This window comes from Ranitomeya imitator, chromosome 2 (assembly GCF_032444005.1).
Source record: "Ranitomeya imitator isolate aRanImi1 chromosome 2, aRanImi1.pri, whole genome shotgun sequence".
Lineage (NCBI taxonomy): Eukaryota > Metazoa > Chordata > Amphibia > Anura > Dendrobatidae > Ranitomeya > Ranitomeya imitator.
The window spans coordinates 105021848-105166026 of NC_091283.1; the positions used below are offsets into that span (position 1 = coordinate 105021848).

A 144179-nucleotide genomic window follows, 5' to 3' on the forward strand; every position below is an offset into this window, starting at 1 on the left:
GCTCCTTAGATCATGTTGACAAAATGCAAGCACTTATTTACAGTTATACAGGCAAATTGGAGATAAAATCACACAGAACCCCCAAAATGGGCCGGACAAAATTGTTGGCACAGTCAGCTTAAAATTTTGTTCCAGGGCCGGCGTCACCACCCGGCGCACTCGGGCAACTGACAGGGCCCGAAGCAAGCAGGATGACCCACTTGCCGTCGGGGACACCGGCATGCTATGGGGCCCATGATTAGCGGAGTCCAATGCCAGCGTGGGCACTGCCACCACCCGACCCCATCGTGCCTTGAACTGTATGAAATACTTACCTCTCCTTGATCCTCTGGATGTCCGCACTGCAGGGATCAGAATATGTGGAAGAGACCAAAGCTACAGACAGCAAGGAACGAGAAGACATTAGTATTTGGTTATTTCATTTTTATGTATGGAGCATTATATGGGGCCCAGTGTACTGTACAGACAGTGTCTGTCTGTCTGTCTGTCCTGGAAATCCCGCGTCTCTGATTGGCACAGCATGGCGACGATGATGTCATAAAGGTTGCCTCGACCAATCAGCGACGGGCACAGTCTGCTGCGAATTCGCCTCGACCAATCAGCGACGGGCACAGTATCGACGTAGATGTCATAATGGTTGCCATGGTGACGATGATGTCATAAAGGTTGCCTCGACCAATCAGCGACGGGCACAGTCTGCCGCGAATTCTGGAATCATCATTGTCCATATACTACGGGGACATGCATATTCTAGAATACCCAATGCGTTAGAATCGGGCCACAATCTAGTCTATATATATAATTGTCTAAGGGTTTTTCCGTCTGTCTGTCTGTCTTTCTGTCTGTCTGTCCTGGAAATCCCGCGTCTCTGATTGGTCGAGGCCGCCAGGCCTAGACCAATCAGCGACGGGCACAGTATTGACGTAGAAATCCCGCGTCTCTGATTGGTCGAGGCCACCAGGCCTCGACCAATCAGCGATGGGCACAGCGACGATGATGTCATAAAGGACGTAGACATACCGCGTCTCTGATTGGTCGAGGCCGCCAGGCCTCGACCAATCAGCAACGGGCACAGTATCGACGTAGATGTCATAATGGTTGCCATGGCGACGATGATGTCATAAAGGTTGCCTCGACCAATCAGCGACGGGCATAGTCTGCCGCGAATTCTGGAATCATCATTGTTCATATACTACGGGGGCATGCATATTCTAGAATACCCGATGCGTTAGAATCGGGCCACAATCTAGTCTATATATATAATTGTCTAAGGGTTTTTCCGTCTGTCTGTCTGTCTGTCTGTCCTGGAAATCCTGCGTCTCTGATTGGTCGAGGCCGCCAGGCACAGCATGGCGACGATGATGTCATAAAGGTTGCCTCGACCAATCAGCGATGGGCACAGTCTGCTGCGAATTCGCCTCGACCAATCAGTGACGGGCACAGTATCGACGTAGATGTCATAATGGTCCAGGCACCCTGTGCCATAGGTAGCAAAACAACACCAAAACATCTTTGAACCTCCACCATATTTGACTGTAGGTATTGTGTTGTGTTATTTTCTTTGTAGACATCATTCCATTTTTTGCAAACAGTAGAATGATATGCTTTAACAAAAAACTTTATCTTAGTTTTATCTGTCTACAAGATGCTTTCTCAAAAGGATTTAGGCTTACTCATGTACATTTTGGCAAACTGCAGTCTAGATTTTTTATATCTGTCTGTCAGCAGTGGGGTCCTCCTCTGGAACCATAAAATGGTTCCAATGGTAACCGAAAGGTAAATAGAGCCTGGAGTGGCATCCTTACATAGTAACATAGTATTTAAGGTTGAAGGAAGACTTTAAGTCCAACTAGTTTAACCCATAGTCTAACATGTTGATTCAGAGGAAGACAAAGAAAACATTTGGCAAACACTAAGCTACACATTGGGGAAAAAATATTCCTTCCTGACTCCACATACGGCAATCAGAATAGTTTCCTGAATTAACGCCCTATCAAGGAATCTAACATATATAACTTGTAACATTATACTTTTCAAGAAAGTCATCCAGTCCCTTCATAAATTTTAGTAGTGAATCACTAATTACATAAGTTCCATAGTCTCACTGCTCTTACAGTAAAGAATATGCGTCTGTGATTTTGATTAAACCTTCTTTCCTCCAGACGTAGAGGATGCCCCCGTCTCAGGACTAATAGTAAAAAGATTGATTATTAGAAAGGTAGTGATGAGCGAATATACTTGATACTCGAGATTTTCCGAGCACACTCGGGTGTCCTCCGAGTATTTTTTAGTGCTCGAAGAGTTAGTTTTCATCGCCTCAGCTGAATGATTGACAGTTATTAGCCAGGCTGAGTACATGTGGGGGTTGCCTGGTCGGTAAGGAATCCCCACATGTAATCAAGCTGGCTAATAGCTGTAAATCATTCAGCTGTGACGAAGAAAACTAAATCTCTGAGCACTAAAAAATACTCGGAGGACACCCGAGTGTGCTCGGAAAATCTCAAGTAACGAGTATATTCGCTCATCACTATAGAAAGGTCTTTGTACTGTCCCATCATGTAGTTGTACAGTAAGATCACCCCTTAGCCTTCGTTTTTCCAAACAAAATAATCCCAAGTGTAATAGCCTGTCTTGGCGATAAAATTTTCAAAAAGGGCAGATTTAAAAATAGATTATGCTGGCATGAATTAATAAATATATGCGATATAGAATTTAAGTCCTCTTTTTCTCTGAAGAGGCAATTTGCATATTATATTTCCAAGAGGAGCATTGCACGGCGAATAAGCCTCCTTACCTTGACAAGCCAGAGCTGGTATGTCACTCTCCATAAGGAGAAACGTTGCCCCTTAGACCCTAAATATGTGTACATTATGATAAGACCAGATTGTGATTTTGGGAATACAGCTACCCCTATACTGCTAGTTGAGGAAGTTTAAAGGTACCGTCACACTGAACGATATCGCTAGCGATCCGTGACGTTGCAGCGTCCTGGATAGCGATATCTTTGAGTTTGATGGGCAGCAGCGATCAGGCCCCTGCTGTGCCATCATTGGTCGGAGCAGAAAGTCCAGAACTTTATTTCGTCGCTGGACTCCCGCAGACATCGCTGAATCGGCGTGTGTGACGCCGATTCAGTGATGTCTTCACTGGTAACCAGGGTAAACATCGGGTTACTAAGCGCAGGGCCACGCTTAGTAACCCAATGTTTACCCTGGTTACCAGCGTAAACGTAAAAAAAAAAAAAACTACATACTTACATTCCGGTGTCTGTCCCCCGGCGCTGTGCTTCTCTGCACTGTGTAATCGTCGGCCGGCCGGAAAGCAGGGCACAGCGGTGATGTCACCGCTGTGCTTTCCAGCTGGCGCTCACAGTCGGTGCAGAGAAGCACAGCGCCGGGGGACAGACACCGGAATGTAAGTATGTAGTGGTTTTTTTTTTACGTTTACGCTGGTAGCCAGGGTAAACATCGGGTTACTAAGCACGGCCCTGGTTTACCCTGGTTACCAGGGGACTTCGCATAGTTGGTCGCTGGAGAGCTGTCTGTGTGACAGCTCTCCAGCGACCGCACAGCGACGCTGCAGCGATCGGGATCGTTGTCTAGATCGCTGCAGCATCGCTAAATGTGACGGTACCTTAACAGGAGTGGAAAGATAAGGACTGGAAGAAGTTGTGTACAGGGATAATCTCCCTCAGCAAACCCCCTCCCTCCTCAATTACACTGTGCTGGGAAGGAATGCTGTATACTCCTGTGCTTTTGTAAAGATCTTAATCTGTGCTGAACTGTGCTATCTAAAGAGACTGTTAGTCAATGTGCCTCTAAGAAGCAGCTGTCCTGTTTATGAAGCCTGTGTTTAAAGGGAACCTGTCACCCCAAAATTCGAGTATGAGCTGCGGCCACCGGCATCAGGGGCTTATCTACAGCATTCTGCAATGCTGTAGATAAGCCCCCGATGTACCCTGAAAGATAAGAAAAACAAGTTAGATTATACTCAACAAGGGGCGGTCCCGGTTCGGGTCCGATGGGTGTCGTGATCCGGGTCCGGCGTCTCCTATCTTCATGCGATGATGTCCTCTCTGACCTTTCCCGGCGCCTGCGCACTGCAGTACTTTGCTCTGCCCTCAACAGGACAAAGTACACCTGCGCAGGAGCTGCAGCAGGAAGAAAAGAAGAGGACGTCATCGCATGAAGATGGGAGGCGCCGAACCGCGACACCCATCGGACCCGAACTGAACCGGGACCGCCCCTGGGTGAGTATAATATAACCTGTTTTTCTTATCTTTCAGGATACATTGGGGGCTTATCTACAGTATGACAGAATGCTGTAGATAAGCCCCTGATGCCGGTGGCCGCAGTTCATACTCAAATTTTGGGGTGACAGGTTCCCTTTAAGAGACTTGAATTGTACTGAATGTGCTGTGACATTAAACTACACTTTTCATCTGTTCATGAGGACTCTATCAATGGTATCTGTGTGAGCAAGTGGATCCATCTTGTGGCTGAGGAAGCTGCAGTACACGGTTGCCCCAAGTAACAGTTCCCCCAGAGTTCCAAAGAATTCATGAGATCTGTCCTGCCCCTATCTGAACCTAGCAGCGTACATGTAACATATATAATAAATAACAACAATAGTATATATATATATATATATATACACATATATATGCTATTGTTGTTATTTTTATACTGAGGACGTCTATGCAGTAAAGAGACTTAATAATGGAAAGCCACTTTAAAGTAAAATCTTTAATCAGAAAATGAGCCATTGTTTAAATCAGGTTTTTATATTAAATGTGTTTTTTTATATTTATTACAATGTTTTTTCCTTGTTAGATATACATGTTGTGTTTATATATTTATTCAGAACTTCTTAGTAGATGCGATACTCCAAGGAAAATGTTATAATTTTTATAGCAAAATATGATTTATTGAATTGTCCTCAAAAAGAATTATTGCAGCAAAATTCTGAATATGTGAAGTAGTTATAAAGTAATAATCAATTTTCTCTGGTCAGCTAATTAGATTAGTTGAGATATATATCACCCTTCTTTTCCAGGATCCTGTGAAGAAGCTTTGAGTCAGATGCTTTATCCATGCATGTTAGGCTATGTGCACACGTCCGGAATTGCCGCGGAATTTTCCGCGGCAATTCCGCAACTGTGACGGGGGTAACACACACGAATTGGCATGCGTTTTCCCACTAAACACTAGCGTTTTACAATGGTAATTAGCTTGCAGAATGATAGCGCTTTCCAAGCGATCTGTAGCATCGCTTGGAAAACTGATTGACAGGTTGGTCACACTTGTCAAGCATAGTGTTTCATAAGTGTGACCAACTTTTTACTATTGATGCTGCCTATGCAGCATCAATAGTAAAAAGATCTAACGTTAAAAATATAAAAAAAATAATAAATCGTGATATTCTCACCTTCTGGCGTCCCCCGCAGCCTTCCCACTCCTCACGATGCTCCCGTTCCCAATAATACCTAGCGGCAATGACCTCAGATGACGTAGCATCTCGCGAGACCGCTACGTCATCACAGGTCATTGCCGCAAAGCATCACTGGGAACAGAAGCATCGCGAGGAGCGGGAAGGCTGCAGGGGACGCCAGAAGGTGAGAATATCACGATTTATTATTTTAATTCTTTTTTTTAACAATTATATGGTTCCCAGGGCCTGGAGGAGAGTCTCCTCTCCTCCACACCCGGGTACCATCCGCACATGATCCGCTTTCTTCCCGCATGGTGGGCATAGCTACATGCAGAAAGTAAGTGGATCAATGCATTCCTATGTGTGCGGAATCCCCGCGATTCTGCACAAGGAATGAACATGCTGCGTTTTTTTCCGGAATGCGATTCTGCCACGGAAAAAAATGCAACATGTGCACAAAAATTGCGGATTGCATCATAATAATAGGATGCTTAATGTATGTGGTTTTATTGCGTTTTTATAGCGAAAAAACGCGAAAAAAACCACAAAAAATCCTGAACGTGTGCACATAGCGTTAGTGTCTGAACTCCGGATCCAGCTGCAGCCGAAGCACATGTCAGCCTCTGTGTATAGACCCCGTAAGTGAAGAGATCACCCTCTATACGTTATGTGGTGATATAAATATGTTCTGGTCTCATCACCCGTACCTATGTTACCATGCATGCCCTGAGCTAAGTGCACTGAAATATCTTGTGCAAATGTCAGCAAAACCTTCCATTAGGGTAACGCAATGTACTCAGTATAGAGTTGAGAGTAAATTGAATTTGATTTGACTTCATTAACATTTAACATTCATATCACAATCTGTAATAAAAATCAAATATAGACATCTTGCAATTTTCACACTCACTACTAGGGCTTATTTACACTCATACTTCCAATAATTTCAAGATATCCAGATATACATTATCCACAAAGATAACACAACAGTAAGTGATGCCACAGTTGACCCTGCTCCCCCTACCTTCTAATTGACCTTTGCACACATTCATTAGACAACGGAAAATAAGAGATAGGGTCTGGAATCTGTTATTGTAGCTATGCACATTTGTTGTTTCCTGAAACTAACAGGAAGTAAGAGTCCAAAAAGCCCTAGTGGCCAATGTGAAAATTGCAAGATTTCATTTTTTTTATTCTGGTGATATGTAAAAAAAAATTAAATATTTAAAAAATACATTTAACACAAAAACCTGATTTAAACAAAATGTCTTTCTCATGATACAGTAGCTTTCCCTTAAATGCCTTGATGATGAGTTGGTGTCTTATTATTTACCTGATAGTACAAGTAGTGGGAATCACAGTGAGGGTTCTAGCAATGGATACTTTTTGCTTATGCTAATAGGTGTTAAATTTTGAATGAGGGAACACTCATTTACACTTGTAAAACACATCAGGAGATAATATCCTTTTTAGCCTATTTAGTCCTACTATGTGACTGCAGACTTGTGAATCCTCACGTCCTGCGTATTACTCACTGTGTGGTTGTTTGTCTGATGCCGGCAGTGGGAGTGGGCAGTCATGTGAACACAAGAATGCAATATGAATATTCTCGGCCACATTCTGACTAGACGTGCATGGTCTCAAGCGATGGGAACAGTCTAGTCGGGATGTGACCAGGAGCATTCTACAGGCACCGGAGAATCCTCACAGCGCACAGGGTGCACAATGTGAGGATTCAGAAGTACGTAGAGTGAATGCAGACGTGTAGCTTAAAACCAGACAACCTCTTTTAAAGGTTATCCATTTTGGTAATCATACAATAATGGATTCAATATAACCTGCTGCGTTTTCATTATGGGGGCTTTTTCCCCTATAGGGCTGTAGCATACAATATATTGGGACTATGTGTGCATGGTCGGTAAATGCAGATTTGGAGGCAAAGTATGCACGGAAGGTGCAGGACTTATTGGCTAAGCTTTATTACAAGATTCTGATTACAGAATCACTCCTTAATGTTTATTACCTGCAATAAGGAAGGCCGATTCCTTGGGGCGAATATTCATTACTGTCTGAAATTATATTTGTAGCTTACTGGATTCTGTGATAATAAACTCCACCTCTCGGTGTAAAGTGAATTGACTGCTTCAGGAAAACTCACCAGAAGATCCTGAAGTGCACAGGAAGCCACAGTCCTTCTCTCTGTGCGGTAAGAACATTCCTTCACCTTCATTAATTCTTCTAGACTTTATTCTGCATGCTTATTGCAATGATATAAAACCAACTCATTCCTGTGGGCACGAATAACCTGGAAGACCCTACATTGAAAAAAACACTCCGATATATCATTTACATAAATGGTGCAAAATGTAATTTTGACGTCTAAAATCTACGTATTCCTTTGCATAAAAAGGTTTCTTATTATCGAGGTCAATGTAAATGCAATTACCATTATGGTCTATACTACATTAATGTGTGATGTCCTTAGACAGGAAACCCAGGGGGAGCGTTGGGTTAAAATAGAAATGAACTAATGGTTTCGGATGAATTTTTTACAAGTAGCTTAAATCCTTCTTTAATGTTTGCTCAATGAACTAAATCTTATTTTAATAGTGTAAAATCATTAGAATTCTCAGTCGAGCCCTCCGGTGTGATAATTGTTATTTTATTAGCTTCTCGTCATATAAAAATGTGAGTGTGGAGTTGGAGTCACTTGGGTTCTGCGTTTTAAGGATACATGCATTACTAAGAGATCATTCCGGGTTTACGTTTATTATTTTATATTTTAAATATATTTATACACTTAAATAATATTTACATTTTATGTAAAACAAATTAAGGTACTTTTTAGGCATCTTTGGGGTGAGTGTACGCAGAGGATTTAAGCGATGCTCCGTATTGGAGACACTTCACCAATAGTAAGGAATTGTATAACTACAGCAGCAATCCCCTATTAAAATGAATTTATCGCAACGGCTTCATTTACAAGTGGGTGCAGCCTCGTAATAATCCTGCAGTGCTGGAATGGAGAGATGTTACATAATTCTCTGATTCTGTGCCCCCAAAGCAAGCATTTATTTATATATGCGGACGTTAGTCTTATTACCAGGAGTTTCTACATTGGTAATGAGGGTTCTGGCTGAGTCAACCTTTGACGCACAAAGAGCATCGCAGCAAAAAAAAACCCTAAAACTAAAATCGCGCATTCCATTCGCTTTTGGTGTAATTTAAAGGGATATTTTATGGAGGAAACAATTCTTGCAAACATTAATAAATGTATTTTGAAACTATTTTGCTTTATTTTCATTTAGTAGTTTGGATCATGTTTCATCTTGCCAAAGTATTTGATACTTTCTTAGTAGTCAGTTGTGAGTACAGTAAAGTCATACAGACTAGAAAGATTGCCCAATAAAGTATTTTTATACAGAGTAAGTTCCTTTAGAGGGAATATATCAGCAAGTTTTCTATGTAATCCGACAGCAGCATGATGTGGGAACAGAGACCCTGATTCCAGTGATGTATCACTTTGTTTACTGGGTGCAGCAGTTGTGATAAAGTCACAGTTTTCTCTGCTGCAGATGTCGGTTGTTCAGCTGTGTATAACCCTGACACGCCACAGCTCTCTGTGTACATTGTATAGTGACACAGAGCTGCTAATCAGTGCTGGGGGCAGGGCCGGACTGGCCATCGGGCAGTTAGGCAAATGCCAGAAGGGCCGATGGCAGTAGTGGGCCGCTCGAGTGTGCCGCTGTCGGCACACTCCCCCCGCTGTCGGCACACTCCCGGGCTGGCCCCGCATTCAACTGTACCGGCGTCATAGACGCCGGTACAGTTGAATGCAATGATGGGGAGTGAGCGTCTGCTGTCGCTCCCTCTCCCATCATTCCCCGCTCTGTCTGCCGCTAACACTGCGGGTGCGCGATGACATCATATCATCGCGCACCTGCTGTGTGAGCGGGCGGGCAGAATTCAGCTGCTGAGACCGGAGGCTGCAGCAGCTCGGGGCAAGAGGAAAGGTGAGTAGAGTCAGTGTTTTTTTTTTATTATTACATGGCATGGCTGCATTACATTCTATGGGGACTGGCTACATTACATTCTATGGGGCTGTGCTGCATTACATTCTATGGGGGCTGTGCTGCATTACATTCTATGGGGGCTGGCTGCATTACATTCTATAGGGCTGGGCAGCGCTGCATTATATTGTATGGTGGCTGTGCTGCATTACATTCTATGGGGGCTGGCTGCATTACATTCTATGGGGCTGTGCTGCATTACATTCTATGGGGGCTGGCTGCATTACATTCTATGGGGGCTGGCTACATTACATTCTATGGGGCTGTGCTGCATTACATTCTATGGGGGCTGTGCTGCATTAAATTCTATGGGGCTGGCTGCATTACATTCTATGGGGCTGTGATGCATTACATTTTATGGTGGCTGGCTGCATTACATTCTATGGGAGCTGTGATGCATTACATTCTATGGGGGCTGTGCTGCATTACATTCTATGGGAGCTGTGCTTTATTACATTCTATGGGGGCTGTGCTGTATTACATTCTATGGGGGCTGGCTGCATTACATTCTCTGGGAGCTGTGCTGTATTACATTCTCTGGGGGCTGTGCTGTATTACATTCTATGGGGGCTGGCTGTATTACATTCTATGGGGGCTATGCTGCATTACATTCTATGGGGCTGTGCTGCATTACATTCTATGGGAGCTGTGCTGTATTACATTCTATGGTGGCTGTGCTTTATTACATTCTATGGGAGCTGTGCTTTATTACATTCTATGGGAGCTGTGCTGTATTACATTCTATGGGGGCTGGCTGCATTACATTCTCTGGGAGCTGTGCTGTATTACATTCTCTGGGGGCTGGCTGCATTACATTCTCTGGGAGCTGTGCTGTATTACATTTAATGGGGGCTGGCTACATTACATTCTATGGGGCTGTGCTGCATTACATTCTATGGGAGCTGTGCTGCATTACATTCTATAGGGGCTGTGCTGTATTACATTCTATGGGTAAGTGCTGTATTACATTCTATGGGAGCTGTGCTGTATTACATTCTATGGGGAAGTGCTGTATTACATTCTATGGGGCTGTGCTGCATTACATTCTATGGGGCTGTGCTGTATTACGTTCTATGGGGGCTGTGCTGTATTACATTCTATGGGGGCTGGCTGTATTACATTCTATGGGGGCTATGCTGCATTACATTCTATGGGGCTGTGCTGCATTACATTCTATGGGAGCTGTGCTGTATTACATTCTATGGGGGCTGTGCTGCATTACATTCTATAGGGGCTGTGCTGTATTACATTCTATGGGAGCTGTGCTGTATTACATTCTATGGGAGCTGTGCTGTATTACATTCTATGGGGCTGTGCTGTATTACATTCTATGGGGAAGTGCAGTATTACATTCTATGGGGGCTGTGCTGCATTACATTCTATGGGGCCTGTGCTGTATTATATTCTATAGGGGCTGTGCTGTATTACATTATATGGGGGCTGTGCTGCATTACATTCTATGGGGCCTGTGCTGTATTATATTCTATGGGGGCTGGCTGCATTACATTCTATGGGGGCTGTGCTGTATTACATTCTATGGGGCTGTGCTGCATTACATTCTATGGGAGCTGTGCTGTATTACATTCTATGGGGCTGTGCTGTATTACATTCTATGGGTAAGTGCTGTATTACATTCTATGGGGCTGTGCTGTATTACATTCTATGGGGAAGTGCTGTATTACATTCTATGGGGGCTGTGCTGCATTACATTCTATGGGGCTGTGCTGTATTACATTCTATGGGGCTGTGATGTATTACATTCTATGGGAGCTGTGCTGTATTACATTCTATGGGGCTGTGCTGTATTACATTCTATGGGGCTGTGCTGCATTACATTCTATGGGGCTGTGCTGTATTACATTCTACAGGGGCTGTGCTGTATTACATTCTATGGGTAAGTGCTGTATTACATTCTATGGGGCTGTGCTGTATTACATTCTATAGGGGCTGTGCTGTATTACATTCTATGGGTAAGTGCTGTATTACATTCTATGGGAGCTGTGCTGCATTACATTCTATGGGGCTGTGCTGTATTACATTCTATGGGGCTGTGCTGTATTACATTCTATAGGGGCTGTGCTGTATTACATTCTATGGGTAAGTGCTGTATTACATTCTATGGGGCTGTGCTGTATTACATTCTATGAGGGCTGTGCTGTATTACATTCTATGGGAGCTGTGCTGTATTACATTCTATGGGGGCTGTGCTGTATTACATTCTATGGGGCTGTGCTGTATTACATTCTATGGGAGCTGTGTTGTATTACATTCTATGGGAGCTGTGCTGTATTACATTCTATAGGGGCTGTGCTGTATTACATTCTATGGGGCTGTGCTGCATTACATTCTCTGGGGCTGTGCTGTATTACATTCTATGGGAGCTGTGCTGCATTACATTCTATGGGAGCTGTGCTGTATTACATTCTATAGGGGCTGTGCTGTATTACATTCTATGGGGCTGTGCTGTATTACATTCTATTGGGGCTGGCTGCATTACATTCTATGGGGGCTGTGCTGCATTACATCCTATGGGAGCTGTGCTTTATTACATTCTATGGGGGCTGTGCTGTATTACATTCTATGGGGGCTGGCTGCATTACATTCTCTGGGAGCTGTGCTGTATTACATTCTCTGGGGGCTGTGCTGTATTACATTCTATGGGGGCTGGCTGTATTACATTCTATGGGGGCTATGCTGCATTACATTCTATGGGGCTGTGCTGCATTACATTCTATGGGAGCTGTGCTGTATTACATTCTATGGGGGCTGTGCTGCATTACATTCTATGGGGCTGTGATGCATTACATTCTATGGTGGCTGTGCTTTATTACATTCTATGGGAGCTGTGCTTTATTACATTCTATGGGAGCTGTGCTGTATTACATTCTATGGGGGCTGGCTGCATTACATTCTCTGGGAGCTGTGCTGTATTACATTCTCTGGGGGCTGGCTGCATTACATTCTCTGGGAGCTGTGCTGTATTACATTTAATGGGGGCTGGCTACATTACATTCTATGGGGCTGTGCTGCATTACATTCTATGGGAGCTGTGCTGTATTACATTCTATAGGGGCTGTGCTGTATTACATTCTATGGGTAAGTGCTGTATTACATTCTATGGGAGCTGTGCTGTATTACATTCTATGGGGAAGTGCTGTATTACATTCTATGGGGCTGTGCTGCATTACATTCTATGGGGCTGTGCTGTATTACGTTCTATGGGGGCTGTGCTGTATTACATTCTATGGGGGCTGGCTGTATTACATTCTATGGGGGCTATGCTGCATTACATTCTATGGGGCTGTGCTGCATTACATTCTATGGGAGCTGTGCTGTATTACATTCTATGGGGGCTGTGCTGCATTACATTCTATAGGGGCTGTGCTGTATTACATTCTATGGGAGCTGTGCTGTATTACATTCTATGGGAGCTGTGCTGTATTACATTCTATGGGGCTGTGCTGTATTACATTCTATGGGGAAGTGCAGTATTACATTCTATGGGGGCTGTGCTGCATTACATTCTATGGGGCCTGTGCTGTATTATATTCTATAGGGGCTGTGCTGTATTACATTATATGGGGGCTGTGCTGCATTACATTCTATGGGGCCTGTGCTGTATTATATTCTATGGGGGCTGGCTGCATTACATTCTATGGGGGCTGTGCTGTATTACATTCTATGGGGCTGTGCTGCATTACATTCTATGGGAGCTGTGCTGTATTACATTCTATGGGGCTGTGCTGTATTACATTCTATGGGTAAGTGCTGTATTACATTCTATGGGGCTGTGCTGTATTACATTCTATGGGGAAGTGCTGTATTACATTCTATGGGGGCTGTGCTGCATTACATTCTATGGGGCTGTGCTGTATTACATTCTATGGGGCTGTGATGTATTACATTCTATGGGAGCTGTGCTGTATTACATTCTATGGGGCTGTGCTGTATTACATTCTATGGGGCTGTGCTGCATTACATTCTATGGGGCTGTGCTGTATTACATTCTACAGGGGCTGTGCTGTATTACATTCTATGGGTAAGTGCTGTATTACATTCTATGGGGCTGTGCTGTATTACATTCTATAGGGGCTGTGCTGTATTACATTCTATGGGTAAGTGCTGTATTACATTCTATGGGAGCTGTGCTGCATTACATTCTATGGGGCTGTGCTGTATTACATTCTATGGGGCTGTGCTGTATTACATTCTATAGGGGCTGTGCTGTATTACATTCTATGGGTAAGTGCTGTATTACATTCTATGGGGCTGTGCTGTATTACATTCTATGAGGGCTGTGCTGTATTACATTCTATGGGAGCTGTGCTGTATTACATTCTATGGGGGCTGTGCTGTATTACATTCTATGGGTAAGTGCTGTATTACATTCTATGGGAGCTGTGTTGTATTACATTCTATGGGAGCTGTGCTGTATTACATTCTATAGGGGCTGTGCTGTATTACATTCTATGGGGCTGTGCTGCATTACATTCTCTGGGGCTGTGCTGTATTACATTCTATGGGAGCTGTGCTGTATTACATTCTATAGGGGCTGTGCTGTATTACATTCTATGGGGCTGTGCTGTATTACATTCTATTGGGGCTGTGCTGTATTACATTCTATGGGTAAGTGCTGTATTACATTCTATGGGAGCTGTGCTGTATTACATTCTATGGGGAAGTGCTGTATTACATTCTATGGGGGCTGTGCTGCATTACATTCTATAGGGGCTGTGCTGTATTACATTCTATGGGTAAGTGCTGTATTACATTCTATGGGGCTGTGCTGTATTACATTCTATAGGGGCTGTGCTGTATTACATTCTATGGGGGCTGTGCTGCATTACATTCTATAGGGGCTGTGCTGTATTACATTCTATGGGTAAATGCTGTATTACATTCTATGGGGCTGTGCTGCATTACATTCTATAGGGGCTGTGCTGTATTACATTCTATGGGTAAGTGCTGTATTACATTCTATGGGAGCTGTGCTGCATTACATTCTATGGGAGCTGTGCTGCATTACACTCTATGGGGCTGTGCTGTATTACATTCTATGTGGCTGTGCTGTATTACATTCTATAGGGGCTGTGCTGTATTACATTCTATGGGTAAGTGCTGTATTACATTCTATGGGAGCTGTGCTGCATTACATTCTATGGGAGCTGTGCTGTATTACATTCCATTGGGCTGTGCTGTATTACATTCTATGGGGCTGTGCTGTATTACATTCTATGGGAGCTGTGCTGTATTACATTCTATGAGGGCTGTGCTGTATTACATTCTATGGGAGCTGTGCTGTATTACATTCTATGGGGGCTGTGCTGTATTACATTCTATGGGTAAGTGCTGTATTACATTCTATGGGAGCTGTGTTGTATTACATTCTATGGGAGCTGTGCTGTATTACATTCTATAGGGGCTGTGCTGTATTACATTCTATGGGGCTGTGCTGCATTACATTCTCTGGGGCTGTGCTGTATTACATTCTATGGGAGCTGTGCTGCATTACATTCTATGGGAGCTGTGCTGTATTACATTCTATAGGGGCTGTGCTGTATTACATTCTATGGGGCTGTGCTGTATTACATTCTATTGGGGCTGGCTGCATTACATTCTATGGGGGCTGTGCTGCATTACATCCTATGGGAGCTGTGCTTTATTACATTCTATGGGGGCTGTGCTGTATTACATTCTATGGGGGCTGGCTGCATTACATTCTCTGGGAGCTGTGCTGTATTACATTCTCTGGGGGCTGTGCTGTATTACATTCTATGGGGGCTGGCTGTATTACATTCTATGGGGGCTATGCTGCATTACATTCTATGGGGCTGTGCTGCATTACATTCTATGGGAGCTGTGCTGTATTACATTCTATGGGGGCTGTGCTGCATTACATTCTATGGGGCTGTGATGCATTACATTCTATGGTGGCTGTGCTTTATTACATTCTATGGGAGCTGTGCTTTATTACATTCTATGGGAGCTGTGCTGTATTACATTCTATGGGGGCTGGCTGCATTACATTCTCTGGGAGCTGTGCTGTATTACATTCTCTGGGGGCTGGCTGCATTACATTCTCTGGGAGCTGTGCTGTATTACATTTAATGGGGGCTGGCTACATTACATTCTATGGGGCTGTGCTGCATTACATTCTATGGGAGCTGTGCTGTATTACATTCTATAGGGGCTGTGCTGTATTACATTCTATGGGTAAGTGCTGTATTACATTCTATGGGAGCTGTGCTGTATTACATTCTATGGGGAAGTGCTGTATTACATTCTATGGGGCTGTGCTGCATTACATTCTATGGGGCTGTGCTGTATTACGTTCTATGGGGGCTGTGCTGTATTACATTCTATGGGGGCTGGCTGTATTACATTCTATGGGGGCTATGCTGCATTACATTCTATGGGGCTGTGCTGCATTACATTCTATGGGAGCTGTGCTGTATTACATTCTATGGGGGCTGTGCTGCATTACATTCTATAGGGGCTGTGCTGTATTACATTCTATGGGAGCTGTGCTGTATTACATTCTATGGGAGCTGTGCTGTATTACATTCTATGGGGCTGTGCTGTATTACATTCTATGGGGAAGTGCAGTATTACATTCTATGGGGGCTGTGCTGCATTACATTCTATGGGGCCTGTGCTGTATTATATTCTATAGGGGCTGTGCTGTATTACATTATATGGGGGCTGTGCTGCATTACATTCTATGGGGCCTGTGCTGTATTATATTCTATGGGGGCTGGCTGCATTACATTCTATGGGGGCTGTGCTGTATTACATTCTATGGGGCTGTGCTGCATTACATTCTATGGGAGCTGTGCTGTATTACATTCTATGGGGCTGTGCTGTATTACATTCTATGGGTAAGTGCTGTATTACATTCTATGGGGCTGTGCTGTATTACATTCTATGGGGAAGTGCTGTATTACATTCTATGGGGGCTGTGCTGCATTACATTCTATGGGGCTGTGCTGTATTACATTCTATGGGGCTGTGATGTATTACATTCTATGGGAGCTGTGCTGTATTACATTCTATGGGGCTGTGCTGTATTACATTCTATGGGGCTGTGCTGCATTACATTCTATGGGGCTGTGCTGTATTACATTCTACAGGGGCTGTGCTGTATTACATTCTATGGGTAAGTGCTGTATTACATTCTATGGGGCTGTGCTGTATTACATTCTATAGGGGCTGTGCTGTATTACATTCTATGGGTAAGTGCTGTATTACATTCTATGGGAGCTGTGCTGCATTACATTCTATGGGGCTGTGCTGTATTACATTCTATGGGGCTGTGCTGTATTACATTCTATAGGGGCTGTGCTGTATTACATTCTATGGGTAAGTGCTGTATTACATTCTATGGGGCTGTGCTGTATTACATTCTATGAGGGCTGTGCTGTATTACATTCTATGGGAGCTGTGCTGTATTACATTCTATGGGGGCTGTGCTGTATTACATTCTATGGGTAAGTGCTGTATTACATTCTATGGGAGCTGTGTTGTATTACATTCTATGGGAGCTGTGCTGTATTACATTCTATAGGGGCTGTGCTGTATTACATTCTATGGGGCTGTGCTGCATTACATTCTCTGGGGCTGTGCTGTATTACATTCTATGGGAGCTGTGCTGTATTACATTCTATAGGGGCTGTGCTGTATTACATTCTATGGGGCTGTGCTGTATTACATTCTATTGGGGCTGTGCTGTATTACATTCTATGGGTAAGTGCTGTATTACATTCTATGGGAGCTGTGCTGTATTACATTCTATGGGGAAGTGCTGTATTACATTCTATGGGGGCTGTGCTGCATTACATTCTATAGGGGCTGTGCTGTATTACATTCTATGGGTAAGTGCTGTATTACATTCTATGGGGCTGTGCTGTATTACATTCTATAGGGGCTGTGCTGTATTACATTCTATGGGGGCTGTGCTGCATTACATTCTATAGGGGCTGTGCTGTATTACATTCTATGGGTAAATGCTGTATTACATTCTATGGGGCTGTGCTGCATTACATTCTATAGGGGCTGTGCTGTATTACATTCTATGGGTAAGTGCTGTATTACATTCTATGGGAGCTGTGCTGCATTACATTCTATGGGAGCTGTGCTGCATTACACTCTATGGGGCTGTGCTGTATTACATTCTATGTGGCTGTGCTGTATTACATTCTATAGGGGCTGTGCTGTATTACATTCTATGGGTAAGTGCTGTATTACATTCTATGGGAGCTGTGCTGCATTACATTCTATGGGAGCTGTGCTGTATTACATTCCATTGGGCTGTGCTGTATTACATTCTATGGGGCTGTGCTGTATTACATTCTATGGGAGCTGTGCTGCATTACATTCTATGGGAGCTGTGCTGCATTACATTCTATGGGGCTGTGCTGCATTACATTCTATGGGGCTGTGCTGTATTACATTCTATGGGGGCTGGCTGCATTACATTATATGGGGGCTGTGCTGTATTACATTCTATAGGGGCTGTGCTGTATTACATTCTATGGGGCTGTGCTGTATTACATTCTATAGGTAAGTGCTGTATTACATTCTATGGGGGCTGTGCTGTATTACATTCTATGGGGAAGTGCTGTATTACATTCTATGGGGGCTGTGCTGTATTACATTCTATGGGGAAGTGCTGTATTACATTCTATGGGGGCTGTGCTGCATTACATTCTATGGGGCTGTGCTGTATTACATTCTATGGGGAAGTGCTGTATTGTATTACATTCTATGGGACTGTGCTGTATTGCATTCTATGGGGCTGTGCTGTATTACATTCTATGGGGCTGTGCTGTATTACATTCTATGGGGCTGTGCTGTATTACATTCTATAGGGGCTGTGCTGTATTAAATTCTATGGGTAAGTGCTTTATTACATTCTATGGGTAAGTGCTGTATTACATTCTATGGGAGCTGTGCTGCATTACATTCTATGGGAGCTGTGCTGTATTACATTCTATGGGGCTGTGCTGTATTAAATTCTATGGGTAAGTGCTGTATTACATTCTATGGGAGCTGTGCTGCATTACATTCTATGGGGCTGTGCTGTATTACATTCTATGGGAGCTGTGCTGCATTACATTCTATGGGAGCTGTGCTGTATTACATTCTCTGGGGCTGTGCTGTATTACATTCTATGGGGCTGTGCTGTATTACATTCTATAGGGGCTGTGCTGTATTAAATTCTATGGGTAAGTGCTGTATTACATTCTATGGGAGCTGTGCTGCATTACATTCTATGGGGCTGTGCTGTATTACATTCTATGGGAGCTGTGCTGCATTACATTCTATGGGAGCTGTGCTGTATTACATTCTCTGGGGCTGTGCTGTATTACATTCTATGGGGCTGTGCTGTATTACATTCTATAGGGGCTGTGCTGTATTAAATTATATGGGTAAGTGCTGTATTACATTCTATGGGAGCTGTGCTGCATTACATTCTATGGGGCTGTGCTGTATTACATTCTCTGGGGGCTGTGCTGCATTACATTCTATGGGGCTGTGCTGTATTACATTCTATGGGGCTGTGCTGTATTACATTCTATGGGGGCTGTGCTGCATTACATTCTATGGGGCTGTGCTGTATTACATTCTATGGGGCTGTGCTGTATTACATTCTATTGGGGCTGTGCTGTATTACATTCTATAGGTAAGTGCTGTATTACATTCTATGGGGAAGTGCTGTATTACATTCTATGGGGGCTGTGCTGCATTACATTTTATGGGGAAGTGCTGTATTACATTCTATGGGGGATGTGCTGTATTACATTCTATGGGGCTGTGCTGTATTACATTCTATGGGGAAGTGCTGTATTGTATTACATTCTATGGGGAAGTGCTGTATTACATTCTATGGGGGCTGGCTGCATTACATTATATGGGGGCTGTGCTGTATTACATTCTATGGGGCTGTGCTGTATTACATTCTATGGGGCTGTGCTGTATTACATTCTATAGGGGCTGTGCTGTATTACATTCTATGGGTAAGTGCTGTATTACATTCTATGGGAGCTGTGCTGTATTACATTCTATGGGGCTGTGCTGTATTACATTCTATGGGGCTGTGCTGTATTACATTCTATGGGGCTGTGCTGTATTACATTCCATAGGGGCTGTGCTGTATTAAATTCTATGGGTAAGTGCTGTATTGCATTCTATGGGAGCTGTGCTGCATTACATTCTATGGGGCTGTGCTGTATTACATTCTATGGGGCTGTGCTGTATTACATTCTATGGGGCTGTGCTGTATTACATTCTATGGGGCTGTGCTGTATTACATTCTATGGGGCTGTGCTGTATTACATTCTATGGGGCTGTGCTGTATTACATTCTATGGGGCTGTGCTGTATTTCATTCTATGGAGGCTGTGCTGTATTACATTCTATGGGGCTGTGCTGTATTACATTCTATGGGGCTGTGCTGTATTACATTCTATGGGGCTGTGCTGTATTACATTCTATGGGGCTGTGCTGTATTACATTCTATGGGGCTGTGCTGTATTACATTCTATGGGGCTGTGCTGTATTACATTCTATGGAGGCTGTGCTGTATTACATTCTATGGGGCTGTGCTGTATTACATTCTATGGGGCTGTGCTGTATTACATTCTATGGGGCTGTGCTGTATTACATTCTATGGGGCTGTGCTGTATTACATTCTATGGGTAAGTGCTGTATTACATTCTATGGGGTCTGTGCTGTATTACATTCTATAGGGGCTGTGCTGTATTACATTCTATGGGAGCTGTGCTGTATTACATTCTATGGGGCTGTGCTGTATTACATTCTATGGGGGCTGTGCTGTATTACATTCTATGGGGGCTGGCTGCATTACATTCTATGGGTAAGTGCTGTATTACATTCTATGGGGCTGTGCTGTATTATATTCTATGGGGGCTGTGCTGCATTACATTCTATGGGGCTGTGCTGTATTACATTCTATGGGGCTGTGCTGCATTACATTCTATGGGGCTGTGCTGTATTACATTCTATGGGGCTGTGCTGTATTACATTCTATTGGGGCTGTGCTGTATTACATTCTATAGGTAAGTGCTGTATTACATTCTATGGGGAAGTGCTGTATTACATTCTATGGGGGCTGTGCTGCATTACATTTTATGGGGAAGTGCTGTATTACATTCTATGGGGGATGTGCTGTATTACATTCTATGGGGCTGTGCTGTATTACATTCTATGGGGAAGTGCTGTATTGTATTACATTCTATGGGGAAGTGCTGTATTACATTCTATGGGGGCTGTGCTGTATTACATTCTATGGGGCTGTGCTGTATTACATTCTATGGGGCTGTGCTGTATTACATTCTATGGGGCTGTGCTGTATTACATTCTATGGGGAAGTGCTGTATTGTATTACATTCTATGGGGAAGTGCTGCATTACATTATATGGGGGCTGTGCTGTATTACATTCTATGGGGCTGTGCTGTATTACATTCTATGGGGCTGTGCTGTATTACATTCTATAGGGGCTGTGCTGTATTACATTCTATGGGTAAGTGCTGTATTACATTCTATGGGAGCTGTGCTGTATTACATTCTATGGGGCTGTGCTGTATTACATTCTATGGGGCTGTGCTGTATTACATTCTATGGGGCTGTGCTGTATTACATTCCATAGGGGCTGTGCTGTATTAAATTCTATGGGGCTGTGCTGTATTACATTCTATGGGGCTGTGCTGTATTACATTCTATGGGGCTGTGCTGTATTACATTCTATGGGGCTGTGCTGTATTACATTCTATGGGGCTGTGCTGTATTACATTCTATGGGGCTGTGCTGTATTTCATTCTATGGAGGCTGTGCTGTATTACATTCTATGGAGGCTGTGCTGTATTACATTCTATGGGGCTGTGCTGTATTACATTCTATGGGGCTGTGCTGTATTACATTCTATGGGGCTGTGCTGTATTACATTCTATGGGGCTGTGCTGTATTACATTCTATGGGGCTGTGCTGTATTACATTCTATGGGGCTGTGCTGTATTACATTCTATGGAGGCTGTGCTGTATTACATTCTATGGGGCTGTGCTGTATTACATTCTATGGGGCTGTGCTGTATTACATTCTATGGGGCTGTGCTGTATTACATTCTATGGGGCTGTGCTGTATTACATTCTATGGGTAAGTGCTGTATTACATTCTATGGGGTCTGTGCTGTTTTACATTCTATAGGGGCTGTGCTGTATTACATTCTATGGGAGCTGTGCTGTATTACATTCTATGGGGCTGTGCTGTATTACATTCTATGGGGGCTGTGCTGTATTACATTCTATGGGGCTGTGCTGTATTACATTCTATGGGGCTGTGCTGTATTACATTCTATAGGGGCTGTGCTGTATTACATTCTATGGGGAAGTGCTGTATTACATTCTATGGGGGCTGTGCTGCATTACATTCTATGGGGCTGTGCTGTATTACATTCTATGGGGAAGTGCTGTATTGTATTACATTCTATGGGACTGTGCTGTATTGCATTCTATGGGGCTGTGCTGTATTACATTCTATGGGGCTGTGCTGTATTACATTCTATGGGGCTGTGCTGTATTACATTCTATAGGGGCTGTGCTTTATTACATTCTATGGGTAAGTGCTGTATTACATTCTATGGGAGCTGTGCTGCATTACATTCTATGGGAGCTGTGCTGTATTACATTCTATGGGGCTGTGCTGTATTAAATTCTATGGGTAAGTGCTGTATTACATTCTATGGGAGCTGTGCTGCATTACATTCTATGGGGCTGTGCTGTATTACATTCTATGGGAGCTGTGCTGCATTACATTCTATGGGAGCTGTGCTGTATTACATTCTCTGGGGCTGTGCTGTATTACATTCTATGGGGCTGTGCTGTATTACATTCTATAGGGGCTGTGCTGTATTAAATTCTATGGGTAAGTGCTGTATTACATTCTATGGGAGCTGTGCTGCATTACATTCTATGGGGCTGTGCTGTATTACATTCTATGGGAGCTGTGCTGCATTACATTCTATGGGAGCTGTGCTGTATTACATTCTCTGGGGCTGTGCTGTATTACATTCTATGGGGCTGTGCTGTATTACATTCTATAGGGGCTGTGCTGTATTAAATTATATGGGTAAGTGCTGTATTACATTCTATGGGAGCTGTGCTGCATTACATTCTATGGGGCTGTGCTGTATTACATTCTCTGGGGGCTGTGCTGCATTACATTCTATGGGGCTGTGCTGTATTACATTCTATGGGGCTGTGCTGTATTACATTCTATGGGGGCTGTGCTGCATTACATTCTATGGGGCTGTGCTCTATTACATTCTATGGGGCTGTGCTGTATTACATTCTATAGGTAAGTGCTGTATTACATTCTATGGGGAAGTGCTGTATTACATTCTATGGGGGCTGTGCTGCATTACATTTTATGGGGAAGTGCTGTATTACATTCTATGGGGGATGTGCTGTATTACATTCTATGGGGCTGTGCTGTATTACATTCTATGGGGAAGTGCTGTATTGTATTACATTCTATGGGGAAGTGCTGTATTACATTCTATGGGGGCTGGCTGCATTACATTATATGGGGGCTGTGCTGTATTACATTCTATGGGGCTGTGCTGTATTACATTCTATGGGGCTGTGCTGTATTACATTCTATGGGGCTGTGCTGTATTACATTCTATGGGGCTGTGCTGTATTACATTCTATGGGGCTGTGCTGTATTACATTCTATGGGGCTGTGCTGTATTACATTCTATGGGGCTGTGCTGTATTTCATTCTATGGAGGCTGTGCTGTATTACATTCTATGGAGGCTGTGCTGTATTACATTCTATGGGGCTGTGCTGTATTACATTCTATGGGGCTGTGCTGTATTACATTCTATGGGGCTGTGCTGTATTACATTCTATGGGGCTGTGCTGTATTACATTCTATGGGGCTGTGCTGTATTACATTCTATGGGGAAGTGCTGTATTGTATTACATTCTATGGGGAAGTGCTGTATTACATTCTATGGGGGCTGTGCTGTATTACATTCTATGGGGCTGTGCTGTATTACATTCTATGGGGCTGTGCTGTATTACATTCTATGGGGCTGTGCTGTATTACATTCTATGGGGAAGTGCTGTATTGTATTACATTCTATGGGGAAGTGCTGCATTACATTATATGGGGGCTGTGCTGTATTACATTCTATGGGGCTGTGCTGTATTACATTCTATGGGGCTGTGCTGTATTACATTCTATAGGGGCTGTGCTGTATTACATTCTATGGGTAAGTGCTGTATTACATTCTATGGGAGCTGTGCTGTATTACATTCTATGGGGCTGTGCTGTATTACATTCTATGGGGCTGTGCTGTATTACATTCTATGGGGCTGTGCTGTATTACATTCCATAGGGGCTGTGCTGTATTAAATTCTATGGGGCTGTGCTGTATTACATTCTATGGGGCTGTGCTGTATTACATTCTATGGGGCTGTGCTGTATTACATTCTATGGGGCTGTGCTGTATTACATTCTATGGGGCTGTGCTGTATTACATTCTATGGGGCTGTGCTGTATTTCATTCTATGGAGGCTGTGCTGTATTACATTCTATGGAGGCTGTGCTGTATTACATTCTATGGGGCTGTGCTGTATTACATTCTATGGGGCTGTGCTGTATTACATTCTATGGGGCTGTGCTGTATTACATTCTATGGGGCTGTGCTGTATTACATTCTATGGGGCTGTGCTGTATTACATTCTATGGGGCTGTGCTGTATTACATTCTATGGAGGCTGTGCTGTATTACATTCTATGGGGCTGTGCTGTATTACATTCTATGGGGCTGTGCTGTATTACATTCTATGGGGCTGTGCTGTATTACATTCTATGGGGCTGTGCTGTATTACATTCTATGGGTAAGTGCTGTATTACATTCTATGGGGTCTGTGCTGTTTTACATTCTATAGGGGCTGTGCTGTATTACATTCTATGGGAGCTGTGCTGTATTACATTCTATGGGGCTGTGCTGTATTACATTCTATGGGGGCTGTGCTGTATTACATTCTATGGGGGCTGGCTGCATTACATTCTATGGGTAAGTGCTGTATTACATTCTATGGGGCTGTGCTGTATTATATTCTATGGGGGCTGTGCTGCATTACATTCTATGGGAGCTGTGCTGTATTACATTCTATGGGGCTGTGCTGTATTACATTCTATGGGGCTGTGCTGTATTACATTCTATGGGGCTGTGCTGTATTACATTCTATAGGGGCTGTGCTGTATTACAATCTATGGGGGCTGTGCTGTATTACATTCTATGGGGCTGTGCTGTATTACATTCTATGGAGGCTGTGCTGTATTACATTCTATGGGGCTGTGCTGTATTACATTCTATAGGGGCTGTGCTGCATTACATTCTATGGGAGCTGTGCTGTATTACATTCTATGGGGCTGTGCTGTATTACATTCTATAGGGGCTGTGCTGTATTACATTCTATGGGGCTGTGCTGTATTACATTCTATAGGGGCTGTGCTGTATTACATTCTATGGGAGCTCTGCTGTATTACATTCTATGGGGCTGTGCTGTATTACATTCTATGGGGGCTGTGCTGTATTACATTCTATGGGGGCTGGCTGCATTACATTCTATGGGTAAGTGCTGTATTACATTCTATGGGGGCTGTGCTGCATTACATTCTATGGGAGCTGTGCTGTATTACATTCTATGGGGCTGTGCTGTATTACATTCTATAGGGGCTGTGCTGTATTACATTCTATGGGGCTGTGCTGTATTACATTCTATAGGGGCTGTGCTGTATTACATTCTATGGGGGCTGGCTGCATTACATTCTATGGGTAAGTGCTGTATTACATTCTATGGGGGCTGTGCTGCATTACATTCTATGGGGGCTGGCTGCATTACATTCTATGGGTAAGTGCTGTATTACATTCTATGGGGGCTGTGCTGCATTACATTCTATGGGAGCTGTGCTGTATTACATTCTATGGGGCTGTGCTGTATTACATTCTATAGGGGCTGTGCTGTATTACATTCTATGGGGGCTGTGCTGTATTACATTCTATGGGGAAGTGCTGTATTACATTCTATGGGGGCTGTGCTGTATTACATTCTATGGGGCTGTGCTGTATTACATTCTATGGGGCTGTGCTGTATTACATTCTATAGGGGCTGTACTGTATTACATTCTATGGGGGCTGTGCTGTATTACATTCTATGGGGGCTGGCTGCATTACATTCTATGGGTAAGTGCTGTATTACATTCTATGGGGGCTGTGCTGCATTACATTCTATGGGAGCTGTGCTGTATTACATTCTATGGGGCTGTGCTGTATTACATTCTATAGGGGCTGTGCTGTATTACATTCTATGGGGCTGTGCTGTATTACATTCTATAGGGGCTGTGCTGTATTACATTCTATGGGGGCTGGCTGCATTACATTCTATGGGTAAGTGCTGTATTACATTCTATGGGGGCTGTGCTGCATTACATTCTATGGGGGCTGGCTGCATTACATTCTATGGGTAAGTGCTGTATTACATTCTATGGGGGCTGTGCTGCATTACATTCTATGGGAGCTGTGCTGTATTACATTCTATGGGGCTGTGCTGTATTACATTCTATAGGGGCTGTGCTGTATTACATTCTATGGGGGCTGTGCTGTATTACATTCTATGGGGAAGTGCTGTATTACATTCTATGGGGGCTGTGCTGTATTACATTCTATGGGGCTGTGCTGTATTACATTCTATGGGGCTGTGCTGTATTACATTCTATAGGGGCTGTACTGTATTACATTCTATGGGGGCTGTGCTGTATTACATTCTATAGTGGCTGTGCTGTATTACATTCTATAGGGGCTGTGCTGTATTACATTCTATGGGGAAGTGCTGTATTACATTCTATGGGGGCTGTGCTGTATTACATTCTATAGGGGCTGTGCTGTATTACATTCTTAGGTGCTGTGCTGTATTACATTCTATGGGGAAGTGCTGTATTACATTCTATGGGGGCTGTGCTGTATTACATTCTATGGGGGCTGTGCTGTATTACATTCTATGGGGGCTGTGCTGTATTACATTCTATGGGGGCTGTGCTGTATTACATTCTATGGGTAAGTGCTGTATTACATTCTATGGGGGCTGTGCTGTATTACATTCTATGGGGAAGTGCTGTATTACATTCTATGGGGGCTGTGCTGTATTACATTCTATGGGGCTGTGCTGTATTACATTCTATGGGGGCTGTGCTGTATTACATTCTATGGGGGCTGTGCTGCATTACATTCTATGGGGGCTGTGCTGTATTACATTCTATGGGTAAGTGCTGTATTACATTCTATGGGGGCTGTGCTGCATTACATTCTATGGGAGCTGTGCTGCATTACATTCTATGGGTAAGTGCTGTATTACATTCTATGGGGGCTGTGCTGCATTACATTCTATGGGAGCTGTGCTGTTTTACATTCTATGGGGCTGTGCTGTATTATATTCTATAGGGGCTGTGCTGTATTACATTCTATGGGGGCTGTGCTGTATTACATTCTATGGGGGCTGTGCTGCATTACACTCTATGGGGCTGTGCTGTATTACATTCTATGGGGGCTGTGCTGCATTACATTCTATGGGGTCTGTGGTGCATTACATTCTATGGGGAAGTGCTGTATTACATTCTATGGGGAAGTGCTGTATTACATTCTATGGGAGCTGTGCTGCATTACATTCTATGGGGCTGTGCTGTATTACATTCTATGGGGGCTGTGCTGCATTACACTCTATGGGGCTGTGCTGTATTACATTCTATGGGGCTGTGCTGTATTACATTCTATGGGGACTGTGCTGCATTACATTCTATGGGGTCTGTGGTGCATTACATTCTATGGGGAAGTGCTGTATTACATTCTATGGGGCTGTGCTGTATTACATTCTATGGGGGCTGTGCTGCATTACACTCTATGGGGCTGTGCTGTATTACATTCTATGGGGCTGTGCTGTATTACATTCTATGGGGTCTGTGCTGCATTACATTCTACGGGGACTGAGCTGTAATGCTGGATACAGCTGTAATTATGTTATATAGTCGTGTTACACTCCCCTCACTTCTTGTAACCTACAAGTGTACAAAAATATTATACAGTCACGATGCGACAAGTGGGCCTGTGTAACTTCAAATGCCAGGGCTGAATTTTAGTCCCAGTCCGGCCCTGGCTGGGGGTGTGGCTGGACTAGGAGGCAGGAGGTCAGTTGTCCTGCAGTGATAATCTCCTGCTGATAAAATACTGATTGTATTGAAACAACTAAACACAGCCCAGTGAGTGACACATCCCTGTAATTGGGCCTCTGCTCTTACATTATGGAACTCTTAAATTATATAGCAAAAACCTGCTGACAGATTCCCTTTAATAACACATCTAATAATACAGAAATTCTGATAATCTGTCAACCATTTTCAGCATGAATTTGACTTACATTGCAGCACAAAGGGGTGTAATGCAGCAATTGGTTTCATGTGAATCCGCATTTGTGACCATGAACTGTCAACTTGCAACCCTGGTGACAGCCATTAGGGTATATACAAAAGAGAAAGTCTTATAGAATGTCTTGTGTTATAGAAATAGAAGGAAAATCTCTTCTGTTTGTGCCAATAAACCCATCATTCAGTGATTGGGTTATGCCATGCCTTGCGGAAGAGAACAGTGCCATGGCGCTCTAGTCATGCATGCCCACTTAGCCAATTTATTGTATTGGCGCTCTCTGTGCAGACTGCAGACCCTTAGACTATACATCATCTGCCTTCATTCCTTTTATCACATGGGAGCCAGGGTCTAACAGTTAGATAAAACTATTTTCTCTTATTTTTGACACATAGATAAATGACTTTCAGATAAATCCGGTGCCATTTAAAGGGAACCTGTCACCTGAATTTGGCGGGACAGGTTTGCGGTCATATGGGCGGGGTTTTCGGGTGTTTGATTCACCCTTTCCTTACCCGCCGGCTGCATGCTGGCCGCAATATTGGATTGAAGTTTATTCTCTGTCCTCCATAGTACACGCCTGTGCAAGGCAAGATTGCACCTTGTGCAGGCGTGTACTACGGAGGACACAGCATGAACTTCAATCCAATATTGCAGCCAGCATGCAGCCAGCGGGTAAGGAAAGGGTGAATCAAACACCCGAAAACCCCGCCCATATGACCGCAAACCTGTCCCGCCAAATTCAGGTGACAGGCTCCCTTTAACTTAGTAAAATCTAACTTGTCAGATATTTGTTTCTGATGGTAAATTATCAATGCAAGGCATCCAAAGAAAATGTACCTAAAGGAAGTGAAGATCAGAATTGCCCCGAGCACATTGTAGTGTTACTGAGCCATTGGTAGGAAACATAAAAATAGTGATGACTATTACACATGAAGGTGAACAGATGACAAGAAATTGTTATTAAATGGCCATCAAGCTCTGAATATGTCTCTCTTTGTAACCTGGCAGACTTCTCCACTTCTGAATGTTACAGAGGATAAAGACAATTGTAGGTAAGGGACGTGCTAATATTCAGTGCTATTACCACACCTAAGATGATGAGGACAACAAAAGCCGACCCGGGTGTGGTAATACCTGGTTTCCTTCCAGTTCCCATACCTCCTTTGTTGATGAAGTAACTTGAAACAGAATTAATGACTCTGTGTCTGATTTGCTTTGTAGTAGACATAACTTTGTAGGGCTTAGTTGCCATGTTTCAGTTTTCTGCTCCATCACGGAAAAAGAAAACTGAAATTGAAATACAACATAATGGACACTGACCCACAATAGGGTCTGTTGGGTTCCTCCGGCGCAAATGTGAATTCAGCCTCATTCTTGTAAAAATGAACACAAGAATACCAAAATGTCAGGTAAGTAGGCATCACATTCTGTGCTGAATGTGTCTTCTATACCCTTCCCGTGGTAGTAGTGGTAGGCCGGCCTCACACTCAGCGTATAAAAATACGGTCTGTTATTTACGGCCGTAATACGCAGAAAAGTCCCCAGAATAGTGATCCGTACGTCATCCGTAGGCAGGGTGTGTCAGCGTATTTTGCGCATGGCATCCTCTGTATGTAATCCGTATGGCATCCGTACTGCGAGATTTTCTCGCAGGCTTGCAAAACCGACATACAGACATACAATAAATCCATGGGCTCAAATAATCGTAAAAACATATATACTGTCAAAATATATCAGTGAGACACATATATAAATATATATTAATATATCCATTATTAATCCATATCAAAAATAGTCCCGAAGTCATATTAAACTAGTAGTGTTACCATGCATATAGTAGCATGTATATGCTAAGTAGCATATTGATAACAGGCAAAAAACGACTCAAAACATATGTGGTATAACAGGAGAACAATGAGTCAGAGAGTATGCCAATATTATACAAACGTGAAAAAACTTTATTAAATGTGAGGTAAAATAAGAACAGAACTGTTAGGTTACATACCTACAGTTCAAATGAGCAATCACTACAAGACATAACGACATTATTAATCCAATAGTATGAAATGGTTAATAAAACACACACACATTATTACAAAGTATTTTAATGAAATAAATACACAGGTTGTTGTAATATTTTATTATACTGGTAATCCACCTGAAGACCCTCGTTCTGTAAAAAAGGAAAAATAAAAAATCAACAATATCTCATACCTTCCGTCGTTCTGTCACCACTGTCTGGAAAGCATCACCATCATTGCTGCAACAACACCCCCCAGAGGACCCCTTTAACCCCTTTACCCCCAAGGGTGGTTTGCACGTTAATGACCGGGCCAATTTTTACAATTCTGACCACTGTCCCTTTATGAGGTTATAACTCTGGAACGCTTCAATGGATCCTGGTGATTCTGACATTGTTTTCTCATGACATATTGTACTTCATGACAATGGTAAAAATTCTTTGATAGTACCTGCGTTTATTTGTGAAAAAAACGGAAATTTGGCGAAAATTATGAAAATGTCGCAATTTTCCAACTTTGAATTTTTATGCAATTAAATCACAGAGATATGTCACACAAAATACTTAATAAGTAACATTTCCCACATGTCTACTTTACATCAGCACAATTTTGGAACCAAAATTTTTTTTTGTTAGGGAGTTATAAGGGTTAAAAGTTGACCAGCAATTTCTCATTTCTACAACACCATTTTATTTTAGGGACCACATCTCATTTGAAGTCATTTTGAGGGGTCTATATGATAGAAAATACCCAAGTGTGACACCATTCTAAAAACTACACCCCTCAAGGTGCTCAAACCCATATTCAAGAAGTTTATTAACCCTTCTGGTGCTTCACAGGAATTTTTTGAATGTTTAAATAAAAATGAACATTTAACTTTTTTTCACAAAAAATTTAATTCAGCTCCAATTTGTTTTATTTTACCAAGGGTAACAGGAGAAAATAGACCCCAAACATTGTTGTACAATTTGTCCTGAGTATGCCAATACCCCACATGTGGGGGTAAACCACTGTTTGGGCGCATGGCAGAGCTCGGAAGCGAAGGAGTGCCATTTGACTTTTCAATGCAAAATTGACTGGAATTGAGATGGGCCGCCATGTTTCGTTTGGAGAGCCCCTGATGTGGCTAAACATTGAAACCCCCCACAGGTGACACCATTTTGGAAAGTAGACCCCCTAAGGAACTTATCTAGAGGTGTGGTGAGCACTTTGACCCACCAAGTGCTTCACAGAAGTTTATAATGTAGAACCGTAAAAATAAAAAATCATATTTTTTCACAAAAATTATCTTTTCGCCCCCAATTTTTTATTTTGCCAAGGGTAAGAGAAGAAATTGGACCCCAAAAGTTGTTGTACAATTTGTCCTGAGTACGCTGATACCCCATATGTGGGGGTAAACCACTGTTTGGGCGGATGGGAGAGCTCGGAAGGGAAGGAGCGCCGTTTGACTTTTCAAAGCAAAATTGACAGGAATTGAGATAGAACGCCATGTTGCGTTTGAAGAGCCACTGATGTGCCTAAACATTGAAACCCCCCACAAGTGACACCATTTTGGAAAGTAGACCCCCTTAGGAACTTATCTAGATGTGTGCTGAGCGCTTTGACCCACCAAGGGCTTCACAGAAGTTTATAATGGAGAGCCGTAAAAATAAAACAAAAATTTTTTCCCACAAAAATTATTTTTTAGCCCCCAGTTTTGTATTTTCCCGAGGGTAACAGGAGAAATTCGACCCCACAATTTGTTGTCCAATTTGTCCTGAGTGCGCTGATACCCCATATGTGGTGGGGAACCACTGTTTGGGCACATGGGAGGGCTCGGAAGGGAAGGAGCTCCATTTGGAATGAGGACTTAGATGGAATGGTCTGCAGGTGTCACATTGCATTTGCAGAGCCCCTAATGTACCTAAACAGTAGAAACCTCCCACAAGTGACACCATTTTGGAAACTAGACCCCCTAAGGAACTCATTTAGATGTGTTGTGATAGCTTTGAACCCCCAAGTGTTTCACTACAGTTTATAACGCAGAGCCATGAAAATAAAAAATCTTTTTTTTTCCCACAAAAAATATGTTTTAGCCCCGAGTTTTGTATTTTCCCAAGGGTAACAGGAGAAATTGGACCCCAAAAGTTGTTGTCCTATTTGTCCTGAGTACGCTGATACCCCATATGTTGGGGTAAACCCCTGTTTGGGCACACGGGAGAGCTCGGAAGGGAAGAAGCACGGTTTTACTTTTTCAACGCAGAATTGGCTGGAATTGAGATCGGACGCCATGTCGCGTTTGGAGAGCCCCTGATGTGCCTAAACAGTGGAAACCCCCCAATTATAACTGAAACCCTAATCCAAACACATCCCTAACCCTAATCCCAACAGTAACCCTAACCACACCTCTAACCCAGACACACCCCTAACCCTAATCCCAACCCTATTCCCAACCGTAAATGTAATCTAAACCCTAACTGTAACTTTAGCCCCAACCCAAACTGTAGCCCTAGCCCTAACCCTAGCCCTAACCCTAGCCCTAACCCTAGCCCTAACCCTAGCCCTAACCCTAGCCCTAACCCTAACCCTAGCCCTAATGGGAAAATGGAAATACATTTTTTTAATTTTTCCCTAACTAAGGGGGTGATGAAGGGGGGTTTGATTTACTTTTATAGCGGGTTTTTTAGCGGATTTTTATGATTGGCAGCCGTCACACACTGAAAGACGCTTTTTATTGCAAAAAATATTTTTTGCGTTACCACATTTTGAGAGCTATAATTTTTCTATATTTTGGTCCACAGAGTCATGTGAGGTCTTGTTTTTTGCGGGACGAGTTGACGTTTTTATTGGTAACATTTTCGGGCACGTAACATTTTTTGATCGCTTTTTATTCCGATTTTTGTGAGGCAGAATGACCAAAAACCAGCTATTCATGAATTTCTTTTGGGGGAGGCATTTATACCGTTCCGCGTTTGGTAAAATTGATAAAGCAGTTTTATTCTTCGCGTCAGTACGATTACAGCGACACCTCATTTATATCATTTTTTTATGTTTTGGCGCTTTTATACGATAAAAACTATTTTATAGAAAAAATAATTATTTTGGCATCGCTTTATTCTCAGGACTATAACTTTTTTATTTTTTTGCTGATGATGCTTTATGGCAGCTCGTTTTTTGCGGGACAAGATGACGTTTTCAGCGGTACCATGGTTATTTATGTCTGTCTTTTTGATCGCGTGTTATTCCACTTTTTGTTCGGCGGTATGATAATAAAGCGTTGTTTTTTGCCTCGTTTTTTTTTTTTCTTACGGTGTTTACTGAAGGGGTTAACTAGTGGGCCAGTTTTATAGGTCGGGCCGTTACGGACGCGGCGATACTAAATATGTGTACTTTTATTGTTTTTTTTTTTTTTATTTAGATAAAGAAATGTATTTATGGGAATAATATATATATTTTTTTTCATTATTTTGGAATATTTTTTTTTATTTTTTTTTTTACTTTTTTACTTTGTCCCAGGGGGGGACAATCACAGATCAGTGATCTGACAGTTTGCACAGCACTCTGTCAGATCACTGATCTGACATGCAGCGCTGGAGCCTTCACAGTGCCTGCTCTGAGCAGGCTCTGTGAAGCCACCTCCCTCCCTGCAGGACCCGGATCCGCGGCCATCTTGGATCCGGGGCTCGAGCAGGGAGGGAGGGAGGTAAGACCCTCGCAGCAACGCGATCACATCGCGTTGCTGCGGGGGGCTCAGGGAAGCCCGCAGGGAGCCCCCTCCCTGCGCGGTGCTTCCCTGCACCGCCGGCACATCGCGATCATCTTTGATCGCGGTGTGCCAGGGGTTAATGTGCCGGGGGCGGTCCGTGACCGCTCCTGGCACATAGTGCCGGATGTTAGCTGACACCCGGCCGCGATCGGCGGCGCTCCCCCTGTGAGCGCCGCCGATCGCGCTGGACATACTATCCTGTCCATGGTCATAGGGGCCCACCCCACATGGACGGGATAGTACGTCCGATGTCAGAAAGGGGTTAAAGCAGCATCGGTCCCCCTATTGACCGAACTCCACAGGTGGCATCATGACAGACTTTATCACAATTCCCTTTAAAGACCATTTCCTTTTAATTGAGTCCCAGGGCCTCGGACCGGGTCGCAGCCACCGTGACATCCTCTTTAACAACGATCGGACCCGGTGCCGAGTGCCCCACTGCCCTGGTGTCACATAGAATGTCTGCCTACTTCTGTCCCGAGCTGATACAACCTCTTCAACTCAGAAATAAGATAGTATTCAGTAAACTCCCAAGCATAGGAGTGTCCACATGCCACTACGCTTTTTGATTTTAATGTTATCTCTATGCAGTGGAAGATTAAATTATAAAAAAAAATGGCCCCTATTGCAAATGAGATGGAAAAGCGTCATCGTCTTAAAAAATTGGAGATTTGCTTTAAGCTAGCCAAGTGAATTACATTACTGCTGGACACAAGGTTCAAAGAGCATTGAGAATTTTTATATTTCACTGGAGGTATGCTTTTTTATTATTTCAGATCTTTAAACAAAGTATAATATATGGCAAAGATAACCTGCAGTAAAATTGAATAAAAAAATAACCAAAACTGTAATTACTTGTGAAAACTCAAGAGAAGAATGTAAGAAATCTGGGCTATAAAGTGAGGGATGCTTAAGTTTACTCTAGAAGAGCTGGCCTTTGGGTAATAAGGGATATGGGCTGTTGACTTGCTAAGAACAGCATTTTTGGGACCTCTGCATTAGATCATAGCATTGCTAACCATTTCTAGCTCTTGGAATTATAAAAGGACTTTTAATGACATTTTGATCCAACGTAATCATTGCAAGAGGAAGTAAGACATTTCCCTGCGGTAACGCCAAACAACACATGGTGACTCCCCTCGGAGTATAATAAAGAGTATACAGTATATTAGTCTGACTGCTCCTATAAAGGCTGCACCTGCGACTAATGCTCCTCTGTGTGACTAAGCAGTAATTTAACCCATGGTCCTTATATTTCCCCTCAACAGGAAGAGTCTGTTCGTGATTACAATAAAACAGTTCATAGTAGAGTGCTGGGGAGAAGATCCACCACCAAAGTCTCCAAGATTGCGATGAAGTGGCAACAATCAGGTGGTGAAGATATCACAAGTTCTTTACAACTTGCAAATTCTTCAAGAACCGACATTCAGATGAAGAAGCAAAAAAGTGGACGAGAAGATTGTTGTGTAACACTAAGAACAAGCAAAGACAAATGATTGCAGATCAAGTTCTCTAACAATGCCAACTCTTGTTCTAAGCATCTGAAATTCTGTGAATGATGGCAAGCAGTCTGACACTACTTGGTGCCCTCTGGGCGCTTCTGTCTTTTCTATCGGCTGCTGCCAGCTGCACCAGTTTCTTCATGCCTTATTGGCTGTATGGCTTCCAAATGGGAAAACCAGTTTCATTCAGCACTTTCCGCCGCTGTACTTACCCTGCTCAAGCTGATGAGAAGAGCTTGGTGATGGTGGAAGAATGTGGAAGATATGCCAGCTTTAGCGCCATTCCAAGTCTGTCATGGCAGATCTGCACCCTTGTGACGGGCATTGGTTGCGCCTTACTCCTTTTAGTGTCTTTAGCTGCCGTCCTTGGCTGTTGTATCGGGGATCTCATTTCCAGAATGACTGGTAGAGTCCAAGGAGCTATACAGTTTATTGGAGGTAAGTAAACTGCCTACTGTATATACATGGGGCAATTCTCTCTATTGATTTAATAAATGCCAAGACTAACATTTATGCAGCATAAACTTAATATTTATGTATTGTAGATGTAGGGCTGAGTATAGGCATAATAATATGAGGGGGTGCAAAACATGCAGGTTCAACAATTACAAAAATGGTTAAGAACACACAGTTAGAAAAAGACCTAAACCAAATACTAACTGAAAAAAATGATGGAAACTTACATTAGGACTACGTTCACATGCAGCATTTCTGTCAGATTTCAGAAATCTCATGTACAGGCTTCTTTTTTTTCAGATTCAATTTGAGAGCTGCAGCATTTTTTAGCTATGCAGTATGTCGATTTTTTTCAGCGTTTTTGCAGCATTTTTTCACCATAGAAAGCAATGAGAAAGTGTAAAAAAAATATTTTGCACAAAAATGCGACAATCAGGTTTTGCTCCACTTTTTGATGCATTTTTGGTGAATAAAACTACATCTATTAACCCCTTAGCAACCGCCGATATGCCTTTTAACGGCGGCCGCTAAGGGTACTTAAACCACAGCGCCGTTAATTAACGGCGCTGTGGAAAAAGTGAATAGCGCCCCCCAGAGTCGGATTTTCTCCAGGGTCTCGGCTGCCGGGGGTAGCCGAGACCCCAGAAAACATGATTCGGGGGGTTCGCTTTTGCGATCGCCGGTAATTAACCGTTTACTGGCGATCGCAAAAAAAACGAAACGCGATCTCTTTTTAATTTCTCTGTCCTCCGATGTGATCGCACATCAGAGGACAGAGAAAAGGGGTCCCAGATAGCCCCCCGATACTCACCTATCTCCCCCGGTGCTCCTCGTGGCTCCCGGTGGGCGCCGCCATCTTCAAAATGGCGGGCGCATGCGCAGTGCGCCTGCCGGCCGGCACCGGGATAATCTTTGGGGTCTTGGCTGCCGGGGGTAGCCGAGACCCCAAAGAACATGATCGGGGTCGGTTTTACTGACCCCTGTTTTGCAATCGCTGGTAATTAACTGTTTACCAGCGACCGCAAAAAAAACAAAAAAAATCAAAGTGTAATTCTCTGTCCTCTGATGTGATCGCACATCAGAGGACAGAGAAATAGGGGGATTCGGGGACCCTATCATACTCACCGGTGTCCCTGGGTCCTCCTGCTGCTCCTCCTGGCTGCCGAGGAAAAGAAAATGGCGGGCGCATGCTCAGTGCGCCCGCCATCTATCGCCATCTGCCGGCCGACAGGAGAAGAGCAGTTGGGGCTAAAATTAGGGTTAGGGTTAGGGCTAGGATTAGGGTTAGAGCTAGGGTTAGGCTAGGGTTAGGGCTAGGGCTAGGGTTAGGGTTAGGGCTAGGGTTAGGGTTAGGGTTAGGGCTAGGGTTAGGGTTAGGGGCTAAAGTTAGGGTTGGGGCTAAATTCAGGGTTAGGGTTCTTTCACACTTACGTCGGTACGGGGCCGTCGCAATGCGTCGGCCCGACATACCGACGCACGTTGTGAAAATTGTGCACAACGTGGGCAGCAGATGTAGTTTTTCAACGCATCCGCTGCCCAATCTATGTCCTGGGGAGGAGGGGGCGGAGTTAGGGCCACGCATGCGCGGTCAGAAATGGCGGACGCGACGTACAAAAAAATGTTACATTGAACGTTTTTTGTGCTGACGGTCTGCCAAAACACAACTGATCCAGTGCACGACGGACGCGACGTATGGCCATCCGTCACGATCCGTCAGCAATACAAGTCTATGGGCAAAAAAACGCATCCTGCGGGCACATTTGGAGGATCCGTTTTTTGTCCAAAACGACGGATTGCGACGGATGCCAAACGACGCAAGTGTGAAAGTAGCCTTAGGGCTAGGGTTAGGGTTGGGGCTAAAGTTAGGGCTAGAGTTGGGATTAGGGTTAGGGTTTGGATTAGGGTTGGTATTAGGGTTAGGGTTGGCATTAGGGTTACGCTTGGGATTAGGGTTAGGTTTGGGATTAGGGTTAAGGTTAGGGTTGTGATTAGGGGTGTATTGGGATTAGGGTTAGGTTTGAGGTTAGGGTTGAGATTAGGATTAGGGGTGTGTTGGATTTAGGGTTTTGATTAGGATTATGGTTAGGGTTGACATTAGGGTTGTTTTGGGGTAAGGGTTGTGATTATCGTTAGGGTTAGTGATTAGGATTATGGATCGGGTTGGGATTAGGGTTAGGGGTGTGTTGGGGTTAGGGTTGCAGCTAGAATTAGGGGGTTTCCACTGTTTAGTTACATCAGGGGGTCTCCAAACACGACAGCCAATTTTGGGCTCAAAAAGTCAAATGGTGCTCCCTCCCTTCTGAGCTCTGCCGTGCGCCCAAACAGTGGGTTACCCCCACATATGGGGCATCAGCGTACTCGGGATAAATTGGACAACAACTTTTGGGGTCCAATTTCTCCTGTTACCCTTGTGAAAATAAAAACTTGGGGGCTACAATATCTTTTTTGTGGAAAAAAAAATATTTTTTATTTTCACGACTCTGCATTCTAAACTTCTGTGAAGCACTTGGGCATTCAAAGTTCTCACCACACATCTAGATAAGTTCCTTGGGGGGGTCTAGTTTCCAAAATGGGGTCACTTGTGGGGGGTTACTACTGTTTACGTACATCAGGGGCTCTGCAATCGCAACATAACGCCCACAGACCATTCTATCAAAGTTCCTTAAGGGGTCTAGTTTCCAAAATGGGGTCACTTGTGGGGGGTTTCCACTGTTTAGGCACATCAGGGGCTCTCCAAACGCGACATGGTGTCCAATCTCAATTCCAGACAATTCTACATTGAAAAAGTAAAACGGCGCTCCTTCACTTCCAAGCTCTGCGGTGCGCCCAAACAGTGGTTTACCCCCACATATTGGGTATCAACGTACTCAGGAGAAATTGCACTACAACTTTTGTGGTCTAGTTTCTCCTGTTACCCTTGTGAAAATAAAAATTTGGGGGCAAAAAGATCATTTTTGTAGAAAAAATGCGATTTTTTATTTTCACGGCTCAACGTTATAAACTTCTGTGAAGCACATGGGGGTTCAAAGTGCTCACCACACATCTAGATAAGTTCCTTAAGGGGTCTAGTTTCCAAAATGGTGTCACTTATGGGGGGTTTCCACTGTTTAGGTACATCAGGGGCTCTGCAAATGCGACATGGCGTCCAATCTCAATTGCTGCCAATTCTACATTGAAAAAGTAAAACGGCGCTCCTTCACTTCCAAGCTCTGCGGTGCGCCCAAACATTGGTTTACCCCCACATATGGGGCATTGGCGTATTCAGGAGAAATTGCATAACAAAATTTATGGTTACATTTCTGTTTTTACACTTGTGAAAATAAAAAAAATGGTTCTGAATTAAAATGTTTGCAAAAAAAAGTTAAATGTTCATTTTTTCCTTCCACATCGTTTCAGTTCCTGTGAAGCACGTAAAGGGTTAATAAACTTCTTGAATGTGGTTATGAGAACCTTGAGGGGTGTAGTTTTTAGAATGGTGTCACACTTCGTTATTTTCTATCATATAGACCCCTCAAAATGACTTCAAATGTGATGTGGTCCCTAAAAAAAAAAAAGGTGTTGTAAAAATGAGAAATTGCTGATCAACTTTTAACCCCTATAACTCCCTAACAAAAAAAAATCCAAAATTGTGCTGATGTAAAGTAGACATGTGGGAAATGCTATTTATTAACTATTTTTTTGTGACATATCTCTCTGATTTAAGGGCATAAAAATACAAAGTTTGAAAATTGCAACATTTTTAAAATTTTCGCCATATTTCCGTTTTTTTCATAAATAATCACAAGTAATATCGAAGAAATGTTACCACTAACATGAAGTACAATATGTCACGAAAAAACAATCTCAGAATCAGCGGGATCCGTTGAAGCGTTCCAGAGTTATAACCTCATAAAGTGACAGTGGTCAGAATTGCAAAAATTGGCTCGGTCATTAAGTACCAAATTGGCTCTGTCACTAAGGGGTTAAACATGTGCTGTAAATAAATCACACATATAGTTCACACCCAAAAAGATCAGCTAAAAAAACAGCTCAAAACCACAGCAAAACCTGCATTTTGAACACAGCATTTTTCCTGCCAAAACAGCAGGTTTCAGCTGCAGAAAAAAGAACTGCAAAAACGCTGAGTTAGGCCGGCGTCACCCTAGGCGTAAGTACATACGGTCTGTTTTTTACGGCCGTAATACGCAGTAATTGTCCCAAAACACTGTTCCGTATTCAATGTGAGGATGCGATTTTTACGCACAAATTTATCCATGTGTCTTCCGTATGACATCCGTATGGCTTCAGTACGGCAATTTTTTTCTCGCAGGCTTGCAAAATGAACACATCATGGATCCATCGGCTCAAATATTCTTAAACATGTATACGGTCTATATATATATATATATATATATATATATATATATATATATATATATATATATATATATATATATATCAGTGAGACACACATATATATATATATATTTATATTTAATTCAGCGGTAGATGGCAGAAAAGACGATAATTCAATTGCCGGCTTTTCCTATCTCCTTCACAAACCCGACAGGATATGAGACATGGTTTACATACAGTAAACCATCTCATATCTCTTCTTTTATTACATATTCCTCCTTAGTAATGTAAGAAGTGTCTTTGTTTCAAATTTGGTGTCTCTAGCTATTAAATTAAAGGGTTAAATCCCGGAAAAAATTGGCGTGGGCTCCCGCGCAATTTTCTCCACCAGAGTGAGAAAGCCAGTGACTGGGGGCAGATATTAATAGCCTGGAGAGGGTCCATGGTTATTGGCCCCCCCCTGGCTAAAAACATCTGCCCCCAGCCACCCCAGAAAAGGCACATCTGGAAGATGCGCCTATTCTGGCACTTGGCCACTCTCTTCCCATTCCCGTGTAGCGGTGGGATATGAGGTAATGAAGGGTTAATGTCACCTTGCTATTGTAAGGTGACATTAAGCCAGATTAATAATGGAGAGGCGTCAATTATTACACCTGTCCATTATTAATCAAATAGTACGAAATGGATAATAAAATACACACATTATTAAAATGTATTTTAATGAAATAAAGACACAGGGTGTTTTAATATTTTATTATACTCTTAATCCACCTGAAGACCCTTGTCAAAGAGGAATATGTAATAAAAGAAGGGATATGAGATGGTTTACTGTATGTAACCATGTCTCATGTCAGTGTGATTTTACTGTACACTGCACTGAATTGCCGGCTTTTCTCTAGAACACCGCTGCGTATTTCTCGCAAGTCACACTGTTGGTCCGTGTGTAATCCGTAATTTTCTCGCCCCCATAGACTTTCATTGGTGTTTTTTTTGTGCAATACGCTGACAAACTCAGCATGCTGCGATTTTCTTCGCCCGTAACATACCGTATATTACGGATGCGTAATATACGGCAGATAGGAGCTTCCCCATAGAGAATCATTGGGCCGTGTGAAATGCGTATTTTCTGGCCTTACAAGTTTCATTCATTTGGTAAATTTTCCCATGGAACAAATCCAGCGTGTATTCGTGGTGGACTCGATATCAGATGTCCAAGGCTGATCTTTAGATTTCTGCTGCAGATTTGAATGAGGCAAATTCTACTTCTTCCATAAAGGACCAGGTCACTTTTCGAAGCGCCTTTTCCCGTCCTGCTGCATATAAATTGGCGGCACTGCAGATTTTACATTGAAAACAATCAGAGATGGTTTGGGGCACTTTGGATGCAGATTTAAAATTTCAAGTACCAAAAAACACTGTGTGAGTATACCATTATTTTATGCATAATTGGGCCCATCAATATAGTTCAGTTGTGCAGAAAATTAGAGAGGATGCATCCGAAGAAAAAAAAAAAAAAAAAAAAAAAATCACATTTTACATAAGGTTTTTCTCCTATTTAATAGGCGGAATGTGACAGGATGCTCGATGTGCTACAAAAGCATTCCCTGAATAGTAATAATATTTAAGCATAAAATTCTGACAGCAGCCATTAGACAAAATTATACAGCTCCCACTGAACTTATAAAAAATCTGTCTTCCATAAGCGGTAAAGTTGCAGTTATTTTTTTTAGGGCTATGTCCTCTGCAAGGCGCTGTGCTTGGTTTCTATAGTCATTTTATGATGATAGACTATTTAAAGGGAACCTATGAGGTTGGAAATACAATCTGATCTGCCAGGATCATGGTTTAGGGAAAGAAAAGCTGTGTAAATTAATGTAACTTGTAACTTTTAGATTGTGGACCAAGCAGGCAACCCCCTAATCAGTGACTGACATTCTTCCCTGAATTATCATTCATAGAGAGATGGCTGTCATTCACTGATTAGGACCACCCAGTAGACCCCTAAATGTAACATCCATGTCAGTACTTTTCTTCTCTGTTTCTTCTCCAGTTACAGGGCAGTCCTACTGGTTTTACCTTACAAGCACTGACCAAATACTGAATGTGTGAATGTGGCCTTAATCTCGTCCATACAGTGGCATGTAAAAGTCTGAGCACCCGTTGTCTTGTTAAAATGACTTATTGTGAATAGTTAATCAAGTTGAAGATGAAATTATCTAAAAAACTTCTAATGATAATGATATACCGTATATACTCGAGTATAAGCCGACCCGAGTATAAGCCGACCCCCCTAATTTTGCCACAAAAAACTGGGAAAACTTATTGACTCGAGTATAAGCCTAGGGTGGAAATGCAGCATTTACCGGTGAATTTCAAAAATAAAAATAGATCATTATTTCCCCATAGCTGTGCCATATAGTGCTCTGCACTGTTCATATTTCCCCATAGGTGTGAACCATATAGTGCTCTGCACCGTTCATTGTGCCCCCTAGCTGTGCCATATACGGTGCTCTGCACCGTTCATTGTGCCCCATAGATGTGCCATATACGGTGCTCTGCACCGTTCACTGTGCCCCATAGCTGTGCCATATACGGTGCTCTGCACCGTTCACTGTGCCCCATAGCTGTGCTGTGCCATATACGGTGCTCTGCACCGTTCACTGTGCCCCATAGCTGTGCCATATACGGTGCTCTGCACCGTTCACTGTGCCCCATAGCTGTGCTGTGCCATATACGGTGCTCTGCACCGTTCACTGTGCCCCATACATAGCTGTGCTGTGCCATATACGGTGCTCTGCACCGTTCACTGTGCCCCATAGCTGTGCTGTGCCATATACGGTGCTCTGCACCGTTCACTGTGCCCCATAGCTGTGCTGTGCCATATACGGTGCTCTGCACCGTTCACTGTGCCCCATAGCTGTGCTGTGCCATATACGGTGCTCTGCACCGTTCACTGTGCCCCATAGCTGTGCTGTGCCATATACGGTGCTCTGCACCGTTCACTGTGCCCCATAGCTGTGCTGTGCCATATACGGTGCTCTGCACCGTTCACTGTGCCCCATAGCTGTGCTGTGCCATATACGGTGCTCTGCACCGTTCACTGTACCCCATAGCTGTGCTGTGCCATATACGGTGCTCTGCACCGTTCACTGTGCCCCATACATAGCTGTGCTGTGCCATATACGGTGCTCTGCACCGTTCACTGTGCCCCATAGCTGTGCTGTGCCATATACGGTGCTCTGCACCGTTCACTGTGCCCCATAGCTGTGCTGTGCCATATACGGTGCTCTGCACCGTTCACTGTGCCCCATAGCTGTGCTGTGCCATATACGGTGCTCTGCACCGTTCACTGTGCCCCATAGCTGTGCTGTGCCATATACGGTGCTCTGCACCGTTCACTGTGCCCCATAGCTGTGCTGTGCCATATACGGTGCTCTGCACCGTTCACTGTACCCCATAGCTGTGCTGTGCCATATACGGTGCTCTGCACCGTTCACTGTACCCCATAGCTGTGCTGTGCCATATACGGTGCTCTGCACCGTTCACTGTGCCCCATAGATGTTCCACATAAATTTGTGCCGCCGCTGCCGCAATAAAGAAAAAAAAACACATACTCACCTCCCTTGATTGCAGCTCCCGGCGTCTCGTTCCGGCGCCTCCATCTTCCCGGCGTCTCTGCTCTGACTGATCAGGCAGAGGACGCCGCGCACACTGTATGCGTCATCGCGCCCTCTGCCTGAACAGTCAGAGAGCAGAGACGCCGGGAAGATGGAGGCGCCGGCCGGGAAGATGGATCGGCGCCCGGCGGCTGGAACGAGGACAGGTGAATATGCTATACTCACCTAGTCCTGGCGATCCTCGCGCTGTCCCCTCCTGTCTTCGGTGCCGCAGCTTCTTTCTCTATCAGCGGTCACCGGCACCGCTGATTAGAGAAATGAATAAGCGGCTCCGCCCCTATGGGAGGTGGAGCCGCTTATTCATTTCTGTAATGAGCGGTCCCACGTGACCGCTGAAGAGAGGAAGAAACTGCAGCGCCGAAGCCCGTGGGACGGCAGGGACAGCGCGAGGATCGCTGGGACTAGGTAAGTATACCTCAGCGCCGTCTCCCCCTCACCCGCCGACCCCACCGCTACCGTGACTCGAGTATAAGCCGAGGGGGGCACTTTCAGCCCAAAAATTTGGGCTGAAAATCTCGGCTTATACTCGAGTATATACGGTATGTCCTTTGTATTTTAGGCAAAAATAATAAATAAAAATATTTTCATCTCTTACATTTTAAAAAATTACAGAAAGGAAAATGGGCCAATGCAAAAGTTTGGGCACCCTGAATGGTTAGTACCTAGTAGCACCCTGTTTTGCAAGTATCACAGCTTGTAACTGCTTTTTGCAGCCAGTCAAGAGTCTTTCAATTCTTGTTTGAGGGATTTTCATCCATTCTTCCTTTCAAAATCCTTCCAGTTCTGTGAGATTCCTGGGACATCTTGCATGCACTGCTATTTTAAGGTCTAGCCACAGATTTTCAATGATGTTCAGAACAGGGCACTGTGAGGGCCATTGTAAAACATTCAACGTGTGCCTTTTGAGGTAGCCTATTGTGGATTTTGATGTGTGTTTAGGATCATTATCCATTTGTAGAAGCCATATTCTTTTCAACTTCAGTTTTTTTACAGATGGTATTATGTTTGTCGAAATTTCTTTGAATCCATTCCTCCCTCTACAAGTGAAATGTTCCACGTGCCATTGGCTGCTACACAACCCCAAAGCATGATTGATCTACCCCCATTCTTAATGGTTGGTGAGATGTTCTTTTCCTGAAATTCTGTGATCTTTTTCTCAACACACATAGCTTTGATCATTGGGGCCAAAGAGTTCTATTTTAACCTCATGGGTCCACAGGACTTGTTTCCAAAATGCATGAGGCTTGTTTACATGTTCTTTTGCATATTTATGACTCTAAATTTTATGGTGAGGACACAGGAGAGGTTTCCTTCTGATGACTCTTTCATGAAGACTATATTTGTTCTGGTGTCTCTGAACAGTAGAGCAATGTACCACAACATCAGAGTCTGATTTGAGTCTCTAGCAATACTACAAGCAATTCTCGTTGAAATTTAGCTTGGTCTTCTGGATCGCCCCGACAGGGCAGCGGGGTACTTGGTACCGGGTCCCGCGATTCACAGGGGGGATTTCATGGTGGCTGCGACCTGGTCCGTGGCCCTGGGCGCCCATGTAAAAGGGAAAGGTCTTTAAAGGGAAATAAAGTTTATGTTCGTGACTCCACCTGTGGTATTCGGTCAGTGGGGACCGACGCTGCTTTAAGGGGTCCTCTGGGGTGAGGTTATGGCAGCTAGATGGTATACCTTCCCACAAGTGAAGTGTATCCCCAGGGCTCCCGTGGTTTAGATGGAAGATGGTGACGAGTGCAGTAAAGAATGAGGACACAAGTTTGCAGTCTCTTTACCTTGGTTTACTGAAGGCTTCAGCATCCACAGTCCAGAGCACCAGATCACAGGGCAGGCAGAGTCCGGACGGCTTGAAGGCAAGTTAGGAGTCCCCTTATCCAGGTAGAAATCAAAAGCCTTCCTCTAGCGCCGTGATGGTGTAGTCCCTTACTGCTTAAAGCTACACATAAGGTCCCCACAGATGTTATCTTTCTCTCCCCCGGGTAGGGTAGGATAGGACATAACCCGTATGACTGGTGGCTTGAGGCTGTTTATAGGGACTCTAGCATGCCCCAGCCTCTGAGTGGGCCACCGTGCCTCAGGGTGTTAGGTTGGAAAGGTAACGTAGAGTTCAGCTGTCCTGCTGGTCTCTGATGTAAGTCATAGAGAGTTCTAAGGTCCTCAGTGTTCCGGCTACCGGTTTTTGCACCTCAGAAGGAGGCAGCCTGCTCGGGGCTGGTCTCCCGCTGATATCCTCTCCTGTGCTTTGCTCTCCTGCATGCTTTCTGCAATCAATTCGGCTTTCTCAATGTCTCTTTCCAGGAACTGCTGCCTGGGGCTGCGCAGCTCCTTAAAACCTTCTGCTTTGCCTCAGACTGATCCAGTCTGTTCCGTGGTAAGTACTGACTGACCTCACCCTACTGACTACCAGTTATACAGTACCAGTGGCGGATTATAATGAGGTCAATCTGGGCAGTAGCCCAGGGCCCAGTGGTGTGGGGGGCCCCTGGGCAACTGCTCAGATTGAACGCCGCCATCAGGGCATTACTGCCCTGACTGGCATATGGGCCCGGTGGGCAGAGGGGGCCTGCATCGGGCTCCGTCTCTGCTCACTGGGCCCCTACCGGCGCTGCGGCAGTTTAACGCTAACGCCCGCACGTTAATAGTTAACAGCCGCCAGCCAATTGGAGGCTGGCAGCTGACGTCAGCCACAGCGCGCACGTCACCGGCATCTGATGTCATTGTCAGTCGCCAGCGAGTGCGCGCTGCTGGAGGAAGCTTCGCCGAAGGAGTGCAGACAGGTGAGGAGAACTCTTTTTTTTTTTTTATTGTGAATGGCAATCTGGGTAGCTCGGGCCAGAATGCTAGACACTGGGGGTAGAGATGCTGGACACACTGGGGGCAATATGTTGGACACACTGGGAGCAATATGCTGGACACACTGGGGGCAATATGCTGGAGACACTGGGGGCAATATGCTGGACACACTGGGGGCAATATGCTGGACACACTGGGGGCAGAATAACGGACACACTGGGGGCTGGATGCTGGACACACTGGGGGCAGGGTGCTGGACACACTGGGGGCAGGATGCTGGACACACTGGGGGCAGGATGCTGGACACACTGGGGGCAGGATGCTGGACACACTGGGGGCAGGATGCTGGACACACTGGGGGCAGGATGCTGGACACACTGGGGGCAGGATGCTGGACACACTGGGGGCAGGATGCTGGACACACTGGGGGCAGGATGCTGGACACACTGGGGGCAGGATGCTGGACACACTGGGGGCAGGATGCTGGACACACTGGGGGCAATATGCTGGACACACTGGGGGCAATATGCTGGACACACTGGGGGCAATATGCTGGACACACTGGGGGCAATATGCTGGACACACTGGGGGAAATATGCTGGACACACTGGGGGAAATATGCTGGACACACTGGGGGAAATATGCTGGACACACTGGGGGCAATATGCTGGACACACTGGAGGCAATATGCTGGACACACTGGGCGCAGGCTGCTGGACACACTGGGGGCAATATGCTGGACACACTGGGGCAGAATGCTGAACACACTGGGGCACTATGCTGGACACACTGGGGGCAATATGCTGGACACACTGGGGGCAGGATGCTGGACTCACTAGGAGCAGGATGTTGGACACACTGGGGGAAATATGCTGGACACATTGGGGCAATATGCTGGACACACTGGGGCAGAATGCTGGACACACTGGGAGCAATATGCTGGACACACTGGGGGCAATATGCTGGAGACACTGGGGGCAATATGCTGGACACACTGGGGGCAATATGCTGGACACACTGGGGGCAATATGCTGGAGACACTGGGGGCAATATGCTGGAGACACTGGGGGCAATATGCTGGACACACTGGGGGCAATATGCTGGAGACACTGGGGGCTGGATGCTGGACACACTGGGGGCAGGATGCTGGACATACTGGGGCAGAATGCTGGACACACTGGGGCAGAATGCTGGACAAACTGGGGGCAATATGCTGGAGACACTGGGGCAGATTGCTGGACACACTGGGGCAATATGCTGGAGATACTGGGGCAGATTGCTGGACACTGGGGCAATATGCTGGAGACACTGGGGCAGATTGCTGGACACACTGGGGCAATATGCTGGAGATACTGGGGCAGATTGCTGGACACACTGGGGGCAATATGCTGGAGACACTGGGGCAGATTGCTGGACACTGGGGCAATATGCTGGAGACACTGGGGCAGATTGCTGGACACACTGGGGCAATATGCTGGAGATACTGGGGCAGATTGCTGGACACACTGGGGGCAATATGCTGGAGACACTGGGGCAGATTGCAAAAGGTGGCTACTTTGAAGAACCTAGAATATAAGACATATTTTCAGTTGTTTCACACTTTTTTTTGTTAAGCATATAATTCCACATGTGTTAATTCATAGTTCGGATGCCTAAGGTGTGAATTTACAATTTTCATAGTCATGAAAATACAGAAAAATCTTTAAATGGGAAGGTGTGTCCAAACTTTTGGTCTGTACTGTATATATATGGGGAGACACCTAGCAAGTAGGATCAAAAGCTCCCCCTGGTGGCCTGGAGTGTGAATGTGTTGCATGTTTGTTGTACCTGGTTGCAGTTATCCCTTCTTGCCTTCAAGCGTAACATCACTCTCCCCCGGAAGAAAAGCAATGCTACTGTGATGACCAGGACCCTGGGGCGTCACACTTCCAGACCTTATATTGACCTCCACTGTTACTGTTAACTGCCATTTCTTAATTGCATTTCAAACGGAGTAAAGGGCAACTTGAAAATGCTTTGCTATTGTGAAGAGCAGAACAAAAATGATTACCTCACTTTGTGATAAATATTGACCTGTCCATTCAAGGACATTTTAGCTATAGTATGAAATCCTGTTTTTCTTGTCTGTGGAATTGCCTTTGTACTGTTTGTTGTGAAACTGCCGCCCACGAAACTGTTTTCTTTTCTTTTCTTTCTTTCCTGTTTTGTCTCTTTGTTTAAACATGCAAAACTTGTATAACCACTAAACCTACTGAAACAGCTATATAAAGAAGGGATAGCACTCTGAAGGCAGGCGTGCATCAGAGACTTCCCAGTGATACACTATACAAGACGTGTCTTGTGTATTATTTCTGGTGATTCCACACTTCCAAAGGCTGCTCCGACTGAGTGTGATCCCGACATTTCCTGGCGCCTGAACAGGGACCCGAGGTCTGTGTATCCCTTCAAGAACACCGGCAGAATACGAACGAAAAGAGAATCTGGGATAATGGACGGCAGATGAACAAAAACCTGGCCAGGTAAGAGACACTGTTAGATCTCTTATATCTGCCCTGCATTGTCCTTAAGATTTTCTGTGTCGTGTTCTTTAGCGGGTAGTTCTAGTAGAGGAGGATACTTATAGCTCGGGTTCTTGAACTATTTAGGAATTGATCACCTCACGGAGTACGGCATTGAATGAGAGTGAATGTGAATAGAAGGTGTGTGGAAGTTGGGAATAGCCCTATAAGCCGCCCAGGGGGTTGAAACAGAAGAAGTGACTGTCCCACTGGGCAACGTGGTTGCGTCCTTTCGTGGAGACCTCCGCGCCTATGTTCAATCTCTGATCCTGTCTTTGACAAAAACCTGGTGACGGATAAGTGTATGATAGTATGAGCCCAGGACAGATAAATTAGCCTGGGACAAGAATACGTTGTATGTGATAGTATGAGCCCAGGACAGATAAATTAGCCTGGGACAAGATACGTTGTATGTTCTTTTTCTGTCTGGTTGCATTTGTGTTGTTTGCTATAGGTGTAGGAATCAGGATTTTCTTACATCAACACAGTTTAAACATCCTAGCTCCTTAGGAAGAAGGTAACGAGGTATTCTCATACCCAAACGCCACCTAGGGCAAGAAAAAGACATCCTAGCTCCTTAGGAAGAAGGTAACGAGGTATTCTCATACCCAAACGCCACCTAGGGCAAGAAAAAGACATCCTAGCTCCTTAGGAAGAAGGTAACGAGGTATTCTCATACCCAAACGCCACCTAGGGCAAGAAAGCTCAGGATAAGAAAATGGGGAATAAGCAAACAAAGTCGGAACCAGAAGAATTAGATATCTATACTATCATAAAGGAGAGAAGTGGTGAAGATGCCACTAAGGGGCTGAAAAAGATTTTTAGTAAGTTTGGAGTTACTAGGGCAGAAGCTTTTAGTAGAAAACTATGGGAAGGAATTCAGGAAAGGAAAAAAGGCATAATCAGAGACAAGAAATGGATAGATCAGATCCAAGCATTGATTGATGTCTCTAGGGTAGCAGAAAATGAGGGATGGACATATAATCAACAGAGTAAAAAGTGGTGTATTAGACCCACAGGCTGTGGAGAAAAACAAAATGTGGAATCTAAAAATACCCCACCCCCATACCTTAACCCACATGCCCCATCTTTTCTCCAAACACCACCTCAAAGTTTAGCCGGACCAGGAGGATGGGTATGTCCGCACTGTGGACAACAAAATCCAGACTGGAGAAATGATTGCCTAGCCTGTGGTACACCTAGACATGGCGCTGTACTTGCCCCTGTTAGGGTAGTACCAAGACCCTTTAGGGAACCTGGTGCTGACGAAGTAATGGGAACTAGATATCACCAAACTCGACAATATTTCCCTTGGTCCCCCGCTGAAGGCATGTCTCTCTTGCATAACGCACCAGATCCCACCCAGTGTCCAGTTAGATTTGCACAATATATACAGCAAATTATGCAGACTCACGCTGGAGTTTGGGCAGATGGAGAAGAATTATGTAGAATGAAAATGACTCCTGGACTCTTCCAGGAGCTATTAGCAAATCTACAGGTACATAGGCCCCAAGCAGGAGATGGTGCCTTACAAACGATAGAATCAGGTACACAATTTGTAGATCACTTAATGGTTTTCATGAGGGAGAGACAGAGGCAGAGAGGAACAACGGGAGTGGTGGCTCAGAAATCTGGACAATCAGTAGACGAATATTATCTAAGTGTAGAAAATAATTTCAGAGATGAAGGCATGGATCTAACCGCTCCAGGAATGATGAGGTTAGTTACAAAAACCTTTATAGATGGATTGTCTCCAAAAGTGAAGGAAAAGCTTAAGGCCGCAACCCCTGATTGGAGAACCTTGGAAGACCCACACCTGGCTAGACAGAAAGCTGTAGGGATAGAAATGGACTTAAGAGAAAATTCTAAGCCAGTAAGAATTGCACAGGCTAATACTGGCTCTGCTAATCAAAAGTTTACTTGTCATTACTGTAAGAAGCCAGGACATTTCCAAAGGGAATGTAGGAAGAGAAAAGCAGATATAGATTCAGGAACCTTTGTACCCAAAAATAGGATAAATAACCCAGTGCCTGATCAAACAGACAGCTCAGAATGACTGAAAGTTATGCAGGTCTCTCTTCCTTCTAGAAGACCAATAATACAAGTTGAAGTTGAGGGTAAAAATGTACCTTTTCTGATAGATACGGGAGCAACATCCTCCATTTTAAATCAGGACTTTTTACCATATCCTGACAATATATCCTCAAAGGTTACATATGCAGAAGGGTATGATGGTAAAATTCAGGCGTTGCCCTTTACAAAACCTTTAAATGTGAGCTTTGGCCCTAAAACTTTTGTATCCAAATTTTTATTTGCTAAAGGTGCACCTACCTGCTTGTTGGGTACTGATGTCTTAAGTAAAATGCATGCAAACATCCATTTTAGAGAAGATGGCACAGTTATGCTGACCATCCCTGAAGATGCAGAAACTCTGGAACCATATGTTAGAATACAGGCAATGGAGGATTTTCCCGAAATTTACACTCAACAAGCAAAAATTGACTTGTCTCGGGTTCCTGTCAGCCTATGGGCAAAAGGAGACACTGATGTAGGATTTTTATCAGTAGCTCCTATACTGTTAGAAACTGCCCCGGGAACCATATTACCTCAGCTTAGGCAATACCCCATCAGCGCCCAGCAAGAACAGGCGATTTCTCAACAAATTCAGGATTATGTGTTACAAGGTGTTTTGGTAGAAATCAGGTCACCCGCCAATACACCCTTATATCCTGTTAAAAAGAAAGTGTCCTCCAAAGAAACTATGGTGAAATATCGCATGGTGCACGACTTACGGGAAATCAATAAGGTTTTGGCACCGGTCACCCCTGTGGTACCGAATCCTCATACCTTACTGTCTCAAATTCCCAGCACTGCTGCATATTTTACGGTAATTGACTTATCAAACGCATTTTTTTCTGTGCCACTACATAAGAACTGTTGGCATTTGTTTGCCTTTACATTCAAGGGTAAACAATTAGCATGGACAAGATTGCCACAAGGTATGGTACACTCACCAACTTTGTACTCTGAAGCAATGCAGACCGTGCTAAAAAATTTCATCCCAGAACCAGGAGTAGTCATTCTACAGTATGTAGATGACTTACTTATTTGTTGCCCTGATGAGCAGACGGCAGTTACCTCAACTGTTAATTTCTTAATTTTCCTAGCGCAAGAAGGCTGTAAAGTAAATAGACAGAAACTCCAGGCTTGTCAACAAACAGTCGTGTTTTTAGGTCACTTCATATCACAGGGCATCAGACACCTCACACCTCAACGTACGGAAGCCATACGTAACATGCTTGAACCCAGGAATCACAAACAGCTGTGTGCTTTCCTAGGTATTGTTTCACACTGTAGACAGTGGATCATACATGCAAGTCAACTCATGCAGCCTTTATATGACTGTATTGCCAACACACCATATTCACTCAGTGAAGAGGCTAAACAGTCATTTTCCTCTTTGAAAACAGCACTGGTATCAGCTCCGGCTTTGGGACTCCCAGACTACACTAAACCTTTTCAATTGATGGCAGCTGAGTTATCCTCACATGCTACAGGGGTGCTCACACAAAAACATGGAAACAAACAGAGACCTGTGGCATACATATCAGCTCATCTGGACCCTGTAGCTAGAGCCGCACCTTCTTGTGTAAGAGTAGTAGCCGCAATTTCACTGTTATTAGATAAAGCTTCTGAGATTGTTCTTGATCACCCACTTCTAGTTCAGACCACTCATGATGTACATGGCATTCTTAACCAGGTCCAACCTAAACATATTTCAATGGCCAGACACCTCCGTCTCCAATGTTCCCTACTACTGCCGCCCAATATTTCCTTTGCCAGGATTCAGACTCTTTATCTCGCGTCTTTGCTCCCTTTAGAGTCTGAGGGGGGTACCATACCTGAGGAAACTGCACTCTCCAACTCCTTTGAAACTGCACTCTCCAACTCCTTTGACCCATCAAAGTCAATGCATGATTGTGTACAATTAATGGAACAAGAGACTCAGGGCTTATGTAATGTACGTGACAAGCCACTCTGTTATGCTACATTTGAACTTTTCATAGATGGCAGTAGATATGCAGATATGAATGAACAATTTCATACAGGTTATGCGGTAGTAACTCAGCATGAAGTGCTGAAAGCAGAACCTCTCCCTGCTAATCAGTCTGCACAAGAAGCAGAACTTACGGCATTAGTTGAAGCTCTAAAAATAGCCAAAGATCAGACAGCAAACATATACACTGATTCTAGATATGCACATGGCATTATTTTCGATTTTGGCGTAATATGGAGAGCCAGAGGTTATATGACTGCTTCAGGCCAACCTGTTAAACATGCCTCCCTCATTAGACAGATTCTGGAGGCAGCACAAGAAACTAAAGAAATAGCGGTGATAAAGGTAGCTGCACATGTGAGACTCGACACCGAGGAAGCCAGGGGTAACGATAAAGCCGATAAGGCAGCAAAACAGGCAGCTCGTAAACCCTTACATCATGCCCACACACTAGATAGCTCTGAAGATGATGAGGAAAGATTGAAGGAAGCTCAGAAACAGGTAGACGACGAAGAACGAGGGCAGTGGCAGAAAAAAGGGGCAGAAGATCAGCAAGGATTATGGAAAAAAGGAACTTTGTTGTGTTTACCCAGAGCCTGGTACCCCGCAGTGGCAAGTGACCTCCACCTACCCACGCATGTGTTGGCAAATGGTATGACGCTCAAGGTAAAAGAAAGGTGGTTGGCTCCAGGCTTTGGTAATTTTGCTCGGAACATGTGTGCTGCATGCGCTATATGCCTGGCACACAATCCAGGTCAGGCCATTAAAACCCCAACCAAGCATCATGTAAGACCACTGTATCCCTTTCAAAGACTCCAGATCGACTACATCCAACTTCCTAGGTACAATGGATACGAATATGTGCTTGTGTGTGTGGACATGTTCTCAGGGTGGCCAGAGGCTTATCCAGTTCGTAAAGCCTCAGCAAAAACTACTGCCATTAAAATAGCACATGAACTGATACCCCGTTATGGCATGCCTGAGGTGATCGAGTCAGATAGGGGTACCCATTTTACTGGGGAAATATTCCAGAATGTTATGAAAATGTTGGGAGTAGAAAACCAGTTTCACACTCCATATCATCCACAGAGTTCAGGTAAAGTGGAAAGATTAAATGGGACAATAAAATTAAAAATCCAGAAGGCCATGGCAGAAACAGGAAAGCCTTGGACCGAGTGTCTACCACTTGCCCTGTATTCCATCCGAAACACCCCAAGGGGGAAGGCTAAGCTGTCACCACATGAGATTCTTTTTGGTAGAGCAGCAAATTTGGGTTGTTATTTTCCACAACAACTGATGTTGAATACTGAGACTTTAACTGCTTATGTACAAGAATTACAAAAACGTTTAACTAAAGTGCATTCGCAAGTTTTTGCTTCCCTTCCAGATCCAGAAAATCTCGAAGGAGGCCACAAGTTGGAACCTGGTGATCAAGTCTACGTGAAAAGACACACCAGAAAGACTCTGGAACCGAGATTTGACGGACCTTTCCAAGTCCTGTTAACAACTCCAACAGCAGTCAAGCTTGAAGGAAAGGCATCATGGATACATGCAAGCCATTGCAAAAAAGCAGTATAAGACTCATGATATTGATGTTAATAATGTTAACCTCAACGGAGGCATGGGAAAGACTGAATTCTCTAGCCCCTTTGAACAATAGATTCGTACAACATCATAGAAAATTAGTGCATGACTTGTTAAATAATACGCAACCCCTGGCAGATTGTTGGATCTGTACCCATTCACCAGTATCAGCCACAAGTATACCTTTTCTAGCAGTTCCCGTGTCAGCTGAAGAAATATTCGCTTGGCCTAATTGTTCAGACAACCTGGCCAACAACCAACCTGGCAATACTAGACTATGGAATACTACAATCGCCATACCAATTGTGGGATGGGTAGAAATTCCTTGGTGGCAGGGCAATCGTACAGGAAAAATAGACAACTTACAATATTTAGCATTCAAGGGAGGAAAATGGGTACCTAGGAATAAGACTGGATTAACTGATTTAGGACAGGTCCCCACTGAAAATCTACAGCTCAGTTTCAGTACAACCACCCCTTCCTCTGATGCTTTCAAACCTACAGTATTGGAAAGATACATACATAATAGAAAATGGGAACATTCTGAGTTGTTCCCCCAAGGTGATGCAGACAGTTGTACAAGTAAGCCGGGGAACCTGGTTTGTAATGAATCCAATGAGTATGTCAACGGAATGCATGTATGTGGGAATCCCGCAGCCGGGTACTGTAGCCCCTTGGGACAAAAACCCTCTTGGTGTATGCTTCAGAATGTATCTAGTTTTGTGGATTTGGCTCACAGATTGGTATTGCAGCACTCAGCTTTGTGGGATCTGCCTGAGGGTACATTTTGGATATGCGGAGAAGGAGCATATAAATGGCTTCCCGTAGGTATAAAGGGTACTTGTACATTAGGACGCCTAACCCCGGCTACTTTCATAATTTCAAATAAACAAGTGAATATGCAAGCCGTGCCCAAGCACACACTGTATAAAAGAGCTGCAGATAACTCACCACGTCCCTCGGGGAGGCCGCATATAGTACAAATGGGAATTCCCAACAAAATTGCTAGTACCATTTTTATTTATCCTATGTTAACACAAATGTGGGATAAATTAGTTAGAGCCACGGATTATCTAGAAGATCAGATTTGGGATATATTGGACATATTAAATACTAGTATAGCTCTGTACAGAATCAGCTTATAATAGTCACTAACCAACATACCCTGGTATTGGATTACCTAACTGCCTCACAAGGGGGTATGTGTCAAATCATCGGACCCACCTGCTGTCATTATATAGACCCGAATAGTACTATGAGTATGAGATTTAAATTAAAAGACGTAGAACGACTCAGGGATCAGTATGACAAAGACAATGACCAAAATAAGGATAGCTGGTGGTCAGATACCTTTTCTTTTCTTAACCCGGCCAATTGGTTTAGAGGGATCGGTGGGTGGGTTACCGGGATTATGCAAAGCCTAATACATACAGTTATGGTTATTGTAATTATATATGTATTATTCAAGGTTGTACTCAAGGGTATCTCGGTATGCACAAATAACTTTTGTGTAATGGATGCGAGAATATAAAGTTTTTTTTGTAATATCACAAAAAGAATGACTAAAATGATCGACAAGGTTTTGAATGGAATATGTCAAAGGGGGGATTGTGAAGAGCAGAACAAAAATGATTACCTCAATGAACAAAAATAAAAAAAAGAATTTGTGATAAATATTGACCTGTCCATTCAAGGACATTTTAGCTATAGTATGAAATCCTGTTTTTCTTGTCTGTGGAATTGCCTTTGTACTGTTTGTTGTGAAACTGCCGCCCACGAAACTGTTTTCTTTTCTTTTCTTTCTTTCCTGTTTTGTCTCTTTGTTTAAACATGCAAAACTTGTATAACCACTAAACCTACTGAAACAGCTATATAAAGAAGGGATCGCACTCTGAAGGCAGGCGTGCATCAGAGACTTCCCAGTGATACACTATACAAGACGTGTCTTGTGTATTATTTCTGGTGATTCCACACTTCCAAAGGCTGCTCCGACTGAGTGTGATCCCGACATTATCTTCTTATAGCCTTCTCTTGCTTTATGATCCTCCACCATTTTCATTTTCAGAGTGCTAGGCAGCTGCTTAGAAAAACCTAAGACTGCTGTTTTTGGTACAAGGTTAGAGGAGGTTGGGTTTTTATGCAGCTCAGAACTTTGCATCACCTGGCCTTTCCTAACAATGATAGGGACCAAGCCATAACCCGAACAGGCTAACTAAGGTCTGAAACCTTGATCAAAGTTATCTGAACATACAAATCTGCAAGGGTGTCCAAACTTTTGCATCAGCTCATTTTCTTTTTTGTAATTTTTTAAATGTAAAAGATGTAGTTAGACCGCACATGGAGTACTGTGTCCAGTTTTGGGCACCGGTGCTCAGGAAGGATATAATGAAACTAGAGAGAGTACAAAGGAGGGCAACAAAATTAATAAAGGGGATGGGAGAACTACAATACCCAGATAGATTAGCGAAATTAGGATTATTTAGTCTAGAAAAAAGACGACTGAGGGGCGATCTAATAACCATGTATAAGTATATAAGGGGACAATACAAATATCTCGCTGAGGATCTGTTTATACCAAGGAAGGTGACGGGCACAAGGGGGCATTCTTTGCGTCTGGAGGAGAGAAGGTTTTTCCACCAACATAGAAGAGGATTCTTTACTGTTAGGGCAGTGAGAATCTGGAATTGCTTGCCTGAGGAGGTGGTGATGGCGAACTCAGTCGAGGGGTTCAAGAGAGGCCTGGATGTCTTCCTGGAGCAGAACAATATTGTATCATACAATTATTAGGTTCTGTAGAAGGACGTAGATCTGGGGATTTATTATGATGGAATATAGGCTGAACTGGATGGACAAATGTCTTTTTTCGGCCTTACTAACTATGTTACTATGTTACTAGATGTTTTTGCCTAAAAAATGAAGGAAACTTGTTATTAACTTTAGGCCTTTTAGAGATCATTTCATCTTCAACTTGCCTGTCTGTTCACAATAACGGTAATTTTGACCACAGGTCCCCAAATGTTTATATGCCACTATAAGTGTGCTCAGCTCTGGTAGTCCTAGTCTTTTGTCCTGTTTAACATCTCAGCCCTTTTACTGATCATTCTTCTGACTTAAGATTTTGTTCCTAGTCTGTAACTCTTGATTCTGACTCAGCAATCTGACCATTCCTGCCAACACCCTCCACCGACCAGCAACTACTACAAGGACCACCAGGGTCCCTGTATAAGTTTATATCCTTGCTCAGGGGTTAAAGGATGAAGGCCATGGCTCTCCAGGGTTCTGATAGATAGAATAGCTAGGGCAAAGCCTGTCTATAGATGTCCTATTTAGAACTGCCACGTGAACACAGTAGAGCCACTTTACCCTAAGCATAGAAATGTACAAGTTATACTATATATAAGAGTGCTATATAATGCTATATGTGTAACACAGGAGATTAGATAGTGTTGTCATGGTGATAGGATTTCTTTCATTTTATATCTTTGAGAAGGGTGGGGAGTTGAAGTTTTGGATTTGGAAAAAAATGGGATCATGGGGTAAAGGTTCTTCTTGTGGAGAGTGACAAGCCATGCCTAGCATGTCAGAGTGAGGAGACTTACAGTGGGGAAAACAAGTATTTGATCCCTTGCTGAGTTTGCCCACTGACTAAGACATGAACAGTCTATAATTTTAAGGGTAGGTTAATTTTAACATTGAGAGATAGAATATCAAAAAGAAAATCAAGAAAATCACATTGTGTAAATTGTAAAAATGTATTTGCATTTTGCAGTGAGAAATAAGTGTTTGTTCCCTCTGGCAAACAAGACTTAATACTTGGTGGCAAAACCCTTATTGGCAAGCACAGCAGTCATACATTTTTTGTAGTTAATGATGTTGTTTGTGCACATGTCAGGAGGCATTTTGGTCCACTCCTCTTTACAGATCATCTCTAAATCATTAAGATTTTGAGGCTGTCACTTGGCAACTCAGAGGTTTAACTCCCTCCATAAGTTTTATATGGGATTAAGGTCTGGAGACTGGCTAGGCCACTCCATGACCTTAATGTGCTTCTTCTCGGGTCATTCCTTTGTTGCCTTGGCTGTATGTTTTGGGTCATTGTCTTGCTTGAAGACCCAGCCATGACCCATTTTCAATGTCCTGGTGGAGGGAAGGAGGTTGTCACTCAGGATTTTACAGGACATGGCTTCATACATTCTCCCATTGATGCAGTGAAGTAGTCCTGTGCCCTTAGCAGAAAAACACCCCAACACATAATGTTTCCACCTCCATGCTTGACAGTGGGGAATGTGTTCTTTGGGTCATAGGTAGCATTTCTCTTCCGCCAAACACGGCGAGTTGAATTAATGCCAAATACCTCAATTTTTGTCTCATTTCATCTCAGCACCTTCTCCCAATCACTCAGAGTCATCCAGGTGTTCATTGGCAAACTTCACATGGGCCAGCACATGTGCCTTCTTGAGCAGGGAGACCTTGTGGGCACTGCAGGATTTTAAACCTTTATGGCATAATGTGTTACCTATGACTTTCTTGGTGACTGTGGTCTCAGCTGCCTTGAGATCATTAACAAGTTCCCCCACATGTAGTTTTAGGCTGATATCTCACCTTCCTCATGATCAAGGATACCCCACGAGGTGATATTTTGCATGGTTCCCCAGATCAATGTCGATTGACAGTCATTTTGTATTTCTTCCATTTTTTTTGCTATTGCACCAACAGTTATCTCCTTCTCACCCAGCATCATACTTATGGTTTTGTAGCCCATTCCAGCTTTGTGCAGGTCTATGATCTTGTCCCTGACATCCTTAGAAAGCTCTTTGGTCTTGCCCTTGTTGTAGAGGTTAGACTCTGACTGATTAATTGAGTCTGCGGACAGGAGTCTTCTATAAAGGTGACTAAGTAAGGTAGCTGTCTTTAATGCAGGTAACAAGTTGATTAGGAGCGTGTAACTGGTCTTTAGGAGCCAGAACTCTTAATGGTTGGTAGGGGATCAAATACTTATTTCTCACTGCAAAATGCAAATAAATTTATATAATTTATACAATGTGATTTTCTGGATTTTATTTTTGATATTCTATCTCTCAATGTTAAAATTAACCTACCCTTAAAATTATAGACTATTCATGTCTTTGTCAGTGGGCAAACTTACAAAATCAGCAAGGGATCAAATACTTATTTCCCCCACTGTATATGCCATACATGCTCCTCTGGGAAATTAAATAAGCAAATTGCCTCTTCAGAGAGGAAGATGACTAGAACTCTAGTGCCACCTATTGGAAGTAGTATTCCTAAAAGTCAATATGGACTCTTTAACGAGCCTTGCCGAATGACTTAAAGGGACACTGTCACCTGAATTTGGAGGGAACAATCTTCAGCCAGGGAGGCGGGGTTTTGGGGTTTTTGATTCACCCTTTCCTTACCCGCTGGCTTCATGCTGGCTGCAATATTGGATTGAAGTTCATTCTCTGTCCTCTGTAGTACATGCCTGCACAAGGCAATCTTGCCTTGCGCAGGCGTGTACTATAGAGGACAGATAATAAACTTCAATCCAATATTGCAGCCAGCATGCAGCCAGCGGGTAAGGAAAGGGTGAATCAAAAACCCCAAAACCCCGCCTCCCTGGCTGAAGATTGTTCCCTCCAAATTCAGGTGACAGTGTCCCTTTAAGGTACCGTCACACTGAACGATATCGCTAGCAATCCGTGACGTTGCAGCGTCCTGGCTAGCGATATCGTTGAGTTTGACATGCAGCAGCGATCTGGATCCTGCTGTGACATCGTTGGTCGGAGCAGAAAGTCCAGAACTTTATTTTGTCGCTGGATCTCCCGCAGACATCGCTGAATCGGCGTGTGTGACGCCGATTCAGTGATGTCTTCACTGGTAACCAGGGTAAACATCGGGTTACTACGCGCAGGGCCGCTCTTAGTAACCCGATGTTTACCCTGGTTACCAGCGTAAACGTAAAAAAAAAAAACACTACATACTTACATTCCGGTGTCTGTCCTCCGGCGCTGTGCTTCTCTGCACTGTGAGCGCCGGCCAGCCGGAAAGCAGAGCATAGAGGTGATGTCACCGCTGTGCTTTCCGTCTGGCACTCACAGTCAGTGCAGAGAAGCACAGCGCCAGGGGACATACAGCGGAATGTAAGTATGTAGTGTTTTTTTTTTACATTTACGCTGGTAACCAGGGTAAACATCGGGTTACTAAGCGCGGCCCTGCACTTAGTAACCCGATGTTTACCCTGGTTACCAGGGGACCGGCATCGTTGGTCGCTGGAGAGCTGTCTGTGTGGCAGCTCTCCAGCGACCACACAGCGACGCTGCATCGATCGGGATCGTTGTCTAGATCGCTGCAGCGTCGCTTAATGTGATGGTACCTTTAGTATAAAAGCCAATCCAGAATCGAAAAAAAGTGTTAAAAAAAATGATAAAAGAAGAAAAAGAAAAAAAGTAATGATCACAGCAACAGAAACAGCTTTCTTTCATTTTTCAATTTAAAAAAATGCACATAACATGTTACAGCAAAACAAGGCAGAGCTTCTTACCTGCCTAAGCCTCTAAACAAATGCACTATCAGGATGCAGTGGACCCATGTGGTTAAGATGGAGACAACACAGGTGCAGCATAACCGATGAGGCAACCACTCTCAACCTACCAAACTAATGGAGGGGGTGGCTGCTTGGCACAATGCTGCACATAAAAGACTTGTATGTCGCACTGTTCACACAATGGAGATGCACAGCATCCAGGCAAGCCTAGTAGTGACACCCTTCTATTAGATCAGGCGGGCCTGCCCAGCGCTATCCAAATGCACCCCATGTGAACAGACACCACAGTTTACAAGACAAAAATGGGCCCAACTGCACCCCGAAAAATAGTGCAAAAAACACAAAAAAACATAAAAAAATTTTGTGAGGTATTAGTTTATACTTTGGCCAAAATACGCAAGCTCGTAACCCGCGTCAAGGGTCCCCACGCTTACGAGTCCTAATTCTAAACAGCAAGAGCACAAGAAGAGGATTCAGAGACCCTCCAAAAAAATAGAAAAAAACAGCAAAACAAGGCAGAGCTTCTTACCTGCCTAGGCCTCTAAACAAATGCACTATCAGAATGCAGTGGACCCATGTGGTTAAGATGGAGACAACACAGGTGCAGCATAACCGATGAGGCAGCCACTCTCAACCTACCAAACTAATGGAGGGGGTGGCTGCTTGCCACATGGGTCCACTGCATCCTGATAGTGCATTTGTTTAGAGGCCTAGGCAGGTAAGAAGCTCTGCCTTGTTTTGCTGTTTTTTTCTATTTTTCTAGAGGATCTCTGAATCCTCTTCTTGTGCTCTTGCTGTTTAGACATAACATGTTACAAATTTTGCATCCAAAAGGCCTAATTTATGCTTATGATAATTTGACTGAATGTGTGGCAGTTTAAAGTAAGTTATAGCGTAACGAGCAAAACTAGGTCACTTAGAAAACAGGTCTGGGAGCAATACTATCTCTCCAACATCTTGGCATGAGCTTAGCCTCTCTGTGCTTGGATTATCCTTTGTCATTGTGTAGGTGTACTGTAGAATTTCAAAAGAGGAGAGAGAAAATAATGGTGCATTGAAAAGCTTGTTCTGGTGCTAAAAAGAACATTTCCATGTAACCGTACCTTCACAGTGATTTAATCCGTCCCTACGGACACTGTTCTGTCTGCATTTTTAGGTTTGCTTCATTGCTTATCAAAACCAAAAAGAAAGGAAACCACTGTTTTTGAAGTCTATGAAATTTTCCATTGCTTGTCACTATTAGGCTATGGTCACACCTTGCATTTTTGCTAAAGTTTTTTTTAATGTAAAGTTTAAGCTGCTTACATAAAGCCGGTTTTGCTTAGTTTTTGCTGCTTAGTTTTTGTCAGGGTGCATTTGTCTCTTGTGCATGCTGATAAAGTTTGGTACATAAAAAAATAATGTGATTCAATTTCATCATGCTTTTTTGCACCACCAATTGCTTTCAATGGGTGAAAGATGCTGCAAAAACACTGGAAGAAGTGACACGCTGCGTTTTGCAAAACCGCAGCTTTTTGACAAAACAGTCAGGAAAAAAAAAACCAAGGTGAGATTTCTGAAATCTCATAGACTTTGCTGGTACTGTGAAACGCAGCTGCAAATTTGCATTAAAAAAAGCAGCAAAAAACGCTACGTGTGAACATAGCCTTAAAGTCCTATAGCAGGGGTGGGGAACCTTTTTTGCCAAGGGCCAAGTGGATATTTATAGCATCATTTGCGTGCTATCTAAAATCATCAACTTAAGGACTCGCTCACACTTATGTACAGCATCATGAGAGAGAATCGGATGCTATATGCAAATGTCAGTGTACTATGATCCGAGACTCTCGCATGCGAGAATTGGAACACAGGTTAGAAGAAGATGGAAAACTTAATAGTTCCATCTTCTCCATTCTGCAAGTTGGGGTATATCGGACTGCACTCGTATGACATGTGAGTTCAGTCTGATATTTTGCACACATCCATAGACTTGTATGTGTGTGCGCTGTCTGATATACGCTGCCAATTGCAGCATGCCATGACTTTTTTTCTTATGCCAACTCGGCATGAGAAAAAAATGCTAGTCGGCACTGCTTCATACTATAACATTGGAGCGAGTGCTATTCAATGAAACATCAGATAGCACTCGTCCGAATTATACGTTGGCTTCTTGCCAGTGTGAGCAAACCCTAAAAATTACCCTTGCTACATATATTTAGTCAAACATTTAACTAACTCACCCCTAATATGATGGCCGGAACGGTTTCTCTTTGGTAAGGCTGTGATGTTCGGTGGTATTGATACTACTAGAAACTGCTTTTCCAGGTTTATGTTGGTCAGTCTGGAGCACAGTTGACTATTGACGATAGTATGTTTCAAAAACAACTCTCTTAATTCAATAAATTAAGTTTATTAATAAATAAATACAGGTGAATACAAAGTGGTAGGGAGAGGTCAGAGTAAAAGACACAAAACAGGAAAAGATTATGGAAAACGATCCATAATAAGGACCCAAAATCGCTGGTGTGAGAGGCAACCCCCGCATACCTTTGATCTTTTGTGATAGTAACATACATATGAATCACTTAAAAAAAACATACAAATAGACATGATGCAAAACACTGGCAAAAAAGTAGATGTAAAAAATTAAAGGTTGTTAATATTATACTCAATGGATATATATGACAGGTTTATATGCAAACAAATCCCATAACTATGTAAGTTTGAATAATAGTAGCACACAAATGTCAAGATTGCATTAAAGCCCAAAACATAGACATCACATAGGATACACTGAGACGACTGTATATACATCACGTAGGAGACACCGAGACTGCTATATACATCACATAGCAGACACTATGACTGCTGTATATATATATATCACATAGGATACACTGAGAAATTGATATGAACATCATATAGAATACACTGAGACTGCTGCATGCATCATTTAGGAGATATTGTGACTGCTGTATATACATAACGTAGGAGATTTGAGACACTGCTGTATATACCACATAGGATACACTGAGACTGCTGCATAGATAACTTAGGAGACATTGTAACTGCTGGATGGCAGGGCTGCCATCAGGGCATTACTACCCTTACTAGGGACCGGTGAGCAGAAGCAAAGAAAGGATACAGCGTGTCTGATTTAGTTTGAACCCCACCTTTTTTGCTTCTGCTCGTTGGGCCACAGGGGCAGGTTGGGACCGTTCAGTATTTAAGTTGAGTTGAAATATATTGTGGTGCAGAAAGCCACCGGATTCATGCGTTCCAGTACATCGTTCACTCCAGTATGTGTCCATGGCACTGCGTGACAACGTTACTTCCTGCTTATATGCTTCACCATGTGTGTCACTCGCACTACGGCTGCCGGAAGTGTCGCTTTGCTCTGCAGTACCCGTCCCATGGTCATCATTGCCTAATAATGATGTTTCCTCTTTGGTATGCGTTCCACCATGGGTTTCATCCACATGGTGGTGCCCTCTGTTGACGACATACACTTCTTTTGGCATTCGGAAATGACTGTATTCAATGCCATATGCAGTACTTGGTATGTACTTGGGGTTATACTATTGAAGGGGGGATAGCTGGGAGGCTCACTTATGGAGAAGTTACTTTGGCAGAATTGCTTAGGACCAGGCAGGTCTTCTGTAGACTCCCTTGATGAATATATGAATGAAGAAATGCATGGTGAGAAGAGATGAGCGAATATTTTAATATTTGGTTTGGCTCACGATCGCTGAATTTGCAATATTAGCCGATTTAATTGCCGAATATAGCTGAACATACACACAACAAAAGCCAGTGTTCCCACAATGTGTGCCAGAGTGGGAAACACCGGCGTAGCGCTTCTGATCGGTGGTGAAATCATCCCCACTGGTCAGAGAGCCACGATTCCCACGCTGTCACAAGACAGCGTGAGCACTCAACTGTGACCAGAGGTATAAAGCTTACCTCCAGTCCCTGTTGTCAGCTGATGAGACTACAGCTCCCTTCAGCTGACACCTGCTGCCGCTAGTAACAGTGAGAACAGGAGCGGCGGATGGGAGTATTCACCAGCCGCTCCTGCACTGTAAAATAATTTTAGAAAAACCTGCGTGGGTTCCCCTGTATTTTTGATAACTAGCCATGTATGTAAACACAGACACCGAGAAAAAAATCCTTTAATTAAAAGAAAGACACAGACTCCTTTAATTATCTTTATTAAACCATATTTAAGACCTCACCCATTCCCCCAATGCCCTCGTCATCAGCAAAAGAGGTAAAAAAAAGCAAACAACAATATTCCTCACCTTTCCGCAAAGATGCTTTTAATCCATTTGTCCCATGATGGGTCTAGCTCTGCTACATCTAGATGGCAGGCTGCATGATGCGACCATGCAGCCTGTCATCCAGTAGACACTGAGCACCGTGTGCTCAGTGTCTCCCTGTGAACTCCTATTCCCTGTCTGAGGGCATCGCTAGTGTGAGAAAGTTCTCCTGCTCGCGGTGTTGTATGACAGGTCCTGCAAGTTCATGGCCAATGAACTCACCTCACCTATGTGACGTTGGCGCAATCCCACGCTGTTTTTAATTATTTATTTACAGCACATGAGCGGCTGATAAATGCCACCATCCGCCACTCCTGCTCTCACTGTTATTAGCGGCAGCAGGTGTCAGATGATGGAAGCTGTAGTCTCATCAGCTGACACCAGTGACCGAAGGTAAACTTTATACCTCTGGTCACAGCTGGGCTGTGAACCGTTGCTCTCTGACCGGCGGGGATGATTTCACCGCCGATCAGAAGCGCTATACCAGTGTTTCCCACGCTGTCACACAGTGTGGAAAGCACCGACTTTTGTGCTGTGTATGTTCGGCTATATTCGGCGATTAAATAGATGATTAAATCATCGAATATTGAAAATTCGGTGATTGTGAGCTGAACCAAAAATTGAAATATTCTAACCACACGACTCTTTAATGGGTGGTCACTAGCCACATGGTGCAGTTGAGGGGCATGACCTTGATGTAGTGACATGAGATTGGAACGCCCGCCAGGGCCGTGGGGAACTCTGCACCGGGTCTGGTCTTAAAGGGGATGTCATAGTGGCTGCAACCCCGTCCGTGACCCTGGGCACCCAATTAAAGGGGAAAGGTCTTTTAAAGGGTATTATGGGTAAAGTTTATTGTTTGTGACACCACCTGTGGTGTTCGGTCAGTTGGGACCGACGCCGCTTAAAGGGGTCCTCTGGGGAGATGGTATGGCGGCTAGATGGTGACGCTTCCCATAGGTGAAGCGGGTTCTCCAGGGCTTCCCAGTCATAGATGGTGTGGTGGATGGTATAGTAAAGAACGAGGACATAGGTTTGCAGTCTTTACCTGGTTTACTGATGATAGTAGTCCTTAGTCCAGGGTACCAAGTGCAGGGTAGCTGTGGTCCAGCAGGCTTGGAGGTAATAGGAGATCCCTATCCCAGGTGAGGTTTATAAGCCTTTCCTACTTGCACTACTTTAGTTGGCGAGGTCCCTGCCACTTCAAGCTTGGTTGCAAAGTCACCTCTCTCCTGTCCTAAGACAGATTTCTGTGTGATAGGCAGCGCAAGCCTGTTTATAGGGTCTCTATCATGACCCGGGCTCTCAGGTTACTGCTTCACCTCAGACTTGATGCGGGCAATTGACATACAGTCCTATGCCCTCTGGTTCTGTCGCGCGTCCTGGAGAACAACAAGACCTCGGGCTCCCAGTACCTGGTTTCTGCGCTCTGGCTCCTAGGGTGTCCTTCCGCTGTTCTCCTCCTGAGCCTCTTCCTCCTCTGTGCTTCTTCCCTCTAAGGTCCTTCACTATTCAACTACTTTAAGGTATCGCTCTTTCCAGGGGTTGCAGCTCCCTCATGGCTGCTCGGCCCCTCTGTCTGTTCCAGACATCCTTCTTATCTCCTCACTCCTCTGCTACTCTCCACAACTGGCTGACTCCTCCTCCAGACAAGGATACATAAAGTCTAAGGAAACTCCCCTGAATTCGGGTCCTGAGCTCCCCCTCGTGGCTTAGATTCAGAAGTGTTGAATGTGAGTGCCTTACCTGATAGAATCTCCCTTGCCTCCAAGCGTGACATCACCCCCCCCCCCCAAAAGGAAACATCACTGTAACAACCGGTTACTTGGGTTGTTACATGATCACATGATATCTGCATCAGAGCACCATGCATGCATACAGCTGGTGTGGGAGGAGCTATCAACCCCAAATTGGATGCAACAATGCGTGATGCATTTACATGGCAGTTAATTCTAAGTCCAAGAGATATTCACTGATTGGTGTTTCCATAATAGGGATGTTCTCCCTTCCTTTTTTGAATTATGGGACCAATATACTACAACAGGATCATGAATATAGTATCCAGATGACAAGGCGCTCTGCATCACTAATGCCTTTCTTACTTCACTATGTGATTTTATGTAAGTGTTGCTTTTAAATTGTATTATGTTTTTAACTCTAGGTCTTTCAATTGAATACAGTCTCTATAGTAACATAGGAAGAACCTGCGGGAGGAGTCGGAAGGAGTGGCCCAATGGTTCCCCGATATAAAATGGCTCTGTGTACTGCATGTACGTTAGTTTCATCTGCCATTTTGTTTATGCTTGAAAAAGGCTGGTTGTTGGCTGAAACGTTGCTTTTATCATGCATTTTGATTGAATAAAGGAATAGAACCATCTCTCCGGTGCCTTGGAAACGATCTGTCTTTGAACTTACTGGTAAATTGGTGGAAAGTTGTCCCAAGAAAGCACAGAGCTTGTGGAGGGGTGCAAATGGAACTACCATTACAGACACTGTAAGGGGTGGCGCAACATCATCTGTGTGACATAACACACAGATTTTGTTGCCCCAGGTACTAAAAAGTCGCTATGATGAATGCATCAATTAAAGTGTCATTTATGTGATATATAAAACAATCAAAGTGTTTCCTATGTGATGTAAATGCAGCAACCTCTGTTTCCTATGTCATATATACAGCAGTCTCAGTGTCTCCTATATGATGTATACAGCAGGCTCAGTGTCTCCTATGTGATGTATACAGCAGTCTCAGTGTCTCCTCTTTCTCTGCGCTAACCCTTACAAATCAAATGCTGTGCTGGGGATGGCGGTAAAACAGATATGCGGGCCTCCCATTTATCCACCAGGTACTGCTGACCTAGATGCTGGACCTATTTGTAAAGTGCATGCATTTACATCCTCTAAGGTAGAAGATGTTTGTCCTATAGACTTTTTCAAATTTGTCTTATTATTTAACAGGAAGTTTTGATCATTGTTTGCCATGTCACAGATACTGTGCAGCTGCCGCCCAGTCACCTGTCACTGTCAGATTGCCTGCATTGATCAATGCCAGTGCTGCTGTGATCACAGAACTTAGTTATCAAAAGACTTTGGCTCTACAGACTACAAATATCTTGTAATTCCCTATTCCTTCCCCTACCCGCCTACAAGTTTGGCAATGGAGTGTGCAAGCTAAATGCGACTAAAGAGTTAAAACAGCAGAGAGCACTTAATTTTAACTGTACATTAAAAAAACAGTCATTTACGCACTAAGATAAATCTCATTCGTGGGACTCTAAGTTTTGTTCGCTGGAGTTATCGTACCTATAGTCTCTACAAGGAGGTTTGTTTACTGGTGAAGACGCATTATTTTGCTATTAACTGAGTGTTAAATAACCAGCTCTTAAATGTCCCAGGCGGCATCCGCTACAGCGAAATTCACAGCGATGATCGTTTTTCTGTTTTTTTCAGATGTTGCAGGTGCAGTTGATAATAACACAACATTACAGGCTAATAACCTTGCACTTTAGGATTAACACTTTTAATCTGTCTGAATGCCACTCATTAAAATAAAACATTCATACAGAACCAGCTAAGGCATCATTATATCAGCTTTGATGCCTTTAAGTGCATGTAGTTCTAAAGAAGAATATATTTCAACATAATTTTACCCTAGTGACTTACAGGAAATTTATAAAAAGAATTTGTAAATCAAACTGGCTGAGATCAGATGTTCAAAACATTCAGAATTCTGCTGGCTTCAGAGCAAAGATCTCAGCATTGTTTAGAAATGCATTCAGCTGCTTATTTTGTACAGATTCTAATTTACAGTCCTTATTATAGCTCAAAGCAGCATTAACTATTTTTCAAAGTTCGGAGCTGAAATCTTCCTGGAACTGAAAATAAAAAACGAGTTGTCCCATCGCATCAGAATTGAGCTTTGAATTGAGAATTGAATCTCTGCTCTGGCTGTGAGCACAGCGGCCGGAAAGCAGAGCGGTGACATCACCGCTCTGCTTTCCGGCTGCCCGGCGCTCACAGCCAGAGCAGAGAAGCAGAGTGCCGGGGACAGACAGCAGAAGGTAAGTATGTAGCGTTTGTTTTTTTTACTTTTAGGATGGTAACCAGGGTAAACATCGGATTACTAAGCGCGGCCCTGCGCTTAGTAACCCGATGTTTACCCTGGTTACCAGTGAAGACATCGCTGAATCGGTGTCACACACGCCGATTCAGCGATGTCAGCGGGAGATCCAGCGACGAAATAAAGTTCTGGCCTTCTAGCCCCGACCAGCGACATCACAGCAGGATCCTGATCGCTGCTGCGTGTCACACTGAACGATATCGCTAGCCAGGACGCTGCAACGTCACGGATCGCTAGCGATATCGTTTAGTGTGAAGGTACCTTTGCCGGATTCACACGTGACTTTTGCAGTCTTAAAACTCCCGCTGCTGCAGATCCATAGGTCATCCGACCAATACAATGGATTTGAGAGAGGAAACATGGATATTCCTGAACTGCTGGTGAGTAGACCGAAAATCCAAAGCCAGGAATTTGTATAATTGCATTTTTTAATCTACGCGTTTCGAAGTACACACATTTCTTCTTCAGGATATAACCACATTGTGTTGTGTACTTCGAAATGCGTAGATTAAAAACAACAAATTATACTGTTTCTTGGCTTTGGATATTCAATGTATGCATCAGCAGAGCAGAAATATCCACATTTCCTCTCCCAAATCCAGTGGACCAATCTGCACATTGTGGTTCATTCTTGCGCTATGAAAGTTGAATATGTGAAACCACCCCAATTGTTGATGACTGCTTCCAATACCTTCCAGCGAAATTGTTAATACACTTTTTGAACAGTAATAAAGGCTGCAAATTAAGATCAGTACAAGATGGTCTCTCGCCCTCACTGATCGCCTCTACATACTGAGCATTTACGTTGCATAGTATCTCTGCCCGATGCTCTTGGGAAAGGTGTTTCAAAACTGCTGCAAGGAAAAAACGGAGTAAAATAGTTGCCAATAGTGATCAATCAGATTTCATCTCATTTTTCATTGGGTGTTTGGAAAATGAGAGCAGGGACCTGATTGGTTACCAGTTTCACACAATGTAATGTGGTTTTAACCCCCCCCATACACTCTGGATAGCTGACAGCCGAACAATGATAGGGGGGACCATTCGGCCAGTAGCCACCTCTGCTGGCTCTTCCGTAGACAGGAACACTCGCTCTGCCAAGATCTCCTGTGTTCTTTATGAGAAAGCTGCTCACAAACATATCTGGCGATAGCTTATCTCTTAGAGAACAAAAGGATTGTCAGCCTGAATTCCAAAAACCTGGATTCTTCTGTTACGTGATATCATCTGCCCAGAACCGCCCATACACATTAGGCTGTCAGCTGAACTCACCAATATCAGCAGGTTCAGAGAACACTAGTCTAAAGTGTGTGGGGGGCTTTAATTTTTGTTTTCGATTTATAGGTTATAATTGCAGATCGATATGAATCTGGATCGACCTAAGAACGGTCCGCGAGCAGGCTCCATATCTCTGACTCACCTTTTATGGCTCTATTTCTATTGTAGTCAAAGCATCTGTGAACTTCTAGAGCAGCTGGACTACCTAACAGATTTATTATTGATGTTCACTGTCACAGAAGCATCCAAATACTGCAGTCCCATTTGAATACCCAATACTTGCTTTGAGTATTCATTTGTAGAGATGAGCGAATATGTTTGGGTTCCCTCTTATTTGGCAAGCGCTTGCCGAATAAGCTGCAGTGGAAACCCACTTCCTGGATCGCGCCGGCCGATCAGCTGATTGGCATCACAGCTGCATGTGTTGTGGCTGGGTCACAATCATGATACATGCATGGAGAGCCTGTTTGTTGGGTCTCCAAGCATGTGTTGTGACTGTGACAAAAGACGTGACACATGCAGGTACGGCACCGATCAGCCGGCACGATCCAGGAAACCTGGTTCCCTCTGCAACTTATTTGGCAAGTGCTATAGCGGAATATAACATAGCATCTTTTCTATTTCGCCTCTCAGTTCTGGAGGTATTAGTAATCAGACTATTTGGCACCTGTCGGGATCACACTCAGTCGGAGCAGCCTTTGGAAGTGGGGAATCACCAGAAATAATACACAAGACACGTCTTGTATAGTGTATCACTGGGAAGTCTCTGAAGCACGCCTGCCTTCAAAGTGCTATCCCTTCTTTATATAGTTGTTTCAGTAGGTTTAGTGGTTGTACAAGTTTTGCATGTTTAAACAAAGAGACAAAACAGGAAAGAAAGAAAAGAAAAGAAAACCGTTTCGTGGGCGGCAGTTTCACAACAAACAGTACAAAGACAATTCCACAGACAAGAAAAACAGGATTTCATACTATAGCTAAAATGTCCTTGAATGGACAGGTCAATATTTATCACAAATTCTTTTTTTTATTTTTGTTCATTGAGGTAATCATTTTTGTTCTGCTCTTCACAATCCCCCCTTTGACATATTCCATTCAAAACCTTGTCGATCATTTTAGTCATTCTTTTTGTGATATTACAAAAAAAAAAACTTTATATTCTCGCATCCATTACACAAAATTTATTTGTGCATACCGAGATACCCTTGAGTACAACCTTGAACAATACATATATAATTACAATAACCATAACTGTATGTATTAGGCTTTGCATAATCCCGGTAACCCACCCACCGATCCCTCTGAACCAATTGGCCGGGTTAAGAAAAGAAAAGGTATCTGACCACCAGCTATCCTTATTTTGGTCATTGTCTTTGTCATACTGATCCCTGAGTCGTTGTACGTCTTTTAATTTAAATCTCATACTCATAGTACTATTCGGGTCTATATAATGACAGCAGGTGGGTCCGATGATTTGACACATACCCCCTTGTGAGGCAGTTAGGTAATCCAATACCAGGGTATGTTGGTTAGTGACTATTATAAGCTGATTCTGTACAGCTATACTAGTATTTAATATGTCCAATATATCCCAAATCTGATCATCTAGATAATCCGTGGCTCTAACTAATTTATCCCACATTTGTGTTAACATAGGATAAATAAAAATGGTACTAGCAATTTTGTTGGGAATTCCCATTTGTACTATATGCGGCCTCCCCCGAGGGACGTGGTGAGTTATCTGCAGCTCTTTTATACAGTGTGTGCTTGGGCACGGCTTGCATATTCACTTGTTTATTTGAAATTATGAAAGTAGCCGGGGGTCCTAATGTACAAGTACCCTTTATACCTACGGGAAGCCATTTATATGCTCCTTCTCCGCATATCCAAAATGTACCCTCAGGCAGATCCCACAAAGCTGAGTGCTGCAATACCAATCTGTGAGCCAAATCCACAAAACTAGATACATTCTGAAGCATACACCAAGAGGGTTTTTGTCCCAAGGGGCTACAGTACCCGGCTGCGGGATTCCCACATACATGCATTCCGTTGACATACTCATTGGATTCATTACAAACCAGGTTCCCCGGCTTACTTGTACAACTGTTTGCATCACCTTGGGGGAACAACTCAGAATGTTCCCATTTTCTATTATGTATGTATCTTTCCAATACTGTAGGTTTGAAAGCATCAGAGGAAGGGGTGGTTGTACTGAAACTGAGCTGTAGATTTTCAGTGGGGACTTGTCCTAAATCAGTTAATCCAGTCTTATTCCTAGGTACCCATTTTCCTCCCTTGAATGCTAAATATTGTAAGTTGTCTATTTTTCCTGTAAGATTGCCCTGCCACCAAGGAAATTCTACCCATCCCACAATTGGTATGGCGATTGTAGTATTCCATAGTCTAGTATTGCCAGGTTGGTTGTTGGCCAGGTTGTCTGAACAATTAGGCCAAGCGAATATTTCTTCAGCTGACACGGGAACTGCTAGAAAAGGTATACTTGTGGCTGATACTGGTGAATGGGTACAGATCCAACAATCTGCCAGGGGTTGCGTATTATTTAACAAGTCATGCACTAATTTTCTATGATGTTGTACGAATCTATTGTTCAAAGGGGCTAGAGAATTCAGTCTTTCCCATGCCTCCGTTGAGGTTAACATTATTAACATCAATATCATGAGTCTTATACTGCTTTTTTGCAATGGCTTGCATGTATCCATGATGCCTTTCCTTCAAGCTTGACTGCTGTTGGAGTTGTTAACAGGACTTGGAAAGGTCCGTCAAATCTCGGTTCCAGAGTCTTTCTGGTGTGTCTTTTCACGTAGACTTGATCACCAGGTTCCAACTTGTGGCCTCCTTCGAGATTTTCTGGATCTGGAAGGGAAGCAAAAACTTGCGACTGCACTTTAGTTAAACGTTTTTGTAATTCTTGTACATAAGCAGTTAAAGTCTCAGTATTCAACATCAGTTGTTGTGGAAAATAACAACCCAAATTTGCTGCTCTACCAAAAAGAATCTCATGTGGTGACAGCTTAGCCTTCCCCCTTGGGGTGTTTCGGATGGAATACAGGGCAAGTGGTAGACACTCGGTCCAAGGCTTTCCTGTTTCTGCCATGGCCTTCTGGATTTTTAATTTTATTGTCCCATTTAATCTTTCCACTTTACCTGAACTCTGTGGATGATATGGAGTGTGAAACTGGTTTTCTACTCCCAACATTTTCATAACATTCTGGAATATTTCCCCAGTAAAATGGGTACCCCTATCTGACTCGATCACCTCAGGCATGCCGTAACGGGGTATCAGTTCATGTGCTATTTTAATGGCAGTAGTTTTTGCTGAGGCTTTACGAACTGGATAAGCCTCTGGCCACCCTGAGAACATGTCCACACACAAGCACATATTCGTATCCATTGTACCTAGGAAGTTGGATGTAGTCGATCTGGAGTCTTTGAAAGGGATACAGTGGTCTTACATGATGCTTGGTTGGGGTTTTAATGGCCTGACCTGGATTGTGTGCCAGGCATATAGCGCATGCAGCACACATGTTCCGAGCAAAATTACCAAAGCCTGGAGCCAACCACCTTTCTTTTACCTTGAGCGTCATACCATTTGCCGACACATGCGTGGGTAGGTGGAGGTCACTTGCCACTGCGGGGTACCAGGCTCTGGGTAAACACAACAAAGTTCCTTTTTTCCATAATCCTTGCTGATCTTCTGCTCCTTTTTTCTGCCACTGCCCTCGTTCTTCGTCGTCTACCTGTTTCTGAGCTTCCTTCAATCTTTCCTCATCATCTTCAGAGCTATCTAGTGTGTGGGCATGATGTAAGGGTTTACGTGCTGCCTGTTTTGCTGCCTTATCGGCTTTATCGTTACCCCTGGCTTCCTCGGTGTCGAGTCTCACATGTGGCTAATTTGCATATTCCAGGTGCCTTCTGGGAGAAGCGAAGTCTCCCTAAGCTAGAAGATCGTTGGGTACAGCCGGGACCAGCTGCTTCGAAAGCATCACCAAACCAGGGATTCAAGCTTCAGGAGGCTAATTTGCATATTCCAGGTGCCTTCTGGGAGAAGCGAAGTCTCCCTAAGCTAGAAGATCGTTGGGTACAGCCGGGACCAGCTGCTTCGAAAGCATCACCAAACCAGGGATTCAAGCTTCAGGAGGCTAATTTGCATATTCCAGGTGCCTTCTGGGAGAAGCGAAGTCTCCCTAAGCTAGAAGATCGTTGGGTACAGCCGGGACCAGCTGCTTCGAAAGCATCACCAAACCAGGGATTCAAGCTTCAGGAGGCTAATTTGCATATTCCAGGTGCCTTCTGGGAGAAGCGAAGTCTCCCTAAGCTAGAAGATCGTTGGGTACAGCCGGGACCAGCTGCTTCGAAAGCATCACCAAACCAGGGATTCAAGCTTCAGGAGGCTAATTTGCATATTCCAGGTGCCTTCTGGGAGAAGCGAAGTCTCCCTAAGCTAGAAGATCGTTGGGTACAGCCGGGACCAGGTGCTTCGAAAGCATCACCAAACCAGGGATTCAAGCTTCAGGAGGCTAATTTGCCTATAGGACATTATTGCAAGAGAGCTTGGCTGAGTAGATTACACAAGAAGGAAAACACACAGCAAGTCAGCAGGATCTAGGAGCAACATGGCAGATGTGACAACCTACATGGTGAGCTGCAGCATGTGCTACATGTTCACAGATCGACCAGAAGAAGAATCCAATTTCACCTGTCAGAAGTGTAGACTAGTGGCCCTTTTAGAAGAAAAGGTGCGGGGTCTGGAAGAAAGAATAGCAACTTTGAAACTCATCAAAGAGAATGAAGACTTTCTAGACAGAACAGAAGCATCTCTACTGGTCACAGAAGGTGCAAAAAGTGTCAGAGAACCTCCAAAAGCAGATGAGTGGAAGCATGTGACCAAAAGAAGCAAGAAGACCATGGAGAAATCACCAACCACACAACTGAAGAACCGATATCAAATCTTTGTAGAGGATGAAGATGGCACACCTAAGAATGAAGCAATACCAGCAAGCAAAAAAGAAAAGGGCACACAGCAACAAGTGACAGCAAAAAGTACAGCCAAGAAGCAACGAAGAGTGGTGGTGGTGGGAGACTCACTACTGAGAGGCACCGAAGCAGCCATCTGCAGACCGGACATAACTGCAAGAGAAGTATGCTGCCTTCCAGGTGCGATGATCAAGGATGTGACCGATAGGATACCAAAGCTCTTCAGCTCCAAGGACGTCCACCCATTTCTTCTGATACATGTTGGCACCAATGACACGGCAAGGAAGGACCTACCGACAATTTGCAAGGACTTTGAAGAGTTGGGGAAGAAAGTAAAGGAACTGGATGCACAGGTAGTTTTTTCTTCTATCCTTCCAGTAGACGGGCATGGCACCAGGAGATGGAACAGGATCCTTGATGCAAACAACTGGCTAAGACGATGGTGCAGACAACAAGGATTTGGATTCCTGGACCACGGTGTGAATTACTGGTATGATGGACTCCTCGCCAGAGACGGACTACACCTCAACAAACCTGGGAAACACACATTCGCCAGAAGACTCGCTACACTCATCAGGAGGGCGTTAAACTAGAAGAAGAGGGGACGCGAAGAAAAACATTAGACTCGTACAAAGACGACCCAGGAAAACATACTCAGAAGGGAGGTAAGAACATTTCTAAAACAATCCACAGTGAGGAGATTGGAACAAAACAAAATCCTCTAAACTGCATGCTCGCAAACGCCAGAAGCCTGACAAACAAGATGGAAGAACTAGAAGCAGAAATATCTACAGGTAACTTTGACATAGTGGGAATAACCGAGACATGGTTAGATGAAAGCTATGACTGGGCAGTTAACTTACAGGGTTACAGTCTGTTTAGAAAGGATCGTAAAAATCGGAGAGGAGGAGGGGTTTGTCTCTATGTAAAGTCTTGTCTAAAGTCCACTTTAAGGGAGGATATTAGCGAAGGGAATGAGGATGTCGAGTCCATATGGGTTGAAATTCATGGAGGGAAAAATGGTAACAAAATTCTCATTGGGGTCTGTTACAAACCCCCAAATATAACAGAAAGCATGGAAAGTCTACTTCTAAAGCAGATAGATGAAGCTGCAACCCATAATGAGGTCCTGGTTATGGGGGACTTTAACTACCCGGATATTAACTGGGAAACAGAAACCTGTGAAACCCATAAAGGCAACAGGTTTCTGCTAATAACCAAGAAAAATTATCTTTCACAATTGGTGCAGAATCCAACCAGAGGAGCAGCACTTTTAGACTTAATACTATCTAATAGACCTGACAGAATAACAAATCTGCAGGTGGTTGGGCATTTAGGAAATAGCGACCACAATATTGTGCAGTTTCACCTGTCTTTCACTAGGGGGACTTGTCAGGGAGTCACAAAAACATTGAACTTTAGGAAGGCAAAGTTTGACCAGCTTAGAGATGCCCTTAATCTGGTAGACTGGGACAATATCCTCAGAAATGAGAATACAGATAATAAATGGGAAATGTTTAAGAACATCCTAAATAGGCAGTGTAAGCGGTTTATACCTTGTGGGAATAAAAGGACTAGAAATAGGAAAAACCCAATGTGGCTAAACAAAGAAGTAAGACAGGCAATTAACAGTAAAAAGAAAGCATTTGCACTACTAAAGCAGGATGGCACCATTGAAGCTCTAAAAAACTATAGGGAGAAAAATACTTTATCTAAAAAACTAATTAAAGCTGCCAAAAAGGAAACAGAGAAGCACATTGCTAAGGAGAGTAAAACTAATCCCAAACTGTTCTTCAACTATATCAATAGTAAAAGAATAAAAACTGAAAATGTAGGCCCCTTAAAAAATAGTGAGGAAAGAATGGTTGTAGATGACGAGGAAAAAGCTAACATATTAAACACCTTCTTCTCCACGGTATTCACGGTGGAAAATGAAATGCTAGGTGAAATCCCAAGAAACAATGAAAACCCTATATTAAGGGTCACCAATCTAACCCAAGAAGAGGTGCGAAACCGGCTAAATAAGATTAAAATAGATAAATCTCCGGGTCCGGATGGCATACACCCACGAGTACTAAGAGAACTAAGTAATGTAATAGATAAACCATTATTTCTTATTTTTAGTGACTCTATAGCGACAGGGTCTGTTCCGCAGGACTGGCGCATAGCAAATGTGGTGCCAATATTCAAAAAGGGCTCTAAAAGTGAACCTGGAAATTATAGGCCAGTAAGTCTAACCTCTATTGTTGGTAAAATATTTGAAGGGTTTCTGAGGGATGTTATTCTGGATTATCTCAATGAAAATAACTGTTTAACTCCATATCAGCATGGGTTTATGAGAAATCGCTCCTGTCAAACCAATCTAATCAGTTTTTATGAAGAGGTAAGCTATAGACTGGACCACGGTGAGTCATTGGACGTGGTATATCTCGATTTTTCCAAAGCGTTTGATACCGTGCCGCACAAGAGGTTGGTACACAAAATGAGAATGCTTGGTCTGGGGGAAAATGTGTGTAAATGGGTTAGTAACTGGCTTAGTGATAGAAAGCAGAGGGTGGTTATAAATGGTATAGTCTCTAACTGGGTCGCTGTGACCAGTGGGGTACCGCAGGGGTCAGTATTGGGACCTGTTCTCTTCAACATATTCATTAATGATCTGGTAGAAGGTTTACACAGTAAAATATCGATATTTGCAGATGATACAAAACTATGTAAAGCAGTTAATACAAGAGAAGATAGTATTCTGCTACAGATGGATCTGGATAAGTTGGAAACTTGGGCTGAAAGGTGGCAGATGAGGTTTAACAATGATAAATGTAAGGTTATACACATGGGAAGAGGGAATCAATATCACCATTACACACTGAACGGGAAACCACTGGGTAAATCTGACAGGGAGAAGGACTTGGGGATCCTAGTTAATGATAAACTTACCTGGAGCAGCCAGTGCCAGGCAGCAGCTGCCAAGGCAAACAGGATCATGGGGTGCATTAAAAGAGGTCTAGATACACATGATGAGAGCATTATACTGCCTCTGTACAAATCCCTAGTTAGACCGCACATGGAGTACTGTGTCCAGTTTTGGGCACCGGTGCTCAGGAAGGATATAATGGAACTAGAGAGAGTACAAAGGAGGGCAACAAAATTAATAAAGGGGATGGGAGAACTACAATACCCAGATAGATTAGCGAAATTAGGATTATTTAGTCTAGAAAAAAGACGACTGAGGGGCGATCTAATAACCATGTATAAGTATATAAGGGGACAATACAAATATCTCGCTGAGGATCTGTTTATACCAAGGAAGGTGACGGGCACAAGGGGGCATTCTTTGCGTCTGGAGGAGAGAAGGTTTTTCCACCAACATAGAAGAGGATTCTTTACTGTTAGGGCAGTGAGAATCTGGAATTGCTTGCCTGAGGAGGTGGTGATGGCGAACTCAGTCGAGGGGTTCAAGAGAGGCCTGGATGTCTTCCTGGAGCAGAACAATATTGTATCATACAATTATTAGGTTCTGTAGAAGGACGTAGATCTGGGTATTTATTATGATGGAATATAGGCTGAACTGGATGGACAAATGTCTTTTTTCGGCCTTACTAACTATGTTACTATGTTACTATGTGCAGCTACCTTTATCACCGCTATTTCTTTAGTTTCTTGTGCTGCCTCCAGAATCTGTCTAATGAGGGAGGCATGTTTAACAGGTTGGCCTGAAGCAGTCATATAACCTCTGGCTCTCCATATTACGCCAAAATCGAAAATAATGCCATGTGCATATCTAGAATCAGTGTATATGTTTGCTGTCTGATCTTTGGCTATTTTTAGAGCTTCAACTAATGCCGTAAGTTCTGCTTCTTGTGCAGACTGATTAGCAGGGAGAGGTTCTGCTTTCAGCACTTCATGCTGAGTTACTACCGCATAACCTGTATGAAATTGTCCATTCATATCTGCATATCTACTGCCATCTATGAAAAGTTCAAATGTAGCATTACAGAGTGGCTTGTCACGTACATTACATAAGCCCTGAGTCTCTTGTTCCATTAATTGTACACAATCATGCATTGACTTTGATGGGTCAAAGGAGTTGGAGAGTGCAGTTTCAAAGGAGTTGGAGAGTGCAGTTTCCTCAGGTATGGTACCCCCCTCAGACTCTAAAGGGAGCAAAGACGCGAGATTTAGAGTCTGAATCCTGGCAAAGGAAATGTTGGGCGGCAGTAGTAGGGAACATTGGAGACGGAGGTGTCTGGCCATTGAAATATGTTTAGGTTGGACCTGGTTAAGAATGCCATGTACATCATGAGTGGTCTGAACTAGAAGTGGGTGATCAAGAACAATCTCAGAAGCTTTATCTAATAACAGTGAAATTGCGGCTACTACTCTTACACAAGAAGGTGCGGCTCTAGCTACAGGGTCCAGATGAGCTGATATGTATGCCACAGGTCTCTGTTTGTTTCCATGTTTTTGTGTGAGCACCCCTGTAGCATGTGAGGATATCTCAGCTGCCATCAATTGAAAAGGTTTAGTGTAGTCTGGGAGTCCCAAAGCCGGAGCTGATACCAGTGCTGTTTTCAAAGAGGAAAATGACTGTTTAGCCTCTTCACTGAGTGAATATGGTGTGTTGGCAATACAGTCATATAAAGGCTGCATGAGTTGACTTGCATGTATGATCCACTGTCTACAGTGTGAAACAATACCTAGGAAAGCACGCAGCTGTTTGTGATTCCTGGGTTCAAGCATGTTACGTATGGCTTCCGTACGTTGAGGTGTGAGGTGTCTGATGCCCTGTGATATGCAGTGACCTAAAAACACGACTGTTTGTTGACAAGCCTGGAGTTTCTGTCTATTTACTTTACAGCCTTCTTGCGCTAGGAAAATTAAGAAATTAACAGTTGAGGTAACTGCCGTCTGCTCATCAGGGCAACAAATAAGTAAGTCATCTACATACTGTAGAATGACTACTCCTGGTTCTGGGATGAAATTTTTTAGCACGGTCTGCATTGCTTCAGAGTACAAAGTTGGTGAGTGTACCATACCTTGTGGCAATCTTGTCCATGCTAATTGTTTACCCTTGAATGTAAAGGCAAACAAATGCCAACAGTTCTTATGTAATGGCACAGAAAAAAATGCGTTTGATAAGTCAATTACCGTAAAATATGCAGCAGTGCTGGGAATTTGAGTCCTGAATTTTACCATCATACCCTTCTGCATATGTAACCTTTGGGGATATATTGTCAGGATATGGTAAAAAGTCCTGATTTAAAATGGAGGATGTTGCTCCCGTATCTATCAGAAAAGGTACATTTTTACCCTCAACTTCAACTTGTATTATTGGTCTTCTAGAAGGAAGAGAGACCTGCATAACTTTCAGTCATTCTGAGCTGTCTGTTTGATCAGGCACTGGGTTATTTATCCTATTTTTGGGTACAAAGGTTCCTGAATCTATATCTGCTTTTCTCTTCCTACATTCCCTTTGGAAATGTCCTGGCTTCTTACAGTAATGACAAGTAAACTTTTGATTAGCAGAGCCAGTATTAGCCTGTGCAATTCTTACTGGCTTAGAATTTTCTCTTAAGTCCATTTCTATCCCTACAGCTTTCTGTCTAGCCAGGTGTGGGTCTTCCAAGGTTCTCCAATCAGGGGTTGCGGCCTTAAGCTTTTCCTTCACTTTTGGAGACAATCCATCTATAAAGGTTTTTGTAACTAACCTCATCATTCCTGGAGCGGTTAGATCCATGCCTTCATCTCTGAAATTATTTTCTACACTTAGATAATATTCGTCTACTGATTGTCCAGATTTCTGAGCCACCACTCCCGTTGTTCCTCTCTGCCTCTGTCTCTCCCTCATGAAAACCATTAAGTGATCTACAAATTGTGTACCTGATTCTATCGTTTGTAGGGCACCATCTCCTGCTTGGGGCCTATGTACCTGTAGATTTGCTAATAGCTCCTGGAAGAGTCCAGGAGTCATTTTCATTCTACATAATTCTTCTCCATCTGCCCAAACTCCAGCGTGAGTCTGCATAATTTGCTGTATATATTGTGCAAATCTAACTGGACACTGGGTGGGATCTGGTGCGTTATGCAAGAGAGACATGCCTTCAGCGGGGGACCAAGGGAAATATTGTCGAGTTTGGTGATATCTAGTTCCCATTACTCCGTCAGCACCAGGTTCCCTAAAGGGTCTTGGTACTACGCTAACAGGGGCAAGTACAGCGCCATGTCTAGGTGTACCACAGGCTAGGCAATCATTTCTCCAGTCTGGATTTTGTTGTCCACAGTGCGGACATACCCATCCTCCTGGTCCGGCTAAACTTTGAGGTGGTGTTTGGAGAAAAGATGGGGCATGTGGGTTAAGGTATGGGGGTGGGGTATTTTTAGATTCCACATTTTGTTTTTCTCCACAGCCTGTGGGTCTAATACACCACTTTTTACTCTGTTGATTATATGTCCATCCCTCATTTTCTGCTACCCTAGAGACATCAATCAATGCTTGGATCTGATCTATCCATTTCTTGTCTCTGATTATGCCTTTTTTCCTTTCCTGAATTCCTTCCCATAGTTTTCTACTAAAAGCTTCTGCCCTAGTAACTCCAAACTTACTAAAAATCTTTTTCAGCCCCTTAGTGGCATCTTCACCACTTCTCTCCTTTATGATAGTATAGATATCTAATTCTTCTGGTTCCGACTTTGTTTGCTTATTCCCCATTTTCTTATCCTGAGCTTTCTTGCCCTAGGTGGCGTTTGGGTATGAGAATACCTCGTTACCTTCTTCCTAAGGAGCTAGGATGTCTTTTTTCTTGCCCTAGGTGGCGTTTGGGTATGAGAATACCTCGTTACCTTCTTCCTAAGGAGCTAGGATGTTTAAACTGTGTTGATGTAAGAAAATCCTGATTCCTACACCTATAGCAAACAACACAAATGCAACCAGACAGAAAAAGAAAAAGAACATACAACGTATCTTGTCCCAGGCTAATTTATCTGTCCTGGGCTTATACTATCACATACAACGTATTCTTGTCCCAGGCTAATTTATCTGTCCTGGGCTCATACTATCATACACTTATCCGTCACCAGGTTTTTGTCAAAGACAGGATCAGAGATTGAACATAGGCGCGGAGGTCTCCCCGAAAGGACGCAACCACGTTGCCCAGTGGGACAGTCACTTCTTCTGTTTCAACCCCCTGGGCGGCTTATAGGGCTATTCCCAACTTCCACACACCTTCTATTCACATTCACTCTCATTCAATGCCGTACTCCGTGAGGTGATCAATTCCTAAATAGTTCAAGAACCCGAGCTATAGGTATCCTCCTCTACTAGAACTACCCGCTAAAGAACACGACACAGATAATCTTACGGACAGTGCAGGGCAGATATAAGAGATCTAACAGTGTCTCTTACCTGGCCAGGTTTTTGTTCATCTGCCGTCCATTATCCCAGATTCTCTTTTCGTTCGTATTCTGCCGGTGTTCTTGAAGGAATACACAGACCTCGGGTCCCTGTTCAGGCGCCAGGAAATGTCGGGATCACACTCAGTCGGAGCAGCCTTTGGAAGTGGGGAATCACCAGAAATAATACACAAGACACGTCTTGTATAGTGTATCACTGGGAAGTCTCTGAAGCACGCCTGCCTTCAAAGTGCTATCCCTTCTTTATATAGTTGTTTCAGTAGGTTTAGTGGTTATACAAGTTTTGCATGTTTAAACAAAGAGACAAAACAGGAAAGAAAGAAAAGAAAAGAAAACAGTTTCGTGGGCGGCAGTTTCACAACAAACAGTACAAAGGCAATTCCACAGACAAGAAAAACAGGATTTCATACTATAGCTAAAATGTCCTTGAATGGACAGGTCAATATTTATCACAAATTCTTTTTTTTATTTTTGTTCATTGAGGTAATCATTTTTGTTCTGCTCTTCACACACCTATTGAGTTAACTTTTGTTAAGCTCAAGGGGGTTTAATCAGACAGTTTTCACTGGAGGTGTGTGCTTCTTCTCCCTGTATGACGCTTGCCAATCATAAGCAGGCAGAAGCAGGCAGCAACACTCAAAGAAGAGAACTATACCCCTCCACAGCATAGAGCAGGATCCTCAGTATGTGAGATGTAATTATACTTCTATCTGCTGTGATAAAACAACTAGTACTCGCTCTACAGTGAGATCAGAGCTGTCATTATGTCTCGCACAGGAGTAGTCTGTTCTGGTCTATTTCTCTGTGACATATAACGAGACCCTGATCTGACTTCACTGTGAATACATGTTGCCTGGAGCACAACAGATATAAGTGAGATTACTGACACATCTTTGTACTGGCAGTGTAGGGGAAGGGGCAGTACAGCAGGGGTGACAATGCTATGAGAGGAGGAGAGCTGATAGAAGTGTTTGTAATGTGACACAGCTAATCTCAGTTGCCCCCACCAAGTACATTTTCTAAGAGGTGTTGGTCATCTGTGTTCTACTCCCAGAACTTTCTAATCATGCAGGAAGTTATACCCAGGAGATAAGAGCTATATCATTACATCTCAAACACTGAGAAACCCGCTTTAAGCTACATCGGCTGTGTTTCTGCCAGCTTATAATTGGTCTATTTATTCAGAAAGAAGTACCTACCCCCTACCCTGTGAAAACTATCTGATAAAATCCACTTGGACTTAAAAGTTAACTCATTAGGTACCATATACTTTGATTGCTAATATCGCTGCAAACATTTTATTCTGTTCTGCAGCCAATATTTCAGCTCTCCAGCCTGCTCTCCTGCTTTGTCTGTCTATGAAGTGCACATAGTACATCACCCAACTTTCCACACAGACTTTCCTCTGCTTCTAGCATTCTCATGGTATGCTTTTCAGCTAACCCCAGCTCTACCCTAGTGTTATTTATGACATTGTTTACTCAGGCCTGATTGTATGCATCTGGTCCACTCTTAATTCTCTGACCAAGATGAGCAGAGACCACTCCTCTCTGCTTCCCACCTGAACGCACTTAGTTTACCATATATTGCATAGCAAAAGTCTGCAATGACTTCAGTCTGCAGTGTGATCCCTTAGAAGTGTGTCCTTAAAAGTGTGGATTACAGTAGAATTAAAACCTGAATTGAACCTGAAGGGAACTGAAGGTAACTGGCCACAGTCATTGTAAACAATGTTTCTGTTTGTTTTCACTTTCACCCCTATAATCCTTCACTTTCTGCTACCTCCCCCAATCCCCACACCAAGTAAGGAACTATTCATCTCCTCTTCATTCCTCCCCATCCACCTCACCTCCTCCTCAGAACGGATCCTTAACATACAATCTTCTGTCTCCAAGCACAGACAGCCCCCTCATGTCCTCTCCTGCTCCCACCTGCTAACACTTTCTCTGCTCCTTCTCACTGCTGGTGATATCTCTCCAAATCCTGGTCCTCCTCACCATATTCCCACAATCATTTCTACCTCCCATCCACGCTCTATCACAAACTTCCGTAACCTCTCTAACCTTATACCCATTTGCCCAGCCCCCGCCTCCCCAGTCCCACTAACAGGAGCTCTGTGGAATGCTCGCTCTGTCTGCAACAAGCTTTCCTACATCCACGATCTTTTTGTTACAACCAAACTTTCCTTCCTCGCCATCACCGAAACCTGGCTCACCCCTTCTGACACAGTTTCCCCTGCTGCACTCTCTTACGGTGGCTTCCACCTTTCCCACACACCCCGCTCCAGCAGCAAACATGGCGGAGGAGTTGGTTTTCTCCTGTCAGATAACTGCTCCTTCACCCCAATCCCACTGCCACCCTCTGTTACCCTCCCTTCCTTTGAGGTGCACTCTGTGCGCATCTACTCCCCCACCAACCTCCAACTGGCTGTCATTTACCGCCCCCCAGGGCCAACCACCACCTTCTTTGACCACTTCACCACCTGGCTACTTCATTTCCTTTCTGCGGACATCCCCACTATCATCATGGGCGACTTCAATATACCCATTGACACTTCCCTCTCAGCTGCCACTAAACTTCTAACTCTCACTTCCTCCTTCGGCCTCACTCAATGGTCTTCTGCAGCCACTCACAAAGACAGTCACACACTGGACCTCATCTTCACCCGCCTCTGCTCTCTATCTAACCTCCTAACTCACCTCTTCCACTCTCTGCCACAACTTTCTCACACTCTCATCTCTCTCCACTCCATGTCTACAATCCTCACCCCACAAACTTTCACACCCTCGCAGAAATCTTAAACATCTTGACCTACATTCATTCTCTGAATCCCTCCTCCCCCTCACAGGCATAAGTTCCATACACAATACGGATGACGCTGCCGCTCTATATAACACCACAATAGCTGTAGCTTTGGAATCTGCTGCCCCACTTACACATACCAAAGCTAGCAAAATCAACAGACAGCCCTGGCACACCAGCCTGACCAAAGAGCTGAGGCGAGCTTCCAGGGCTGCTGAGCGCAGATGGAAAAGATCCCACTCTAACGAGCACTTCATCGCATTCAAACAGTCCCTCACTACTTTCAAGACCACACTCACCACAGCTAAACAAACCTACTTCTCATCTCTCATATCCTCTCTCTCTCACAACCCTAAACAGTTATTCAACACTTTCAATTCTCTGGCTTTCAGTATCACCTCTATGCTGACGACACACAGATCTACATCTCTGGACCAGATATCACCTCCCTTCTAACCACAATCCCTCAATGTCTGTCCACTATTTCATCCTTCTCCGCTAGATTTCTGAAACTTAACATGGACAAAACAGAATTCATCATCTTTCCCCCATCTCACGCGACCCCCCCCAACGAACCTATCCATTACAGTAAATGGCTGCCCACTCTCCCCAGTCCCACAAGCTCGCTACCTCGGGGTAATCCTTGACGCTGATATCTCCTTCAAACCACATATCCAAGCCCTTTCCACTTCCTGCCGACTTCAACTCAAAAATATTTCATGAATCCGTTCATTCCTCAACCATGAATCTGCAAAAACCCTATTCCATGCCCTCATCATCTCTCGCCTTGACTACTCCAACCTCCTGCTCTGTGGCCTCCCCTCTAACACACTTGCACCCCTCCAATCTATTCTAAACTCTGCTGCCCGACTAATCCACCTGTCCCCCCGCTATTCCCCGGCCTCTTCCCTCTGTCAATCCCTTCACTGGCTTCCCATTGCCCAGAGACTCCACTACAAAACCCTAACCATGACGTACAAAGCCATCCACAACCTGTCTCCTCCATACATCTGTGACCTCGTCTCCCGGTACTTACCTACACGCAACCTCCGATCCTCACAAGATCTCCTTCTCTACTCCCCTCTTATCTCCTCTTCCCACAATCGTTTACAAGATTTCTCTCGCGTATCACCCCTACTCTGGAACCCTCTACCACAACACATCAGACTCTCGCCTACCATCGAAACCTTCAAAAAGAACCTGAAGACCTACCTCTTCAGACAAGCCTACAACCTGCAGTAACCACCGATCGACCAAACCGCTGCATGACCAGCTCTACCCTCACCTACTGTATTCTCACCCATCCCTTGTAGATTGTGAGCCTTCGCGGGCAGGGTCCTCATTCCTCCTGTACCAGTTATGACTTGTATTGTTTAAGATTATTGTACTTGTTTTTATTATGTATACCCCTCCTCACTTGTAAAGCGCCACGGAATAAATGGCGCTATAACAATAAATAATAATAATATTTCATAGTGTGTCCAATTCAACATGAACAACGTGGTCCTTTTTAATCACAACTAGTGTTGAGCGATACCTTCCGATATCGGAAAGTATCGGTATCGGTTGGGATCGGCCGATATTCAAAAAATATCGGATATCGCCGATACCGATACCCGATCCCAATGCAAGTCAATGGGACCAAAATATCGGAATTAAAATAAACCCTTTCTTTCCTTGTAGGTTCATTCTACATCAAGGAAAACAACTAAGAATAATGTAGGATGTATTGTGGGAGGTGGCGGAGACATTAAAGGCAATGAGGTTTAGCCCAATCAAATAGAATAGCATGTTTTTTTTTTTTTTAAAGACGTTCGGAGTGAAAAAGATATTGAGTATGTAAATTTTTTTTTATTTTGTCAGATATTGATGTTTCACTATTCCACGCCCTTCCCCTTCTTTTTTTTCTTTTTTTTTTTTTACTTTTCCCACACTTTCATCTTCATCATCATCAGCATCTTTGACATCAACTTCTTCTTCACCTTATTCATCTTCTTCTTCATCTTCTACCTATTTTTTTTTTTTATTACATTCTTCATATTCATTTTATTCAACTATTATTATTCTTCCTATTCTACATATTCTTTTTATTCCACTGTTATTATTCTTCCTATTCTACTTCTTCATCATATTCTCATTTGTGACAGGCATTCCCGCAGTTGTTATCTATAAAAGTTGGAAGATTACACCTTCCGTTCTGCCAGTCACAAAAGTTACATTTGTCCGCGTTCAGTTTGGCCTGCAGCATCAGGCTTTATCCAGGGGCACCACGAGGAGGAACGGACTCACCCCCATACACTGCTTAGTCTTCTTCTGCATATAATTTAGATAATATCTTTTGCTCTGATATTAAGTCTTATGCTTAATGTTCTTCTGCTCTTTGTTCTGCAGCCTCTTGTTCTTCTGCTTCTCGGTCTTCCATGTCGTCGTCTCCAGGGTCGTCGTCTCCAGTGTCGTCATCTCCGCCGTCGTCGTCTCAGCCGTCGTCGTCTCCGCCGTCGTCGTCTCCGCCGTCGTCATCGGGGTGGTCTTCCGGGTCGTCGTCGTCGTCATCGGGGTGGTCTTCCGGGTCGTCGACTTTAGGGTCTTCAACTTGGAAATGTAGCAGAAGGTACAAGAAGGCTGAGAAAATGCCAAGAACCAGCTGATGGAACTGGAACTCGGATGGCTACCCGAAGGTTCAAGAGCCTATGGAACTACCGAGGACCAGCTGATGTTACTGGAACCCGGTTACTAAGCAGGAGGTACCCGTGTTAAAAAGCACTACCAAGGACCGCCTGGCGTTGGCGGAACTCGGATACCCAGAAGGAGGCACCTAAGCCAAAGGCTCTGCCCGGAACCAGCTGACGGTACTGGAACCAGGATGGGGAGCAGAAGGTACAAGAGCAAAAGACACTGCCGAGAACCAGCTGACGGTGCTGGAACCAGGTGGTGGACCCCAAGGCCCACAGGAGAGGAGAGAACAGCTAGGCCGCGAGGCAGCCGCAGTTACCGAACCCCAACAGTCCTACAGGGGGAGCTGGGCCTACTGGCACTACAGAACCAGCCTTGACTACCAGTTCACGCAGCCCACATAGGAAGCTCCTAAACTGGAGGCACCCTGGAGTTGGCTAACCCGACTGCAACACGACGGGGCAAACATAGGCGTCTCAGCGAGTTTGACACACCCCGGAAACAGCTGACGGTGCTGAAACCAGGTTTGGCACGAGGGAGTACCTGTGACAAAAACACTGCCGAGAACCAGCTGGCGGTGCTGGAACCCAGATGCGTTGCCCCAGTGTGCAAGAGCCAATGGCACGACCGAGGACCAGCTGACGGTGCTGGAACACGGTTACTAAGCTGTAGGTGCCCGCGCTTAAAAGCACTACCAAGGACCGCCTGACGTTGGCGGAACTCGGATACCCAGGAGGAGGCACCTAAGCCAAAGGCTCGGCCCGGAACCAGCTGACGGTGCTGGAACCAGGTGGTGGACCCCAAGGCCCACAGGAGAGGAGAAAACAGCTAGGCAGCGAGGCAGCCGCAGTTACCGAACCCCAACAGTCCTACAGGGGGAGCTGGGCCTACTGGCACTACAGAACCAGCCTTGACTACCAGTTCACGCAGCCCACATAGGAAGCTCCTAAACTGGAGGCACCCTGGAGTTGGCTAACCCGACCGCACCACGACGGGGCAAGCATAGGCGTCTCAGCGAGCTTGACACAACCCGGAAACAGCTGACGGTGCTGAAACCAGGCTTGGCACGAGGGAGTACCTGTGACAAGAACACTGCCGAGAACCAGCTGGCGGTGCTGGAACCCAGATGCGTTGCCCCAGTGTGCAAGAGCCAATGGCACGACCGAGGACCAGCTGGCGGTGCTGGAACCCGGTTACTAAGCTGTAGGTGCCCGCGCTTAAAAGCACTACCAAGGACCGCCTGATGTTGGCGGAACTCGGATACCCAGGAGGAGGCACCTAAGCCAAAGGCTCGGCCTGGAACCAGCTGACGGTGCTGGAACCAGGTGGTGGACCCCAAGGCCCACAGGAGAGGAGAGAACAGCTAGGCCGCGAGGCAGCCGCAGTTACCGAACCCCAACAGTCCTACAGGGGGAGCTGGGCCTACTGGCACTACAGAACCAGCCTTGACTACCAGTTCACGCAGCCCACATAGGAAGCTCCTAAACTGGAGGCACCCTGGAGTTGGCTAACCCGACCGCACCACGACGGGGCAAGCATAGGCGTCTCAGTGAGCTTGACACAACCCGGAAACAGCTGACGGTGCTGAAACCAGGCTTGGCACGAGGGAGTACCTGTGACAAGAACACTGCCGAGAACCAGCTGGCGGTGCTGGAACCCAGATGCGTTGCCCCAGTGTGCAAGAGCCAATGGCACGACCGAGGACCAGCTGACGGTGCTGGAACCCGGTTACTAAGCTGTAGGTGCCCGCGCTTAAAAGCACTACCAAGGACCGCCTGATGTTGGCGGAACTCGGATACCCAGGAGGAGGCACCTAAGCCAAAGGCTCGGCCTGGAACCAGCTGACGGTGCTGGAACCAGGTGGTGGACCCCAAGGCCCACAGGAGAGGAGAGAACAGCTAGGCCGCGAGGCAGCCGCAGTTACCGAACCCCAACAGTCCTACAGGGGGAGCTGGGCCTACTGGCACTACAGAACCAGCCTTGACTACCAGTTCACGCAGCCCACATAGGAAGCTCCTAAACTGGAGGCACCCTGGAGTTGGCTAACCCGACCGCACCACGACGGGGCAAGCATAGGCGTCTCAGTGAGCTTGACACAACCCGGAAACAGCTGACGGTGCTGAAACCAGGCTTGGCACGAGGGAGTACCTGTGACAAGAACACTGCCGAGAACCAGCTGGCGGTGCTGGAACCCAGATGCGTTGCCCCAGTGTGCAAGAGCCAATGGCACGACCGAGGACCAGCTGACGGTGCTGGAACCCGGTTACTAAGCTGTAGGTGCCCGCGCTTAAAAGCACTACCAAGGACCGCCTGACGTTGGCGGAACTCGGATACCCAGGAGGAGGCACCTAAGCCAAAGGCTCGGCCCGGAACCAGCTGACGGTGCTGGAACCAGGTGGTGGACCCCAAGGCCCACAGGAGAGGAGAGAACAGCTAGGCCGCGAGGCAGCCGCAGTTACCGAACCCCAACAGTCCTACAGGGGGAGCTGGGCCTACTGGCACTACAGAACCAGCCTTGACTACCAGTTCACGCAGCCCACATAGGAAGCTCCTAAACTGGAGGCACCCTGGAGTTGGCTAACCCGACCGCACCACGACGGGGCAAGCATAGGCGTCTCAGTGAGCTTGACACAACCCGGAAACAGCTGACGGTGCTGAAACCAGGCTTGGCACGAGGGAGTACCTGTGACAAGAACACTGCCGAGAACCAGCTGGCGGTGCTGGAACCCAGATGCGTTGCCTATTAAAGATTGTCTTCCTAGAGCCCCAACTAGAAGACACAAAAGAGAATAGTAAAACCAAAAACACTCAGTTTGAAAAAATGTTGCAGTAATCCGCAAGTGCTAGTAAAAGATGTAAAAAACAGGGTATTTGGTTGATACGTTTTTTGCAAAAAATGTATACTAAGCTGCTCTACCAATCTTCACGGTATACCCTTATCAGAGCAGTCCTAACTAATGTATGCAATCCCTATCTGATGTATTTAAAAACCTGATCATCTGTATATAACCTGTGTGAACAGGGTTCAGAGAGGAAAAATCCATGTGTGCATACAGGGTAGAACAGCTTTTGTGCAGATAGCCCAAGAGGAGTGGTGGAACTCCCCAGTCTTGTAGACACAAGAGAACAATTATGGAAACAGGAACACATGGGCTACTTGCACAGTGAACAAGTCTGTATGATCATGTTCACACACCACCAAGAAACCTGAAGACACAAAAGAGAATAGTAAAACCAAAAACACTCAGTTTGAAAAAATGTTGCAGTAATCCGCAAGTGCTAGTAAAAGATGTAAAAAACAGGGTATTTGGTTGATACGTTTTTTGCAAAAAATGTATACTAAGCTGCTCTACCAATCTTCACGGTATACCCTTATCAGAGCAGTCCTAACTAATGTATGCAATCCCTATCTGATGTATTTAAAAACCTGATCATCTGTATATAACCTGTGTGAACAGGGTTCAGAGAGGAAAAATCCATGTGTGCATACAGGGTAGAACAGCTTTTGTGCAGATAGCCCAAGAGGAGTGGTGGAACTCCCCAGTCTTGTAGACACAAGAGAACAATTATGGAAACAGGAACACATGGGCTACTTGCACAGTGAACAAGTCTGTATGATCATGTTCACACACCACCAAGAAACCTGAAGACACAAAAGAGAATAGTAAAACCAAAAACACTCAGTTTGAAAAAATGTGTGAGTGTTTTTGGTTTTACTATTCTCTTTTGTGTCTTCAGGTTTCTTGGTGGTGTGTGAACATGATCATACAGACTTGTTCACTGTGCAAGTAGCCCATGTGTTCCTGTTTCCATAATTGTTCTCTTGTGTCTACAAGACTGGGGAGTTCCACCACTCCTCTTGGGCTATCTGCACAAAAGCTGTTCTACCCTGTATGCACACATGGATTTTTCCTCTCTGAACCCTGTTCACACAGGTTATATACAGATGATCAGGTTTTTAAATACATCAGATAGGGATTGCATACATTAGTTAGGACTGCTCTGATAAGGGTATACCGTGAAGATTGGTAGAGCAGCTTAGTATACATTTTTTGCAAAAAACGTATCAACCAAATACCCTGTTTTTTACATCTTTTACTAGCACTTGCGGATTACTGCAACATTTTTTCAAACTGAGTGTTTTTGGTTTTACTATTCTCTTTTGTGTCTTCAGGTTTCTTGGTGGTGTGTGAACATGATCATACAGACTTGTTCACTGTGCAAGTAGCCCATGTGTTCCTGTTTCCATAATTGTTCTCTTGTGTCTACAAGACTGGGGAGTTCCACCACTCCTCTTGGGCTATCTGCACAAAAGCTGTTCTACCCTGTATGCACACATGGATTTTTCCTCTCTGAACCCTGTTCACACAGGTTATATACAGATGATCAGGTTTTTAAATACATCAGATAGGGATTGCATACATTAGTTAGGACTGCTCTGATAAGGGTATACCGTGAAGATTGGTAGAGCAGCTTAGTATACATTTTTTGCAAAAAACGTATCAACCAAATACCCTGTTTTTTACATCTTTTACTAGCACTTGCGGATTACTGCAACATTTTTTCAAACTGAGTGTTTTTGGTTTTACTATTCTCTTTTGTGTCTTCAGGTTTCTTGGTGGTGTGTGAACATGATCATACAGACTTGTTCACTGTGCAAGTAGCCCATGTGTTCCTGTTTCCTAGAGCCCCAACTAGCGGTGTTGGAGCTAAGGGTAAGCAGGGGGAGCAGAGTGTAGGCCGAAGCCTGCACTGGAGGCAGCTTTGTGTCTGCGTTGCGTTTGCAGGACACTTTGCCGGCTACACAGTGGGGGAACAGCTGGCGTTGCTGAACCCCACTAACACAATGGCGTGTGTTTTTCTCTGTGCAGCTAGCACTTGCGGTCAAAAACTAGCGATGTTAGAGCCCGTGTTGAAGCAGGAGGAGGAGGAGAGGAGCAGAGTGTAGGCCGAAGCCTATTTGAACCAATTTCAAAGGAAACCTTTAACCCCCCTCAGGTGTTACAAAGTACAAGAGACACACCTTGTGCAGTATTAATGCTGCACAAGTGAAAGGTTGCTCTATTAATTTGTCTACTTGCACACGCTGAATGAAAGACGTACACAATTTAGCCCATTCTACAGTCAAACTGTAGTTGATGCGTGACTTGGCTTTTTAAGGAGACGCAGCACAGGTGTCCCAAATAACGCCTTGGTGCTTGGCGCAGCTTCCTGAGCGTTGTTATTTGCTGTACAGGAGTCTGCACTCTTGTGTTATCCCTTGGCAATGCCCTGTTAGAGCTGCCCGTCTTATGACCTCATTTCATGTTGGCCGGTGCGGTTAACGATGGCCATAAATCCCAGACCCACAGTGCCTTTTCATAAAGTCACACTGCGGTGCTGTGATTCGTGGCCTTGAGCAGTAAATATTTTGGCCGCTCACACACATCCTTACACCTGCTTCAGACTGGGCGGCCTCTGCTGATCCCTTCTCGCATGCCGCGGCCATGAGGCTGCACAGTCTGAAGAAGGCGGAAGGAGATGAGTTAAGACAGGTGAAGATATGCACTGCTCGTGCCCATCAATCACACCCTCGCAGTCAAAATAAGACAACGAGGAGCATTGTTTCAGGCAGGGCGGACGCACAGGCGCAACAAGCCAACCAATGATGTCAGAAGACGGGAAGCGCTACCAAGGGGGGTGCTGCGTATCATTAGAAAGGAAAGTCACACCTCAGGGACAGTGGAATGGTCTCAATGAGACACATTTTGTACGTTTTGAGTTCCACGTGGGCAAGGACAAAAAGTCAGCCACCTTGTACAAATGCAGCAGTACTGCTGTACAAGGTGGCTGTTATACATAGAAACACCTGGGGGTGGGGGGCAGGCTCCCTTCAATTTCAGTTCATGTGCCTGCGTGGCGTTTGCAGGACACGTTGCCAGCTACACAGCAGGGGAACAGCTGGCGGTGCTGAACCCCACTAACACATTGGCTGGTGTTTTTCTCTGTGCAGCTAGCATGTCCGGGCAGAAACTGGCGTTGTTTGAGCCCAGGGTCAGCAGGAGGAGGAGAGGAGCAAAGTGTAGGCCGAAGCCTGCACTGGTGGCAGCTTTTGTTCTGTTGTGCCAGCGTGGCTTGTGCTGGACACGTTGCCGACTACACAGCAGGGGAACAGCTGGCGTTGCTGAACCCCACTAACACATTGACTGGTGTTTTTCTCTGTGCAGGTAGCAGTTCCGGGCAAAAACTAGCGGTGTTTGAGCCCAGGGTCAGCAGGAGGAGGAGAGGAGCAGAGTGTAGGCCGAAGCCTAGTTGAACCAATTTCAAAGGTTACCTTTAACCCCTCCTCAGGTGTTGCAAGGTACAAGAGCCACACCTTGTACAGCATTAATGATGCACAAGTCAAAGGTTGCTCTATTTAATTTTGCTCCTTGCACACGCTGAATAAAACACGTACACTATTTAGCCCATTATACTGTCAAACAGTAGTGGAGGCGTGACTACTAGTCTTTTTAAGGAGATGCAGCACAGGTGTCAAAATTTACACCTAGCTGCTGTGCGCAGATTCCTGAGCGTTGTTATTTGCTGTACAGGAGTCTGCGCTATTGTGATCCCTTGGCCATGCGCTGTGAGCGCTTCCTGTCTTCTGACCTCATTTAATGTCGGCCGTTACGGTTAGCGATGGACATGAATCCCAGACCCACAGTGTGTTTTCAAAAAATCACACTGCGTGGCTGGGATTCGTGGCCTTGTTCAGTAAATATGTTTGACGCTCACACATGTCCTTACACCTGCTTCAGACTGGGCGGCCTCATCTGATCCTTTATCGCCTGCCGCGGCCATGAGGACACCCAGTCTGAAGAAGGCGGAAGGAGATGAGTGAACACAGGCAAACATATGCACTGCACATGCCCATCAATCACACCCTTGCTGTTCAAAAAAATAAGACACTGAGGGGCGTTGTTTCGAGCAGGGCAGACGCACAGGCGCAGCCAGCTACCAATGATGTCAAAAGACGGGCAGCGCTAACAAGGGTGGTGCTGCGTATCATTAGAAAGGAAAGTCACACCTCAGGGACAGTGGAATGGTCTCAATGAGACACATTTTGTATGTGTTGAGTTCCACGTGGGCAAGGAGAAAAAGTCAGCCACCTTGTACAAATGCAGCAGTACTGCTGTACAAGGTGGCTGTTTTACATAGAAACACCTGGGGGTGGGGGGCAGGCTCACTTCAATTTCAGTTCATGTGCCTGCGTGGCGTTTGCAGGTCACGTTGCAAGCTACACAGCAGGGGAACAACTGGCGTTGCTGAACCCCACTGACACATTGACTGGTGTTTTTCTCTGTGCAGCTCGCATGTCCGGGCAAAAACTGGCAGTGTTAGAGCCCAGGGTCAGCAGGAGGAGGAGAGGAGCAATGTGTAGGCTGAAGCCTGCACTGGTGGCAGCTTTTGGTCAGTTGTGCCAGCGTGGCTTGTGCTGGACACGATGCCGGCTACACAGCGGGGGAACAGCTGGCGGTGCTGAACCCCACTAACACATTGGCTGGTGTTTTTCTCTGTGCAGCTAGCACTTCCGGGCAGAAACTGGCGGTGTTTGAGCCCAGGGTCAGCAGGAGGAGGAGAGGAGCAGAGTGTAGGCCGAAGCCTGCACTGGTGGCAGCTTTTGGTCAGTTGTGCCAGCGTGGCTTGTGCTGGACACGATGCCGACTACACAGCAGGGGAACAGCTGGCGGTGCTGAACCCCACTAACACATTGGCTGGTGTTTTTCTCTGTGCAGCTAGCAGTTCCGGGCAAAAACTAGCGGTGTTTGAGCCCAGGGTCAGCAGGAGAGGAGCAGAGTGTTGGCCGAAGCCTAGTTGAACCAATTTCAAAGGTTACCTTTAACCCCCCTCATGTGTTGCAAGGTACAAGAGCCACACCTTGTGCAGCATTAATGCTGCACAAGTAAAAGGTTGCTCTATTTGTTTTGCTCCTTGCACACGCTGAATAAAACACGTACACTATTTAGCCCATTATACTGTCAAACAGTTGTGGAGGCGTGACTTGTCTTTTTAAGGAGACGCAGCACAGGTGTCAAAATTTGCACCTAGGTACTGGGCGCAGATTCCTGAGCGTTGTTATTTGCTGTACAGGAGTCTGCGCTATTGTGATCCCTTGGCCATGCGCTGTGAGCGCTTCCTGTCTTCTAACCTCATTTCATGTCGGCCGTTGCGGTTAGCGATGGACATGAATCCCAGACCCACAGTGTGTTTTCAAAAAATCACACTGCGTGGCTGGGATTCGTGGCCTTGTGCAGTAAATAGGTTTGCCGCTTACACATGTCCTTACACCTGCTCCAGACTGGGCGGCCTCAGCTGATCCCTTATCGCCTACCACGGCCAGGAGGCCGCACAGTCTGAAGAAGGCGGAAGGAGATGAGTTAAGACAGGCGAACATATGCACTGCTCGTGCCCATAAACCACACCCTCGCTGACAAAATAAATATGACAACGAGGGGCGTTGTTTCTAGCAGGGCGGATGCACAGGCGCAGCCAGCTAACCATGATGACAAAAGACGGGAAACGCTACCAAGGGGGGTGCTGCGTATCATTAGAAAGGAAAGTCACACCTCAGGGACAGTGGAATGGTCTCAATGAGACACATTTTGTACATGTTGAGTTCCATGTGGGCAAGGAGAAAAAGTCAGCCACCTTGTACAAATGCAGCAGTACTGCTGTACTAGGTGGCTGTTATACATAGAAACACCTGGGGGGGTGGGGCCAGGTTCCCTTTAATTTCAGTTCATGTGCCTGCGTGGCGTTTGCAGGTCACGTTGCCGGCTACACAGCAGGGGAACAGCTGGCGTTGCTGAACCCCACTAATACATTGGCTGGTGTTTTTCTCTGTGCAGCTAGCACTTCCGGGCAAAAACTAGCGGTGTTTGAGCCCAGGGTCAGCAGGAGGAGGAGAGGATCAGAGTGTAGGCCGAAGCCTGCACTGGTGGCAGCTTTTGTTCTGTTGTGCCAGCGTGGCTTGTGCTGGACACGTTGCCGACTACACAGCAGGGGAACAGCTGGCGGTGCTGAACCCCACTGACACATCACCTAGTGTTTTTTCTGTGTAGACAACACTTCCAGGTGGCAACTGACAGTGTTGAAACCCAGGGAATCAAAGAGGAGCAGAGTGTAGGCCGAAGCCTGCAGTGGAGCAAGTTGAAAGGGAACCTTTAACCCCCCCCCCCAGGCATTTGTTGCTGAAAGAGCCATCTTGTACAGCAGTAATACTGCTCATGGAAAATGGTGGCTCCGAAAATTATGCTCCTTGCAAACGCTGAAGTACACACTCATATAATGTGTCCCCTCACACCGTCAAACCATCCCGGAAGTGGGACTTTCCTTTGTAATGTGACACAGCACAGCCGTCATTCCAACCCCCTTGGTGCCGGGCGCCACCTCCTCAACGTTGTTTGGTTCTGTCACGGAGCCCGCGCTGTAATGTTATCCCTTGGCCATGCACAGTTAGCGGTGCCCGTCTTCTGACATCATGTAGGTGTCAGGCTGGCAGTGCCTGTGCGTCCAAGCTGCCCGAGATCCAACCTTGCAGTGTCATCTAATGTAGTCCCACTGCGGGCCAGGGATCCATGGGCATGCGCAGTGCATATCATCGCCTCTCACTCACCTCCTTCCTGCTTCTTCAGACTGTGCGGCGTCACGGCCGTGGCATGCTATTAGGGATCAGCTGACGCCGCCTAGTCTGAAGAAGCGTGAAGAAGGGGAGTGAGAGGCTAGTATATGTACTGCGCATGGCCATGGATACCAGGCCCACTGTGGGATCACATTAGACGACACTGCGAGGTGTGATTTCGGGCAGTGTGGACGCACAGGCGCAGCCAGGACGACAACAAATGATGTCAGAGGACGGGCAGCGCAAACTGTGCATGGCCAAGGGATAACATAACAGCGCAGGGTCCATGACGGAATCAAACAACGCTAAGGAGGCAGCGCACGGTGCCAAGGGGGTAGCAATGACGGCTGTGCTGCGTCACATTACAAAGGAAAGTCCCACCTCCAGGACGGTTGGACGGTGTGAGGGGACACATTACATGAGTGTGTAGTTCAGCGTTTGCAAGGAGCATAATTTCAAGAGCGACCTTTCCCTTGTGCAGTATTAGTGCTGCACATGGTGGCTCTTTCAGTAACAAACGCCTAGGGGGGGGGGGACAGGTCCCCTTACATTTTAGTTGTGCCAGCGTGGCGGTCGCATGACACGTTGCCGGATACACAGCTGGGGATCAGCTGACGTTACTGAACCCCAATAACAGAGGAGCGACTGTTGACTGTGCACACAGCACTTCCAGGCACCAACTGGCGGTGTTAGAGCCCAGGGACAGCAGGAGGACCAGATTGGAGGTATTGCCGCACACACAGCTGGGGATCAGCTGACGTTACTGAACCCCAATAACAGAGGAGCGACTGTTGACTGTGCACACAGCACTTCCAGGCACCAACTGGCGGTGTTAGAGCCCAGGGACAGCAGGAGGACCAGATTGGAGGTATTGCCGCACACACAGCTGGGGATCAGCTGACGTTACTGAACCCCAATAACAGAGGAGCGACTGTTGACTGTGCACACAGCACTTCCAGGCACCAACTGGCGGTGTTAGAGCCCAGGGACAGCAGGAGGAGCAGATTGGAGGTATTGCCGCACACACAGCTGGGGATCAGCTGACGTTACTGAACCCCAATAACAGAGGAGCGACTGTTGACTGTGCACACAGCACTTCCAGGCACCAACTGGCGGTGTTAGAGCCCAGGGACAGCAGGAGGACCAGATTGGAGGTATTGCCGCACACACAGCTGGGGATCAGCTGACGTTACTGAACCCCAATAACAGAGGAGCGACTGTTGACTGTGCACACAGCACTTCCAGGCACCAACTGGCGGTGTTAGAGCCCAGGGACAGCAGGAGGAGCAGAGGAACAGAGTGTAGGCCGAAGCCTGATTGGAGCAAGTTGAAAGGGAACCTTTAACCCCCCCCCCCAAGACGTTTGTAGCTGAAAGAGCCATCTTGTGCAGCACTAACGATGCAAAAGGAAAAGGTGGTTCTTTTAATTATGCTCCTTGCAAACACCGAAGTAAACACTAAAAATGTGTCCCCTTATACCGTTAAACCGTCACGGAGGTGCGAATTTCCTTCGTAATGGGACACAGCACAGCTGACATTCCTATCCCCTTGGTGCCGTGCGCTGCCTCCTCAGCGTTGTTTTAAGCTGTCACAGAGCCTGCGCTGTTCTGTTAGCCCTTGGCCATGCCCAATTAGCGCTGCCTGTCTTCTGACATAATTTGGTGTCAGGCTGTTACTGCCTGTGCGTCCACGCTGCTCCAGATCCCACCTCGCAGTCTCGTCCAACGTAATCCCACTGCGGGCCTTGGAACCATGGACATGCACAGTGCATATCCTCGACTCTCACTCCCCTCCTTCCCTCTTCTTCAGACTGTGCGGTGTCACGGCCGTGGCATGCTATTAGGGATCAGCTGACGGCGCACAGTCTAAAGAAGGCGGAGGGAAATGAGCGAGAGCCCGAGGGGAAGATATGCACTGCGCATGGCCATGGATCCCAGGCCCGCAGTGTGACTCAATCAGAAGACACAGCGAGGCGGGATCTCGGGCAGCGCGGCCGCACAGGCGCAGCCAGCCTGACACCAAATTATGTCAGAAGACAGGCAGCGCAAATAGGGCATGCCCAAGGGATAACAGAACAGCGCAGGCTCCGTGACAGCTTAAAACAACGCTGAGGAGGCAGCGCATGGCACCAAGGGGGTAGGAATGACGGCTGTGCTGCGTCACATTGCGAAGGAAAGTCCCAGCTCCGGGACAGTATAACGGTATCAGTGAACACATTTTATAAGTGTTAAGTTCTGCGTGTGCAAGGAGCTAAAAAAAAGAGCTACCTTTTCCTTGTGCAGCATTACTGCTGCACAAGATGGCTCTTTCAGTAACAAACGACGGGGGGGGGGGTTCAGGTTCCCTTACATTTAGGTTGTTGTGCCAGCGTGGCGGTCGCAGGACACATTGCCGGCTACACAGCTGGGGATCAGCTGACGTTACTTAAACCCAATAACACTGGGTCGTATGTTTTTACTGTGCAGCCTGCACTTCTGAGCCGCAACTGGCGGTGTTGGAGCCCAGGAATAGCAGTTCAGGTGGTAGAAAGATGAACACAGCAGGAGACCTGGATGACACCCAATTACTTAATCAGGCAGAGGAGTGGCAAATTCCTGCGAGATCCAGGCCTGGTTCATTTTCAGGAAAGTAAGCAGGTCAACGTTATCGGAGGATAGTCGCATGCGACGGTCTGTTAGTACACCACCTGCGGCACTAAAGACACGTTCCGATAAGACACTAGCCGCAGGGCAAGCCAGCACCTCCAATGCATACTGGCTTAGCTCTGGCCATGTATCCAGCTTAGAGACCCAAAACTTGAACGGGGAAGAGCCGTCTGGGAGTACAGTAAGAGGGCAAGCCATGTAGTCTGTCACCATCTGACGGAACCGTTGCCTCCTGCTGACTGGAGCCGCCGGTGATGGTGTAGACATTTGGGGCGGGCACACAAAAGTGTGCCAGAGTTGTGCCATACTGGGCTTGCCTTGGGCAGAGGCACTGCTTCTGCTCCCTCTTTGGGCAGAGCCTCCCCCACTGCCTCGACGCACTGAGCTGCTTTGTAAAGCACTAGCAGCACTCCTCTCAGTTGGACAGGAGAAGATGATGGAATTCACCAGTGTGTCGTGGTACTCCCGCAATTTACGCTCCCGGGTCAACGCAGGGATGAGGTTTTGGACGTTGTCCCAGTAGCGAGGATCGAGGAGGGTGAACACCCAATAATCAGGCATGTTGAGAATGTGGTCGATGCGGCGGTCGTTTCTCAGGCACTGCAGCATGAAATCCACCATGTGCTGCAGAGTGCCAACTGGCCCAGAAATGCTGTCCCCTGCTTGAGACATGATCTCTGCCTGCTCGTCATCACCCCACCCTCGCTGTACACACTGACCACTGGACAATTGTGTCGCTCCCTCCTCTGGACGGAGCTCTTCCTCCTCCATTGACTCCTCCTCATCCTCCTCACAAATTGGCCCCTGCGTACCCCTTTGTGAGGAACCACGTGGCGCTGACTCTCCAGAAGCTGATGGAAAAGGTGACTCCTCATCCTCCACCTCTTCCACAACATCATCCCTTAACCCTTGCAAAGTTTGCTGAAGCAGGCAGATAAGGGGGACAGTCATGCTGACTAGTGCATCATCTGCACTTGCCATCCGCGTGGAATAATCAAAAGGACGCAAAACCTGGCAGACGTCCTTCATAGTGGCCCACTCTGTGGTTGTGAAGTCTGATCGGCGCTGACTGCGACTTCTTTGCGCCTGATGCAGCTGGTACTCCATAACTGCTTGCTGCTGCTCACACAACCGCTCCAACATATGTAACGTGGAATTCCACCGGGTAGGTAGGTCACATATGATACGGTGTTCCGGAAGGCGGAATCGGCGCTGCAGAGCAGCAATGCGGGATCTGGCCAAGCTGGAACGCCGCAAGTGAGCACACTCTAGGCGGACCTTGTGCAGCAGGGCATCAAGATCCGGATAGTCCCTCAGAAAACTCTGCACAACCAAATTGAGCACATGTGCCAGACATGGGATGTGAGTGAGGTTGCCAAGGGCCAAAGCTGCCACCAGATTTCGGCCATTGTCACACACTACCATGCCTGGCTGGAGATTCGCTGGCAGTAACCACACATTGCTCTCCTGCTTGATGGCATTCCAGAGCTCCTGCGCTGTGTGGCTTCGATGCCCCAATGAAACTAGTTTCAAGACGGCCTGCTGACGTTTGGCCACGGCTGTGCTCATGTCGGTCATAGGTAAACGTTCACGGGTCCATGTGGAGGTGGACTGTGACGGATCCTGCAGAGAGGAATCTGAGGAACTGGTGTAAGAGGAGGAGTCGATGCGTACAGACTGGATTCCTGCAATCCTTGGAGTGGGCAGGACACGTCCTGCGCCACTCGCACGATCTGTACCTGGCTCAACAACATTAACCCAATGGGCAGTGAGGGAAACATATCGCCCCTGTCCATGCTGACTGGTCCACGCATCGGTGGTGAGGTGGACCTTGCTACTGACGGCGTTCAGTAGCGCATGTTTTATGTTTGCCTCAACATGCCTGTGCAGGGCAGGGACAGCCTGCCTGCTGAAGTAAAAGCGGCTGGGCACCTTGTACTGTGGGACTGCCAATGCCATCAAGTCACGGAAGCTGTCAGTCTCCACCAGCCTGAACGAGAGCATTTCCAGGGACAACAGTTTGGCAATGCCTGCATTCAGAGCCTGTGCTCGGGGGTGGTTGGCCGAGAATGCCCGCCTTTTCTCCCATGCCTGGACTACCGATGGCTGTAGAGTAGACTGGGAGTGTGAGGATGACTGGGAAGGTGGTGCTGTGGGTGGAATTACACTAGGTCTCTGGACAACAGTGGAGGAAGAGGCAACACGAGATGAAGAGGTGGTAGCTGCCGCTGTTGGTTGGCCTACGTCTTCACTGTGTTTCTGTAACTCCACCGCGTGCCTGTTCCGCACATGTTTCCACATATTTGTGGTATTGAGGTTGCTGACACTTTTACCTCTTTTTACTTTCTGATGACACAGCTTGCATTTGACAAAACAAATGTCATCTGCAACAGTGTCAAAAAAGGACCAGGCACTGCAAGTCTTGGGAGCGCCCTTTTTGGCTTTGGAAAGAGACAGGCTCCTAACGGGTGCCAAAGTGGAGGCTACAGGCTCCGCAGTCTTCCCCCTCCCTCTCCCTCTTTGGCCCGTAAGGGGAAGCTCTTCCTCAGAGCTGCTCCCACCACCTTCCTGTTCCTCACGCCACGATGGGTCAAGGACCTCATCATCTCCACTACCCTCTGCCACCAACTGCTCCTCCTGGGTAGTCTCGGCAGCACAGTACGCATCAGAAAGCGGCACCTGAGTTTCATCATCAGATGGGTACTGCGCTGTGGTCACCGGAGGCACTGGCCCACCTGCCTCTTCAGAGTCAGAGAGATAAAGCTTTTGGGCATCACTGCACACTGCCTCTTATTCCATTTCTCCAATGCTGCTTGGCTGGCCCCCTGTTTCCAAGCCAAGAGATTCAGAGAACAGAAGTAGAGACGGCTCCTGTCCTGGGCTCTCTGACTGCCTGGCCAATTTGGCAGGTGGTGAAGAGACAGATGGCTGCTCTCCAGTGCTCTGTGCCTGAGAGGATGTGGCACTAACTGAAGTCGATGCCGAGGCGTTAGCTGCCATCCACCCGACAACGGCTTCAATTTGGTCTTCACGTAGCAGCGGTGCACGGCGCTCTCCGACAAAGCTGCGCATGAAGGACTGTTCCCTGCTGAAACTGAGTGACGACGAGTCACCGGCGCCCGCAGCAGGCACAGAATCACCACGTCCTCTCCCTGCTCCTCTCCCTGCTCCGCGCCCACGCCCACGTGCCTTACTCCCTGCCCTCTTCATCTTGGTTGACAGATAAAGATAAGCAGAAAAGTACTAAGGCCTTAGTGTGCTTATTCCTGAAATGCTCCTCCTAACAGGTGTAAGAAACACTAATGTTGTAAATTGTGGACTAAACTTTATTATTTTTCAAATGTGGCCTACACAAGTGTTAAGTTGTGTTTGGTGAACTTAACTTTTTTTTGGTGCAGATCGGGCTACAGAGCTAGTTTAAATCACACGGAGACCGTGCAGACAGCCGTAAACGGCGCTGCAAGGCCAAAAAACCCTCCTCTCGGTTATCCTATATAGTGTTTTTCCACTATTTAGCTGGATACGAGTGGAAAGACACTAATAGGAATTTTTTTTTTTTAAATTTTAAACTGGCTGCACTATTTGAAAAAAAGGAAATTGTTTTTCAAGGTATGAGGCAGTAACGCACCCTGAGCTGAATCCAACCGGCTATGGCTGCACACAGACTACAGGGCGAGCTGCGCTCACACAAAGACCGTGCAGACAGCCGTAAACGGCGCTGCAAGGCCAAAAAACCCTCCTCTAAGTTATCCTATATAGTGTTTTTCCACTATTTAGCTGGATACGAGTGGAAAGACACTAATAGGAATTTTTTTTTTCAAATTTTAAACAGGCTGCACTATTTGAAAAAAAGTAAAATTTTTCTCAAGGTATGAGCCAGTAACGAACCCTGAGCTGAATCCAACCGGCTATGGCTGCACACAGACTACAGGGCGAGCTGGTCTCACACGGAGACCGTGCAGACAGCCGTAAACGGCGCTGCAAGGCCAAAAAACCCTCCTCTAGGTTATCCTATATAGTGTTTTTCCACTATTTAGCTGGATACGAGTGGAAAGACACTAATAGGAATTTTTTTTTTCAAATTTTAAACTGGCTGCACTATTTGAAAAAAAGGAAATTGTTTTTCAAGGTATGAGGCAGTAACGCACCCTGAGCTGAATCCAACCGGCTATGGCTGCACACAGACTACAGGGCGAGCTGCGCTCACACAGAGACCGTGCAGACAGCCGTAAACGGCGCTGCAAGGCCAAAAAACCCTCCTCTAGGTTATCCTATATAGTGTTTTTCCACTATTTAGCTGGATACGAGTGGAAAGACACTAATAGGAATTTTTGTTTTTTAAATTTTAAACAGGCTGCACTATTTGAAAAAAAGTAAAATTTTTCTCTAGGTATGAGCCAGTAACGAACCCTGAGCTGAATCCAACCGGCTATGGCTGCACACAGACTACAGGGCGAGCTGGGCTCACACGGAGACCGTGCAGACAGCCGTAAACGGCGCTGCAAGGCCAAAAAACCCTCCTCTAGGTTATCCTATATAGTGTTTTTCCACTATTTAGCTGGATACGAGTGGAAAGACACTAATAGGAATTTTTTTTTTCAAATTTTAAACAGGCTGCACTATTTGAAAAAAAGTAAAATTTTTCTCAAGGTATGAGCCAGTAACGAACCCTGAGCTGAATCCAACCGGCTATGGCTGCACACAGACTACAGGGCGAGCTGGGCTCACACGGAGACCGTGCAGACAGCCGTAAACGGCGCTGCAAGGCCCAAAAACCCCCCTCTAGGTTATCCTATGTAGTGTTTTTCCACAATAGAGCTGGAGACTGGTGGAAAAACACTAATAGGAAATTTGAGAAAAAATGTGCAGCAGGCTGCACTAAGAGCAAAAAAGGACAACTGTGTGAGGCAGTTTGAACCCCCCCTGAGCTGAATACAACCGGGTATATGGCTGCACACAGACTACAGAGTGAGCTGCACACACACACACACACACACACACACACACACACACACACACACACACACACAGAGACCTTGCAGAACGCTGTTAAAACAGCGCTGCAAGGCAAGAGCAAGGTGAACAGTGAAGAACACACAGCGTTTTGCTAAATTAGCCTTTGGAAAGGAAAATAAAGCAATTAGCTAGCTCGACTGGCCCTCAGTTAGAACACAGCGTCCTGTCCCTAACTGAAATCACAGCAGAGTGAGCGCAAAATGGCAGCAGCGTTTTTTATAGTGCAGAGTGACATCATTTCAGCAGCCAATCCAAGCCTTGCCAGTACTTACATGCCCACCATGCTAAACAGGATGTGCCCACACTTCCAATCATTCCTCATTGGCTGCTGCGTTCAGTTTGAATTCTTGGAACTTCCGATTCTGGTATCCGATACGCGGGAAGTATCGGAATTCGGTATCGGAATTCCGATACCGCAAATATCGGCCGATACCCGATACTTGCGGTATCGGAATGCTCAACACTAATCACAACCTTTCCTTCTCAGCTATGCCCCCTTGCTGAATGAGGCACACAAATAGGCAAATTGATCATTACTGTTTAAGTCTTAGACTGTGCAAACGTCGCCTGGACAGTCTTAAAAGGAGTGGTTCGTGAGGTTTGATAAATATGGCTTCTCTCTAGACTGTCTTGTCTCAGTTTACACAACCGGTTAGTAGGGTTAGATTGTGTAAGAAATTTGTGCCACCATTTTGGCATATTTTTTATGCAGGTACATTTTAGGTCATCCCCCCCTCTCTGCTAAACCATGACCTCTCAGCAGTGTTGTTCCCTTGTTGGAAATGGTTCTGAAAGTCTTTAAAGCAAAAATTAAAAAAAAAAAATCTCTGTAGTGCTACTTTAATAAATGTTGTGCAAAGAATGTATTCTGGGTTTCTAGTGCATTTGTTTAGTAAATATCTCATATTTTAAAAGATATAGTGGTATGAGCACAAAAATGGTAAGTGACAAATCATTTTCCGTTTTGTGTGTATCCTTCTCTTTTTTGACCTTTCACTGAGAATCTCATTTACCTATTATTTATAATTGGATTTTTTATTGTATGTTTGTTATATTTTTTGTTCTTATTTTTATATGTTTTAATTAAAAATATATATTTAATTATTTGGAGGTTGTGACTTCATAATTATATACTTTTGGGAGTCCTCTCCTTTTTGACATGGTTTTGATCCAGATATATCTTTCCTTAAAATGCATATGTATATTTGTCTATTTTTTGTTCATTTTGTGTGACCTTGTGTTCTCTGAAGCAGTAAATATACAAGACAAGAATATTCTGCATAAATGTAAGAGTGTAATTGGTCGTAATGAATAGCGCAGAATGCTGCGTGGCTCACGCTGAGTAAACAAACATGTTCTTTTTGTCTCTGTGTGAATCTCTGTAGGACTCCTCATTAGCTCCGGATGTGCCCTGTACCCACTGGGGTGGAACAGCCCTGAAATCCAGCAGGCGTGTGGCAATGCGTCCAGTCAGTTCCAATTAGGTAACAAGTGACTCACAATCGCGGATCGTGGCCTATACTGTGTCTAGGAGAGGCACTAGCTGTGCATCCACGTAAGATTCATTAGGGCCAGGAGAGATTGAAATCAATGCAGCAGTCTTTTCATGTGCGCAGTACGCCATACTCAGTATAGTTGTGTCTATATGACACATTATGGGATGGTATACTAATTTGAAACATTTTAGTCACTGAGGGTGAACTTGAACTTTTTATATGCAGTGTATGCCGTAGATAAAATAATAAATCATAATTAATAAACCTAAATTGAAATTTGGATCGGTGCACTAAAATAAATGAAATCATCGTTTAGAGCAGAGGTAGATCTAGATTTTTTGGCACCAGGGGAAATAATTCAGGTTGGTGCCCCCCTCCTATACATAGTTAAATCGGTCTGAGTAGTCATCATGTAACCATTCATATTTGATTTGCACACTTACAGTCACATTTGGATTTGCTGCTCTCCATAGTTCTCTTAATTTTCAATGAAAATCTTCAGTTCCGGTTTCATTGAATTTGTCAGGAAGAAAAGCTAGTCGGCATATGACCGGAAGTATGAAAATCACATATGAGCGGTCATGTGATGACCGCTGGACCTGTCAGGCAAAGCTGAATCCTGACAGTAAGCATTCCACACACTGTTAGGATTGGACATGCTATAGTGCAGAATTTTATAATTAAAGAGGTTGTCTAGGTTTGTGATGAAAGTCTGTAGTCACTCTACGTGACTGCAGAGCTCTGAATCTTCACAGCTTATGCGTTGAGTACTGTCAAGATTATCACGTGTGACAGCTAGTATGCGACTTTCATATTTCCAGCCGCATTTCGACTAGATGCGTGCAACCTTGCAAAAAGTGAATTGTGAACATAGTTACATAGTTATTAAGGTTGAAAGAAGACTATAAGTCCATCTAGTTCAACCCATAGCCTAACCTAACATGGCCTAACATGTTGATCCAGAGGAAGGCAAAAAAAACCCATACTTGCGGTTGAGTGACCTCTCACTCTTACCACTGGCAACAGAGAATCCTGACAGTGTGCAGTTCTTCTCAATCCTGGACAACACCTTTAATGTTGGTAACATAAATACAAATGTAGTAACATACATACATAGTAACATAGTAACATAGTTAGTAAGGCTGAAAAAAGACATTTGTCCATCCAGTTCAGCCTATATTCCATCATAATAAATCCCCAGATCTACGTCCTTCTACAGAACCTAATAATTGTATGATACAATATTGTTCTGCTCCAGGAAGACATCCAGGCCTCTCTTGAACCCCTCGACTGAGTTCGCCATCACCACCTCCTCAGGCAAGCAATTCCAGATTCTCACTGCCCTAACAGTAAAGAATCCTCTTCTATGTTGGTGGAAAAACCTTCTCTCCTCCAGACGCAAAGAATGGCCCCTTGTGCCCGTCACCTTCCTTGGTATAAACAGATCCTCAGCGAGATATTTGTATTGTCCCCTTATATACTTATACATGGTTATTAGATCGCCCCTCAGTCGTCTTTTTTTTAGACTAAATAATCCTAATTTCGCTAATCTATCTGGGTATTGTAGTTCTCCCATCCCCTTTATTAATTTTGTTGCCCTCCTTTGTACTCTCTCTAGTTCCATTATATCCTTCATGAGCACCGGTGCCCAAAACTGGACACAGTACTCCATGTGCGGTCTAACTAGGGATTTGTACAGAGGCAGTATAATGCTCTCATCATGTGTATCCAGACCTCTTTTAATGCACCCCATGATCCTGTTTGCCTTGGCAGCTGCTGCCTGGCACTGGCTGCTCCAGGTAAGTTTATCATTAACTAGGATCCCCAAGTCCTTCTCCCTGTCAGATTTACCCAGTGGTTTCCCATTCAGTGTGTAATGGTGATATTGATTCCTTCTTCCCATGTGTATAACCTTACATTTATCATTGTTAAACCTCATCTGCCACCTTTCAGCCCAAGTTTCCAACTTATCCAGATCCATCTGTAGCAGAATACTATCTTCTCTTGTATTAACTGCTTTACATAGTTTTGTATCATCTGCAAATATCGATATTTTACTGTGTAAACCTTCTACCAGATCATTAATGAATATGTTGAAGAGAACAGGTCCCAATACTGACCCCTGCGGTACCCCACAGGTCACAGCGACCCAGTTAGAGACTATACCATTTATAACCACCCTCTGCTTTCTATCACTAAGCCAGTTACTAACGCTTAACTTATTTATTATGCTTTGCTTATATAGCACTATCATATTCCACAGCGTTTTACACAAATTATCATTGCAGTCCCCATTGGGGCTCAATCTAAATTCACTATTCACTATCAGTATGCCTTTGGAATGTGGGAGGAAGCCAGAGAACCTGGAGGAAACTCACAAAAACACGGGGAGAACATATAAACCCCTTGCATATGTTTTCCTTGGTGGGATTTGAACCCAGGACTCCAGCGCTGCCAGGTTGCAGTGGTAAACCACTGAGCCACCATGCTGCCCATTAACTTGTCAGGTGGCACAATACTTTATTGAAATAGACATGAATTCTTTACAAGTTATGGATTGTTACATGCGTACAGGATGAGAACTAATAACAGCACAGGAATAGATCACTAAAACCCCTATCAGTAAAAAAAAAATACATCACCAGAACCACCATCATGCAGAAATCCATTACCTGAACCACTATCAGTACATGAAAACTGCACCAGAAACACAATCAGTACATGTATACATTCCTAGAAACATAATTAGCACATGAATACGGCACCAAACTAACTACAGCAATCAATTGTAATGTTAGTTCAGCCCCATATACAATTGTATTGCATGAACCTACAATTCCCAGTATGTCTTTAACAATGGTAAGGTACTGTAGATGCTTGGAGCTGTTGTTATCAGTCATTATCAGACTGTGGACCGTACAGGAATCCCAGAACTGATGAGAATCCCAGTACTGATGAGGCATAGTATCATAAATAAACATTTACCGTATTTTTCCGACTATAAGATGCACTTTTTTCCTCAAAATTTTATGGGAAAATGGGGGTGCGTCTTATAGTCAGAATATACATACAAGTAGAATTGCGGCAGCAGGAGTTAGTCGATTCTTCGACAGTCTGACGCTGCAGGGTGATGATCACACTCTCTTCCCAGGTTGATGTGGCAGGATTTAGCGGTGTTCTGTGGTGCGGGGGCTCCACCTCCATTTTCTGAAAGCCCGTAGTCCCCGCACTTCCATTGCTGACATGGGTGACCTCCGGGAAATGGCTGCCGGAAGTGGCGCATTTGCAGACTGAGATCTCGGCAATGAGAGAGGCCACCCCATTGCAGCAATGGATGTGCGGGGGCTCTGGGCTTTCACAAAATGTCGGCGGAGCCCCCGCACCAATGAGCACTGCCGAACCTGCCACACCAGCCTGGGATTTCCTGGAGGCCACTGCATCACAGCAATGGATGTGTGGGGGCTCTGGGCTTTCAAAAATTGTCAGTGGAGCCCCCGCACCTCGAGCACTGCCGAACCTGCCGCACCAGTCTGGGATGGGAGTCATATCATCACTGGACCACCTAACACCCTCTGTGACCACGCTTCACCAGTGCTGCCAATCCCCCCCGGTAAGTTGAATTCAGACTGTAAGACGGACCCCCATTTGACACAATTTTTTTCCCCTATTTTCCTTCTCCAAATTTGGGGTGCGTCTTATGCCTTGAAAAATATGGTACATCAATGTGCATTGTAGATGACATCTTCTCTGATTGGAGTTGTTCTTCTTTATTTCTCCATCTGGTCCAGATGTCATGATATCTTTTCACAGCCACAACTCATCTCTGCAGACTTCTCTTCCCTAGTCTTCTGTTGTATTTCCAGACATAGTGCCCTTAAAAATTAATAGAGTCATTATAATGCTCTTGAATGAAAATACCAGCCCTGTGCTGAGCCCTGTGCTGAGCCCCTGAATAAGTAATTGCCCCTCTCTGTGCTCACTGTAAAAATATGATCTCCACACTATCTCTCTTATGTTACATGGCTTCTGCATCATTATCCTTTCGATACTGGCCCCTCTTCAAACTGTTCCCTCACACTGTGTCCCCTCTGTACTGCCCAGTCTCTATATTGAGCCCCTGTCTCACACGCTCCCTCCTCATCATACTGTCCCCTCATTGCTGTGAACTCACATTGTCGCCCCATGCTGCATATTCTCTATACTGACCCTCACAACACCTAGTCTCTATACTGTGCCCCTTCATACTTCTCTCCACCATACTGTCTCCTCACACTATTCCCATCAATATAGTCCCCCCACACATTTATCCTACCATACCATCCCCTCACACTTTTCACCCACCATACTTTTCTCCCCCTACAGTCTCGTAACACACTAGCACCCTAACATCCCATACTGTCTCCTCATACATTCATCCTCCCTTCCTATACTGTCTCCACACACATTTCTCCTTCCCTCTCCATAGTGTCTCCTCACATTCCCCGCTCCCCATACCGTCTCCTCATACATTTTTTCCCTTCTCCCAATATTATTTATTTACACATCCCCATCCTCCAAAAAATAACAGTGCTCCAAAATAAAAATAGTGCTGCAATAATGCCTATATAAAAGTGCTTCTCACAAAATTAGACTATTAAAGTGTTAATTTTTCAGTTCTTCAATACAAAAAGTGAAAGTCATATTATATAGCGTCATTGTAAACAGAGTGATCTGTTTCAAGTGTTTATTTCTGTTAATGTTGATGATTATGGCTTACAGCCAATGAACACCCAAAAGTCATTATCTCAGTAAATTAGAATAATTAACAAAAAACACCTGCAAAGGCTTCCTAAGCATTTAAAAAGGTCCCTTAGTCTGCTTTAGTAGGCTCCAGAATCATGGGGAAGACTGCTGCCTTGACAGATGTTCAGAAGGCAGTCATTGAAAACACAACACAAGGAGGGTAAGCCACAAAAGGTCAAGCTGGTTGTTTACAGAGTGGTGTAGCCAAGCATATTAAATTAATGAAAAGCGGAGTGGAAGAAAACAATGTGATAGAAAAAGGTGCACAAGGAACTGGGATAGCCGCAGCCTTGACAGGATTGTTAAGAAAAGTCCATTCAAACATTTGGGGGAGATTCACAAGGAGTGGACTGCTGCTGGAGTCATTGCTTCAAGAGCCACCACACACAGACGTATTCAGTATATGGGCTACAAGTGTCACATTCCTTGTGTCAAGCCACTCATGACCAATAGACAACGCCAGAAGTGTCTTACCTGGGCCAAGGGGAAAAAGAACTGGACTGTTGTTCAGTGGTCCAAAGTGTTGTTTTCAGATGAAAGTAAGTTTTGCATTTCATTTGGAAATAAAGGTCCCAGAGTCTGGAGGAAGAGTGGAGAGACCACAATCCAAGCTGCTGGAGGTCTTGTGTGAAGTTTCCACAATCAATGATGGTTTGGGGAGCCATGTCATCTGCTGGAGTAGGTCCACTGTGTTTTATCAAGACCAAAGTCAGCGCAGCCGTCTACCAGGAATTTTTAGAGCACTTCATGCCTCCCTCTGCTGACAAGCTTTTTGGAGATGGAAATTTCATTCTCCAGCAGAACTTGGCACCTGTCCACACAGCCAAAAGTACCAAAACCTGGTTTACAAACAACAGTATCACTGTGCTTGATTGGCAGCAAACTCGCCTGACCTTAACCCCATAGAGAATCTATGGGGTATTGTCAAGAGGAAGATGAGAGACACCAGACCCAACAATGCAGACGAGCTGAAGGCTGCTATCAAAGCAACCTGGGCTTCCATAACACCTCAGCAGTGCCACAGGCCGATCGCCTCAATGCCACGCCGCATTGATGCAGTAATTGATGCAAAAGGAGCCCCGACCAAGTATTGAGTGCATTTACTGAACATAAATTTCATTAGGCCAACATTTCAGATTTTAAAATCATTTTTCAAGCTGGTGTTATGATTTATTGAGATAATGACATTTGGGCTTTCATTAGCTGTAAGCCATAATCATCAACATACACAGAAATAAACACTTGAAATAGATCACTCTGTTTGTAATGACTCTGTATAATACATGACTTTCACTTTTCATATTGAAGAACTGAAATAAATTACCTTTTTGATGATATTCTAATTTTGTGAGAAGAACTTGTATATTTAATACTATTTCCATATATTAGTGTTACCATTTTGACCCAATATTGTATTATAGCTTCCGCTGTCCCGGCGTGATAAGGTGAGGTTATTGCGCTGCCAACCTTCTTTGCGTGAAATTTATGGCAAACTACAGGATGAATTGTCCTGTGGCTTTCCAGAGTGAGTAATCAATGATTCCCTGCTCTACCACACTTTTATATGGTATCCAATTCCTAAAGATATGAATAATGGTAAAAGTGATGTGCATCCAAAATGAACTGGCCCATCTGGCATTTGCCACAATTACTAGATAGGTAGCCCAGTCCTTGTCTTCTATGATGTTAATTAGCCCCAATGTGACATACATTAAATATGTTTTTGTGGCGAGGCAAACCTATCAATTGCACACCGATGATTACTTAAAAAATAGTATTGTAGATAGATACCGCTATACATAAGGATGAATAAAACTCTTGTTCTCAGTGAATGCTATCTCTGTGAGCAGGTCATATATACAGAATAGGCTGTTTAAATGCCACAATATATTCAGGTATCAACACACAATCACAGGTGAAGCAGAAGACAATTGTAAAACATAAAAAATTAATTGTGCAGTTACCAGGCAGGTACATTATTCCCGTCCCCTGAAACACATTAAACCTCCTCTACATAATTACCGAGGAGCCTGGAACACTCTGGACCTTGTAAATGGCCTCCTCAGGGATGATGCAGTAATGTAATTCCGCTCTCAAACTGCTCCTGGTCTTGCCAATTTCCCTAGGTTACCTTTAATGCACATTTTTAGATATCTGCTCATTTACAAAGTGGTTAAATCAGTTTGTTGTAAGGTCAGCTATTATAATGATTCCACGAAATACTAAATTAGTAGTGATATCTGCTATTTTCTCCATGGTACCTAAGAATTTTGCTAAACACTCAACATGACATCCTTGATTCATACAAGTTTACATCTGCTTCAAATGATCAACTTATCCGAATTGGGTCAGATATGCAGTATCCCGCTTCGGCCACTATGTAGTTAACGGAGCTGTGCAGCTACACAACTAATCATATTCAGCCGTTGCTGGCACCAAGAACAGCTGTTTAGCAGGGGTGGAATGTCACACCCCTACAGATTTGGTATTGATAACCTAAAGTACTAGACAACTCCTTCAAGTTCTCTAAGTATCAACACACTTTTCAAGCCTCCATTTGGAAAGTGCTGTGACACTCCCAGAGCACTTAATCCTCATTTGCATATAACAGCAATTTTGTTTGCCATGGAGCAACATATCTCATAAGGTGTGAATGACATTATCTTTCAGATTGCAACATGACCACATACAGTGTTGGATTCCGGTGTTTTAGGGGCCTACCAGTAACATTGATACTGGGGGCTCACTGCTCAGCTGCATTCAATATTATCTGTCCCCTGTCCATAAATTCATCTATGCTTCTACTCATACAGTGGGTACGGAAAGTATTCAGACCTCTTTAAATTTTTAACTCTTTGTTTCACTGCAGCCATTTGGTAAATTCAAAATAGTAATTTTTTTCTCATTAATTTACACTCTGCACCCCATCTTGACTGAAAAAAAAACAAATGTAGAAATGTTTGCATATTTATTAAAAAAGAAAAACTGAAATATCACATGGTCATAAGTATTCAGACCCTTTGCTCAGACATCCATATTTAAGTCACATGCTGTCCGTTTCCTTGTGATCCTCCTTGAGATGGTTCTACTCCTTCATTGGAGGCCAGCTGTGTTTAATTAAACTGATAGGACTTGATTTAGAAAGGCACACTCCTGTCTATATAAGACCTCACAGTGCATGTCAGACCAAATGAGAATCATGAGGTCAAAGGAACTGGCCAAGGAGCTCAGAGACAGAATTGTGGCAACGCACAGACCTGATCAAGGTTACAAAAGAATTTCTGCAGTACTCAAGGTTCCTATGAGCACAGTGTCCTCCGTAATCCTTAAATGGAAAAAGTTTGGGACCACCAGGAGTCTTCCTAGACCTGGCCGTCCAGCCAAACTGAGCAATCGTGGGAGAAGAGCCTTGGTGAGAGAGGTAAAGAAGAACCCCAAGATCACTGTGGCCAAGCTCCAGAAATGCAGTAGGGAGATGGGAGAAAGTTTCTCAAAGTCAACTATCACTGCAGCCCTCCACCAGTCGGGCCTTTATGGCAGAATGGCCCGACAGAAGCCTCTCCTCAGTGCAAGACATATGAAAGCCTGCATAGAGTTTGCAAAAAAAACACATGAAGGACTCCCAGGCTATAAAAAATAAGATTCTCTGGTCTGATAAGACAAAGATAGACGTTTTTGATGATAATTCTAAGCGGTATGTGCGGAGAAAACCAGGCACTGCTCATCACCTGCCCAATACAATCCTAACAGTGAAACATGGTGGTGGCAGCATCATGCTATGGGGGTGTTTTTCAGTTGCAGGGACAGGACGACTGGTTGCCATTGAAGGAAAACATGAATGCGGCTAAGTACAAAGATATCCTTGATGAAAACCTCTTCCAGAGTGCTCTGGACCTCACACTTGGCCAAAGGTTCACCTTCCAACAAGACAATGACCCTAAGCACACAGCTAAAATGAAAAAGGAGTGGCTTCAGAACAACTCTGACCATTCTTGACTGGCCCAGCCACAGCCCTGACCTAAACCCAATTGAGCATCTCTGGAGAGACCTGTGAATGGCTGTCCATCAACGTTCACCATCCAACCTGACAGAACTGGAGATGATCTGCAAAAAAGAATGGCAGAGGATCCCGAAATCCAGGTGTGAAAAACTTGTTGCATTATTCCCAAGAAGACTCATGGTTGTACTAACTCAAAAGGGTGCTTCTACTCACTACTGAGCAAAGGATCTGAATACTTATGACCATGTGATATTTCAGTTTTTTTTTTTTTAATAAATTTGTAAAAATTTCTACATTTCTGTATTTTTTCTGCCAAGATGGGGTGCAGAGTGTACATTAATGTGAAAAAAATGAACTTTTTTGAATTTACCAAATGGCTATAATGAAACAAAGAGTGAAAAATTTAAAGGGGTCTGAATACTTTCCGTACCCACTGTATTAACTGGGTAGTTTGTTACCTGAATGAGAAGATGCTGCTTTTGTCTGTGAACAATGCAATAATTGTACTGTATGTAAGAGCGCTCATGCGTCACTTCTGCACAAGGCCCACTGTGGGAGTCACCTGTATATTTTTTTTTTTTTTTGGGGTGGGGGTAGGTGGAGTGGTAGATTCCTTTTAACTAAACTGCAAGTTTATGGGAATTATTTCACATTGCCACTTTTGTTAATATATTTGCATCTTTAATAAAAGACCACTGAAAACTAGACATATACGTACGAAAAATTTTGTCCGACAGGGCAGACACTGACTCAGTCTGCATCATAAAGTCAATGAGTTTATCAGCGCATATGCCCAAAGCCTATTTTCCAGCTTCAGACGTAAGCCCCAATGGAGTCAATGACTGTATGCTAAAATGTGATGTGATAGCCGTACAGAGAGCAATGAGGTTACCTTTCACTTACATTTTCCAACAAGGTCAGTGGTCCAGTGGTAGGATCTTCCCCCATTTTCCATTCATGATGTGTTCTGTGGATTATGGGGATAATATTCTATGAATAGTTTGGAATAAATGGACTGTGAGCCATGCTTTCTGCCTGTTGTCCACAGAAAATAACATTTTATTCTTTCATCTTGTGCTAGGAACCTGCAAGATTGGCTGGGCTTATTACTGCACTGGTGGTGGAGCAGCGGTCGCCATGCTGATCTGTACGTGGATGTCATGTTTTGCTGGAAAAAAGAATAAGCCATCCCCCTATTGACAATGGAGTATTGCTGGTCATAGCTAATATGGATGATTCACTTCCTATTATTGCCGCACCTTTTACTATAAATGATGGTGAATGATTCTCTCCCCCAACAGGGAGATGGTCTGCATACATTATACACAAGGGGCTTCACATGAGCGTATATGAAAGCATAATGGTAAAGACTCACAAATGGATTACAATGAAGTAAAGGACTACGAGTCTGTGTGGTTCATAAAAGAATGTCATACATAGATATACGTATATATATAAAAAATGATTTCAATTAGAAATCATGGAGATTTTATATACAAGGCTCTATTCAGGACAAGTTCATTTTTGACTGTTTTTTAATTGCTTGCTTCCTATGGTGCATTGTCATTTTAACCTATTGCTGAGAGAATCGTGGCACCGAATTCGAGGAGCAGTGATCAGGGATGTGACAGAGAATGCCGCCATGGGCCAAAATGTGTGACTCCATTACTTAAAGGGAGGATTATGGAATAGTACAGATTTAGAGTAGTTGTCCAATCCAATTCTTGTCTGCCATGGACAAGTTCTTCAATTTTCCTCTGTGCAAATTGTCATAAATCTCCCGTCAATCAGTTTTTAGGCATCTGTTGATATATGGTAGTGATGCATCCATGTGGTCTGTGCATATTTTGCGGCTTTTACCTTTAGTTTTTATGTATATTATCCATCTCTAGGTTCGCATCTTAATTTTTAGTTCTTAGTTTTTATGTATATTATCCATCTCTAGGTTCGTATCTTAATTAGTTGCGTTGTGTGATGGTGGATCAAATGTCATTTTGGCTTTCCCTCCCCTCTCATAGGATACAGTGTGAAGCACACATTACTTTTGCAGATTCATCCCCTTTTTAAATGTAATATAAAGAAGATATATTGAAACAGTTTCATAATTAGGCAAAAAAGTCTTTATTACAAAAATCACACAGTGAAAAGTTGACAGTACAAAAAAGCCGCTTAAAAAAAACCTTAATATCAGTTTTCTTCAATAAAATTGGCATACACCTTTTGCATCTTACCAGTCTTGAGTGTGCGGTAATCTTTTTTGAATGATTGACTTGACCTCACGGTCAGTTTACCAGCACCTCCTTGTCCCTGACCTGAGTGCACACCATTTTCCTTGTCTATCTTAATATCAGTTAGGGCAGCGTTGGTCATACATGGAATAGCAGGCATGTATAAATATGTTGCATATTATTACATTAATTGTATATCACAACAAATACATGGCCATATTGAAATTATTTCAGGGCAAGGGAATTTACTAGAAAGAACCTTTAGGTAATGCTGCTTGATATCAAATGCCTGCAACAGGACAGTGAGAACCTCACATTATAATACAGCAAAAAAAATACAGGTATATACCAGAAGGATATAGCTCAAAGATTCAGACCATATGCCATGATAGTAGGTAGAACCACAATGCCCAGCACTCCAACACACTCAAAAAACAATCAGAGAAAACCCTGCAGGGTAGGAAGAGGGAAATCACACACCTCAATATTAGTGACTGTGTTTATATGGGCTCATAGAGGGAGAAAACAGTCCCGAAATTACTCTGTGCTGACAAATGAGAGCTAGTGAAGTCAGAAGCATCCTGGACACACAGACCTCACATTTTACAAGTGCAACTGGAAGGGACATTGCCAAGTGAGAAACGTTTGAAACTAGAAATAGGTTATACACTTCATATAAAGACTGCATGTAAGGGGATATAAAAATAAAGATGAGGATTTCAACCACTCAAGGAAAGGTATATGTCATATATATATATATTGTGACAAAGTCACCGGCAAAGTACTAGAGAGGAGATATGTATCACTGAAGCTTCCAGCACACTAATTGCTGAGAGGGGCTGATCGGCCATGTTTAGTGCAAGGTTTAGTGAACAGCTCAAGAGTAGGTGGGAGGCTGTTCACCATATCTCCACCCAAGGGTGAAGTCCAGAGGATAGATACACAGCCTTCTGGCTCACACGGGGTTGGGTGTGCCTGAAGATGGGAGCTCCACAGCTGTGTTTGAAAATAAGGAAAGTTGAATCTTGGAATCTTGTTTATTTGTTTCCTGCACGTGCGTATCCCTGCAACAACACGTAGTACTGTGTCATTTGTTTTTTATTTGTCTTACCGTTAGTCCAGAAAGGTTATGCTTATGCTACTAACCCTGCCCTGGTTTATACTGTAGCTCAATAAATCAATGCAAAATTTAAAGAGACAGCATTCCAGTGTCTACCTCTATAAGCAGCTGAGTCAGCCGATCTACAACTATATATATTTCTGTAATTAAAATAATTAAGTGTTGTTTCACCGTAGATAACCAACTTCCTTCTGATACAATTCCTTATGTGTTTTCAATCTCCTCTAAGTTGGCCTTCTACTTCCCCTTTAGTTAAGTTCCGTTTAAGTTTCCCTATCCTGGGTTCCAATGCATCAAATGTTTTATTATGTTTCCTAAGTCCTTATGTAACACCCCAGGTAACCAGTTGTTACAGTGATGTTGCCTACATGCAACACATTCTGAATCCAGGCCAGAAGGGGGAGCTAGGAACCCAGATTCAGGGGAGCTTCCCCTGATATATATATTCTGGTCTGGAGGAGGAGTTAGTTGTTCAGAGACAGTGAATGAGAGAGGAGTGAGAGCAGAGAGTGGGGCCGTGCAGCCACGTGCAAGCTGCAGCTCCAGGACGGAAGAAAACCTGAAGGGTTGCAGTGTTAGTGACCATTTGAGGGGAGAAGCAACAGGAGAAGAAAGGAGCTTGGAGGGGAACTGTGACCGGACACCCTCTGAGCTGAAGAACAGAAACCGGGCAACGGAAGCCCGAGGCCATGTGGAACTACAAGTCCCACGGCAGAACCGGAGAGCAGGAAACAGAAAGTGACTTGCTTACACTACACCTGAGGTACAGCAACATCCAGAGCCTGGAGTCACCATGTATAGAGACCCCAAGGGAATGGCTTGCGTTGCCTACCATGCAGGGACTGTCCCAGGACAGAGTAAACGAGGACCTTGTCAGGGAGCCACAGGCAGCAAGGAACTAGTGACCAGCGCATAGTGGAAGGCTCCCAAACTGACTTGGCAAAGGGATTCCCACTTGTTTTCAGGCTGCCTGGAATCCATCAACACCTGTTTCCGGTAACCTGGACTGAGGCGGTCTACAACAGTAAACCAGGTAAAGAAACTGAAATTCCGTGTCCTCTGTTTATTACTGGCACCACACCATCCCTGCCCAGCACACAGGGAGCCCTGGGGTCCCAGCTTCACCTGTGGGAAGTGATACCATCTTGCTGCCTTACCATCACTCCAGAGGACCCCTTTAAGCAGCGTAGGTCACCCCTGACTGAGTACCACAGGTGGCGTCACAAACTTTTATTATTTCACAAACCCCTTTAAAAACGATCCCTTTTACTTGGGCGCCCAGGGCCACGGACCGGGTCACTGCCACCGTGACCACACCTTTAACAATGACCGGACCTGGTACCGAGTACCCCTAGGCCCTGGCAGCTGACTCACTTATGGCATTTTACCTGAGGTCCTGTGGTCCTCTGACTTTGCACACAACACACTGAAACATGTCAGTCTACCAACTGTCAGACCTTAGGACTTTCTGTACTGTACACTGGGCTCTAACTAACTCAGAAAGTCGTCTTCTCTCTTCTCACATTGCCCCTACCATTCTGGATTAGTCCCAACAATAAACTATCTATTCCCAACTAAGTGCATGCAAGTTACCTTGACAAAATCACATTTAAAACCATGCAATACATTATATCATAACACATATCTTCAAGGTGGGGGACAGCACCTCCACTTCCTTACATACCTCCCAACTTTTTCACGGACGAATTGTACAGCCGTGCCCCTAGCGTTACCATTTTTGTACCCCGGCAGGAGGTAGAGGGGGCATGGTGGCAGTGAGCGACATTCAGCAGATGCCCGAGACAGAAGGGTGTACACTCAAATCTCGAATGACCAAGTGCAAAGTCCAGCACCCACTGCACTTGTGCCTCACTAGCATAATACTTCCATGGCATTGGGTAGAAGTAATAAGATGTATAATTATGTGCTTAATTCTAAAACTCTGGGCAAAACCGTCAATGAAAAAGACCTGGGTGTATGGGTGGATGACAAACTTATATTCAGTGGCCAGTGCCAGGCAGCTGCTACAAAGGCAAATAAAATAATGGGATGCATTAAAAGAGGCATAGATGCTCATGAGGAGAACATAATTTTACCTCTATACAAGTCACTAGTTCGACCACACTTAGAATACTGTGCACAGTTCTGGTCTCCGGTGTTTAAGAAAGACATAGCTGAACTGGAGCGGGTGCAGAGAAGAGCGACCAAGGTTATTAGAGGACTGGGGGGTCTGCAATACCAAGACAGGTTATTACACTTGGGGCTATTTAGTTTGGAAAAACGAAGACTAAGGGGTGATCTTATTTTAATGTATAAATATATGAGGGGACAGTACAAAGACCTTTCTGATGATCTTTTTAATCATAGACCTGAAACAGGGATGAGGGGGCATCCTCTGCGGTTGGAGGAAAAAAGGTTTAAGCATAATAACAGACGCGGATTCTTTACTGTAAGAGCAGTGAGACTATGGAACTCTCTGCCGTATGATGTTGTAATGAGTGATTCATTACTTAAATTTTAAGAGGGGACTGGATACCTTTCTGGAAAAGTATAATGTTACAGGGTATATACACTAGATTCCTTGATAAGGCGTTGATCCAGGGAACTAGTCTGATTGCCGTATGTGGAGTCGGGAAGGAATTTTTTTCCCCAAGGTGGAGCTTACTCTTTGCCACATGGGTTTTTTTTGCCTTCCTCTGGATCAACATGTTAGGGCATGTTAGGTTAGGCTATGGGTTGAACTAGATGGACATATAGTCTTCCTTCAACCTTAAAGGGCCACTGTCACCCCCCTGCAGCCGTTATAAACTAAAAGAGCCACCTTGTGCAGCAGTAATGCTGCATTCTAACAAGGTGACTCTTTTAGTTTTGTGTTCAGGTATTATTAAAATAAAGCGTTTTGAAACTCTGCAGAAATACCTGTCTTTGTCCACGGAGGCGGGTCTGAAGCCTCCTCTGTGAAGTGCCCAACAGCCGTCACTCACATCTTCTGGGGCGATGGTCGCCTCCCCCTGCGCGCTGTTTTCTTTTCAAATTCGGCGCCGGCGCTGTGTAAATATTTGTGGGGCAGGCGCAGTAAGCTCTGGCTCTTTTAAGGCCCCTTCACATTTAGCGACGCTGCAGCGATACCGACAACGATCCGGATTGCTGCAGCGTCGCTGTTTGGTCGCTGGAGAGCTGTCACACAGACAGCTCTCCAGCGACCAACGATGCCGGTAACCAGGGTAAACATCGGGTAACTAAGCGCAGGGCCGCGCTTAGTAACCCGATGTTTACCCTGGTTACCATGCTAAAAGTAAAAAAAAACAAACACTACATACTTACCTACAGCCGTCTGTCCTCCAGCGCTGCGCTCTGCTTCTCTGCTCTCCTCTTGTACTGTCTGGGAGCCGGAAAGCAGAGCGGTGACGTCACCGCTCTGCTTTCCGGCTCACAGCCAGTACAGGAGGAGTGCAGAGCGCAGCGCTGGAGGACAGACAGCGGTAGGTAAGTATGTAGTGTTTGTTTTTTTTTACTTTTAGCATGGTAACCAGGGTAAACATCGGGTTACTAAGCGCGGCCCTGCGCTTAGTTACCCGATGTTTACCCTGGTTACCAGTGAAGACATCGCTGGATCGGTGTCACACACGCCGATCCAGCGATGTCTCCAGGGAGTCCAGCGACGAAATAAAGTTCTGGACTTTCCTCAGCGACCAACGATCTCCCAGCAGGGGCCTGATCGTTGGTCGCTGTCACACATAACGATTTCATTAACGATATCGTTGCTACGTCACAAATAGCAACGATATCGTTAACAATATCGTTATGTGTGAAGGTACCTTTAGTTTATAACGGCTGCAGGGGGGTGACAGTGGCCCTTTAATAACTATGTAACTATGTACTAAAAAACAAAATACTTTTCTTAAAAAAATATAATTTTAATCAGCTTCAAAGGGCTCATACTCACTTGCGCGAAACTCGGATGAGTCTCGCATGTTAATACCCAGCGCTGCTGCCGGCACTCAGATCGGAGCGTGCGGCCGCTTTGGAATACATATAGCCGCACGCTCCGCTCTTCTGTGCCAGGTGCAGTGCCGGGCATTAACATGCGAGACTCATCCAAGTTTCACGCAAGTGAGTATGAGCCCTTAGAGCTGTGTCTTTAGTTAAGTGTCAAAAATTAAAGCACCGCTTGGAATTATTGAGTTATTATTGTGCTTTTTTTAACAACATTCTAGCATTTTGACTCCAAGTGCAAAGAAAAGCTATAGAAATGTTGCATTATAATTTTAAACACTATTTTGAGCTTCTCAAAAAATATTTTCCAGGTATAAAACTTACTTCAATGAAATGGCTATGCTTAGAAAAATGTTTATGGTCACCGTGAAGTGGTGTGATGGCTTTTGCTATTTTTTTTAATTAAAAAAACATGTTAACGAAGTACCATATATTATTTTTATGCATTATGCTATTTATTTATTTACTGCAGGGTATTTAATCATTGTTTGTTTCTTTGTTTTTTTCTGTTCAGTGGCCAGGTGTGAAAGTGCGCTTACACGCTGCATGTACACCGGTTTATGTCCCAGTTTCATACATTTGTTTTTTTTTTTCAGTCTGTTTGCATCATGTGCATATAAAGGTGTGGCCTGCCTTTCCTTTGAGCTGGACATTATATTGTTGTGGTCTCCCATGCCTTAGTGTCCACTAGCTGGGCCCAGTCCTTCTCAGCCGTTATGCACATTCATGTCACTTGACAAACAGTAAGATTTTTAATATTAGGCTGCTTTCACACATCAGGTTTTTTCTTTCAAGCACAATCCGGCAGTTTCAGGCACAATCCGGATCAGTTTTTTTCTTACGCCGGATCCGTTTTTTCCCCATACAGTTCTATTAGCGCCGGATTGTGCCTGAAGGACATGCGTTTCATCCGTTTTGTGCCGGATCCGTCCCTTCAGGCTTTTTTGCCGGACACAAAAAACGTCTCCTGCAACGTTTTTTGTGTCCGGCAAAAAAGCCTGAAGGGACGGATCCGGCAATAAACGCATGGAACGGATGTGTGAATGAACGTATCCGGCGACTGAATCCGTTTTTTATACATTGAGCATGCCCAGAAGCTTTGTTTTTGTTTCTGGCATGGGATCTCTCTCTCTCACCCATGCACAGTACAGAGAGCCGGATCCAGCTAAAAAACGGATCCAGTGCATCAGTTTTTCACAATTTACACCGGATCCATTTTTTTGCAAATTTGCCGGATTTAGCCTGAAACCAAAAACCGGATGTGTGAAAGCAGCCATAGAGTTAGGACTGTCCCAGTTACGGTCACCGTGAAGTGGTGGGATGGCTTTTGCATTTTTTTTATTTTTTTTTAATCAAAAAACATGTTAACTAAATGCTTTATATTATATTCATGCATTATGCTATTTATTTATTTACTGCAGGGTATTTAATAATTATGTTTCTGTCTTTGTTTTTTTTCCGTTCAGTGCCAGTGTGAATGTGCGCTTACACGCTGCATGCACACCAGTTTATACCTTTTGTTTTAAATTGTTTTTGGCTTATTTAGCTTAACTCAATGCTTACATTAAGTGTCAAGTGAGACACATTTTTATATTTTTTTCCCATCTTCTAAGGCTCTGGCCCCCTTTTCACCCGATTTTACACCAGCCCAACCACAATAGTGCAATCGGATGGAAGCCATCAGATACAGAAAACCTTCTTGAAATGCTTGTTCCCAGGTTTCAGGGGGAAGGATTAGTTAACACCTGCGAGAACTACTAACTTCTCAGGGAATAGTCGTCTCTTTTTCCTGAAACCAAGTGGATGATCCAAGAGGGTGGGCGACCATGGCTTATCTATAGTGTAAATAATATCATATTGATGTGGGGTAGATCAATGTGCAACGAAAAACATTAAAGACAGTAAATTGCTAAGGAAAAGCTGTGGCCCCTTCATTTTCAGAATTGATGGAGGTTCTAAAGTGTTTTACAGATCTGCATCCCAATTGCTGCAAACAACATAATACATATGCAGAATCAAATACTGCAGACCTTCTCATACATGTGAAGGGTAAATTATGCCTTTGCATATACCTTTAATATACATCAAAGTTTTGTTACCTGCAAAGGTGCAGTCTGTCCTTAAAGAAATAGTTATTACATTTCTGGGTGCACAAACACTGGACTGTTAATTAAGCTTGTAAATTAGCTGAGATTAAACAAAGGTTTAAATGCTAAGATAAAAAAGTAGACATTGAAATAAGCTTTACATAAATTTCTTATTTCTGTGCTATAGAACTATAAAACTAATAAAAAAAAATCGTATATGTTTGTGTTTCTACGTCTGCCTTGGTAAAGGTTTTTCACTCTCACACTTAACTACATTAGCTCTCACGTTGCAGTAGTGTTGGTAACAAATTGTTAAATGTATTAATAACATTACATGTCTGTAATAAGGACAGTACATTTTGTGATATAATTTTCTAACATGAAAGAAAATAGTGCCCTCAAGTGGTCCTGTTTAATAACTACAGAAGATGTAAGATATGAAAATATGGTGTGTCTATTAAATGGTGGGCATGTAGATGTTGATAAAAGAAATACAATTCAAAACAAATAATACTAAACACAAACCATCTAGTCGCGCATTCTGCACTCACTATTAGGCCGTACGCACACGATGGAGCTCCAGCTTCATGAGTTTGCATCTGTACAGTCTCCTTAATCACAGCATGTATTCATACAGAGTGGCCAAAAATATTTAAATCATGCCAAAGCAATCAACATAAGACTATGTCAGAGAAATACTACTATTATTAATTGGCAACTTAATTTAAGGAGTATTAATTAAAACAATATGAAAGAACAAAAAATTGACCAGCACCTCCGAACAGAATAAAGCAAGTGTGAACAGGTTCAAGCTGCAACACTGAATATATGAAATTTGAACTGAATTACTGCTATATATAGTTATGAAAATGAAAGTGCATTAAAGAGCCAATTCATAAGAGCCCACCAGCTATGGCAAGGCATTTGTTGTTTGATGGGATTAAATGTCTACAAATTTTAAGGACAGGTAGGATCCAGTACTAATTAAAAACAGGCTTAGGCTGATGGGAGGAGAGCTCAGTTTGAAAACGAGGCATTTAAACCCCTCAATAGCATACTGCTAAAAAGAAGAAACTGACAATCACTAGAGTTGAGCGACCTTGACCTTTTTAGAGTCGAGCCGGGTTTCGCGAAACCCGACTATCTCTAAAGTCGGGTCGAGTGAGATCGGCCGATTATGGCGTAAAGTCGGGATCGACCGAAACACGAAACCCAATGCAAGTCAATGGGGGAGCATAGTCGGCAGTGAGTGGGGGCCAGGAAAACACCTAGAGTGCCCATTTTAATGTCAAAACCATCCATTCTTCTTAATGAAGCTTGTCAAGCGTAATTTACCTTATAATAATTGGAAGGCATTTGAAATTGGGGGTCATTTTGCTAAAGTTGTGTGGGGTAGGGCTGGTTCAAGTAATTAGTGGGCCCAGGAAATCTGGACCACGTCACGGCAGTGGAGCAGGGAGAGGTAAGTATTTCAACTTTGCAAGTGCTGTGATCCTGAGCAAGCAGGGGGGGCCCACTTGTTGGCATTGGCACTGGCACAAAGTACAGCGGTGTGTTTGCACGGCGGGGGCGCCTCCCACCGGCAGCAACACTTTTGCGTACTATGAGAGGCCCTGTGCCAGTGACGTCGCCAACTAGTATTCCTCCCCCCACCTGATGAAGGAACCTGCACTTTCATCTGCACCTTCCTCTTTGTCCCCGTGTAAGGTGGTATGGTATGCGGGAAGAGCAACCTGACTTTCAGCAGGGTCACAATGTTGTTGTGTAGCATGCACGGGGAATGTTGCGTTATGGGTCAATGTACCAGCAGACTCATCTATCACTGGCTGGGCAATGGGCACGATGAAGTGGAAACACAGATATAGGCCCAAAGAATAAAGTGGGCTAAATGCAGTTCAAAATTGGTAACACAGGAATAACCAGGGGGCATTGCAGTGGAGGACAACTGGAATGAGAGGCTGACACAGAGAGTAGGGCCAAATCAGTAAGTAGTCGAAATGCAGTTCAAAATTGGCAACCGTAGTAAACAGGCGGCACAGCTTTGTTCAGTGGAGGAGAACAGCAAGGAGTGGCAGACACCGATAGTAGGCCCCAACCCAACTAGTAGGCCAAATGCAGTCTAACATTAACAACTACTTAACGAGAGCCTGAAAATGGAATTTCAGGACAGGAAACCAGGAGAACAGCAAGGAGTGGCAGACACCGATAGTAGGCCCCAAACCAACTAGTACGCCAAATGCAGTTGTTCCATTTAACCACAATTTAATGAGAGCCTGAAGATAGAAGCTCAGGAAAGGCAACCTGAGGAACACCTTGGAGTGTAACACACCATCTCTCTCCACCCCATACCCATTTTGTAGGCCTAATGCAGTGTACTTTTCTACAACTACTAAACGAGAGTCGGAAGACCGAAGCAATGGCAAGGAAACCTGGGGAACACCTTAGAGTGTAACACACCATCTCTCTCCACCCCATACCCAATTTGTAGGCCTAATGCAGTGTAGTTTCCAAGAACTACTAAACGAGAGCCGGAAGATCGAAGCTCAGGAACGGCAACCTGGGGAACACCTTGGAGTGTAACACACCCTCTCTCTACACCCCATACCCAATTTGAAGGCCTAATGCAGTGTAGTTTCCAAGAACTACTAAACGAGAGCCGGAAGATCGAAGCTCAGGAAAGGCAACCTGGGGAACACCTTGGAGTGTAACACACCCTCTCTCTACACCCCATACCCAATTTGAAGGCCTAATGCAGTGTAGTTTCCAAGAACTACTAAACGAGAGCCGGAAGATCGAAGCTCAGGAAAGGCAACCTGGGGAACACCTTGGAGTGTAACACACCCTCTCTCTACACCCCATACCCAATTTGAAGGCCTAATGCAGCGTAGTTTCCAACAACTACTAAACGAGAGCCGGAAGATCGAAGCTCAGGAAAGGCAACCTGGGGAACACCTTGGAGTGTAACAAACCCTCTCTCTACACCCCATACCCAATTTGAAGGCCTAATGCAGCGTAGTTTCCGACAACTACTAAACGAGAGCATGAAGATCGAAGCTCAGGAAAGGCAACCTGAGGAACACCTTGGAGTGTTACACACCCTCTCTCTACACCCCATACCCAATTTGAAGGCCTAATGCAGTGTAGTTTCCAAGAACTACTAAACGAGAGCCGGAAGATCGAAGCTCAGGAAAGGCAACCTGGGGAACACCTTGGAGTGGAACACACCATCTCTCTACACCCCATACCCAATTTGTAGGCCTAATGCAGCGTAGTTTCCGACAACTACTAAACGAGAGCATGAAGATCGAAGCTCAGGAAAGGCAACCTGGGGAACACCTTGGAGTGTAACACACCCTCTCTCTACACCCCATACCCAATTTGAAGGCCTAATGCAGTGTAGTTTCCAAGAACTACTAAACGAGAGCCGGAAGATCGAAGCTCAGGAAAGGCAACCTGGGGAACACCTTGGAGTGGAACACACCATCTCTCTACACCCCATACCCAATTTGAAGGCCTAATGCAGCGTAGTTTCCAACAACTACTAAACGAGAGCCGGAAGATCGAAGCTCAGGAAAGGCAACCTGGGGAACACCTTGGAGTGTAACACAACGTCTCTCTACACCACGGAAGGGCTGATTCTTAGGAAGGAAGGCTGTTGGAAATAAGCATTGCGCGTCCGAGGGTGATTATATTCTTATTAGGTATATACTCACCCTCGGACGCGCCCTGCTTCTTTATTTGGAATGAATGTTTATTTGCAATGTGGTGTTGACTTTCTCTATTATTTTGGTAATTAATGATTTTATTATTTTCATTGTTTTGCATCTTCTCGGCAATAATATAAAGAAGACGCGACAGGACAACACTCGGTGGATGCCATATCTGTGTTTTCAATTTAAAAAACCTTTCAGTTAACTACTTGCAGGAGAAAGTAATTGTAGCTGGTGGCCATTTTTAGTACTGTACCAGATTTCAGTTGTGTGTTTGTTTTTAATGTTAAAATGTCTGCATTTGATATCTCACCAGTAGGGTTGAGCGAAACGGGTCGAACATTTTCAAAAGTCGCCGACTTTTGGCGAAGTCGAGTTTCATGAAACCCGATCCGACCCCTGTGCGTGGTCGGCCATGCGGTACGCGACTTTCGCGCCAAAGTCGCGTTTCAATGACGCGAAAAGCGCCATTTCTCAGCCAATGAAGGTAAACGCAGAGTGTGGGCAGCGTGATGACATAGGTCCTGGTCCCCACCATCTTAGAGAAGGGCATTGCAGTGATTGGCTTGCTGTCTGCGGCGTCACAGGGGCTATAAAGGGGAGTTCCCGCCGACCGCCATGTTACTGCTGCTGATCTGAGCTTAGGGAGAGGTTGCTGCCGCTTCGTCAGAAGCAGGGATAGCGTTAGGCAGGGTCCATTAACCACAAAACCGCTTGTGCTGTAGCGATTTCCACTGCCCAACACCACCTTCGGTGTGCAGGGACAGTGGAAGCTCCTTTTTTTTTTTTTTTCCTCAGCGCTGTAGCTCATTGGGCTGCCCTAGAAGGCTCCCTGATAGCTGCATTGCTGTGTGTACGCCGCTGTGCAAACCAACTGCTTTTTTCAAAGCACAAATCCTCTTGTTCCTTCCTTTCTGCACAGCTATCTTGTTTGTTTGTCCACACTTTTTATTTAATTTGTGCATCAGTCCACTCCTTATTGCTGCCTGCCATACCTGGCTGAGATTACTGCAGGGAGATAGTAATTGAAGGACAGTTCCTTTTTTTTTTTTTTTTTTTTTTTGTGGGAGATTAAGATTGACATTTCTGCTAGAGTGCCATCTTTGTCTGTGTCATCTCTCACTCAGTGGGCCATAGAAAGCCTATTTATTTTTTTGCTTGATTTGGGTTCCAAAATCTACCAGAAAAAATCACATCATCAATCAGTGGGAGAAAAATATTGGCCTCAGGGCTTGTGTGCCACTCCTTACTCCTGTGTGTGCCATCTCTCACTCAGTGGGCCATAGAAAGCCTATTAATTTTTTTGCTTGATTTGGGTTCTAAATTCTACCTGAAAAAATCAATAAATCAATCAGTGGGAGATTAACATTGGCCTCTGGGCTTGTGTGCCAGTCCTGAGCGTGCCATCTCTCTCACAAATAGTGGGCCATAGAAAGCCTATTTATTTTTTGGGTTGATTTGGGTTCCTAATTCTACCTGAAAAAATCAATCAATCAATCAGTGGGAGAAAAATATTGGCCTCAGGGCTTGTGTGCCACTCCTTACTCCTGTGTGTGCCATCTCTCACTCAGTGGGCCATAGAAAGCCTATTAATTTTTTTGCTTGATTTGGGTTCTAAATTCTACCTGAAAAAATCATTAAATCAATCAGTGGGAGATTAATATTGGGCTTTGGGCTTGTGTGCCAGTCCTAAGCGTGCCATCTCTCTCTCTCAGATAGTGGGCCATAGAAAGCCTATTTATTATTATTTTTTTTATTGGGTTTATAAATTTTCCCTGGAAAAAAAAAAAAAGTGGGAGATTAATATTGGCCTCTGGGCTTGTGTGCCAGTCCTGAGCGTGCCATCTCTCTCACAAATAGTGGGCCATAGAAAGCCTATTTATTTTTTGGGTTGATTTGGGTTCCTAATTCTACCTGAAAAAATCAATCAATCAATCAGTGGGAGAAAAATATTGGCCTCAGGGCTTGTGTGCCACTCCTTACTCCTGTGTGTGCCATCTCTCACTCAGTGGGCCATAGAAAGCCTATTAATTTTTTTGCTTGATTTGGGTTCTAAATTCTACCTGAAAAAATCATTAAATCAATCAGTGGGAGATTAATATTGGGCTTTGGGCTTGTGTGCCAGTCCTAAGCGTGCCATCTCTCTCTCTCAGATAGTGGGCCATAGAAAGCCTATTTATTATTATTTTTTTTTATTGGGTTTATAAATTTTCCCTGGAAAAAAAAAAAAATGGGAGATTAATATTGGCCTCTGGGCTTGTGTGCCAGTCCTGAGCGTGCCATCTCTCTCACAAATAGTGGGCCATAGAAAGCCTATTAATTTTTTTGCTTGATTTGGGTTCCAAATCTACCTGAAAAAAATCACTAAATCAATCAGTGGGAGATTAATATTGGCCTCTGGGCTTGTGTGCCACTCCTGACTCCTGTGTGCGTCATCTGTCACTCAGTGGGCCCTAGAAAGCCTATTTTTTGTTTTATTTGTTTTCTAAATTCTCCCTGAAACAATCATTTTATTTTCTTTGGTTTCTAAATTATTCCTGAAAAAAAATCATTTTTTTGGTATTTTTTTTTCTCTCAAGTCTCCCTGAAAAAAAAAAAAAAAAAAAAATCTGTGGGAGATTCATATTGCCCCTTCTGCTTGTGTGCCAGTCTTGACTCCTGGGTGTGCCATCTCTCTCTCTCTCCCCAATTGTGGGCCATAGAAAGCCTATTAATTTTTTTGCTTGATTTGGGTTCCAAAATCTACCAAAAAAAATCACTAAATCAATCAGTGGGAGATTAATATTGGCCTCTGGGCTTGTGTGCCACTCCTGACTCCTGTGTGCGTCATCTGTCACTCAGTGGGCCCTAGAAAGCCTATTTTTTGTTTTATTTGTTTTCTAAATTCTCCCTGAAACAATCATTTTATTTTCTTTGGTTTCTAAATTATTCCTGAAAAAAATCATTTTTTTGGTATTTTTTTCTCTCTCAAGTCTCCCTGAAAAAAAAAAAAAAAAAAAAATCTGTGGGAGATTCATATTGCCCCTTCTGCTTGTGTGCCAGTCTTGACTCCTGGGTGTGCCATCTCTCTCTCTCTCCCCAATTGTGGGCCCTCCTAGTACCCACTGGGTCCCTCCTAGTACAATAAAGTGTCTCTGGCGGTGGTGGTGCGCACCCAACGTCAGACACACCGTTGTAATATGAGGGGCCCTGGGCCTGTACCGCCGGCCACAAGACAGTTTCCCCCCACCCCAGCTCATACAGTGCTCTACCACTTGCAAAATTATCTCACAGCTCCGCCAATGTTTAGTCTATGCGCTGACATCCTTCAATGCCTGCCACTGACAATACCATTGTATTGACATTTTTGTTATGTTAGGCCTTCGATGCCTGTCTGTGGTCACTCCTTCCACTAGGCCTCCACTGACCACACCACTGCTGCCCGTGTACCCCTGGAACCAATTTAAAATTGCCTACAGCCATGTGTTATTATTTTAGGCCTTCGATGCCTGTCTGCGGTCACTCCTTCCACTAGGCCTCTACTGACCACACCACTGCTGCCAGTGTACCCCTGGAACCAATTTAAAATTGCCTACAGCCAGCCCAATTTTTTATTTTAGGCCTTCGATGCCTGTCTGCGGTCCATTCTTTCAACTACTACTACACTGACCAGGGCACTGCTGCCCGTGTACCCCTGGAACCAATTTAAAATTGCCTACAGCCATGTGTTATTATTTTAGGCCTTCGATGCCTGTCTGCGGTCACTCCTTCCACTAGGCCTCCACTGACCACACCACTGCTGCCCGTGTACCCCTGGAACCAATTTAAAATTGCCTACAGCCATGTGTTATTATTTTAGGCCTTCGATGCCTGTCTGCGGTCACTCCTTCCACTAGGCCTCCACTGACCACACCACTGCTGCCCGTGTACCCCTGGAACCAATTTAAAATTGCCTACAGCCAGCCCAATTTTTTTATTTTAGGCCTTCGATGCCTGTCTGCGGTCCATTCTTTCAACTACTACTACACTGACCAGGGCACTGCTGCCCGTGTACCCCTGGAACCAACATCAGAAAATATAAAAAAAAGTATTTTGCTTATAAAAAAGAAAATACTGGTGAGATATCAAATGCAGACATTTTAACATTAAAAACAAACACACAACTAAAATCTGGTACAGTACTAAAAATGGCCACCAGCTACAATTACTTTCTCCTGCAAGTAGTTAACTGAAAGGTTTTTTAAATTGAAAACACAGATATGGCATCCACCGAGTGTTGTCCTGTCGCGTCTTCTTTATATTATTGCCGAGAAGATGCAAAACAATGAAAATAATAAAATCATTAATTACCAAAATAATAGAGAAAGTCAACACCACATTGCAAATAAACATTCATTCCAAATAAAGAGGCTGTTGGAAATAAGCATTGCGCGTCCGAGGGTGATTATATTCTTATTAGGTATATACTCACCCTCGGACGCGCCCTGCTTAACATAGTAACATAGTAACATAGTTAGTAAGGCTGAAAAAAGACATTTGTCCATCCAGTTCAGCCTATATTCCATCATAATAAATACCCAGATCTACGTCCTTCTACAGAACCTAATAATTGTATGATACAATATTGTTCTGCTCCAGGAAGACATCCAGGCCTCTCTTGAACCCCTCGACTGTGTTCGCCATCACCACCTCCTCAGGCAAGCAATTCCAGATTCTCACTGCCCTAACAGTAAAGAATCCTCTTCTATGTTGGTGGAAAAACCTTCTCTCCTCCAGACGCAAAGAATGCCCCCTTGTGCCCGTCACCTTCCTTGGTATAAACAGATCCTCAGCGAGATATTTGTATTGTCCCCTTATATACTTATACATGGTTATTAGATCGCCCCTCAGTCGTCTTTTTTCTAGACTAAATAATCCTAATTTCGCTAATCTATCTGGGTATTGTAGTTCTCCCATCCCCTTTATTAATTTTTGTTGCCCTCCTTTGTACTCTCTCTAGTTCCATTATATCCTTCCTGAGCACCGGTGCCCAAAACTGGACACAGTACTCCATGTGCGGTCTAACTAGGGATTTGTACAGAGGCAGTATAATGCTCTCATCATGTGTATCCAGACCTCTTTTAATGCACCCCATGATCCTGTTTGCCTTGGCAGCTGCTGCCTGGCACTGGCTGCTCCAGGTAAGTTTATTATTAACTAGGATCCCCAAGTCCTTCTCCCTGTCAGATTTACCCAGTGGTTTCCCGTTCAGTGTGTAATGGTGATATTGATTCCCTCTTCCCATGTGTATAACCTTACATTTATCATTGTTAAACCTCATCTGCCACCTTTCAGCCCAAGTTTCCAACTTATCCAGATCCATCTGTAGCAGAATACTATCTTCTCTTGTATTAACTGCTTTACATAGTTTTGTATCATCTGCAAATATCGATATTTTACTGTGTAAACCTTCTACCAGATCATTAATGAATATGTTGAAGAGAACAGGTCCCAATACTGACCCCTGCGGTACCCCACTGGTCACAGCGACCCAGTTAGAGACTATACCATTTATAACCACCCTCTGCTTTCTATCACTAAGCCAGTTACTAACCCATTTACACACATTTTCCCCCAGACCAAGCATTCTCATTTTGTGTACCAACCTCTTGTGCGGCACGGTATCAAACGCTTTGGAAAAATCGAGATATACCACGTCCAATGACTCACCGTGGTCCAGTCTATAGCTTACCTCTTCATAAAAACTGATTAGATTGGTTTGACAGGAGTGATTTCTCATAAACCCATGCTGATATGGAGTTAAACAGTTATTCTCATTGAGATAATCCAGAATAACATCCCTCAGAAACTCTTCAAATATTTTACCAACAATAGAGGTTAGACTTACTGGCCTATAATTTCCAGGTTCACTTTTAGAGCCCTTTTTGAATATTGGCACCACATTTGCTATGCGCCAGTCCTGCGGAACAGACCCTGTCGCTATAGAGTCACTAAAAATAAGAAATAATGGTTTATCTATTACATTACTTAGTTCTCTTAGTACTCGTGGGTGTATGCCATCCGGACCCGGAGATTTATCTATTTTAATCTTATTTAGCCGGTTTCGCACCTCTTCTTGGGTTAGATTGGTGACCCTTAATATAGGGTTTTCATTGTTTCTTGGGATTTCACCTAGCATTTCATTTTCCACCGTGAATACCGTGGAGAAGAAGGTGTTTAATATGTTAGCTTTTTCCTCGTCATCTACAACCATTCTTTCCTCACTATTTTTTAAGGGGCCTACATTTTCAGTTTTTATTCTTTTACTATTGATATAGTTGAAGAACAGTTTGGGATTAGTTTTACTCTCCTTAGCAATGTGCTTCTCTGTTTCCTTTTTGGCAGCTTTAATTAGTTTTTTAGATAAAGTATTTTTCTCCCTATAGTTTTTTAGAGCTTCAATGGTGCCATCCTGCTTTAGTAGTGCAAATGCTTTCTTTTTACTGTTAATTGCCTGTCTTACTTCTTTGTTTAGCCACATTGGGTTTTTCCTATTTCTAGTCCTTTTATTCCCACAAGGTATAAACCGCTTACACTGCCTATTTAGGATGTTCTTAAACATTTCCCATTTATTATCTGTATTCTCATTTCTGAGGATATTGTCCCAGTCTACCAGATTAAGGGCATCTCTAAGCTGTTCAAACTTTGCCTTCCTAAAGTTCAATGTTTTTGTGACTCCCTGACAAGTCCCCCTAGTGAAAGACAGGTGAAACTGCACAATATTGTGGTCGCTATTTCCTAAATGCCCAACCACCTGCAGATTTGTTATTCTGTCAGGTCTATTAGATAGTATTAGGTCTAAAAGTGCTGCTCCTCTGGTTGGATTCTGCACCAATTGTGAAAGATAATTTTTCTTGGTTATTAGCAGAAACCTGTTGCCTTTATGGGTTTCACAGGTTTCTGTTTCCCAGTTAATATCCGGGTAGTTAAAGTCCCCCATAACCAGGACCTCATTATGGGTTGCAGCTTCATCTATCTGCTTTAGAAGTAGACTTTCCATGGTTTCTGTTATATTTGGGGGTTTGTAACAGACCCCAATGAGAATTTTGTTACCATTTTTCCCTCCATGAATTTCGACCCATATGGACTCGACATCCTCATTCCCTTCGCTAATATCCTCCCTTAAAGTGGACTTTAGACAAGACTTTACATAGAGACAAACCCCTCCTCCTCTCCGATTTTTACGATCCTTTCTAAACAGACTGTAACCCTGTAAGTTAACTGCCCAGTCATAGCTTTCATTTAACCATGTCTCGGTTATTCCCACTATGTCAAAGTTACCTGTAGATATTTCTGCTTCTAGTTCTTCCATCTTGTTTGTCAGGCTTCTGGCGTTTGCGAGCATGCAGTTTAGAGGATTTTGTTTTGTTCCAATCTCCTCACTGGGGATTGTTTTAGAAATGTTCTTACCTCCCTTCTGAGTATGTTTTCCTGGGTCGTCTTTGTTCGAGTCTAATGTTTTTCTTCCCGTCCCCTCTTCTTCTAGTTTAACGCCCTCCTGATGAGTGTAGCGAGTCTTCTGGCGAATGTGTGTTTCCCAGGTTTGTTGAGGTGTAGTCCGTCTCTGGCGAGGAGTCCATCATACCAGTAATTCACACCGTGGTCCAGGAATCCAAATCCTTGTTGTCTGCACCATCGTCTTAGCCAGTTGTTTGCATCAAGGATCCTGTTCCATCTCCTGGTGCCATGCCCGTCTACTGGAAGGATAGAAGAAAAAACTACCTGTGCATCCAGTTCCTTTACTTTCTTCCCCAACTCTTCAAAGTCCTTGCAGATTGTCGGTAGGTCCTTCCTTGCCGTGTCATTGGTGCCAACATGTATCAGAAGAAATGGGTGGACGTCCTTGGAGCTGAAGAGCTTTGGTATCCTATCGGTCACATCCTTGATCATCGCACCTGGAAGGCAGCATACTTCTCTTGCAGTTATGTCCGGTCTGCAGATGGCTGCCCACTTTATTCTTTGGGCCTATATCTGTGTTTCCACTTCATCGTGCCCATTGCCCAGCCAGTGATAGATGAGTCTGCTGGTACATTGACCCATAACGCAACATTCCCCGTGCATGCTACACAACAACATTGTGACCCTGCTGAAAGTCAGGTTGCAATTCCCGCATACCATACCACCTTACACGGGGACAAAGAGGAAGGTGCAGATGAAAGTGCAGGTTCCTTCATCAGGTGGGGGGAGGAATACTAGTTGGCGACGTCACTGGCACAGGGCCTCTCATAGTACGCAAAAGTGTTGCTGCCGGTGGGAGGCGCCCCCGCCGTGCAAACACACCGCTGTACTTTGAGGGGCCCGGTGCCAGTGCCAATGCCAACAAGTGGGCCCCCCCTGCTTGCTCAGGATCACAGCACTTGCAAAGTTGAAATACTTACCTCTCCCTGCTCCACTGCCGTGACGTGGTCCAGATTTCCTGGGCCCACTAATTACTTGAACCAGCCCTACCCCACACAACTTTAGCCAAATGACCCCCAATTTCAAATGCCTTCCAATTATTATAAGGTAAATTACGCTTGACAAGCTTCATTAAGAAGAATGGATGGTTTTGACATTAAAATGGGCACTCTAGGTGTTTTCCTGGCCCCCACTCACTGCCGACTATGCTGCCCCATTGACTTGCATTGGGTTTCGTGTTTCGGTCGATCCCGACTTTACGTCATAATCGGCCGATTTCACTCGACCCGACTTTTGAGATAGTCGGGTTTCGCGAAACCCGGCTCGACTCTAAAAAGGTCAAGGTCGCTCAACTCTACTCACCAGTATTTTCTTTTTTATAAGCAAAATACTTTTTTTTTTATTTTATGATGTTGGTTCAAGGGGTACACGGGCAGCAGTAGACAGGTCAGTGGAGGCCTAGTGGAAGGAGGGACCGCAGACAGGCTTCGAAGCCCTAACATAATAAATTGGGCTGCCTGTAGGCAATTTAAAATTGGTTCCAGGGGAACACGGGCAGCAGTAGACAGGTCAGTGGAGGCCTAGAGGAAGGAGGGACCGCAGATGCGCCAATGTTTCCCCCATACCAAATTTGTAGGCCTAATGCAGTGTAGTTTCCAACAACTACTAAACGAGAGCCGGAATATCGAAGCTCAGGAAAGGCAACCTGGGGAACACCTTGGAGTGTAACACACCCTCTCTCTACACCCCATACCCAATTTGAAGGCCTAATGCAGTGTAGTTTCCAAGAACTACTAAACGAGAGCCGGAAGATCGAAGCTCAGGAAAGGCAACCTGGGGAACACCTTGGAGTGTAACACACCCTCTCTCTACACCCCATACCCAATTTGAAGGCCTAATGCAGTGTAGTTTCCAAGAACTACTAAACGAGAGCCGGAAGATCGAAGCTCAGGAAAGGCAACCTGGGGAGCACCTTGGAGTGGAACACACCATCTCTCTACACCCCATACCCAATTTGAAGGCCTAATGCAGCGTAGTTTCCAACAACTACTAAACGAGAGCCGGAAGATCGAAGCTCAGGAAAGGCAACCTGGGGAACACCTTGGAGTGTAACACAACGTCTCTCTACACCACGGAAGGGCTGATTCTTAGGAAGGAAGGCTGTTGGAAATAAGCATTGCGCGTCCGAGGGTGATTATATTCTTATTAGGTATATACTCACCCTCGGACGCGCCCTGCTTCTTTATTTGGAATGAATGTTTATTTGCAATGTGGTGTTGACTTTCTCTATTATTTTGGTAATTAATGATTTTATTATTTTCATTGTTTTGCATCTTCTCGGCAATAATATAAAGAAGACGCGACAGGACAACACACGGTGGATGCCATATCTGTGTTTTCAATTTAAAAAACCTTTCAGTTAACTACTTGCAGGAGAAAGTAATTGTAGCTGGTGGCCATTTTTAGTACTGTACCAGATTTTAGTTGTGTGTTTGTTTTTAATGTTAAAATGTCTGCATTTGATATCTCTCCAGTATTTTCTTTTTTATAAGCAAAATACTTATTTTTATATTTTCTGATGTTGGTTCCAGGGGTACACGGGCAGCAGTGGTGTGGTCAGTGGAGGCCTAGTGGAAGGAGTGACCGCAGACAGGCATCGAAGGCCTAAAATAATAACACATGGCTGTAGGCAATTTTAAATTGGTTCCAGGGGTACACGGGCAGCAGTGCCCTGGTCAGTGTAGTAGTAGTTGAAAGAATGGACCGCAGACAGGCATCGAAGGCCTAAAATAATAACACATGGCTGTAGGCAATTTTAAATTGGTTCCAGGGGTACACGGGCAGCAGTGCCCTGGTCAGTGTAGTAGTAGTTGAAAGAATGGACCGCAGACAGGCATCGAAGGCCTAAAATAATAACACATGGCTGTAGGCAATTTTAAATTGGTTCCAGGGGTACACGGGCAGCAGTGCCCTGGTCAGTGTAGTAGTAGTTGAAAGAATGGACCGCAGACAGGCATCGAAGGCCTAAAATAATAACACATGGCTGTAGGCAATTTTAAATTGGTTCCAGGGGTACACGGGCAGCAGTGCCCTGGTCAGTGTAGTAGTAGTTGAAAGAATGGACCGCAGACAGGCATCGAAGGCCTAAAATAATAACACATGGCTGTAGGCAATTTTAAATTGGTTCCAGGGGTACACGGGCAGCAGTGGTGTGGTCAGTGGAGGCCTAGTGGAAGGAGTGACCGCAGACAGGCATCGAAGGCCTAAAATAATAACACATGGCTGTAGGCAATTTTAAATTGGTTCCAGGGGTACACGGGCAGCAGTGCCCTGGTCAGTGTAGTAGTAGTTGAAAGAATGGACCGCAGACAGGCATCGAAGGCCTAAAATAAAAAAATTGGGCTGGCTGTAGGCAATTTTAAATTGGTTCCAGGGGTACACGGGCAGCAGTGGTGTGGTCAGTGGAGGCCTAGTGGAAGGAGTGACCGCAGACAGGCATCGAAGGCCTAAAATAATAACACATGACTGTAGGCAATTTTAAATTGGTTCCAGGGGTACACGGGCAGCAGTGGTGTGGTCAGTGGAGGCCTAGTGGAAGGAGTGACCACAGACAGGCATCGAAGGCCTAACATAACAAAAATGTCAATACAATGGTATTGTCAGTGGCAGGCATTGAAGGATGTCAGCGCATAGACTAAACATTGGTGGAGCTGTGAGATAATTTTGCAAGTGGTAGAGCACTGTTTGAGCTGGGGTGGGGGGAAACTGTCTTGTGGCCGGCGGTACAGGCCCAGGGCCCCTCATATTACAACGGTGTGTCTGACGTTGGGTGCGCACCACCACCGCCAGAGACACTTTATTGTACTAGGAGGGACCCAGTGGCAGTGCCGTCGACCAAAAGCGGGCTCACCCACCTCTTCAGACAAACTGCACTCTCACGGGTGCTGTCGCCAAGTGTCGATACCACGGCCCCGTGTGGGGAGTTTGGCCATTTAGTGAGGTGTAAACATGTCGTATGCTGGACAATCAGGTGCAGAAAATTACGAGATTGGAAAAGGCATTCAGAATAGTCCACAGGCAAGACCTTTTCATAGGAAAGCTAGGTGTCAGCCGGGCAAGGTGGGGCAAAAGATTTCGAAATCCAGTTGTGGTTCATTTTAATGAAGGTTAGATCATCTACATTTTGGGTAGCCAGACGAGTCCTTTTTTCTGTTAGTATTGAACCTGCAGCACTGAATACTTTTTCTGATAGGACACTAGCTGCCGGGCAAGCAAGCTCCTGCAATGCATATTCTGCCAATTCTGGCCAGGTGTCTAATTTTGATGCCCAGTAATCAAATGGGAATGACGGTTGAGGGAGAACATCGATAAGGGATGAAAAATAGTTTGTAACCATACTGGACAAATGTTGTCTCCTGTCACTTTGAATTGATGCTGCAGTACCTGTCCTGTCTGCGGTCATAGCAAAATCACTCCACAACCTGGTCTGAAAACCCCTCTGGCCAACGCCACTTCTGATTTCTGCCCCTCTAACTCCTCTGGTCTGCTGGCCCCTGCAGCTCGTGTGAGAACGATCACGGGCGCTGTGTGCAGGGAATGCCAGAAGCAAACGGTCAACAAGAGTTGATTGTTTGGTTGCTAATATTAGTTCCAAGTTCTCATGTGGCATTATATTTTGCAATTTGCCTTTATAGCGAGGATCAAGGAGGCAGGCCAACCAGTAATCGTCATCATTCATCATTTTAGTTATGCGTGTGTCCCTTTTGAGGATACGTAAGGCATAATACGCCATGTGGGCCAAAGTTCCAGTTCTCAAATCTGCGGTTGTGCTTGGTTGAGGGGCAGTTTCAGGCAAATCAACGTCACTTGTGTCCCTCAAAAAAACAGAACCCGGCCTTGCCGCGCCACCAATTTCCAGTGGCCCCGGAAAAGCTTCCTCATAAAAAATATAATCATCCCCATCATCCTCCTCGTCCTCCTCCTCCTCTTCGCCCGCTACCTCGTCCTGTACACTGCCCTGGTCAGACAATGGCTGACTGTCATCAAGGCTTTCCTCTTCCTCAGCTGCAGACGCCTGATCCTTTATGTGCGTCAAACTTTGCATCAGCAGACGCATTAGGGGGATGCTCATGCTTATTATGGCGTTGTCTGCACTAACCAGCCGTGTGCATTCCTCAAAACACTGAAGGACTTGACACATGTCTTGAATCTTCAACCACTGCACACCTGACAACTCCATGTCTGCCATCCTACTGCCTGCCCGTGTATGTGTATCCTCCCACAAAAACATAACAGCCCGCCTCTGTTCACACAGTCTCTGAAGCATGTGCAGTGTTGAGTTCCACCTTGTTGCAACGTCTATGATTAGGCGATGCTGGGGAAGGTTCAAAGAACGCTGATAGGTCTGCATACGGCTGGAGTGTACGGGCGAACGGCGGATATGTGAGCAAAGTCCACGCACTTTGAGGAGCAGGTCGGATAACCCCGGATAACTTTTCAGGAAGCACTGCACCACCAGGTTTAAGGTGTGAGCCAGGCAAGGAATGTGTTTCAGTTGGGAAAGGGAGATGGCAGCCATGAAATTCCTTCCGTTATCACTCACTACCTTGCCTGCCTCAAGATCTACAGTGCCCAGCCACGACTGCGTTTCTTTCTGCAAGAACTCGGACAGAACTTCCGCGGTGTGTCTGTTGTCGCCCAAACACTTCATAGCCAATACAGCCTGCTGACGTTTGCCAGTAGCTGCCCCATAATGGGAGACCTGGTGTGCAACAGTGGCAGCTGCAGATGGAGTGGTTGTGCGACTGCGGTCTGTGGACGAGCTCTCGCTTCTGCAGGAGGACGAAGAGGAGGAGGAGGGGGTGCGAACGGCTACAGCCAATTGTTTCCTAGACCGTGGGCTAGGCAGAACTGTCCCAAACTTGCTGTCCCCTGTGGACCCTGCATCCACCACATTTACCCAGTGTGCCGTGATGGACACGTAACGTCCCTGGCCATGCCTACTGGTCCATGCATCTGTTGTCAGGTGCACCTTTGTGCTCACAGATTGCCTGAGTGCATGGACGATGCGCTCTTTAACATGCTGGTGGAGGGCTGGGATGGCTTTTCTGGAAAAAAAGTGTCGACTGGGTAGCTCGTAGCGTGGTACAGCGTAGTCCATCAGGGCTTTGAAAGCTTCGCTTTCAACTAACCGGTAGGGCATCATCTCTAACGAGATTAGTCTAGCTATGTGTGCGTTCAAACCCTGTGTACGCGGATGCGAGGCTAAGTACTTCCTTTTTCTAACCATAGTCTCATGTAGGGTGAGCTGGACTGGAGAGCTGGAGATCGTGGAACTAGCGGGGGTGCCGGTGGACATGGCAGACTGAGAGACGGTGGGAGATGGTATTGTTGCCACCGGTGCCCTAGATGCAGTGTTTCCTACTACGAAACTGGTGATTCCCTGACCCTGACGGCTTTGGCCTGGCAAAGAAACCTGCCCAGATACTGCAGGTGGTGCGGAAAATGGTGGCCCTACACTGCCGGAAGGGATGTTGCGTTGCTGACTAGCTTCATTGGCCGAGGGTGCTACAACCTTAAGGGACGTTTGGTAGTTAGTCCAGGCTTGCAAATGCATGGTGGTTAAATGTCTATGCATGCAACTTGTATTGAGACTTTTCAGATTCTGTCCTCTGCTTAAGGTAGTTGAACATTTTTGACAGATGACTTTGCGCTGATCAATTGGATGTTGTTTAAAAAAATGCCAGACTGCACTCTTTCTAGCATCGGATACCTTTTCAGGCATTGCAGACTGAGCTTTAACCGGATGGCCACGCTGTCCTCCAACAGGTTTTAGCTTTGCCACGCGTTTTGGGCAAGATACGGGCCCGGCAGATGGAACCTGTTGCGATGTTGATGCCTGCTGCGGCCCCTCCTCCTCCGCTTCAGAACTGCTGCCGCCTGCACCCTGTTCCCCCAATGGCTGCCAATCGGGGTCAAGAACTGGGTCATCTATTACCTCTTCTTGTAGCTCGTGTGCAACTTCGTCTGTGTCACCGTGTCGGTCGGTGGTATAGCGTTCGTGATGGGGCAACATAGTCTCATCAGGGTCTGATTCTTGATCAGCACCCTGCGAGGGCAATGTTGTGGTCTGAGTCAAAGGACCAGCATAGTAGTCTGGCTGTGGCTGTGCATCAGTGCACTC

The 144179-nt window shown here is 44.7% G+C and overlaps 1 protein-coding gene across 1 annotated transcript; it reads left to right on the forward strand.

The window, feature by feature from the left end:
• Nucleotides 1-7559: 7559 nt before the first annotated feature.
• On the forward strand, nucleotides 7560-119861 carry LHFPL1 (LHFPL tetraspan subfamily member 1). The gene is made up of 4 exons (XM_069747114.1): nucleotides 7560-7636; nucleotides 35044-35715; nucleotides 107547-107645; nucleotides 117521-119861. Exons 2-4 carry the CDS (start codon nucleotides 35331-35333, stop codon nucleotides 117637-117639), a joined length of 603 nt encoding a protein of 200 aa, XP_069603215.1. The 5' UTR covers nucleotides 7560-7636; nucleotides 35044-35330; the 3' UTR covers nucleotides 117640-119861.
• The last annotated feature ends 24318 nt before the right edge of the window (nucleotides 119862-144179 follow it).

What these genes read in the sequence shown, in the direction of transcription:
- LHFPL1 (XM_069747114.1), top strand. Translation starts at nt 35,331, where the DNA reads ATGATGGCAAGCAGTCTGACACTACTTGGTGCCCTCTGGGCGCTTCTG. An exon ending in AGCTATACAGTTTATTGGAG is followed by an intron (nt 35,716 to 107,546) that starts GTAAGTAAACTG and finishes GAATCTCTGTAG; the next exon opens with GACTCCTCATTAGCTCCGGA. An exon ending in GTCCAGTCAGTTCCAATTAG is followed by an intron (nt 107,646 to 117,520) that starts GTAACAAGTGAC and finishes ATCTTGTGCTAG; the next exon opens with GAACCTGCAAGATTGGCTGG.